The sequence below is a fragment of the Manis javanica genome, chromosome 10 (genome assembly GCF_040802235.1).
Source record: "Manis javanica isolate MJ-LG chromosome 10, MJ_LKY, whole genome shotgun sequence".
Classification (NCBI taxonomy): domain Eukaryota; kingdom Metazoa; phylum Chordata; class Mammalia; order Pholidota; family Manidae; genus Manis; species Manis javanica.
Window position 1 is genome coordinate 26,291,168 of NC_133165.1, and position 117,786 is coordinate 26,408,953.

Genomic DNA, 117,786 nt, shown 5'->3' on the forward strand with positions numbered 1-117,786 from the left:
GTCTCTGTGCAATGAGGAGAGCAGCCCTTCCTGGTTCGCAGAGCAGAAGCAACCAGCCCACCATACCACCGCCAGGCACAAGGCATGGTCACATAACAAGCGTGCACATTTGAGCACGCGTGTGGTGGGACGCAGGACCCTTTACCCTCAAGGCCAGGCCCCAGGGTGCTTGCTCAACTCATTCCTGGAAGTCAACACAACACCCAGCGACCCCCAATGCCAGCCTTCTCTGCTGGCCCCTGCTGCCAGCTCACGTGTGCCTGCACCACCCCTCCGCCCCCAAGCCAGGCCATCTGCTAGCTGCAGCTGGCTGCCCTCTCGCTGACCAGCTACACATGAGACAGCCACCTCCTTGTCCCGTGGCAGCATGCTGCTGCAGAACAGTCCTGCCCTCTCTGCATTTCAACTCCTCTCTCCCTGCTCAGCTAATCCAGACCCTTCCTGACCTTTCTAGCAGGTGAGGCCCCCTGCACACAGCCCCAGGTACCATCTTCTGTGAAAACCTTCCTTGCTGCCCTCCCCCTGGGCATCCGTTCCAGGGAACCTCAGACTAACAGGCAGAGTGCAGGCATCAGGAACCCACCATGGCTGCACAGGCCCTGCGTGGCCTCGGCCTCCATGGACGCTCAGAGACCTGCAGTGGTGTCCTCAGCCCTGCTCCCCACACGGGGAGGAGAGCCATGCCACCTGGCCCCACTCAAGGACATCAGCCCAAGGCTAGGGGCCCAGTGGGGTGGGGGGCAGCCGCTGTCTAAGGGAAGTGAACAGGGACACAGCGTTTCGAAAGAGACTTTAGTGAGGCCCTGGAAGCACTCAGCACTAGTGAGGAGACACACCGTCCTGCAGGGACCTCGGGGGGACGGCGTTGCTGTTCTGTCCCGCGAAGAAGCAAGGCAGCTTGGACCTCAGGTCATTCCACACCTTACTCATCTGTGGGGGCAGAGGGCACAGCGCCCTGTGAGGGCTGGCGCCAGCTCCACAGCCCAATGCACAGCCCTGGGGAATGCCACGTGGGGGCCTCGAGGCTTGCCACCAGGCTCCGGGTGGCCTCCCCGAGAGCCACCGGATCTGACTGCACCGGCCCTTCCCTCCAAGCTCGGGGGCCCCAGCCTCCACGGCTGAACACCCAGTGAGGCACAGGCCAGACCAGGAGACTGGAGGCTGGTCCCCGTCCCCTGCAGGCATGGCTGAAGGAGCCCGAGTTTGCTCAATGCGGAATGAGTGAGCACTGCTGTGTGGGTCCAGCACATCCTAACAGCTCCGAGGCACTGGCCTTCTGCTCAGCAGGCCAGACACCTGGACAACATCCACCACAAAAACAAAACAAGGTGGAGTAAGACACAGCCACCAGCACTCACAAGCACTCTGGCATCCAGGGTGAGGCCCGTGAGCACGAGGAGCAGAGAGGCTGGGGGTGCCCACGATCAGTGGTGAACAGTGGCCCGCATGACAGCAAAAGCACACTGTGACCCTGGGAACGTGCAGCACACGTCACCCGACCAGGGGACTCACTGCACCACCTGCACCTGAGAAGTCTGGGGCCAGGCTCATGACACCTAAGCCAGGTGGCACCTGCCTCGCCTGGGCGTCCTCCCTTAGTTCTCCCTCACTGAACAGTTTAGTCTGGATCCTGGCCCCCAGATTCTGGCTGAGGAGGTCTGAGGCCTGTACCCCGTGATCCACATGTTGAACAAACACTGCGCATGGTTCGGCACAATAGACCTCAGAGCAGGGTCTAGACTGGCCACCGGCCCTGTCACCACTGCTTCCCACCTGGATTGACAGCCCCCTTCTACCCATTAACTGCCCTCTAAGCCATCGCCAATGACCTTCCTGAACCACAGGTCTGAGGTCATCCTATGCATACAGAAAGCTGCCCGGCCCCCATAAAAAGTGCCAGCATCCTGGACTGTACCCCTGGCCCTGGGCTCTGCACAGGCCTCCATCAGACTGAGAGACACCCAGTCCTCTGGCTGGCTGACCCCTCTAGACCGCCTTCCAAGTCTGTGCAGTCTCTGGTGACGGAACAGCTGTGGTCCAGCTATGTGCCCAGCACAGCCACAGAACCTACCCAGAGTGGCTGCTTGCAGCCCTTTACCCACCAAACCCCCAGGCCAATCTTGGAAAGCTGAGTCACATTTCATGCCATCTTTCAGACATGGCAGCTGGAGCCAGGGGTTAAATGTTTCAGCCAAGGGCATATGAGCACATGACAGTCACAGGGCTGGGATCTGAGACAGGCTTCATGCCCCACCCACCACCAGGTTATCAGGAGCTGGGGCGCCACCAGCAGATGCACCCCTCAGATGACTGTCCTCCCAGTGCCAACAGGAGGCACGAGAGGAGCAGGGCAGAGAGCATTGAGGCACAGGCCACACACAGGCCAGCTCAGGTGTGACCCTGCGGCAGGACCCTTTCTCAAGGACCTCTTCAGCCCTGCAGTTTCTAGGCTGTCTGGAGATGGACACGTGTGAGCAGAGACGTGAGCTAGAGTTACACAGCTCTAAGTAATTCAGAGAGCGTCCCTGCAGCGACAAAGGTCCAGGACAACCAGAACGGCTGCGAAGCCACCTGCAGGGGACGCTGACCGGGCTGTGCCCCACCTCCTCAGACTGCTCCCACCGCCTCCTCTCTCCACTGCTCTCAGTCTCCTGTGTCTACATGCTTCACCGCTGACCTCCAGAACTCCCCCAGGAGACAAGGAGCTGCTCCTTCAGTCTCGCTCTGCTCCCACCGCCTCCCCCAAGAGTCACAGGGACAAGGCTACAGTTGTCACTCACTCCAGTCACAGGTCGAGAGAGTGGGAGCTGCTTTAAGGCCCGGCACTCGCCCCAATCCGCTAACTCTGCTAAGCAGTCCTCCGTGGCAGCCGCGAGGGGAGGCAGACCTGCAGGCAGGGGACCCACCTCCTTGTGCCCTTGGATCTGAGCGTTGACGAAGGCCCCGAGGATGTGGGAGGTGAGGGGCAGGTAGGTGTGCACCAGCTGCATCTCCTGGTGCAGGCAGTACAGGGAGAAGCAGTTCCGCAGCTCCATCGTCTGAATCGCGTTCTCCTGCTGCACAGAAAGCGCCCTTGCACCTGGCCCACTAGAAGGGCAGGAGTGCACAGCGCCTGAGCCGGGGCTCGAGCCTTTCCTGCGTGTAACCACTGAGGCACAGTGCAGCCTACACAGCTCAACCAGAGGTGCCAAGGGAGGAGGGGACCCCCACGGTGGCCTGTGCCCCCGCACTGTGTTGGCCAGCTGTCGCTTACATGTGTGCCACATTCCGGAAGCTCCTCAAGCCAACAGGGACTGGCGGGAAGTCCTGCGGGGGGCCCAGCAGGCCAGAAAGGCTCTGCAAGCCTCCCGCTCGCACCCCCGCACCCCGCCACACACACCTCCACGATGCGGGTCTCCAGCTGCTCCACGGCCTCGGGCTCGCAGCTCTGCACGGCAGCGCGCATCATTTGCCTCTTCATCAGGCTGTACTTGTGCAGGGCCCGCTGGTGCCTGTGTAGCACGCCCTTCTCATGCCGCTCACACAGGTCCTGTGGGAGAGGGGGCGCTTGGTGCCCTCAGCCTCCAGCCTCAGGGACCAGTCAGCAGTGCCACCTCCCTGCAGGAGGGCTGGAATGCAGACGGCGAGGGGGCACCATAGAGGCAACACTAATGCTGGGTGCCCGCCCTCAGAAACTACCCCAAGCAGGCAGGCAGGCCAGGGTCCAGCCACAGGGGGCATGGCGCAAACCAGTGCCACACACAAACCTCGTGCAAAACAGGCTCCGTTTAGTGGGGCCGTGAGCAAGGAGCACGAGCCGCCCCAGGCAGGTGGGAATGGGAACACTTCCCGCCAGACCGCCCACCAGGGTCACCCCAGCAACAGGAGGACCGCGTGCCTCCAAAGGCAGCAGCACTGGCATTTCCCCAGGGGCCCCAGGAATCATCCCAACTAGAAAGAAATCTTGTGAGAAATACTAGCCCCAGAACCAGGGGCTGAGATGTTCCAGACTACCTGCTACCACAGCACTCAACAAAGAAATTCCCTCTGGAACACTCTGCACAGCACTGAGCTAGCTCTCCCGGAGCTCAGCACGCAGGAGTCACAGGCCCTCCAACTGGCGCACCAGCGGTTAGAAGGCCACCTGCAGCAGTGGAGGTCCGACTGCCCATGGGAAGAGGCAGCTCACTTCTCCAGGCAGCCCCACACGCTTGTCCACGGCCAGGATGCCCCCACACTGACATGACACACACACACCCCTGGACACACTTGCTCAGACACACACACAGCCATGCTCATGTTCACTGTCCTTCTCAGACATACCCAGACACGCTCACAAGGACACACTCATGTTCACTCTTGACTCGCTCAGACATACCCACACACTCTCAGACATGCTCTCATACACATATTCAGGCACGCTCACATGCTGACACACTCATGCACACCCAGATGCTCACACACAGGCTCGCACCCCATCTCCATTCTCAGATCCAGGGAAGCTAGAGGCCCATCTGTCCACCTGTTGGGCCGCACGCAGCCCAGAGTCCACCACAGGGAGCAGAAGGCCCACGGTCCCTCCATGGCCGGCTTCTCAGGTCTTTCTCCACCCCCTGGAGTCACACCCCTCCAAGGTCACAGGACCCTTCTCAAAAGCTCTGTCCCTGACCACAGAGCAGCTGAGACTCACCTTATAGGACTGGAGCAAATCCAAGAAGAGGTTCAGTTTCTCCACCACATTGTTCTCCTCCTGTTTGCCCTGGAAGACGGGGTTTACCCGACACTGAGACCTGGCCAGGCGCCCCCTCACAGGCCAGGAAGACCCTTCCCCAGGCACACACACACCCCTGGAACACACTCAGACATACCCACAGACATGCTCACATTCAGCTCTGCCAGCTCTGCAGAGGCACACCCTTCCCACACGGCAGCCCAGCCAACACCAGGTGAAGAGCAAGGGCCTGAGTCCCATCCACCTGCCCGCTGCACTCACTGTCCAACATCATGTCCTCCCAGCATTCCAAGCCATGTCCCCATCTTCCCAGCATGCACCTTCCCTGCACAATCCTTCCTGGCATGCACGGGAAGAGCGGGCACCTCAAATGCCCTCCCCCAGCAGCTTTTCCATGTGAGCTTTGAGGGATGTTGAGAAAGGGAGTAAATGCGAGGGGAGGCAGGGCGGCCTCAGTGGAAGGAAAAGGAGCCCAGGGCGAGGAGAGGCGGGGGCTTCTGAAGCCTCAAGCTGAGACAAGCAACCAGAGCCAGGTTAGCACTGAGGCTTTCTTCGGCTGATTCGGGCCAGAGAGGCACCCGCTTCTGGCTCCCACGCAGGCCTCCACACCTGGACCACATTTCCAAAGCACAGAGACCCACCCACGGAGGCCTGGAGGGAAGCCCTGGAAGAATGGGTGTCCCTGGTAACAGCAGGGAGCCCGGCATCCTGGGACATGAGTACGACTGAATGCCCTCGGCCTGGGCGTTCGGTCATACTTTGCTCCAAGCACAGACAGGCCACCGTGTGCATGGCCTGCCCAGCACCGATGCTCAGAGAACCAGTTGGATGGGGACACAAGCACTGGGTTGTGGGCCCTGGGACCCCTGGACCCACTGAGCGCAAAGGCTGCAGGTCCCTGAATCGCACACACACAGCCAAGATTCCATCCAGTAAGGTTTCTGGGAAGTAACGGCCTGTCACAAGTTTTTAAAACTTAGGAAAATACCAGGTGGCCACAGGTGCCCTGTTTGTTCCTGATGGAGGGGCACGGGCATGGAGGCTCCCCACCCCCAGTCCACAGCAGGGACTCAGGGGACCCTCCTGGTCATTCCATTTGTCACCAAGTCCCATTTTTGGTCCAACGAGAGATGCTGAACACCAATGCCTGTGCCTTTCCAGGAAGTACACATCCTGTCGCCATGGCCATGACAGCCACCAGGAGTCCCACTTGTGTACCCAGGTCTCCTAACAGGCCAGAAACTGTAAAGCTGAGGACGTGAGTGGGGTTAGGGAACCAGCCCTCGCTGTCCTGGCTGCGTGAGCAGCGAGCGGGGTTAGGGAACCAGCCATTGCTATTCTGGCTGCGAGTGCCACACTGAGACTGCGAATCCAAGTCCTGAGGGGTCGTCTGTCTCCTCCAATTTCCTATTCAAACTCTTAATTTCACTTCAACATGGAAACCACCGAGGACAGTGAGGAATATTCTGGAAATAGTACCTCTCCAGACCTTAAATTTCAGAGCCATATTCATGAGACAGCAGAGAATCCCAGAGCTGGGGGAACTCCAAGCCACAAACGTGTCGCCCACGTGGGAAGCCTGGCCTTCCCTCCCTCCTCAAAGCAGAAACACAGCACCCAAGCCTGACTCAGAAAAGACTGGAAATGACCTCGATCGGGATTCCCCACTCTACACTCCACAAGGCCCCACTGTTGAAGAGGCAGCCATGTGGACCGAGGGCCCTGCTACCAGGGCAGCTTCATTTTTGTTTCACAGACTGAGCTCTGAGTAAGGGTCAACAGGTCACATAAAAAGTTTATAACGATCGAGCCCCACCCCTTGCTTTTAATTGGTGGGCGTAACAGACCTGGGGACCAAAGTAACCTGAACAGGGGCCTGAGAGGCCTCAGCAGGCACAGAGCAGGCTGCCCAGAGCTCACCTGCCAGGCCACAATCCCAACACAACGTTCATGGTCCTCCCCACCGTGGACGTGTGGGCGCTTCACAGACCTGGAGATGGACTGGATCCCAGAGACGTGAACCCCGCCCCACACTCAGTTTCGAAAGGAACACACAGGCACCAGGCCTGGAGGAGGAAAACCCAGGACTTCCCATACACGCCACAAGATCGGATTCCCTCCTCAGCATGTGGAGGCGTGCTGGATGCCCAAGCACCCCTCCTCAGGTGCAGAGTCCCCCAGTTCCAAACTCAGCAGGCCTGCTGCTGTCACTGTGGCCTCTGACCTGCTTCTAAGGAGTTCCAGGTCTCAGGTAGGCAGCGAGGCTTTCACAACTACATGGATTTAATTTATTATTTACTAGCAGCCTGAAGACCACTTCCCCAAGAACTAGGCAGCACCTCTCACCCTCCAAGTCATGTAACAGGTTCAGAGCATAAAAACACCCAGACACCCCTGTCCCTCTGGCAGTAAACACTGGTATCTTCAAATTCACCAACGACTACAGGGTGCAGCCTTCCACAAATAGCACCTGTGTGTACAGAAGCATTTCCTAAGGGTATCAGGGGTGAGAGAGGGAGCCTCTTGGGGTGCATGAGCTTAGTTGTTTTTCTGATGAGTTATCAAAGGACCGAGGACAGCAAATGGGGACATCTGGTCCACTCGGATATCCTGGTAAGTCCAGGACACACTTTCAAGGACAGATTGTATCTTCTACTCTCAGCTGAGTCAACTCCCAAGAGTTTTCTTGTCATGAGAACCACCTCGAGTGTGTAAATGGGCAGCCAGAAGAACCAATGGGGATGTGCAGTTCTGGCCCAAGACAGCTCTCCACACACTTAAGACTCAGAGCCGTGAGAAGCGTCTGAGGAGGAGATGCTCCATGTCCAGGCACAGACTGTCCTCTGGGGCGGGTGCCACCAGGACAAACTCACTCACCTGCTGCACAGCCCTGTCAGCGAGCAGTGCAAATTCAACAGACAGGCCCTTCAGCGCCTGCTTAAGGGACTCCCATGTGCTACTGCTGAGAGGGGCCCAGGAGGGGAGCGGGGTTGTGTCAGATCCCAGAGCACTAGGGAAAACAAGACACGGGGAGAGACACTCAAGGCCTTGAATCCCCCAGGGCAGCCTGCACACCTCCCAACCCAGCCCCTTGTGATCAGGTGGGACCTCAGCCCCCCTCCCCAGGTGACTGTGCACACAAGCATGTTGAGAAGGTGGAGTCCCGCCTGGAGGTCTTGCCTCCCCCAGTGCAGAGGAAGCAAGAGCAGCCATGGCGTCCTCTCCCCACTCCGTGGGTCAAATGAATTGCTTAGTCTAATCCAGACAATGGGGACCATGTGCTGTGAGATGCAAGCAAGCACTCGGGTGTGGAGGAATCCACGCTCCTCTGCCTAAATTCTCCACCTTTTTCTTCCAAATATGATCTCCCATTTCCCCAAACTGCTTCTTCCCACTCTGGAGTCAAACAGGCCAGAATGAGGGTCATGATGGCAAACGTACTCTGCTCCAAGCTGCCACCCAAGTCTGACCATCCCTCCCCCCAACCAGCCCCTGCAGAACCGAACAGGGTCCCTGCCTTAATTCCTTCCCAAATATGAGAAGGTCAGCAGCATTGTCGATGGCCCTCGACGCAATCCGCTCAGCCCGATCGCGGAGCTTGTAAAAGCTGTTGTAGATATTTCGAATCAGCTCCCGGCTCACAGCGAACTGAGTCTGGATGTCAGCCGGCAGGAAGTCCTGACAGGTGAGGAGGGAGAGACTGCGTTACCACACGTGGCATGATGTGCTCAGCGAAGGCGAGAAGCCGGAGCTGGAACGCCTCCCTCTGCTGGGCAGGTCAGTGAGCCTGGTCACACAGGAGCCGACCAGCGAGCCCGCTGCCCCTCCTGCAGGGCTGCACTGCACCTCCCTTTTTGCACAAAAAGAAAGAGACATGACATGCACACACTAAGCTGGAAGGTACTGGAGCATAGGACTTAACTGGAGGTCCTGTCAAAAACAGTCAAAACCTTCAAGCTCGAAATGGCCATGAAGTCCTGACTCTCCCAGAAGGCAAAGGCCTTCCATATTCCACACTGATTCCCCAAGAGTAACTTTCTACCAGCTTTCATGTTAACTATCAGTAGTAACTACTATTATTTAATACAATACCCACTAAATATGAACTACACGATACTTAGAAAACAAAGCTTAGGCAATAAAATGAAGGTAACAAAGTCTGTCTTTTATGGAGAAGCAGTTTAAGAAAGAGAAAAAGCTACCAAAGAGCAACCTTAATTCTTTTTGGGAAAAGACAGAACATATTAACTAAACTTTAAAATGAACCAAAGCAACAATCACTCCCCTGACATCCGAAAAGCTGGTGACCAAGTGTTTGTCCAGCTGAATCAGAAAAGGCCTGGGGACTTGGTACGAGCGCCTGGCGGCTCAGTGGCTAAGCAGAGCTCAGACACCCACTGCTGCTTCGAAGCCCAGCCATGGGCACATGGCGCCTCTCTGAGCCTGTTCCACCCCTGGGCCCTGCAGAACACCTACCGTGCCTCAGAACAGCTGAGATGAGGTTTACATGAGGAAACCACGGGATGGAGCTTAGCGCACTCCCCAACACAGAGCAGAGGCAAGCTAAACCTTACTACTTGTTCAAATTGTCACTGCTCTGGTAAGAGCAGAAGTAATAACCAAACTAGAAAAATACCTTGGCCTGCATAGCCAGCTTACAGTTCATGAATTCATCTCCGACACACTGAGCTGACTCCCTTAACTGGTTCTGCACGTCCTGCAAGAGGAAAAGAGAAACAACCCACTTTGAGGGTGTTGGCGTGAGGCCATGTGGTGACTCAGCAGGACAGTCCTCTCTCAGGGAGACACGCCTCCACACCAGCTGCCCCAGGGCACCCCAGGGCAACTCGCTCCTCTGGGGTTTTCTCCCGCTGGCCCTAAGCTTTAAGAGGTCATCCACAGACTGGAAACCTGGCCAATGGCAGTATTGCCACATGTCCAGCTCAGGAGTGGGGCTCTCTAGAAAAACAGTGACTCTACAGAGTACTTCAGACAGAGGTCCACTCATCAGGCACTGTAAGGTCCCCCTCAGGGCACAGACAAAAGCTGAGGCCCCTTGCTCCCTGTGATTAGTTAGACCCACGGCTCTCAGGAGAACCATGGGCAGCCCTGGGGTCCTGATCCCTGCCCTCTGACAGCAGGCCTCGTGGGCAAAGCCAAGTCTTAAGGCCCCTTCAAAGAACTGCAGAAATACAGCAGTGATCCTAACACACAGTTGTTTATGGGTCAAGGAATTCTAGAATCCCAGAAATGCCTTCAAGATCATCTGCCCCAATTCTCTTTCTACCAAAAAAGAAAACAGAGTCGGGAAGTTCTGGGGACTCCACATCTGTGTAAAAGGCAAGGGGCCAGCCACACCCTCCCCACGCCTCGAGCTGGGCATAGCCCCCATCCCACCACATTCCTCTCCTGGCAATAGCGTCCTTGCTCAAAGGAACCTGTCCACCCCCCAGGCGCAGGTCACAGCAAGCATTTCCTCGCTGGGTTGGGGTCCATAAAAGCAGCAGCCTGGGAAATGGTGTTGGGAGAGACACACAGCCCAGGAGAGGGCAAAGGCCCTTCCGCCCTTGGCAGAGGGAGGGGAGCCAGCCTGCCTCCAGCTCCAGGTCTTCCCTGGGCTGGGATGAAGGTGGGAGCTGAGCCCTGGGGTCCCTCCGGCAATGGAGACCAGAACACTTCTCCTCCGGGCCGTGCGTCCCCATGGGGCCTGCATGCTCCACATCCCACAGGAGCGGCCCCAGGCTGACTCCCCTCCAGAAAGGCCCCTGCCGGTGCAGCGTCCTCTCCAACAGGGATCCTGACTCTAATCAAGACTGCAGGATACAGTCTGGGGAAAGCCTGCCACTTAGTTTCCAGCTTCAACCCCGGGGTGTGCGCAGTGACTCCTGGTGCTCATGGGCACCCTCCTCCCCACTGGGCCTAAGTAAACACTGGCTCACATCTGCGGGACCTCTGTGGGCCCTCCCGCACACAGCCCTCTGCAAATGAGCCCCAAGCCCCACAGTGTGGCCCTGAGGATCCACCTCCTCCAGTGGATGCCCCAAATCCTATAACACCCGTCTGAGGACACCTCTTAGAATCATACCCCGCCCCCCACACTCATGAGAGAAACAGAGCTCATGCGTGGCAGCCATGTGTAAAGCAGAGCTAGTCAGGGCACCCAGAGCAGGGAAATGGGACAAGAGGGGACCAAGGACACAAAAGCAGATCAGGAATACAAGCAGAGACACAGGGAGCCAGGGCTCCCTGGGCAATACTCACGGGGCCACTGAAGGACAGAAACAGCCTGAGGGACACGTCCTCTGAGAAGCGGGGGTGCCGGGCCACCAGGTTAATGAAGCGCCTCAGTGCCCTCCTCCGAGCTTCAATGAACTTCCGGTCAGCTAAAAACACAAAGCCCCCAGGGTCAGCGGACAGAGCCCAGTGCATCCAGAGGAACCCCGAGGAGCCCCAATCAGCACCAGACACCAGGCCCAGGGCAGCAGGAGCCAGAGTCCCACCACCACACCCTGCACTCCCCAAGCCCCCGGGTTTGGGGATCTGCCCAGGAAAACCACAGGTCCTCTTTGATTTGATCAATAATACAGCACAGGGGTCAGGTGTACAGGACCCCCACCCCACAAAAATCCATACATAACATTGACTCCCCCAAAAACTCAATACTCAAAGCCTACTGCTGACTTTTCTGGTAGTAAATGATAAAATAGACTAGTACCTACATGTATTTTATGCATTCATGGCACACCATTTTCTCAATTTTTCAGTAAGTCAGGGCTACATGGTTCATTTGAGAGCTTTTTCAAATTGTCACAAATCTCAAAAAAATGTTCCAATACATTTATTGAAAAAAATTCATGTGTAAGTGGATCCAGGCCATTCAAACCTGAGTTGATCAAGAGTCCACTGCTCACAATCCTTGATTTTGATAATCTACATCAAAGACAGCTTCTATGACCCCATTTCTGTCACTTCTTTCCACGAACAGAGGTTCTGCTACACGCGTACATTCACTCAACCCCATGTGCCTACTCACGTCACTTACAGCCCACTCTGTAGCGGGTCCAAGCAGCACCTGCTTTCACTAGGGTTTACTATTTTCACTTCAAGGAGAAAATGGTACCCGAGGGCAGTGACGCCATAAGGACACTTAGATCCAACCACCAACAGGAACAAGCTACAGACAACAGTTGGATGAGGCTCCCTCCCACCTCGACCACAGGCCCTCAAGAGCAGGCCATGTTTCCGTAAGCGCTAGCTCTGAGGACAGGCACCTGACCGCACCATGTCCAGGCCCCACACCAGCCACACGCAATCCACCCAGACACCAGGGATTTAGTGAGCGTCCGCCTTCCTCCCAAATGCTCTCTGGTGTCTACCTCAGCTTCCTGTGGCCTCCTGGATGGGAGGAGGGTCCATTCCAGTGTCACAGGAATAGGAGAAACTACATTCTCAGGTTCTGAGCTGGTCAATGACCAGCGAGAGGCACAAGTATTTATGTGCAGTTCTAAGGGATTTCGGAAGGCTGGCAGCTGGGCCACCATGCTAAGCTCCAGGCCGTCTCCCTGCTCAGGGAAGCTCCTTGAGGGTTGTCAGGAGATGGCAGAATCCACTGCTTGGCTCAGGACACTTGCCTTCTCAGGGAGTTCTATATAGGACTTGCAGCAAAGGCTGTGGGAGGGTAGAGATAAGACCTGAGACCCAGAGGGAGCTCACCTAGCCCCAGGTAACAGCAGGTCAGACAGCAGGAATGGGACGCCATCTGCTGTTTCTTATCTCCTCAAGCTGCAGGTCACATCACCCACCTAGCACCTAGCACTGTCCTCTGCAGGAAGACCACTAGTGCCATGGGGGGCATGCCTGCTAGGCTCACAGCACTGTGCAAGAGCGGGCAAAGCAAGCCGCGCTCCCTATGCCCCACCCAAGGGTCCAGGGCATCCCGGCTACTGCCATCTGGACAGGGGAGCGGGTACCTCCTTTCTCCTTTGCGCACCAGGGCCCTTCATGCACACTAGTTATCAAGCAGAAGGCTCACGCAGGCTGAGGGAACCAGGTGAGGCTGCGCTCCAGTACCAGACCCGGGTGCTGAGCCACAGCCATGGCCTGGCCAGGATGGTCCCACTGCCATCCCCTCCTGCCCATGCAGGGGGTGGTGTCCACCCCGAACCAGGAGCTCAGCACCCTGGGGTGGAACCACACCGCCCCAGGCCCCCAGAACACCCAGCTTTACCTCCCAGCATCCTCTTGGGTGGCAGGGCCGGCACCATGCGGTACGGGAACTTCTGCAGCATCACTTCCTGGAAGACCACGAAGTCATTGTACCGCCTGTACACAGAGGATCTGAAGCGCTGCAGGAAAGAGAGGGGTGCTCAGACTGGGCACCAGAGGCCAGCCCGTGCCACGGTCCCCTCACCTGCTCTCTTCACCCAAACAGAACCCATGGAGGATGTTACCAGATCTTAACCCTCTCTCACCAGGCTTTCACCCGAAGGAGAACCCTTAATGACAGTCAGACAACATCTAAATACCACACAGCCTCACTCCACTCCTGGTATTCTGGACCTTCAGAAGGAGACAAGACTCGACTCTACAGTTTTCCTCCAACCCTTCAAAGGCTGCACATAAAAATAATGCCTTTTTACTTCATTTTAGGTAAAAATGCACACACACCTTCAGATGCTAACACAAGAAGCACTTCTGCACCCCTGCGACAGATCTGACTGTCCAAAGGCAGGCCAGACGCTGAGTCTGGGGTCCGAGACAGAGCAGACACTGAGCTCAAATGAAGCTGCCTGCAAATTCCACCGTAAACCCTCTCGTCAGGGAACCTGCAGCTTCCCAAGGCAGCCTCCCACTCACTAGGGTAACCCAGTCCAGCTCTGACACATGCGCTTATGCGAAAACATGCAGAGCAGGCATCTTTAAAATTAATCCACCATGCTGATCCCTACGTGGTATTACTAAGACAGAGCCACCCTGAAAAGGCAGCACACCATGTGACCCCAGCCACATGGCCTCGGGAAGGACAAAACCAGGGAGACAGTAAGAGCAGAGGTGTGGGGCTGGGGCGGAGGGGTGAACAGGCGGAGCACAGGACTCTAAGGGCACTGAGGCTACTCTGGGGGACGCGGCCCATTGCACATTTGTCCAAACCGCTGACAAGAGTAAGCACAGCGCAAAGGCTCTGTAGCTGCGGTTTTAAACCATGACAGACAGCCTGCAATTCTTAGTGCCCACGGCCCACAGCAAGCAGCCAAGAACTACGGGCAGCCTCCTGGAAGGGGACTAGACTGACACACACTGTCCTGTCCTGCAAACCACACTTGCCACCTGGAGCCCACTTCTATGGGATCTGCATTCTGATCCTCAGGGATTCCCCCACATGACAAAACTACGAGCAGGCCAGCCTTGGTGCTCTGCCCACAACTGTGCTTCCTCAGCAGCGGCCCAGGGCCCAGGGCTGGCAAGGGCGGCCGACTCGCTGCAGGTGCGGCTGGGCCACCACAAGCTGCAGGGTGAGTGTGCCGGGCAGCTGGGCCCACCGCCACCAGGCATGGGGGCGCCTTCAATCCCTGTGGCCATCCTCCCCTCACACCACCCCAGCCCCAGATGTGCCCCTCCCAGCCCCCAACACTGGGTGGTACCTGGCTGGAAACCTCGTATTCCACATGCTTCAGGAAAAGGCCCTTCTTCTCAGGAATAAGCTCCACTTGCACGGTGTCCCTGGCCAACAGCTCCTGCAGGGAACATGAGAGCAGCAGCGGGTCCCCCTGCGGTCCCTGCATCTGAGTTGGCTCTGGGTCCCTCTGCTCGCTGACCTGGGGCAACGGCAAGTCTGGGAAAGAAGGCAAGCACCCAGTAAGAACACAGCTCGGACGGTGGGAGCTCCCGCCAGCTTGCCCTCCTCAGCTCCACTTGAGCTCTGCCACGTCACCCAGCAAACCCCTCTTGCCGGGTGGGTCACTGCCATCAGCTCAGCTGCGGCACCGCAGCTCTGAACCCATCTTCTGCTCCTGACCATTACCATGCCAGGAGGTCCACCACCTGCTCACAAATCAGTAGACACCCACGTTGCTAGACCAAACTGGTATTCAATTTGGGGAGGGAAGAAGAGTGAAATATTCACTAGTTATGTGCCAAAACGAGTCCTCCTTCTCTCTAGAGTCAAGAAAAGGGGCTAAAACAGAACAACTGGCCTTGAAATTTTCTGTAGGTCCCAGGGTACCTACAGCCCACACATGTGGCTCTCCTCTGCCAGAACTGTCATTCCAGTGTGTGAAGAACCTACGTGCTTGTTTAGAGCTAGGATTCCCGGCCCAAAAATCAAAGGCTTCAGCCCTTAAATGTCAGCCTCCTTACAGACACAAGGACACCCAGGTGTCACTCACAAAGCAGAAGATAACAGGGAGGTCCATGCAGACAACTGGAAAACACACAAGGGAGTCACATGAAAGAGTCAGTTTGGTTTCTGTACAGAGAAAGTTCTAAAGAAAAAGTAGTTCTCAGTTAAAAAAAAATAGTTAAGGTATCGCACAGGGAAGAAAGTCTTACTCCAATTAACATTGCTATAAATAAGTACAAGAAAGTATAGGTTTCTTTCTGTTTTCCCCAGATTATAACATGGTTCTATCACTTTTTATTATTTCTTTCTTAAAGTTAACACTTCAGTGCAAGATTCTGGTTTATGTTCTAAACAGAATTAATGACTACATATTTTCATCTGTGAAATTACTCAGCATTTTAGAATGTAAAATTTGGCTGCCTTTAACTGACCTTAAAGCTTAAGAAAAAAAATAAACTAAGGCCTTCGTGTTTATCTGGGAACCCCAGGGGCCTCATAAAACCCCACGCGGAAACTAAACACTGTGTGCCCTACAGCAGTGAGCTCCCAAGTGCAACATATATCCTGGGGTCAAAACAACCCACCAGGAGGCAGAAGGAAGTACTGCAATTGCATTTGTATTTTTTCTCTCATTTTTAATTTATATTCTTGTGGCATTATTAGAGCGTACTTAGGAGTAGCACATGCATGTAAGTTAGTGAAACGTGTACAGGTATGTGGGCATGAGTGTGTATGAGTGAATGAGTGTGTATGTACAGAAGTGTGTACCTATGTGTAAGTGTATACATGTGTGCATGTGGACATAACTATATGTGCGCATGTGGACATAACTATATGTGCATATGAAGGGTCTATGTATTTGTATGTGTATGTGCATATAAGAGTGAATGTGGGTGTGTATATTTACATGAGTATGTATATGCATGTGTGAGTACACATGTATATGAGAAGTGTGTGTGTGTATTGGGAGTCCCCAGTATCTCAATGGCCAAAAATCGTGGAGACCAGAGCTATAGAAGGTACCTGTTCTCCCAATCCATCCCCAGGACCCAGCACTTTTCCATGTAAAAATGGTGATGGCCCTAGAACTGTGTTCATACAGTCTCCTCGGGCCACGGGCATCCTCACCCAGCCCACACACGTGTCCTAAGTGCCCACTGCAGGGAGCAAGATGGTTGCTGAGCTCATTACCTTACAGATCCACTCACAAAGAGCTCTGAATGCCCACCATCGCCAGGCACAATCTATACATACTAAACCCCAGGAGCATAGATGGGACCCACTCTGTGAAGCGCTAATGGCGCCCTGAGATTAGAGGAAGGCGGCCGGGGCCCGGCAGCAAGGGGCCAAGTCCAGGAGGACGGGGCCCTGCTCAGCTGCGTGGGAAGCCTGGCATACAGTAGGGCCTTAAACAATGTTTGCTGAATGACTACCGATATTTATTGTATTTTCAGGAGTGAAAAACAGAGCATCTCTGGGGAAAAGCAAAGTCCGTATCACTAGAGCACAAAATATGCAAAAAAACAGGAAATAATAAAGCCAGAAAGGTAAGGGGGAAGACTGTATCAGAGGAAATATTTGCAAATCATGTGTTTGATGAAGGACTTGTATCTGGATATAAAAAGAACTCTTACAATTCAATGAAAAAAAGAGACAAATTACCCAATCTAAAAATGAGCCAAGGATTTGCAGACTTTTCTCCAGAGATATACCAATGGCCAGTAAGCACCTGAAAATATTAACAGTCACGGAAATGCAAACTGCAGCCACAGTGAGACACCACCCACCGTGACAGTTGGAGCTAAAAAAATCTCAAAAAAAAAAAAAAAAGGCTATAATAAGCATTGACAAGGATGTGGGAAAACACCACATCTGCTGGTAGGTGTGCAAAAGGGGCGGCTGCCCTCAAAAATGGTAGGGCAGTCCAGACCCTCAGAATGTCATCAGCAATTCCAGCCCTAGAATATGCCCCCAAGAAATGAGAGTGTATGTCCACAAAGGCCTGGACGCCACTGTCCGCGGCAGCAGTATTCCTAACAGCCACAGACCAGGAAAACTCACATGCCCACTGGCTGGTGAGTGGACACAAACAAGGGAATAAAGCGTTCCATGCCCTCAGAGAGGGGATGCAACAGTCACGCCACACCACGGACGGATCCTGAGAATACGATGGCCCACATCAGGATGATTCCAACTACACGAAATACCCACAGGAGGTGAACCTACAGGAACAGAGAGCAGATGAGTGCCCACCAGCCCGGGAGGGGCCTGAAGAAATCGGGCATGACCCTGAGGAAAGTGGTGTTTTGGAGGGATGACGAAATGCCATAGGGTTGAGTGTGGTGATGGATGTGCAATTCTGTGACCACGCTAACCACCACCGCATCGTACGCTTCAGAGAGTGAAGTGCAGAGCAGGTAAATGGCATCCCAGTGACCCCTTTAAATGTGAATGGGAGGCGACATCAGTGAGAGTGGAAGAGTGAGGACCACCCCAAACCCTCTCCTCCCAGAAGCAATGCGAACCCTGGTGGAAGCTGTCAAATCAGCCTTTTCAGAGCACTGTAAATGGACCGGTTCGCGGCGATCCAGGGCACATTCACTTATGGATCCACTCACAAACAGCTCTTTGACCAGTAAACATGACTAGAAGCAAGTAGCAAGTAGGTAAGTGAAAATGGGGTAACACTGGAGTAAGAGGGGCCCTCTCCCCAGTGACTGGAATCTGCATAAGAGGAGGAGGATGCCATGCAAAGACCCCTCTGGGGAGGGCAGGCCACATCACAGCAAAGGTGGCCAGGACACGTGGCGGCTACAAGGCAAGCCACCCAAAGCCTGCCAGAAGCTGGCCGAGGTGAGGATGCGCTGTCCCAAGGGTTTCAGAGGGAGTGTGGCCCTGCTGACACCTGATTTCAGGCTCCCGGCCTCCAGACTAGAAGATGATGTTTCTGTTGCTTCGAACTGCCCCACTTGTGGTACTGAGGTCAAGGCAGCCACGGGACATCCACACAACACTTCACAGAATCAGGTCACAGACGTTACTGATCAAACCACAACAATAAACAGCAACACCTTCAGTAGGGAGGAGACTCTGACTTCAAGCATTGCATATTTTATTATTTCAATTGCCCAGTTGAAAACCAAAGTTTGTAAGACATGCAAAGAAACAAAGTATGGCCAAACACGGGGAAAAGCGACTGGCAGAAACTGCCTGAGGAGCACAGGCATTAAAGGAGAGGACAGCTCCCTACCTGAGGCTTAAAATGGCCATTACTGAGGGGAACAGACTTTAACGCAGGCTCTCCTCAAATCCGCCCACCCGACCAGACCGTTCCTTTACCCTTTCTTGGCCAGCAAGAAAGGCTCCCCTTGGCTGCACTGGCCCCCTTGCTGGCCTCAGAGCCTTGGCATAGCTGTCCCCTTCCTCCAGATGCCACCAGACCAACCCTTCATCTCCCTCAGTCTTGGCGCAAGCATCCCTCTCGGGGCCACGTCCCCGTGGCAGCTGCACCTGTACCCTCACAGCTCCTCTCACCACAGCCCTCAAGCTCAACACGCCACTCAATCTGTCTGTTAAGCACTGTCCACCTCTGGACACAAGGACACAAATGCCAGGGCAGCAGGCCTGTTGGTCCTGTTCGCAGCTAATAGCCCGAAGACTGAGAACAGAGCCCAGCACCTGGTAAGGGCTCAACAGCCCACGATGATGAATGACGGACTCTGGCACCCCTGAGCAAGGAGGCCACCTTAGGTAACTGAAAACAGTGAGCCCTCTAGGCAGGGCAGCCACCTTGGGCGCTCCCCACTCCCACAGACCTCATCAAGGCCTCCTGGGTAGCCGCAGCAAGACACCAACACTGGTGCCATGGAGAATGGCTGTGGACGGGCTCCACCCCAGGGAGCTCTGAGCAGGGACATCCTGAAACTGGCAGCATCTCCCACCTCTCTGGCAGCCTCTCTGCCAATCTCCGGTGACATCCACCTTTTCCCAGGAGAGTGTAAGGCAAAGACCCAGAGTACATAAAGCTGCAGTGTGCCATCTGGATAACCAACCTATATGGCAAGGGAAGAAAGGTTTTCATCTTCCTGCAATGGTTCAAGTGTTTTTACCTTGAAGCAAAGTACGAATAAACAATTTCCTAAGGTCCGTTCAAGCCCTCTGGTACTTATTACTGAGAATTTCTGAGCTGAATCCTCTCCAAAGCTCAGAACAGTAAAGTGTTTCCTGAGCCTCAAGGAGTCTCATGACCATTCCTATGCCCAGGCCTGGCTTCAATCTCTCTGCCGAGCTCTCCTCAATCTGTCTCACTCATGGGTTTCTCCCGCCCTGCAGGGAGCTGTGCTCTCCTAGTACTACCTAGCACAGGGGTGGCTCATAGCCCCGGCACCCAAAAACTTTTATGATGGACAACTGGGTTTCCATGCACCAAAGAATGACACCAGACCCCTTCCTCACACCATCCACAACAGTGAATGAAAAGGGATCACAGACCTAAATAAACACAGTGAAAACTACAAACCTCTCAGCAGAAAAGAGTAGTAAAGCTTAAGGACCTTGGGTTAGGAGAGGACTTCTCAGATGTAACACCAAAAGCACAAACAAGAAAAGAACAAAATAAATCCTTTGGACTTCATCAAAATTAAATACTGCTGCGCTGCAATGGACACCACTGAAAAAGTGAAAAGACAGCCACAGAATGGAAGAAAATACTTATAAATTATGTATCTGATAAGAAACTAGTGTCTGAAATATATAAAGAATTCTCATAATTCAAGGTTTTTTTTAAGACAAATTGCCTAATTTTTCAAATGGGCAAAGGATTTGAATAGACATTTCTCCAAAGCAGGCATCCAGAACGCTAATCCACATATGAAAAGACACCTGACCAAAAGGGGGTTCCACATCACACCTGCCAGGATGGCTACAGTCAGACGGACGATGACAGGGGCTGCTGGGGAGGTGCAAAAATTGGACCTCATGGAAAACCGCACAGAAGCCCCTCAGAAGGTTCACAGGGGACTGTATGACCCAGCAGTCCCTCCCCTAGGTACTTGTGCAAGAGAAATGAAAACATGTCCACACACACACGTATATGAATGTTCATAGAGGCATTAAGTGTAACAGCCAAAACACAGGAACAGCCCAAATGTCCAGCAGTTGATGGATAATGAAATGCAGACTATCCATACGATGTAATAATATTCAGCCATAAAAAGGAACAAGGCACTGATCCTTACTGAGCAATGGACACATGATGCTTAGTGAAAGAAGCCAGACATGAAAGGACCACAGATTCTATGGTTCTATTTACATGAAATCCCCAGAACAGGCAGATCTATGGAGACAGAGAGAAGGGAAGTTGCCTATATTGGGAGGAGGGGGTGATGGGGGTGATCACTAATGGGCAGAGGGTGTCTTTCGAGGGAGATGAGGTGAGATGCTCTGAGATCAACTACATGCACAGCTGCACAGCTCTATGATACACACTCAAAGCCATTACATTGTATACCTTAAATGGGCGCATTTTTCTTCTGTAAAGCTGTTAAAATGTCCTCTCTCCAGCTCTTGTGACTGTAAACTAATTCTTCTTCTACCCCAGCACTGTGCCTGGAACACAGACGCTTTGCAATCACAAATGAAGATGTCATCTGAGAAGGGAAAACACCACCTACTGTGGAATCCTGCAGGCGTTCCAGGCACAAGCACAGAAGTCTAGCCAGTAATGTTGCCCAAAAACTCCAGGGGGCCACGCTCAGGTCTGGTGAACCTCCCTCAATCCACACACCGCAAGGCTGCCAGACAGGACACTGGAAGCTGCCACCAAATGCTAAGGAACAATGACGCTCCCCTTAATAAAGCTTCCTCCACCTCCTTACGCTCCCACGAATTCAAAGACAGGGATGAAGGAGGTCACGGTGCACTATGTGCAACATCGGCCTCCATTCAATCAAGAGCCACTGTCAAGGACACATCTGTGTCTGGAACCTTACTAGATGCTTTACAAAACATCCTTCAACCCTAAAAACACTCTAGGTAGACACTGTGACCCCATTTTACAGATGTGAGAACAAGGCTTTGCTGGCACTGCAACCTGCCCGAGGTTACAGAGAAAGGCGACCAGCCCTGTGGGGCCAGAATTTGCACCAGCTGGCTGATGATACCAAATCTTGTTCCCTCCCTGACTCTCATAGCCTCATCTGACACCCCAAACACGGGACAGGGGCGGGCAGACCCCATGCGGGGGCCAGCAATCAGATGGTCAACACAAATCCCTGACTCTGTGAACAGGCAGTTCACCTTCCTGTGCAGTCCTCTCACCTTGACAATGGGGACAATGTCCTCTGTGTTACTGTTCGCCTGCGAGAATTTTCTAAAAAGAAAATATGTGAAAGCATCCAGCATACACCTGGAGCCTGAGCTGCTCTGTTTTAAAGGACCTGCAGGCCAGGGGCTGGCGGCCTTGAGTGCCCAGTTCCCCAGCACGGCAAGGGCATCTTGCTCCCATCAAGAGGCCAACAGCCCCGAGGTCCCACTGGTAATCATAACCAGACAGTGGAATCATCCCTGGGACTCGGGGTCACGTGGGGACCTCGCACACTCACACACACACAAGCAGGACGTTCTCAAGCTGTGAGTGGCTATTCCTTTCCAAGGGAGACTCCCGAGCCCAGGGAAGGCTAAGTGGACACCCTCTATACACAACCAAATCGGGTCCTCTAATAAAACTCCACGCAGTCACCCAATATAATGAGCCAAAAGGGACACTTCAAATCCAGTGAAACATCCACTCATCTTTGGAGGAATCACAGGAGTAAGACAAGGCCACTCCCTGTCGTCTGCCTGACAGGGCGACGAGCAAGGGATGCAATAAACCAGCAGGGAAACGCAACACCTCGGAAACCAGCATGAACGAATTAGGAAGTGCAGAAAATGTCAGTCAGAAGAAACTGAGTCAGTCTTTCCCCCACGACCAAACTGACACTGAATTTGGAGACCTAGTTCTCCGTGTGACGGTATGGCCCCCAGCTGGTGTCTGCACACCAGACCTCCAGGGTGGGTTCCCTGGGTGACCTGAGCATTGCCTGCAGGTGAGGGAACTCGGCTGTGGTTCCAGAAACCTCCTGAAGCCACTTGTTTTTGAGGGATCGCATCTGGCTCAACAGAAACACACTGTGCTAGACTGAATCCAGTTCCCCAGCTGAATCTGGTATTTTCAGCAGATGTAGCACAGAGCTATAGACAGACCCCACAGGCATCGGTTCTCCCACAAAACCATTGAGCACACATATACCTACTGAACAGACCTGCTCACCATTATTTTAACATGCACACCCTTTCTGAAAGAGAAGGCCATCACGATGGCCTTAGGTGGTATTTATGAGAACAATCACACAGAACTATCTCACTAAGAAAAACCACTGAAAGAGGGAAAGTTCTGCATCTAACAGTGGCTGGTTAAGTGAATCCTAAGAGGAGTTCATAAAAGGCAGGTACACAAATGGCAGCCTAGGTAGACTGGAGTGAGGAAACCAGACCTGCCATTCCCAGCTGGAGCCAGACCCCGGGGTGTGCATCCCAGCTCCACCAGGTAATAACTGTGGTCCTGGGCAGATTATGGTGGTGACCACTGCATGCCTTGGTTTCCCAATCTGTATGTGAAGTAGGGATGTCAGACATAGGACTTCACAGGATTACTGTGAGGATTAACTTATTTTATCCAAAAGGCAGTGACCTACAAAGCAGAGCAAGTGGCACTCAGTAGGTGCTCTGAAAGGGTTAGTTACCAGTATAACCTATGGACTCCACATCTGCAGAGTGCCCCAGAGACATCCCTCCACCCAGGAGACAGCAGGGGGAATACCTTCTACTGATTACACTGTCTGTCCCAGGGAAACATGCCCACTGCCAGAGGCCACGCTTAAACATCAAGCCTCTGCAGACCTCCCCAGACCCCCCACTTCACTGTCCATCCTCAGAAGTATAATTAACTGTGCACAGGTCGTCCTGAGATAAAGACTACAGCATGGAGACCGTCCTCAGGTTCTGGAGAGCTGGAAGTGCAGTTTTAAATCTCTCTGTGGTGCAAAACACCTCCAAGTGGCCAGTTCTTGGGAGACCAATCCCTCCAGCCTGGACTGGAATTTCTCAGGAGCTGGGAGGTCAAACAAAGTATGGTTCTAAAGAGAATTAACTGTGCAAAATCATGACTATCACCTGACTCTCCTTCATGACAGATGGCCTTTGCCCAACACATACCTTTAACAGCAGCTGAGGAGCCCAGGAGTCCCTCTTACTGCAACACAGACGCCAGGGACCCTGGGCTCCAAGACCCCTTCCTGCTGGCCCAGGGGCATGGGGACAGCTGGACTCTCACCAGTGCTCTGGGCCAGGAATAAGACTGGGGCACAGACAGCAGACAGAAGAAACTGGGGTCTCCTGCCAACTGGTGCGTGATTCTCCATCACAAGTGGACGCTGATACAGTAAAACCTGTATTTCACTATAAATACACCTCCAATACTAACAAGGGAGTCCAAAATTCCTGCAAAACTGTTTTAAAACAAGATCCTTTGTGCCCGCCTCTGCTTGCAAACTGTGTTGTCAAGCAAGTCCACCTGTTTCAGGACCTCGGGTTTTCCCCCCACGTTTTCTACTATGAAATAGAAAATACACATACAGATAAGGCAGAGAATGTCTACAGACAGTTTGAGTCAATTACCAAACATGTGGAACCACTAATCAGGTCCAAAATTCAAAGACCACCAGCATCCTGGAAGTCCCCCTTGTCCGTATCCCATGTCCATCAAAACCCCCCTCTACCAGAGGCAACCACAGACTCACTTCCATGGAATTTTCCTTGCTATTTATAGCTTTATCACCTGTGTCAGCAGCCCTACCCAACAGAAGCTAATTCTGCATGTGTTGAATGCCATACAAACGGGAGGCACACAGTATCTTCTCTGTCCGGCTTCTTTCAACGTCCTCAGTGGAAGGTGAGGGAACTCAGTTCTTGCATTTCCAAGGATCCCCCAAAGACACCTGCCTCGCTCTAAAAGAGTTTAATCAGTAAACTCTGCCAACAGAGTTTATGAAGTTCCATGTGCACAGCTGCTAACAATGGGTACTTCTAGGGTGGGGAACAAGTTTAGCCTTTGTTCATCAAGTGCCAGCATTAGGACAGCTTTTAATATTGATTCCACTTAAAGAGCCATTTTCTGGAAAACATGTAGCAAGAGTGCCTTTAACTCAAATGTTATGACATTAGTACTTTAGCAGCACAAATGTTAGAGTCCTTGATACATTATTAAGCAGGCAGCAGACAGAAAATGCTGAGAACTATTTTTAGTGGTATAGAAAAATGTCAACTGAAAAAGAGTAGGCTGTAAGACGTACACACATGAAGAGGAAACTACGTAGAAAGCACATGCATGGGAAAAAGGAAAGATGTTAAAATGCTGTGGGTGTGCTCGGGGCAGCATGGTGATATCTGTTTGCAGAATGCGTGCTCTTGCAGTTATATTACGTGTATAACAACTCTCCTCAAAGCACCAACTCACATCCAACAGTGAAATTTTACTGCTTGGATTATAGTTCCCTCATAAGACTTACAGTAGACAAATCAGTTTACCAGCACAAATCAGTTATGAAAATGTCTTGGCAAATTATGAGAATGTACTTAGACATACTACCTAAGCCCAACTCTATCCAGCCCACATGAAGCTTCCCTGCGATTAATGAAGCATCTTGTAAGTTCACTCTACATCTGCTGAGTATAAAAACTCCACAAGGTTCAGAGTGCTGGAAGACTCCAGCACACACCTACTCCACGCACACGAACAACAGATGTGCTCTCCTAAACCCAGTCCACAGAACACATGAAGTGTGGCCTCGGATTCTTCCAGGGCCCAACCAACAAAGCCCACCATCTCAGGCCCTCCGGAATCCACCCATCCTCATCTTGATACTGACATTTTCTCAAAGAACGTCTACTCCTGAAGTCTGGTCATGATTTTTTAATATTCTGTAACAAATATGTGCAGAGTGGAGGCACTACAGTTCTTCAGAGGGTAATATGAGCAAGAGTCACGCTCTTCTTGTACAATGCGGTGTCCTACCTGCGTGCTCCAAGGCAACCACCACTGGGCCAGGTCCCCTTAACAGACACATCAGGTCATGCAAAGCTGCATGCAGCTCCCTGCCACCCACAGACGTGACAGGCAAACATCTCTTTTTGTACTGCATTTCTTAAGAAGGAAATAAATACCAAAACAGAATTCCCCCCACCCAGAATACAACACTTTCTTGCTAACCACAAATTCTGGCAAAATCTGCTCTACATAACAGTTATCCAGTTAGTTCCTCTTTCTTCAAATCAGCACATTTTACCTTGCAAATTGTCTATTTCTGTGTGGGTGTATGTGTGACAGAGGAGAGAGAGTTTAAAGACCAATAAAGCAAACTTAAATAATACCTGCTCAGCTACCACTGTTTCCAAGTTAAAATGTGGTACTATCCTTAAAAAAGAAAAAAACGTATGACAAAATGTTTCTATTGAAACACTTGAGCCTTTTCTCCACAGCAGGTATCCTTCTAGACACTGGGATGTAAAGAAAAACAATACTTTCTGTCTGTCTGGGGTTTACAATTGGAAAGCGTGTTGTAGGGGGAGATGGATGGGCAGGCAGGGTTTTCCCAGTCAAATGCATACATCTTGGGCAACAGCTCAATGAATTCTGACAAAACATACACCCAGAGATGTGGGCAAGGGGTGGTGGTCAGAACAGAGGACATGGCTACTGCCCAGGCATGCAGAAAAGCTCGGATAAGTAGCAGAGTTCTGACCTGACCACAGAGAAAGGTTTTGCAAAGACTAATGGCTCCAGGGCTTCCTAACCAATAGAATGTATGGAATGCCATCCAATGAGCACCCTAACAGAAGTGAGGCCGATTCCTCTTTGTCCTGAAGATTAAGTGTAGGTCCACAGGATCACAGGAAAACAGCTGTAGTTCAAATGTTTCTATCAGTGTGTGATGCAATCCCAAAGCCTCCAATCAGACAATCAAGCACCCATCATACTCACTATTTGCCATCTAAGTCACAATCACTGGGCTTTATGACTCGCAAACATGCCCTGAAATAAACACTCATTCTTCAGTCAGGGAGACTAGGTCAGTCAATCAGACCATTTGATAGTTATAATTTAACATAAAATCCACAAACGGTTTGTGTCCAAAATTCAAAAAGAACTGCTATAAATCAATACAAAAAAATACAATCTCATAAGAAAATGGGCAAATAATAGAAACAGTTCAGAGAAGCCATACAAGGTGAAAATATCACAGGAAACTAAACTTCAGTGATAACAGAGGAAATGGAATCAAACATGAAACACTTCCTGAAGTTTTCCAAATCTGAAGGGAGTTTTTAAACAACATATTTAGTGTTGACAAGGCTACAGGGAAAGGATGCTTTAATACAGTGCTCTTAGTACAAGTATAAACTGTTAACAGTCACCAGAGAGGAAAACGTGGCAGTATCTGTTGAAACAAATAACGTGCAAGTCCTATGACCCAGTGATTCCACTCCTAGGGTTTCTACCTGAGGTGGGCAAAAGGATGGCCCCCAAAGGCATCCACACCCTAATCCCTGGAAACTATGAATCTTAGTTTACATCATAGAGGGGAATTATGGTTGCAGATGAAATTCAGGTTGCAAATCATCTGACCTTAACACAGGCGAGGGCTGTGGATTACCCCGGTGGACCTGATATAATCCTAGGGTCCTTACAGGTGGAAGAAGCATGAAGGGAAGAACCAGAGAGGTGACAGCATGAGAAAGATGTGGCCCAGGGCTCTAGAGAAAGGGGCCATCAGCCAAAGAATGCTGGGGGCATCTGAAAGCTGGAAAAGGCTGGGAAACAGTTTCTCCACTCAAGCCTCCAGCAGGAACACAGCCCTACCCACACCTGGATTTTAGCCCAGGGGGACCTATTTTGGACTTCTGGCTTCCAGAACAACTAGAGGACAAATTCGTGTTCCTCAAGCACCATGCCTGTGGGAGTCTATTACAGCAGCAGAAAAGTGATCCTGCATCCTTGGGAAATACGGGCACAGATGCACAAAGGGCACGTGCCTTCTGAGTACGCGGATGTATAAAATAATCAACACTGAGGGTCCCTCCACAACAACACCTCTGGTAAAGAGGGGGTGAGTGCAGTGGGTGTGAGATTTTAATCTCTCATATTCTACAGTTTTTTAAAAGACCTGTTTGTCCCCGTACTGTGTAAATGAAGGTCAAGTTTTAAGGAGTTACCATTCACAGCTTGAACTCTAAAGAATCAGAATATAGTAAGACCCTTAATGCTGTGAACCACAGAGCAATATTTTTTCTGATAATCCCCAAGGCACTGCAAAGATCTGCACCTCACGGCCTCCACAATTAACACTAACAGTGGGCTCTGGCTGTGTAGGCAGAGCACCGGAGAAGAAGAGATTCGCTGTATATCCCTAAGCCGCCACCTCTTCAAGACAAAATCAGCCTTTGCTAAACTGTGAGAACACACATACTGTCTTTGGACAGAATTCATCCTCAAAGGTTGAGGATTTCTGACTCTAGCCCACTCAACCCCCATCTCCACCCCTGAACGTTGCCCACTTTTGGGCAAGTCACTTGCCTCTGGGCTTTCATTTTCCCAGTGTAAAAAAGGCTTGCTCTACCACAGCACCTGCCTCATCGGATGGTGGAAAATTTTAAACGGAATGAAGTGACAGGCTGCATTCTTTGAACCCCTCAGGAAAGCGCTCTGAACTGACGAGTGCCTCCAGGTCCAGCACACCTCATAAAATCACAATAACCCAAGGGAGGCCAACGAGCTTGGGAATTCCAGGTGGGGTCACAGGTGGGGAGACTCGGAGAGCTGTCCTATCCATAGATGACAAGGGCTGCGGGGGAGCGGGTCCATATGGAACATCTAGTCGCTCCCTATACCTGAGAAGAGACCCCCGAGCCACCACATCCAGCACCTGCTTTACAGTCGGAGGGGAAGAAGCCTTCCCACGGGATCACAGCCTCCCATTCCCAAGTGTGACCAACAAGGGAACCGGTGTGGGGCCCCGGTACGGGCGTCTGACCGGCCCACGCTGGGCTCGAACGCGTGACTTCATGAACGCATGCTCTGAGCCACAGCGACAGCCACATGCTTGCCCTCACACAGCTACATTAGAAAGGGAAAACGACTAAGACCCCGCTCTGGGGCCGCGGGGGTACTGCCGTCTGCACGCAACCTCGCCCCGGGTCTGCCTGTCGATCGGGCCGGTCCGATGCCCCCAGCAGCTCCCCTGCCTCCGAGGGAGGAATCTGTACACACTCCCAGAGCTCACTTTAAGCGTGGCCTCCTGGGGCCAGGGCCCGAGGCGAGGAACCCCAACCCGTTACCCCATGCATTGGCTTCCACCCCCTCGGAGGACTGGCGGCGCACGTTCCGATGGGGCATCGAGAAGAGCCGAACCTCCACCGTTCCCGCTCTCCACCGGGGCGAAGCACTCAAGGAGACTGTGGGGACACCCGAGCCCCGGCGGCCCGACGGCCGTCGGAGCCCCGCAGGTCGGCGCCCTTCCACCCGGCTCCGGACCGGATTGGTGCAGGCTGGACAGATACGCGGGCTCCAGGTCGGCGGGGGCCGGCGCTCCCGGGCGTGGGACAGGGTAGGGCGCCAGGGGCGCGGGCGGCGGGAAAGGCGTGAAGGCCGCGGGAGCGCGGGCCAGCGCCGCGAGCGGGAGCAGGTGAGCGGCTAGCTGTACCTGCTGCCGGCAGGCCCGCCTCCTCCTCCGCGTCCGCGTCTACCTCCGCCTCCACCGCCGCCGACGCCGCCGCCGCGCCCGCCTCGGCGGGCAGCCGGTCCATCAGGCCGCCAGTCATGTGAGCGCACGCCGCGTGACTTCCTCCCCGGCGCCGCCACGCCACGCCCATACCCGGGCCTCGTCAAGACCGCGCCCGGCCAGGCCCCGCCCATCCGCGCCGTGCCACGCCCTCTTCCGGCTCCGCCCGCAGATGTCTCGTCACGCCCCCGCCACGCGGGCCCCGGGAAGACGTTCCCGTGCTCCCTCCCTAGCCCCCGCTGTTGGGCGTGGGCCTCTCCTCCCCGGCCTCGCTCCCTGCCCGGTCGCCCCGAGTTCTCTCCACACCCATCCGCACGCTCACCGCTCGCCCGGTGCCTCACCACGCGCTCACCGACCCCCGCCCTGCTCCCTCGCACCCACCACCGCGCTCACTCACCCACCCGCCCTGTTCATCACGCCTGCCCGCTCACTGCTTCCTGGAAGAGTCAGTCACGCCCACTCGTCCACACCCACTCCCTCGTTCGCCCACTTCCCCACCCACTCATTTCCTCGTTCGCTCTTACATCCGTTCAGTCTGCGGGCTGCCGCCTGGAGGTCACACATATCCTTGCTGGGCGCCGACCACACTTACGTGCTTCGGAAACCTTCCCCGACCTGGAGGCCGGAGGAGACCAGGGTGCAGCAAGTAACCCTGCTGTTCCAAAGCCAGGCGTGGGAGCCCTTCAGAAGAAGGTCCATGCCGCCAGGGAAGGGACCCCTGGGTGGGCTAAGAGCCTGAGCTGATGCTGGGGGCTAAAGACGTACGCAGGAGGAGCAGCGGACTGGTCCAGTAGGTGCAAAGGCCCTGAGGATCAGACGGCTGCAAACTGTCTTCCTGGAGCTCAGCGTGGGGGCAGACGTGGTAGGAGAGTACGCGGGAGCAGTTGGGAGGGCTCCCTCCAAAGTAGGGATCTCAGGAGCTCACATTACTGACTACTAACACATGGAGCTGGTTACCGCGCCAGGAGCCCAGACCCCTGTCAGCTTCCTAGGAAAGGTCCCAGTCTGCCCCAGGACGTTGCTTCTCCTTGAAATAGCCACTGGACCCTCAGTCTGGAATCGCCACACCTAGGACACCCGTGGGGGCAGACACAGTAGCCTGCCGTCCTCACTATAGCCTAGGAAGCGCTGCCCCCTCACGCGGAAGGCATAGGGCAGCTCCCCCAGGTCAGGACCCTGTGACCCACACGCCCCCATCCCGTGCTGCTTTCTTCCACCGCGCTCGCTCGGCTTCCTTTCTGGTGCTGCTGCACCAAATGATGTGCTCAGCACTTTCACGACTCCACACTCTCCCCCATCCCCGCACACACACCCTGGCTGCTAACTTCCTGGCACTATTTGGTACTTATCTCTGTCCCTTTATAGAGATTGTAAGGTCTTTATTAAATGTTCAAAAGTAATTGTACTCTGAAAACTGTAAAACATTATACAAATATAAAATTAGATATTATTGAAGAGTAATAACATATTAAATTATTTTAACACTCCTGACATATGATCGCACAACCTGTAGTTCCATGGTTCTGGATCTTCGCTGCACCTTCTCACCACCGGGGAAGTGTTTAAATTAAATATACTCTGCCTGGAACCCACTCCCAGGAGTTCAGATTTAATCAGTTTGGGGTGTGGCTCACATTTGAGATTTTTTTTTTAACCACCAGATGATTTTAATGTGCAGCCCAGGTGGAAGACCACTGCTCTACTTGAAAAGTTTGTTTTCTTCCCGCAAACATTTCCCGAGCATTTATTAGGTTCCAAATTTTGTGTGGCAGTGGGAGGGAGCGAAGTCCCTGCTCTCGTTCCAGATGGAATTGAACAGAGGAGCAGACCACAACAGAATTCTCACAGCACATGGAGGGAAGCAGGCGGTAGGGCTGGCAATGTGAATGTTCTGGGAGGAAAGGAGAGCAAGCCACTGGTTCTGAAGGCCTCCCAAAGAGGGGATTAAGTCCTAACAAGCTGTGGGCTTCATTGCCAGATTTCTCCAATAGAGAGCTCTTGGGAAACGTGCACAGAAACATGTCTGTCTGTTTCTTTAGATCCTCACCAAAGAAGATAATCCTTGTATTATGTCTGCTTCATTCAAGCAACAGTAGACAGAAACTAGAATTTCCACTTTTTAAAAGCTTGATTAATGGCAATAATCTAATTTATATAAGGCTCTTAATCTGTTTTTTGAGTAACATTCGTTGCTTTCCATTTAGGAAAATAAGAACTATACTGGCAAAGTGGCAGAACTTGGAATGCAGAACACCTAAATTGGGACTGCACTACATGGGGTGGGTGTGCAGAAAGGGCCTGTTATGGGTAATCCTACTAACACGAGGATTTCCAAGTCCTGTCAAGGACCTTTCAAAAGAGTTACTAAAATGCTTGGAGGAGTATGGCCAAATATTAATAATAGTTCACTTATTAGTCAGGATAAGTTATATCATGCTGCAGTAACAATCTCAAATCTCAGAGACCTGAAATAACAGAGGTTATGCTTATCATAGTCACTGGGATATGTAGGACTCGGGGCCAGCCACCATCTTGTATTCCTGCCACCGTGACAAAGGGAACATACTCTAGAGGGTCTGGCATGAATGCTCTGGTGCAGAAATGATACACAATGCTCTACTCACAACTCCGCCAGAACTAGTGACATGACCCCACCCAACCACAAGAGAACCAGGAGTGTGACACTGCCATGTGCCTGGAAGACAGAAAATCAGAATTATCTGGCAAGCAGCACAAAATACTAACCACACTAACATTCACTGAATGCCTGCTATACACTGAGCTCTCTTAGGATGCCAGTTCTACCCAACTTTGATCTGCAGCCTCAGTGCAGCTCTGATCATAATCCCAATAAGCCTTTTACACATAAATGTATACAATTATAAAATTTTTATGGAAAGGCAAAATATCTAAGATAATAAAAACTTGAACAAAGTTGGAGGATTCTTGTGGCCTGATTTAAAGGCTTTTATAAAGCTATAGGAGTCAGGATAATGTGGTATTCTCAAAAGGAAGCACAAATAGATCAATGGAATAAAATAGAGCCCAGAAAGTAATCCACTCGATTGATTTCCAATAAGGATGCTTAAGTAATTCAATGGGGGGAAGGATGACCTTTTCAACCAGTCATAGTAAACCAGTGTATGTCCATTTGGAAAAATCAAGGAAACTCATCTCTTACCTCAAACTACGGACAAAAATTAACTCAAAATGGGCCATGAAACTAAATGTAAAACTTAAATTCAGCTTCTAGGAGAAAAATTTTTGCAACCTTGGGACAGGCATTGATTTATTAGAAAGACACAAAAAGCAGGAGCCGTGAAAGAAAACACTGACACACTGGACTACATAGAAACTTCAAAACTTCTGGATTTCCAAAGACCCCAGAAAGAAAATGACAGTGTAAGACCCAGTCTCTGAGAAAATCTGTACCATACATGTACCTAACAAAAGACTCACCTCCAGGAAATATAAAGAATTTTTAAGTTTGATAGTAAGAAGACAACTTAACCAAACAGGCAAAAATTCTTTTTAAGAATTACTTAAAAAGAAGCTTTACAAAAGAAGATACATAAATCACCAATAAGCACATGAACAGTATGTTTAACATAATGTTACAGAAATGTAAGGTAAAACCTCTGTGAGATACCATTACATACTGACCATTAAAATTAAATATCATTAGCTAACAGGCACATGAAAAGGTGCTCCACATCGCTAATTATCAGGGAAATGCAAATTAAAACCACAATGAATACCTTTAAATAAAGCTTCCTCACTGCTCAGCTTAAAAAACACACACACACAATGAGATACCACCTCACACCAGTTAGGATGGCCAACATAGAAAAGACTAGGAACAACAAATGCTGGCGAGGATGTGGAGAAAGGGGAACCCTCCTACACTGCTGGTGGGAATGTAAATCAGTTCAACCATTGTGGAAAGCAGTATGGAGGTTCCTCAAAAAACTAAAAATAGGAATACCATTTGACCCAGGAATTCTACTCATAGGAATTTACCCTAAGAATGGAGGATCCCAGTTTCAAAAAGACATATGCACCCCTATGTTTATCGCAGCACTTTTTACAATAGCCAAGAAATGGAAGCAACCTAAGTGTCCGTCAGTAGATGAATGGATAAAGAAGATGTGGTACATATGACAACGGAATATTATTCAGCCATAAGAAGAAAAGAAATCCTACCATTTGCAACAACATGGATGGAGCTAGAGGATATTATGCTCAGTGAAATAAGCCAGGCAGAGAAAGACAAATACCTAATGATTTCACTCATCTGTGGAGCGTAAGAACAAAGCAAAAACTGAAGGAACAAAACAGCAGCAGACTCACAGAACCCAAGAAAGGACTAACAGTTACCAAAGGGAAAGGGACTGGGGAGGGTGGGTGGGAAGGGAGGGAGAAGGGGAATAAGGGGCATTACGATTAGCACACATAACATGGGGGTGGGGGCACAGGGAAGGCAGTATAGCACAGAGAAGACAAGTAGTGACTCTATAGCATCTTACTATGCTGATGGACAGTGACTGTAATGGGGTATGTGGTGGGGACTTGATAATGGGGGGAATCTAGTAACCACAATGTTGCTCATGTGATTTTATATTACTGATACCAAAATAAAAAATAAAACATCATTAATATTAAAGAATGAGAAAAACAAATGTTGACAAGAATGTGGACCTGCCAGAATTCTCAGATGTTGTGGTAGGAATGCAAAATACAGTCAATTTGGTGGGGTTGGGGGTGAAATAGGTGAAGGGGATAAAGAGGCACAAAACCTCAGTCATAATGTAAATTAGTCACAGGGATGAAAGTACAGCATAGAGAACATAGTAGTTCTGTAGCCTCTTTGTGTTGGCATATAGTAACTGCAGTAGCTGGAGTGAGCATTTACTAACCTAGATAACTGTCAAATCACTATGTTGTATACTTGAACCCAGTACAATATTGCATATCATCTATATTTCAATAAAAAAGTAACTTCAATTTGGGGAAATGTTTGGTGGTGCCTAACAAAGGTAAACACAGACTTATTCTATGAACCATCTTGTCCTCACATATTGAAAACGTGTGTAAGAAGTTTTATACAAGTATGTACACAGCACTTCATTCACAATAACCAGACACTGGCAACAACTCAGGTGCTCATTAAAAGTGAAACAGATAAGCAAATTGTCAGATATTCATACAATGGAACAGGACTCAGAAATAGGAAGGAACTGCTGATACACGCAACAGGGATGAATCTCAAAAACTGCTGAGTGAAAGAAGCCAGACATAAAATAAGTACATTTTTCCACTTATATAAAAAATTATAGAACAGGCAAAACCGTACGACAATCCAGAAAAAGGAAAGCTAATCTGTAGTGAAAGAAATCATGACAGTGGTTGCCCGGGTGGGAAAGGGCACAGGGGAGTTTAGTGAGCAGGTAGGAAGGGTCTATCTCTTGCTAAGGGTATCAGTTACACTGATGCCTGCATGTGTCAGACTCTGATCTCCAGTACATAAGACACATGCATTTCCTTTATGTAAATTACACCTCCGTGCAAACTATTCATAAACTGCTAGCCACCGTGTCCTATAATGTGGAAATGTAAAATAATTCATAGTGAAATACAGAGTATTTGAAATTGACAAGTTGAGTACTTCTCAGAACTCAAGAGAACAGACAAGGCAATGCTTACAGGGAGATGTACAGTCTTAAGGCACATATGGGAAAACAGGAAAGTGAGAACAATTAAAGGGTCACCTCTAGATGTGAGAAGAAAGTGAGCCCTTTATTACTTAAAATTTACATTTGCTTCCGCCAAGTACCTTGGCAGTCTACCAGCCTGAGACCACTTTGCTTTTGAAGCTTCAGGTTTTGGGCTCCCCAATTGGGGCCACAGATCCAGGTGAGGCTGGTTTACTGTTATAAGCGTCTCATGGGGGAGTGTCCTGCTCACAGGGTCTGTTCCATGCCATCACCGCCCTTCTGGCTCCCACTGCAATGCCAAAGGGCAACTTAATTTTGCTTCCTTCTTTGCCTAAGGATGTGTGTATATACAGGCTTTGGGTCCCGGTTTTAAGGGATGATGGCTCGCTGTTGCGCTCTCAACACTGTCTAGACCCTGGTCCCTTTATCTTCTTCCAGTAGGTATGAGGAGACCATTAGCTGCAGCTCAGCTTCACCCAGGAGGCAAATACCCTTGGTGCTCTTATTTTGCCTCAGATTCTAATTCTTTATTATCTTATTTACTGTCCAATGACTTCAATGAGATGGTTTTTGCATTTTATCCAGAACTTAGTTAATCCAAATAAACCATCTAGCCACATTCTCAAACCAGGGAGAAACACAGAACACAAGAAATATTAAGACAAATATTGATAATTGTAGGTGCCAGCACGGCACCCTGTGTGATGAAACACACCATGCACCAGGTGGGCAGAGAAGCCCCAGACCAGGAGAATATACTTTCACATCTATAATAGGTATAAAGAGGGCATTACAGGATTTATAAATAGCTCATACACTTCAATATGAAAAAGGAGATCACCAAAAAGAGGCCAAAAAGTGTGTGTGTGTGTGTGTGTGTGTGTGTGTGTGTGTGTAATTCACTGAAAAGGAAATCTGAGAAGCCAATAAACATATGCAAACATTTTCAGCTTACTATTCATTAGGTATATTGGGCATCTGTCATCATGCCCTGGCTTTCAGGACCTGAGCCATTCTGTCTGAGAATGTCCTAGCCACACCCTCCTAGGCTCACACTGGAAGCTGGAGTCATGGAGCAGAGTAGCCGCTGGGGCACTGAGGCTCCTGACCTCAGCCACCTTCCACGTCTAAGGGAGTGCAAGCTGTGGGCTCCTCTGGCAACGGGGGCTGCTGTCCACGGTGGCGGTGGCAAGGTGGGAGCCCTGTCACCTGGGACTTAGCAGCCAACAGCGTTGTCTCCTCCACCAGCTCTCAGCTTGATCTGCACATTTTCGCCTGCTTAACTTTGAGCCTGGTTTCCCTCCTCGAGACTTCAGCTGCATTTAGGAATTTCCTTTTCTGCTAAAATCAGAAATCTACCCACATCAGAAAATGCAAATTCAAACAAAAAGACAGATACTCTTTCAAGCGCAGGAGAGGAAGAGAAAGGAAGCTATTCCTGCAATTCCCACCTGGCTGGAGGGTGTGTACACTGGTGTAGGTGCTGCAGAGGGCAACTTGTTTAGTCTAACAAATTGGAATGCAGATATCCTATGACCCGGACATTCCACTCGGCATCAGAGCCTCTAAACTATAGCTCCAGGCAACAAAAACAAGACCCTTCATTGTAGCACTATTTATAACACCAAGAAAACAAAATAAACCTGCTTTGCTGTCAGCGTGGAATGAATAATGAACGGTAGTACGTTCCTACACTGCGCGAGCTAGAACACCATGTACCACGATGGGTAGATCTTGAAAACATTTTGGGTGAAAAAGGGTGTTGTAAAAGGATATGGAGAGGACACTGTGTACTTGAAAACACATGACAGCAAACACAAATGGGGACAGGTGAAACTAGGGAAATATGAGTAAGATGGGGGGATCATATCGATGCCACCCCTGTGCTGTGACGTCACACTGTAGCTTTGCATCATCAGAAGGAACTGGGCAAGCTGTGATTTACAACTGCATGAGAATTTACAATTAGGTCAGTGAAATGTTATTAAACATACCAAGCACTACTTATAGATTACTTATAGATATGTTATGGCTTCCTCAGGGGAGGGGAGAGCAGATGAAATTTGAGACAGAAAGTGGGCTTCAAATCTTTTTTTTTTCCTTAGGAATTTTTTGAGGCAAATGTGACAAGATATTAACATTTAAAATTCTGGATGGAAGTGAATAGAATGTCTGTATACTATGTACTTTTTTTTGAATAAATGCCAAAAAGATAAAATGAGGGACTGTTTATAAAGTGTTCGAGCCAGTGCCTGGGCAGCAGTGGGTGCTGGAGAAATCTCAGGACGGCCGATAATTATGGACACTAGCAGCTGGGAAGGGCAGGTTTGCCTCACAGCCGGGACCAGGGACACCACCCCCTGCCCTGTGGGTCAGCCCACCTGTTTCAGAGGCAGAGTCGCTGGCCCGTGGTAGGGCTAGAAGCAGACTCTGGGACAGGCGATGCCTGGCCCCAGGTGCCGGAGGTGAGCAGGACGGTTGATTCCTGAGGCGCCGGGCATTTGGAGAGGTGCGCATCCCAGGAGGCAGTGAGAAGAGGAAGTTTGGAGGACCTGGGGACTAGTTGGCCCCGAGCGCACCTCTCCTTCTGCCCCTGTGAGCCTAGAGATGGCCCAGTTCAGATAACACATTCTGGAGAAACAGCTGAGCGATGCAGCTGAGGGACAAGGGCTTCCGGCGTCCCCTAAAGTCAGAATTCAAGCAGGAAGGCATCAAAAAGCATCAACCAGGAAGGGTGGGGCTGAAGCCCCCTGTAGGTGAGCTGTTCCTTCTGCCAGCTCAAGTCTGTCCACACCCTGTGTGCCCAGTGGGGACCCTGGAAATCACCTCCTCCAGCCTGTGCACTTCACCCAGGGAAGGACCAAGGCCAGTCAAACCTGCACTTCCATCAGGCCTCTGCAGCCAGCTGCCAGTACTTTTTTTCTTTTTAAAACATCATATTGTGGTAAAGTATCTACAACATAAAACCTACCATCTTAGCCATTCTCAGCCCAGCTCAGGGGCATTAAGCACATTCACATTGTGTAGCAGCGCCTCTCTCATCTCCAGGCCTGTCCATCTCCCCACACTGACCCTCTGTCCCCACTGAGATTCCTCCCCCTCCCCAGCCCCTGGCCCCCACCACCCACTGTCCCTGTGACTGTGACTCCCCCAGGGGCCTCATACGAATGGATCACAGTGTGTGTCCTCCTGTGACTGGCTTGCATCACTCAGCATTGTGTCCTGAAGGTTCACCCATGCTGGAGCAGGTGCCAGAATCCCCTTCCTTTCTAGGCTGACTCATACGCCACCGTGGGGAGGGACCCCATTGTGTTTACCTGTTCATCCCTCTATGGGCACTTGGGTTGCTTCCACCTTTTGGTTATTGTGAATAAGGCTGCTGTGAAGGCAAGTGTGTACATGTCTGTGAGTCTCAATAATACTTAATGAACTTTTTATTTTGGAATGATTTCAGGTTTACAAAAATCTTACAAAGATAGTTCAGAGAGTGCTCATAAACCCTCACATTACCATCTTGAGACCATGGCACATTTGTGAAAATGAAGAAATTAACATTAGTACATTACTATCAACTAGACTCCAGACATTAGATTTTACCTGCTTTTCCACTAATGCCCTATTTTTGTTCCAGAATCCAATCCAAACTACCTCACTCAATGATTTGTTAAAACAAAAATTATGAACATTACATAGTGATGGGCAGAAAAAACATGATACAGTGTTAAGTGAAAAAAAGTACATTAGAAGATGGCATCTGTGCAAAGCTAGCTTAATCGAGATTGTACAGAATGTGTTGCTACAGTCTGGTGGAGCAGGAAGCATGACCAACCACGTTACCAAATGGAGAACTCAAAGCTGATGTGGCCCACCCAGACCCCCAGGTCCCTGGTGCATCCCAGCTGTGGCTGCTGGCAGCTCAGTTGCCCGTTTCCCTGGACAGTCAGTCCCAGTCCACACCTAGGCCCCCGTCCCACTGCTGGCAGCCCTCACCCTGGAGCTCACTGATCCGGGTGGGCCCTACTCGAGCTCTGGACAGGTAAGGCCGACTGCCCCGTCCTCCTCTGCCCCTCACTCTTTCACACCACTGAACATTCCCTCATCCACCACCCACCCTAGGAGCCCGGTCCCAGGTCTGCACATTTGGGAAGGGACGACAGCCCACTGCTCACAGTTGGGAGTGGGAAGCCTGCTCTGACTCCAGCCTAACTCCCAAAGCTGCACTCAGACACCCTCTGTTCCGCTTCTCGTGGGACACACTCATTCCAAGGGGGCAGGGATGCGAGTTTGAGAACTGACCACATGAGGGGCGCCCTCACTGTGGATAAAATGAGAGTTCCTGTGGCCAAGATTCCTGTGGGCAATACATGGCTGTTGACTCTATAAAAAGAGCTCCCCCCAGTGCTCTGGGCACAACACAGTGGCAGGGCTACAAGGCTGCAGGAGAGCAGAGCAGAGGCTGGAGTGGTGGCAGCCCCAAGGACAGAGGCCCAGAGGACGGCTGTGCGGCTGTGCGGGACGACTGTGCAGATAGGCCCCGAGGACAGCTGTGTGGATGGAGGGGCCTAGAGGCAGAGACTGGCTTGCTGCATACAGACTTGCTCTGAGTGAATGGGATTCTAGTGACTGACCTGACACCTGGAAATAAAGTTGGGTATAACCCTTTCACCCCAAAGAGCGTTCTGCTGTCAATTTTCTTTGGTCACATTGAATCCATAGCAAACTTGCCTGCAGCTGAAACCCATTGGCAAGACACTCAGCATCCCCCAACAACCCCAGAACTGCTGGACAGGGCAGGAGCCAGGACTAAGGGAAAGCGCTCAGGACCCCAGACCATGCACAGGCACATTTGCTAAGTTTGCTGCGGACCCATTCCTCCCAACAACAGTTACAGAGCAGCTGCTTCAGATGACATGGGACCGGCGGCCCTGGCGGCCTGTACGCTAGACTTTTCTGGAAAGTTCTGAGGCCCCATGGTAGAGGTAAGAAAATGCAATCGTAGCTCAAGTGGTGTGGAAACAAACAGGCGTGGCTCTTTGCTGTACTTATTTTCTGTGCTTTCTCTGATTTGGAAAGGAATCCTTGTTAAAAAATTCACACACCACAAAAACATAGGATTCCTCCCCAGTCCCTGTTCCAGAACAAACCTGGCCCTGGTTTACAGGGCCCCACACCCTCCAGCTGCTGTCCACCTCTGGGATCCCTCCTTTCCAGTGGTTCACTAGGCCCAGACAGAGACCTTTTCTCTCTCCCACAGCTGCCAGTCCTTATTTATACACCTGAGGGTGAGTTGTATGTATTCTGGCCTTTATCCCTAAGTGCCAGACAGCACGTTTCCTTAGGGCATCTTATCTCTCTTACATCACCTCAGCACAGGTACCAACTTCAGCAGATTTGACCTGATAATGTACTTTATCTAATCTACTGTTCAGATTCTAATTTTGTCCATTCACACATTGATTTAATAATGTGCCTCAAAAAGATTTTCCCTCCAGGACAGGATCCAGCCAAGAAGGGCAGTGGGATTCTCGGTCATGTCTCTAGGTCCTGTGTCCCTCCGAGGCAGAGGTTTCCCTCCCGTTTTATGGTGAGTCAGCTGGTCCAGAGAGCAGAAAGCCCCATCTGAGGCAAGCTCCAGGTAGGTGGCCCAGCGGCTGGGACTTGGCTGGTTGGCCGTGGGCTCTAAGCCCTCAGATGCCCAGTGCTGTGCTGCGGCCTCTGAGCGATGGTGCTGCAGGAGTCACAGGGCAGGCTCCTCCCAAGGTCTGCACAGAAGTAAGCGGGCTTGGCTACACAGCTACTTTGGGAAAAATGTGATATTTCTGTTAGAGTTGAAGATGCCTTCCTGGGACCATCCACTCCAGCCCTACGTACATTTAGCAGGAAACTCTTGCTCATGTCAGAAGGCTTGGTGCAGTGCCATTTGCAATACCAAAAGCCTGAAATAACCCAAATTTCTATCAGCCAGAGAAGGGATAAAGAAACTGGGAAGAGATACAGCTGGATGCCAGTCAGCGAGACAATGAGCGAGCTGCCATGTTATATACGAACATGAATTAACTTCCTAACATAATGGAAAAAAGTGAACATTCCCTGAAAGTACATATAAGTGAGGTTCACAAACATGCATTTTGTTGTTTGGTGACACAGATAGGACTATATACGTGAAGACTAAATATATATTTTAAGGTTTATCATACCCTTGTCTTTCTTCATAGGTTTATAATTCATGTATAATAAATAAAATCTTATATATGTTATACACTATAAGTTTATATATATAAATGCAGTTGGCTCTTGAACAGGCATGAGTTTGAGCTGCATGGATCCACCTACATGTAGACTTTTTTCAATGAATATATTGGAAATTTTTTGGAGATTTGCAACAATTTGAAAAAACATTCTCTTTTCTCTAGCATACTTTATTGTAAGAATGCAGCGTATTTACAAAATATGTGTTGACCATTTATGTTATCAGTAAGACTTCTGGTCAGCAGGAGGCTATTAGTAGTTCAGTTTTTGGGAGTTAAAAGTTATGCGTGGATTTTTTACTGTGTGGGGGTCAGTGCCTCTAACCGCTGAATTGTTCAAGGGTCAACTGTATTTACTATATATAGTATTTTACTTGTATGTACTTACCTATATATTTATATATTGATCTATGTATGTTTGCTCTTCCTGTATTTACTACATACAGTATTAATCACATATATATTTTATAAATAGACTTAAATATGATAAAATACATCTTATCTAATAACATTATTTACCTAAATACTATATAGAACACTACATATAGATAAAAAGACTATCTATAGTAACATTATAAATCTATAGAGAAAGACAAGAGTATGATAAACATAAACTCTATTGCCATTTCTGGACAGTTTTAAATGTGTTAAACATTGTAGCCGCACACGTGGCATATGCCTGAGCTGGGCTGCCTGTAGTGCTCCAGCACTGTGAGAACCTCAGAGTGAACTGAATTTCATCTTGGCTATATAAGTGGAGGCTTCTTATCAGATTTATTATGATTTAGGCACATGAGGAAATTAGACGTTTGCACACGTAATTAATCAGCTGTCTCGGGTTCTGTAGCTCTGCAGTTCTGTTTCTTCACAGTTGATAGAAATATCACAAAACAAATGCAAATCTGTTCTAAAAACCCAGCCCTTCTTCAAAATGTAGAAAGCACTTTTACAAGTAGAAATGTGGATAACTCTACTGCTGCTCCACGTCCCCCATAAATTGCTTGTTCTGTTTTTTAATTTTCTTTTCACACCTTTTAGCTTTCTCCTCCCCCAAATGAGGGACACTGAGACCAGAAGAAGCTTGCCCAGGGGTGAGGGGTCCTTGAGGAGGTGAAATGCTCTGTACCTGTTTGAGGCTGAGGCTCCATAGATATTTACATCTGTCAATACTCACCCGATCAACTGTTCATTCTAATGTTAAGCTTGTAAACGCCGCCTGCACGTGCCCTAGGTCATCTGGGGTTCCCACACCTTCCAGCCCTTCAAACGAGGCCCTGGAGCTGCAGTCCACAGAGCACAGAGGACCAAGGAAAGGATGTGGAGCCCAGGACCTCCCCTCTCTGCCTGCCTCTCTCACTCTGGCAGACGCCCCTTACACCCTATAGCAGAGGAACAAGGTATTGCTTCCCACAGGGATTCACCAGCCAGATAGCCCCTCATCCTGGGCTTCTCCCAGAGGGCTCTGGGTCAGCTCTCCAGGACCATGGCCGGGACAGGCGTGTCAATCACAGAGGACACGCTGGCAGGATAAGTCCATTCAAACTCAGGCCAGCAGAGCTAACAATGGCTGCCATTTACTGAGCACTGCCTAGGTGTAGGCACTGTACTTTATGGACGTAGAATTAATTTAATGTGGAAACGTCTCATTTCTTCATGTGCCTAAATCACAATAAATCTGATAAGAAGCCTCCACTCACCTGGCAAAGATGAAATTCAATTCATGTTGTTTTGTTTTGTTTTGTTTTAGGGAAGGTCCTTCAGGCCACACAGTGCCGACAGACCAGCCCAGGCCGCCCAGGGCTGGGAGGGAGATGGGGAGCTGAGGCCCTGCTCAGACCATCACTGTTGGTCTCTACCAGCCTAATGGGGCCCCTGAGACTCTGCTGGGATGCAGCAAAGCTGCCCAACCCCTGCCAGTCACCCAGGTAGAGATCCTGCTACACTGGGGCTCCCAAGGGCACCCCAGGTCTCTACCACCCCATCTACTGGCCCCCAGGCTCAGGAACTGGGCACCTCCCAGCTTTGAGCCTACTTCTAAAAATCAGGAGTAACCCCTCCCATCTCTTCAAAACCTGGTTGCTTCTTGAAAATACTTCTCATTCTTTTAAGGTAAACAGGAAAATAAAGACACAAATTACCCACATTATCTTATTGGAAACTCTGCCAAACCTATGAGGTAAGTGCCATCATTATTCCCATTTTCAAGATAAGGAAACTGAGGCTATGGGCATTCAATAAATTGCCCAAGGTTATCTAGCTAAAGAGGGAGGCTGCTGGGGCTCAGCCAGGATCTCTCCTAAGCCCCAGGCTCCCAAAGTGGGGATGTGGCAGAACATTTTAATAGTTACCATTCAATTTATCATGAATTGACCTATAGCTAGCCCATCAAACTCATGATTTCATGGGAACTCTAAAATTGGCCTTAAAATGAATTTAAGTTTTAAATTATGGTTTTGATGTGTTAAAATAACTTTCGAGGCCTAAGATGGAGCTGTGCCTGCTGGTGTTGCCAGGTAAGCAAACCAAACCTCAGGAACTCCACTTACCAACCCCCCCTACTACCCACCTCCCACCCCCCCCACCCCCAAATGCCCCACGGGATCAGAAATGCAGTCTTTCCAGTCAGCAGCCTCCAAAAGGCCAAGCTTGCCCCAGGCTCTGCACTCTCTTCCTCGTTCCCTCTCACCTCGAGCAAGGGGGCCCCAGCCCATCAGATACTTCCTTTTTTTCTCTTCCTGGTTCTTTATCCTATAAAAGCTTCCCACCTTCCGCCAGTTTTGCAGTTCTTCGAAGGGAGGCTTGGCTTTGTTAGTGCTGAAGCTTGTGTTGTCTAAAATGTCTTCTTTAATCATCTTTCAACAGATGGGAATGAACATGCTGCCTCTGCTCCCTCTCAGACAAGTAAACCAGGGGATTGGAGTCCTATCCCATATCTGGCCTCTGAGCCATGATTCTGACCCCAGGCAACCCACAATTGCCTGCCTGCCATGTGCAAATCTTGGCACTGGGTCTGTACAAGGAACCGGGCATGACTAAAGGCCCTAGCAGCCCCTCTGCCAATTCACTCTACCCACAATAGGCTCTTTCTGATCCTCTGCCAGGGCAGGAGAGCCAGAGGCAGGCCATCGCCCAGGAGACAGCAGGCTGAGGTTTCCCTTGCCCAGGGCAGGAAGCTTCTCCTGGATGTTGTGGACACACAGGACAGACAGCCATAGGCCATCCTATTTGTTGGAATAAACTGGGCTACTCATTATGAATGGAGGCAGACCCCAAAGCATATCCACACCTGTGTGACTGGACCTATGTCCAGGGATGTTCATTTTGGAAAATGATGAATGTCTACTCAAGTCCTTTGCCTATTATTAAATTGGTCTACCGGAGTTTTTTAAATGTTTGTGTCTTTATATTAAAATGGGTTTCTCTGTCACTGACAGACAGTCTATGTCTTTCAGTTGGTGTATTTCGACCATCCCCATTTAAAGTGATTATTGCTGTGGTTGGATCAAAAGTTACCACACTTTTAACAGTTTTCTATTCGTTGTACTTGTTCTCGGATCTTCCCTTCGTTTCTGGCTTTCGCTGGTTAATTGATCATCTTATATGATTCCGCTGTGTATATTATATTCCTTAAAAAAGTATTTCAGTGATTGCCCTGGAATTTGTAATACACATTCACAATGTAACTTTCAGATAACACTATACTGCTTCTGGGGGGCAAAGGAGCCTTACCACAGACAGTTTCGGTCCTGACCCTCTGCCCCGCATACCACCATTGCCATGCATTGGGCTTTCCCAGGAGCCACCATCTCCCAACGTGCTGTTGCTATTATTATCCTGAAGTCATGGATTCAAAATCAGATGACATGTCTACAGCCCCATTTAGGAGGAAGATCAAAGATTCCATTGTACCCCCAGTTATCTCTCCCTGGAGCTTTTGCTTCTATAAGTGGATCAGTTTGTGAACAATGTATTTTCCCTTCTCTGAAGCCCTTCTAACATTTCTTGCAAGGCTGATCTAACGACGACAAATTCCCCTTGTTTCCTTTTTCTGAGAATATCTTTATTTCATTGTCACTTTTGAAGAATGATTTTGCCAGATATAAAATTACAGGCTTAGTGGGTCTTTTTTTTTCCATGTCTTAAATATTTCACTCCACTCTCTTCTTGCTTGCATGGTTTCTGACAAGTCCCATATAATTCTTATCCTTGTTCCTCTGCAGGATTTTTCCCTCTGGGTTCTTTTAAGATGTTCTATTTTCCTTTGGTTTTCTACAGTTTGAGTATGATATGCCTCTGTGTAGACTTTTTGGTGTTCATACTGCTTGGTAAATTCACAGCCTCCTGGATTTGTGGTTTGGTTTCTGTTATCAATTTTGAAAAGTTCTCAGCTGTTATTACTTCAAATATTTCTTCTGCCCCCTCCTCTCTTTCTTCTCTTCCTGGTATTCCTGTTACATGTATGTTCACCTTTTGTCACCTACCCAAGGTTTTTCGATGTTCTTTTTTTCCCCATTCATCTCTCTCTTTGCATTTAAGTTTGGGAAGTTCCTATGGATATGTCATCAAGCTCACTGATTCTTTCTTCTATTATGTCCATCTACTGATGAGCCCGTGAGGGGCAGTCTTCATTTGGGATGGTGGTTTTAGTTCCTAGTAGTTTCATTTTCACTTGTCCCATAGTGTCCACCTCTCCTGCTCACACTGCCTTGTGTCTACATGTTGTCTGTTTTTTTCATTAGAGTCTTAGCATATTACTCAATTGCTTTAAGTTTCTGGTCTGATAATGAAAAAAATTTCTGTCATATCTGAGTCTGGTTTTCACTCCTGTTGTCTCTTCAGATTGTGTTTTTTCTTGCCTTTTAGAATGTAATCTTTTGCTGACAGCCATGACGTTTCAGGTAACAGAAAGTGGTAGGCCTTTAGCATGAGGTCTATGTTTGTCTAGCTAGGAGGCGGGCTGTGTTCACCATTGTGGAACCACACTCCAGAAATGTCAGAGGAAGTCTGTTGGGCTAAAAGGAACACGGGACAGATGCAAATTTGAATACACACAAAGGAATGGAGAACGCCAGAAATGGCAAATGGGTGAGTACATAGAAAAGGCATTTTCACGTCATTTAATGTCTTTTAAAGGAAGATTTATTGTTTAAAGCAAAAAACAACAATACATTTTGGAGTCTGCAACATAGAATATAAAATTACAATGTATAGCAACATAGTATAAAGGATAGGAGGGAGCAGATGGGCATAGGTGAATGGGTAGAATATTATTTAAAGGGAGTCTGTGAAGAGAAAACACTGTAAACTCTAAATAATGAGTATAAAAATAATTAAGTGGTATAATGAATAAGCTAATAGTTCAGAAAAATGTAATTAAAATTTGTCAATTAATTAAAAATGCAAGGAAAAGAAGAAACAAGGAACAAAGAACAGTTGGGACAAATAAAAAACAAATAGTAAAACAACAGACTTAACCCAACCAGAGCTGTAATCACACTGAATGTAAATGATGTAAACACTCCCATTAAAAGGCAAGGATTATCAGACTGGATTAAGATCCTACTATAAACTGCCTACAAAATCTACTTTAAAAAAAAAAGGATAACAAAGTTGCACCATGTATATTAGTTTCCCAGCTGCTGTAACAAAGTGCCACAAACTGGGTGGCTTAAAACAACAGAAATCTATTCTCCCACCTTTCTGGAAGACAGATAGAAATCAAAGTATCAGTAGGCTTGTTTTTTGTTGATGCTCTGAGGGAGAATCCCTTCATCCCTTTTGCTGAGCTTCTGGCAGATGCCAGGAATCCCTGACATTTCCTGGCTTGTAGACCTGTCACCCCTGCTGTCCTGATGTCACATGGTGTCCTCTCTCTATGTATTTATGTCCAAACTTCCACCTCTCATGAAGATACCAGCCATTGGGTTAGAGCCCACTCCAATCCAGTATGATCTTATTATAACTGGATTATACCTACAAAGACCCTATTTCCAAAGAAGGTCACATTCACAGGTACTGGGGATTAAGTCTTGAACTTATCTTTTTAGGGGACACAATCCATGACACCTTGCAAATGCTAATCAAAAGCAAGCTGGAGTTTAGCTATATTAATATCAGACAAAGTTGCCTCCTGAACAGGGGCTATTGCCAGGAATAAAAGGGAATATTTAAAATATTTAAATTTGTTATAAAAAAGACAAAGCAATCCTACATATGTAGGCACCTATTAGGGAACTTCAAAGCACATGAGAAAAATGATAAACCAGAAAGGAGAAATAGACAAATCCATCACTAGATTGGGGGATTCCAACATTTCTCTTAGCAACCAATAGAACAGGTGGACAGAAAATCAGGTTTTAGAAGATCTGACCAATGCTATCAGACCACTTGACCTAACTAATATACACTGAACCCTTCACCCAATTATCACAGTACAATTTTTAAGTGTATATTCACCAAGATGGATCAGATTCATGGCCATAAAACAAATCTCAATACATTGTTTTAAAGGACTGAAATCACACAAAGTATGTTCTCTGGTCACAACATAATTAAACCAGAAACTGATTTGGGAAACACTCTGGGAAATCCTCAAATATTTGGAAATTAACAACACATTTCTAAATAATGTATGAATTTGAGAAGAAATCATAAATGGAAATTAGAAAACATCTTCAACAGAAAACACGACACATAATTTGTGGGATGTAACTGAAGTATGTAGAGAGAAATTTATAGCTTTAAATTCAGACAGCGTTATCCTCGGCCCTGGGTGACACAGGCCTCATCAACCTCCTACCCAATGGTTTCAGGATCATTGCTTAGTTATTTCATAAGGGTTGCAAAATATTGCTTCCCTTATTTTTTTATCCTTCAGCATTTGTTAGCCAGAATTGTTTAATAAAGAACAATCCTCCACCAACTATTTGGTTACCTTGAAACACAAAGTAAAACAAGAAAAGCAAGCTTAATTATTTTTTGCTAGTCTTTTGCTTTTACAATAATGAGACAATGCCCAGCAACATTCAACTTGAGCAACAGGTTTTTTTTTTTTCTAAATACCATTATTAACAAATGGATTTAAACATACTATATTTAAGTCAACCATATAATGTTTTATTCTTTTTGAAGCTCAAATTGTTCCAGTGTGTGTGAGGGGAGGGGGGTTCTTAAAGCTGGTTCTTAAGTCCTTAACCCCAACAAAAATTTATTATTTTTCGAACACACAGAAAAGTTGAAAGAATTTTACAGTGAACAGCTGCAAACCTGTCACCTAGATTCTGTGCCAACATTTTTCTTTGACCACTGCCACCAATACTACCTACCTTCATCAAACTGTGTTCATTTAATGTGTACCCTTCTAGGCCTTTCTCTATATATGTTACATATTTCCGTCTTGCAATCTGTGCGAACTGCCATAACAGAACAACACAGACTGGGTGGCTCACACAACAGAAATGTATTTCTCACAGTCCTGGAAGCTGGAAGTCCCTGAAGGCATCTGCAGAGTTGGTTTCTGCTGACACCTCTCTCTGGCATGGACCGGGCTTGGCTGAGGCAGGATGTCCCATTTTCACTGCACCTGTCTGAATGCTTGGTGCTGATACTGTCTGGAATTCAACTCCGCCACCCTGGGGCCCACCACAGATGGCCTGCGTGTCCTTGGGACATGGTGGTCAATTTCTTTCGGAGCCAGTGATCCAAGAGAGAGCCAAGCTGAAGCTTATCATTTTTAGGACCTAGACGTGGAAAGCACATAGCATCAGTTCTGCCACATCCTATTTGTTAGGAGGGAGTGACAGTGCAACCACACTTAAGGGAGCATGGTCTGGCATCCTCTTTTGAAAGGGGAATGTCAAGGAATTTATGAACCTATCACAAAGGCACTTATATATTTCTGTGATGCTTTCATTCTTTAATATTGGCCTCATTACACTGTAAGTCTAAGATGGCAAGAAACATACATTCTTGGATAAAGAAAATGTGGTACATACACACAATGGAATTATTACTTAGCCATAAGAATGGAGACTTGACTTTGCAACTACATGGGTGGACCTAGAGGGCATCATGTTAAGGGAGATAGGTCAGAGAATGACAAATGCCATCTGATTTCACTTACATGTAGAATCGAAAACATGGATGAGTTATCAAACAAATAAACAAAACAGAAATGGGCTCATACACAGAGAATAGACTGGTTATTGCCATAGGGGAAGGGAGCATGGGATGGGCAAAACTAGGTGAAGGTGATAAAGAGGTACACACTTTCAATTATAAAATAAATTAGTCACAGGAATGAAAGTATAGTACAGGCATCTCTGATTTTATTTGCATTAAAGGCCCTTCACTGGGAATGCAACACGTTTGTGCTGTTCCAAGCCAAGCCAGCCGTTCCAAGCTTTTCTGCGAATATCTGCTTCTTGTCCATTGATTTGCCGCCTTTAGGACTTTCAGGAGAAAGGGGCTGGCAAAGCCCAGTGATCTATGAAAACTGCGGAATAAACTAGAAATTAGGAGCCTCACTTTAACCTCCAGGAGAAACTTGTTTGCTTGTGAAACCAGTTCGCAGGCCACACACATAAAATGTGTTACCCCTCACTCTTCAGGTAGGGAAACTGAGAGGCCAAGTGACCTGCCCAAGTTACACAGGGAATGTCTAAGATGGGAGGATTCAAAAAAAGTATCAGGCAATATAAGCACCCCGGGGGGTTGTGTTTTCTGCTGTAGGGGCCAAGGGCAGGCTGCCCCAAGATGTGCCATTGTCACAAGTGAGCTGAAAACGAGGCCCGAGACTCTGAAAGACACTTTGACCTTCAGCATAAAAAGAATTTAGGTGGAGATCCTGCTCCAGGAGGTGAGCTCCCACCATTAGAGAGCTACACTACATCGTGACCTAGGCGTGGCAGACAGGGAGGGACTGGCAATTCTCTTAACATTCCCGTGCCGGTGGTTTCGAGTAGCCCATCCAGTCTTCGTCTACCAAACATATTCCTGTGACTTGCTTCTCTTCCCTTTGAAGCCTCAGCGCCCCCAGCCCCATCTCCTTGGTTCAGGAGGACATACATGCTTCATTGTCCCTGACTGTCTTTGGATCTTTGTCTCTGGATTCCTCTTACGGACTTAATTAAATTTGTTTTTTTAATCGTGTTCATCTGGCTCACGTCAATTTGTTCTTTGACCAACTAGAACCTCCAGGCGTGGAGAAATTTCTTCCTCCCCAGCACTTTCAATTGACATAAAATACACATGACATTAAATTTACCATTTTAATCTTTCTCGGCGCACGGCTCAGGGGCATTAAGCACACTCACGTAGCGCAGTTTCCCCGCCACCATCTCCAGGACTGTCCATCTCCCCAAACTGACGCTCAGTTCCCACCGCACACTCCCTCCGTCCCCTCCCCAGCCGCTCCCCGCCCGCTACCGCGTCTACTCTTAGGATGGTACTACCACCACCACGATGGGCGCCCATAGGCGGGCAAAGGCCAAAACACTGAAGACCAATACAGATTTCCCTCCCCAAGCCTGGCGCAGCCCAGCCGTGGCCGGCCCCGCCCCCTGCAGCGCCGGCCCCGCCCACGTAGCTGCGATTGCGGGCGCGCCTGAGGGCGGAGGCCTCCGCGGGCCGAACCACGGTGACCGTCGGAATGGGGAAAGGAGGGATTTCGGGCGCCGCGATGCGCTCGGGCGTAAGTGATTAAAGCCGCTCTCACTCATTTCTGTAAGGCGCCAGGCAGCCGTCTTTGCAGCGGTGCTGGCCGTCTTTGGCTCTCCAGGAGTTCCTTTAATATTTTGGAATCGCCCATTCTTTCGCCCAGTCAGTAGACGAGTCTGAAAGCCGACGTGTAGCGGGGCGGCTTAAAGCTAAAGTCACTACAGGCGAAGATGTCACGGCGGAGGTCTCTGTGGGGCTCACAGTTTCCTCTAGTATTAACTTGGGCGCGGTTAAGGATCCGTCCCCTCCGGCTGCTGACCGACTCTGCACCCCCGCACTCACGTAGTTTGGCCCTGCACTGCAGCGCCCGACGGGAGTGGGGGCGTGGCTGTCATATCGGACTGAGCCACCCGCCAGCACGCGCGGGGAGGCTGCAGCGCCTGGCCTGGTCGTGGATGTGGCGGAGGGAGCGCGGTGGTTGGGCCTGAGCACGAGCTTGGTGTGGGAGTCCCCTCGCGGGCAGTGGGAGAATCTCCCCGGCGCCCGTCCGGGCGGCCGCGAGCGCCCGCGCGCGGGAGCCACCCCCGTCCTGGTGGGCCGGCCCGGCGCACGCACGTGGCCCGGCGGCAGGCGCGCGCGGGGCAGCCTGGGAAAGTCGGAAGCGCGGCGAGGCCGGCAGAGGTGGCAGCGGCGGGGCCCATGCAGGACTCGGAGAACGTGGCGGCGCCCGAGGCGGCGGAGCGGCGGGCCGAGCCCGGGCAGCAGGAGCCGGCCGCTGAGCCGCCGCCTGAGGACGAGCCTCCGCGGCCTGCAGGCTCCGGCGCGCAGGAGGCGGCCGGCGAGAACGCGGAGGCCGGGGCCGTGCCGGGGCCTGACGAGGCGGCCGAGCCCGCGGCCGACGGGCCAGAAAGGGTAGGCGCGGCCCCCGTCCCGTCGCCGCCGCCACCCGAGGAGCCCCCTGCCCCGGCAGCGCGCGAGGCCCCGGCGGACCAGCCCCGGGACGTGGTGGCCGAAGCCCGGTCCGAGGGGGCGGGCGGGGAGGACGGCGGCGCGGACGAGCCCTCCTTCAGCGACCCCGAGGACTTTGTGGACGACGTAAGCGAGGAAGGTGAGGCGGCGCGGCCCCCGCCTGTGTCCCGCGCCGGGGAGGGTTTTCATGAGTTCCTGGGCCGCCTCGTTTTCATTTTCTATCCAAAAACAGAAGGGTGCGGGGTGGCGACAAATTGGGGGCTGGTTATCACACTGGGGGGTGGGCGAGGCAGACGAAGTGTACGAGGAGCCGTGGCCGCCAGGGTCGGCCGAAGCCGGACGCTCCACGTGTGCACTGTCTCGGTTGGCGAGTCCCTTTGTGCAGGCCTAGGTGTCCCGAGTGACCAGCCACCCGTCAGGCCAGCAACAGCCTCGGTGCGGACTCTTAGGGACGGGTGAAGCGTTGTGGCGGAGCTGGGTACTTGGCGCCTGCCCTCCATAGGCACAGACCACCGTCCTTCGGTTGGCAGATACTTTCCTCAGGTGTCGGTGTTGTTTCACCTGCTTGCCTTCGTTTCTACCTTGACTTAGTTTTTGCTTCCTGCCTGAGAGAGCCTGTCCTAACGTGACTTGGGATGGTGGCTGGTCTCATTTGTTTGTGTTTTGTTTTTAGCCATTTGAACTCTCCAAGCTGCCCGCTCATCAGTGGATTCTTCTGTGTGTTGACTACATTATAGTAAAGTGGGAAAAACAATACACCAGTGAAGTAGCCAACGATACACCAAGTAAATAAGATGTTACTGTGTTAGGATACAAAAGTATTCTCTTTGAGATGGATACAAAAGTATTCTCTGAGATACTGTGCCTGATCACATTGAGATTGAGTCAGAATCATGAAGAATCTCAAGTAAAACGAAATAGAAAATTTAGGGAACCCCAGGATTGTCTACTTTTAACTTAAACATAATCTTAAAGAGCTGCTCGTCGTCACTATTATTATACTTAATTTCTTAAGATCAGAGATTTTGGCACGAGATAGTGAAGGCTTGGAAGGCCCTCAGCTCTGAGAGAGAATGACCTCTGGTGAAGTAGGCTGCCAAGAATTCACAGGGAGGCAGTGTAGCTAGGAGCTCCCCGGACCCTCCTGCCAGTCCTACGGTTTTACCGCACCAGTTTTTCTCATATTTTAAAATATAAGCTTTGATCTTCAAGCCCATTTTTGAGCCCTGAGTATTTACTCTGCAACTGATCTTTTCTAAGCACTCTTCACTATTTGAGCACACCCAGTTCACACAACATTGCTAGCATGTGAGTTATTTCCACAACAGGTGTGTGACCGTAGTGCAGGCCACTCGGACTGGGTGACTGCAGGGAGGGCTTTTGTGAGCCATTGTAACCTGAAATTTTTGCCAAAAGTGACCTGTGAGGCTCCTGGTCCTATGGAGCTAAAACTGAGTGAGCTGTCTGTTTTCTTGAGGCCCCTTGGTTGTGGTCTTAGCTCAGGCACATTTGTTTCTCGAGAAAGCTGGTTCTTGTGGAAATGGACTGCGTCTCAGGAGGAGCCTTCTTGCTCCAAGAGAGGGTAGCCTTTTGGTATCTTAACTACAGCCATCCTTTGAGTTTAATATTTCAACTGCCTTTGGTGCTCAGCCATACAAATACATGAAAAAGGTTTTAACGCTAATGTTTTCTTTTGGGGGGCTCGTTAAGTACTATTTATCTTTGTATTTTCAACTAGTTTAGAGAATTGCATTTTTCTCGTTCTCCTGGAACTGGAAGGACAGGCTGGTAATGGGGCTGTAGTGATGATGGAAACATGCATCTTTGTTGTGTACTTGCTGCATTTATTCCTTTACTGGGTATGGGCAGGCCCTTATAAACTAAACACCAAGATTGTGAAATGTTCAGTTTGTATAAAAGCTGAACTTTTTATTGCAAACCTTGTAATTTCAGATCAGGCTTAACAGGCTGTTTAATTATATGGTAAGTGAGCTTTAAAAATAACCCAAGGATTTGACTCCATTCTCTGAGGAAGATGTCTCCCGTGGTTCTGAACTCCAGTCTGCTGCTTTCCACCTTTTTTCTTTTTGCTTGCCCTCACTTTTAGCTTCTTTAAAATTTAAATGACAATTCTTTTAGGTATCATTTTTAATACTCATATGTGTTAAAATTAATTAGAAATGGTTTATAACAGGGCCCACCTTTTGATATTGAAAGATTTTTTTTTTCCTTTTGGAAAGACCTTTTTAACTTCTTATTATGGAAAATTTGAAACACAAAAGTGGAGAAAATTCCTTAACTTTATTTAGAAAAATGAGATACAGCAGAGAGTATTTTCTGATGTGTCCTGTTCAGCATGTTGAAATTCTGAAGAGTATAATACAAAAATTGGAGTGAAAATTAGGTTCCAGAACATACAGTACTTGAGTAACAAGCCATTATTCTTCAACTGTTGTTTAAAAATTACCTTGTACTCTTGCGCTGGTTGCTCTGCTGATGCACTTTCATCTAATGGTGTGCTTTGACAGCAGCTTTAAAAGACAGCTTTCTATTCTAGCCCCTGACCCAGTGCCTTGTGATTTTACAGTCTTCTGGACAAGTTAACTAATGGAGTTTAGGATTTGGACAGAATTTATGTTAAGAAGATAGGATTTCTTATTCCATCTGATACTTCTTCATCTGACCCCAAATGTCTGCTACAGCTGCTCAGGCATTTTTCTGTTGCTGCCCAAAGGCTTCTCCCATAGCAGGGAGCCTGGACGAGCCTGCAGGCCTCCAGGCTGCTCCCCAGACCAGTGGTTGATTCTGCCTGTTTCTTCTTGCTTGGTCCCTCACACCTGTCTTCTCTTTCTCTTGCCTCTGCGGCCCATTTTATGGAAATGAGGCGATTTCAGGAAGTTTGAGTGCTTAAGATTTGGGCTCTGTGATCTTAACTTGAAAGGCAGGTGACATGAACATAATACACGTTGAGTTTTTGGGTGTAGTTATGCAAATCCACAGTTAACACATACTGCTTACTGTGTTCCAAGCACTGTCTATAAATGGCTGGGGTCTGCCAGCACTGGAGAGGCATTTCATCGAATTGAAGATGCCATCATTATTTGCATGACCGTTAGCTTATATATTCTTTAGTCTCCTCCTTTAAACGCCTGCCTCAGCCCCGTGTTGTCTTCAGACAAGGCTGCTTTATTTACATAAAGAATATCAGGTAATTAGTTGTTTTGTGGTAAACTGGGAAGAAAGTGCCTGGTGGCACTGGAGGAGGGGCAGGGAAGGCTGGCCACAGGTATTCCCTAGCCTGTGGTTTTTTCCTGATTCATGGTGAAAGGCCTTCCTGTCTACATTCTGCATTACTGAAGTCTTTGTTTAAAAATTCACTTAAAATTTCTCATTATTGCCAGAAATCAGTCAATACGTTTCAACTGTCAAAGGGAGTATGAAGAGTTAAAATCTTCTAATCCTTGAATGTTTAACTTTGAGGCCATGATCAAGCCAGGGCCATGATTTTTCTTGTTACAGTGAAACATTTAGAGGAGTATTTTTTTATTTTTTAGATATTTGTTTAGTGCACTAAGCTAATGTATTGGTGTTTTGCTTGGTGAGAACAAGTCACTTGACAAATCTTTCCCTTGTACAGAATTACTGGGAGATATACTCAAAGATCGGCCACAGGAAGCAGATGGAATTGATTCAGTGATTGTGGTTGACAATGTTCCTCAGGTGGGACCTGACCGTCTTGAGAAACTCAAAAATGTTATCCATAAGATCTTTTCCAAGTTTGGGAAAATCACAAATGATTTTTATCCAGAGGAGGATGGAAAGACAAAAGGGTGAGTGATGTTCTCCGTCACTCATGTTGAGTGTGCGCAGGTATAAGCAGTCCTGTACCTGTCCCCTTTGAACAGGTATGAGAGTTTCTTTGTTACCTGCCCAGGTGTGGGACTGTGGGCTTGCATGAAATGCCTGTCTGTGTCATGTCAGTGTCAGATGGTGCTGGAGTGGCTGTCACAGTTTATACTGAACCAGCAGCGAGGGAAGTTTTGTTGTTCCACAAGCTTGTCAGACTCTCTCCATGAACGTTTCATGTAAACACCAGCCTTGGAGAGCTCAGGCAAACTTTTTATAAGACAGGAATGAAAGGATGGTAAAGTTCACTTACTTTTTTAATTCAGATTTTGGAATAGTTTTAATTTCCAAAAAATTAACAAATACAGGTAATGCCCTTTATGTTTCTGCTCTGGGAACTAGGAAGGCTGCTTTGTGACCAGCAGTTAGTTGCTTGTGTCACATTTCTTTTTATAATGAAACATTGTCTGTGAGCCTTTATATTCTGTTCACAATGCACAGTAGGCTCTCTAGATATACTCGACTATCCATGATTTTAGGTTTTTTAACAGCTTTATTGAGATAACTGACTTGCAGTTCCTTTAAGTATACAGTTTCATAAGTTCTGACATAAAGAAATCACTGAAACTGTTACCACAGTCAGGATGACAAATGTTTTGATTGGTTGGTGGAGCTAGAGACTGGCTCTTCTGCCTGGGTTTTGTTTGTAAAGAGAGCTGCTGTCCTAGCAGTTTGACCATCTCAGGGGCATGGCAGTAGGACAGCTCACAGCTGGTCACAGTGTTTACGAGTCACACAGAGGGTTCTTATAGCATGACCAAAATGCCCTCATTCTCCCTTCAGGTATATTTTCCTGGAATATGCATCTCCTGCCCATGCCTTGGATGCTGTAAAAAATGCTGATGGCTACAAGCTGGATAAGCAGCACACATTCAGAGTCAATCTCTTCACCGATTTCGACAAGTGAGTTCTGACTCGGGTAGTGGGATCCTGGATGTTCACCCTGCGTGAGCCGCCCGGTATTTTTGGGAAGTGCTAGTGGCCTTCCCCGTCCTGGCCCCCACACTTGCAGCCCTGGCGCCCAGCCACCCATGGCTCCCCGCCACTGGGCAGAGCAGGGAGGAGTCCCATGCTGCCTGAGCGCCACCAGCGTGATTACCTGTCTGCTCGCCCACCACGGGTTCTGATCGTTGTGGACTGCTCTCCTGAACACTTTCTTTTCCTCTTGTAGGTACATGACTATCAGCGATGAATGGGATATTCCAGAGAAACAACCTTTCAAAGACTTGGTAAGTCGTGCAAGTCTGTTAGTAGCTGGAGTACAGGCTAGCCTCCTGACTTGGGCGGTTGAGTCCTCAGGAGTCCAGGATGGCAACTGAGTTGTTCATGCCTCCAAGAGCAATAGTCAGGAGTAAGTTCTCTTTGATTAAAGCTAATGAAACGTATTGTACACTTGCTTTTGGCTCTCTTTTTAGGGAAATTTACGTTACTGGCTAGAAGAGGCAGAGTGCAGAGATCAGTATAGCGTGATATTTGAGAGTGGAGATCGGACATCTATATTCTGGAATGATGTGAAGGACCCTGTCTCGATTGAGGAGAGAGCGGTGGGTATCTGCTGCCATGTGGGGACTCGCCTCTGTGTTTCCTTAGCAAAACAGGTCTGGGTGCAAGAGCAGGAGTCGTGTTCTTTGAGCTGATGTCTCTGAGAACAACTTCTCTTCTCCAGCTTTGAAATAAATCATCAGGAGAAAAATGGGCTCCTGTGTTTCCCATTGGGGGTCGGAAGAGTGTGTTCAGCCTTTTGGGTTGTCATGTGAATCCTGGCACTGACTCTCCCAACAGAGGTGGACAGAGACATACGTGCGTTGGTCCCCCAGGGGCACCTACCTGGCCACCTTCCATCAGCGGGGCATTGCGCTCTGGGGGGGAGAAAGGTTCAAGCAGATCCAGAGGTTTGGCCACCAGGGTGTCCAGCTAATTGACTTCTCACCTTGCGAAAGGTAAGTGCCTGGGAGAATGAGCTGCTCTTCATGCCTCACACCCATCACACAGATAATTTTGAAACCTTTTCATTTTGCAGAAATTTCAAACTTTGTTGAAAAATTGCAGGAAGGGTGCATGTGCTCCATGGATCTCCAGTTAGCATTTGGCTACATTGCTGTGTACCTTCCCCAGAGATGGCCTGGCTCTGGCTGAACTATTTGGGTTCAAGCAGTGTCGCATGTGCCTCCTGGGGACAGGATGGCACTGTCCCGCCCGCAGCGCAGTCCCTGGCTCAGGAGATAAAGCACCAACACCATGCGCTCTTCCAGTGCCACTGTGTTGCAGTTGGTCCCTTGATCCAGTCCTTTGTAAAGCACTTTCTCTCCAGTTAAGAATCTAGTCTGAGGTCTTGTGTTCTGCAGATAATTTTCTCACAAATGGCGCTGTCTCAAGGGTGAGGTAGTCCACGGAGCCAAGGTTTGGATAAGAGGGGGAGCACGTGGGAGCCCAGAGCACTGTTGCTCAGGTTCTTCAGCCCTGCTCAGGGCCGTTGCAGCCTTCCCAGTGTATCTGGCGCCCTGTGTCCCCTCCAGTCTCGTGCTGTTTGCACAGAAGCCCCATATCTTCCTCCATGGCCTGAACTCATTGTGGGACTTGACGAAAGCCCTGGTCTCCCAGGCTCCCTGTAGTGCTGCACCTGCCCTTAAGTTTTTAGTGTAAAAACGTACTAATGTGGAAAACTGAAAGGCACACTGTCTTTTGAACCCTCGTGACCGTTCTGTTTGCCTTGTCTTCAGTAAGTACTGGTGGAGATGTGTGAGTCCTCACGGCTTCTTGGCCCCTTGCGGGAGCAGGCTTCTGAGCCAAGGCTTTGGGTCTTTCCTCCTCTGGCTTCAGTGGAGAACTGTGCTGAGCTGCTCTCTGCAGGGCCCTGGTGCCAAGTGACCGAGGGCTTGGGGCTACAGCAGTGGTTCTGCTCTGGGTTTCGAGTGGGGTCTCCTGGTGTGGCAGGATCGTTAGGGGAGCCTAGGGTTCAGGAAAGTGCCAGTTGCTTGAGCCTTGGCTGTATGTCGTGTCTGCCTCACCCGGGTCTGGACTGACCCGGAGCAGAAGCTCGGCCAGGCAGCGTGGGTACAGGGCTTGGCTCCTGCCTGCCTGCACGTAGTGTGGCCCTCCAGTGAGAACACGGAGGTGCTAGATTCTAAAGCACATCCCCTCTATTGCAGGTACCTGGTCACCTTCAGCCCCCTGATGGACACTCAGGATGATCCTCAGGCCATCATCATATGGGATATCCTCACTGGGCAGAAGAAGAGAGGATTTCACTGTGAAAGCTCAGCCCACTGGCCTATTTTTAAGTGAGTGGGGCAGGGGTGCCAGGGATGGCCCCACAGCCTTCTCCTCTCTCTGACAGCCTGGCACTTCTCTTTCCCCTTAGGTGGAGTCATGATGGTAAATTCTTTGCTAGGATGACACTGGACACTCTCAGCATCTATGAAACTCCGGTAAGTGATTTGATTGACAAAGGAGCTGCCTGGGCTGCTGCTCACTGTCTGCGACGGCTGCTGGGTGCCTTGCTGGCCTGTCCCTCAAGTTGTGGCCAAACTGGAAGGAGGAGCAGCTTTGTATTGGCAGGAGGGAGGCAGAATTCCTGTCCCCTTCTTGCATCCTGGCCTCTGGTCCTCGCCTGCTGGCCCCCACTGGGCCATTCCAGGGAATTGAGATGGGAGGTCACATAACAGGCTTCTGAAGCGGCGTGTGCCGCAGGGTCATTGCCCATCTCACTCCCTGCTTCACTCTCCCTGGGCATGCTCCCTGTGAACCCTCCCCTTCACTCTCTGTAAACATGGGCATGTGTTGAGACATTGGCACTGTGTGACTGCGTTGTGACCTTTGTTTTTCCCTGCAGTCCATGGGTCTCCTGGACAAGAAGAGCCTGAAGATCTCTGGCATAAAGTAAGTGGGGGTCATGTCGCATGGGCTTTGTTCGTTCTCCTTTAGCACTCAGTGCTACCCAGTTGGAGAAAGGACTGTGCGCCTATCCTAGACAAGGGTGGTTCAGCAGGCATGGCTGCCCTGGGACTGCTGGTCAGTGGGCCCCGCTCCCTGCACCCCCATTCCCACACGTAGCTACACCTTGAGGGCCGTGGGGTCCTGAGTCTGCTTTGTGTCGTGTTCCAAGCCCTGGGACCAGAGGCCTAGGGTGCAGTCTCTGAGGAGAGGGGCAGCTCCGCTTAGTCAGAAGGTGTGTGATGTTCCAGCCGTGTATGCCACGGGGTTTGGATGGCCCTCCGTAAATGGCAGCTTGTTTTCTCTGACGGTAGGCAGGTCCTTATTTATCTGAGGCACTAGCAATGCAGGGACACAGGACATTGCTTGTTCCTTTCATTTTTGCATTCTTGGGATAAATTATGGCTTATAGTTAAAAATAAGAACAGGAATTGATTCTCCGTAAATGCAAAAGTAAAGGTGTTCTTTGCAACTAAGAACTCAGGGTCGTTCATTCTAGTACCTGCTCTCCAGGCTAATTTATACCTTGGAAAGGCCTTACTCTGATTCTGCCTGAATTCTCTTACCCTCATTAATTTGGGGGTTTTCCCCTTTAGCACCTTAATGAATCTTCAGAAGTCACATAGCTGGGTCTATCGGCCTGAAGTTTGTTTTACTTGCCTTCTTACAGGTTAAGAGTGTGGGTGGGGATCAGGGCCTGAGTCTGAATCCCCACCAACCTGCTATAACAGTGGGTAGTGTCTTTGGCATCCTGTCCTACTGGTGAAGTGAGTAGATAAGAGTCCCTGGCTCGATGAGGACAAGGTGGGCTATGCGTGAAATCCCAGGACACCAAGCTGTCCGTTCCATGTGAGCCATTCCTGCTTCTGGTGTAAATGTACCAGAGCGGAGCTTATGTGCAGCAAGTGAGTCTTTTGCTCTCTGCTTAATCCTTGTGTAACACACTGCTCTCTTTGTTCCACAGAGACTTCTCGTGGTCTCCGGGTGGTAACATAATAGCTTTTTGGGTGCCAGAAGACAAAGATATTCCAGCCAGGGTAACCCTGATGCAGCTTCCTACCAGACAAGAGATCAGAGTTAGGAATCTGTTTAATGTTGTGGATTGCAAGCTACATTGGCAAAAAAATGGAGATTACTTGTGTGTGAAAGTAGACAGGACTCCAAAAGGTACCCAGGTAAGTGGCTGCCAGCCGGCGGAGGAGGCCCTTCCTTCTGCGCACCTCCAGACTAGTTCTGTTGGGGGTGGTTGTGGGTTTCTCGGTTCCAGTTGATGGGTTAGGCGTCAGCCCCACCTGATAGTGAGGGTAGTTAGCTGGCAAGTCAGCTGGAGGCCTTGCCACCACCTCACTGAGGACCAGCTTTTCCTGTAAACCTGAGTGGGTGACCGCTCACACAGTCATGCTCACCAGGGAGCACAGTGAGTCTGCCCGTCCTCGGGCCTTACCTGCCTTCTGTGCTGCTGCCGTCATAGACTGTTGCTCTCTGAGCAGAGTAGCATCTTGACACAGGTGGTTTTTGTTTGCATCTTCAGTCTAACTTACCAAAAAATTACCTGGTTTTTCCTCCTAATGAAGGTATTCTCCATTACAAAACATTTTCTTTGAGATAGAATTCACACACTCTAATACCTGTCCTTTCCAAGTGTGTGGCTCAGTGGCTTAAGCCTCAGCCCCACCTTCCCACACACTGTTCCTGGCCCCGTGGTGGGCCTTTGGGGCAAAAAGCCAGCTGCAGTGTGTCTTTGGACCTTTTGTGCCTGAGGAGGATCTCAGGGCAGCTCTTGGAAGTAGTCTGACCCAGAGCGGGAGTGTGGATATCTAGCTGTTCCCCAGGAGACTGTTCCACTTTATGCTTGAGTCAGCATTTGAGTTCTTCACGATGGGTGTCACTTCACTGGGGTGTGGATTTAATCTGTCATTCAGTCTGTAAGTTGTCCTTGGAAGAAGTTAGTTCTCCTCATCCCTGCCTCTTTTCTTTTAAACAGGGTGTTGTCACAAATTTTGAAATTTTCCGAATGAGGGAAAAACAGGTGCCTGTCGATGTGGTTGAAATGAAAGGCAAGTTCCTTGGTTGGGGTGCTCCCATAGCAGTTGCCCCTTTGGTGGTGCTCTTTACATGTGGCCTTCAGCTGTCCTCACAGGCATGGCCTGGGTGGCCAGCTGACTGAGTTCTGCAACATATATCTGTGGTTCAGGGTTTCCAGCTTCACTCTTGACTCCAGTTGCTGAGTGAAGGTGTGCGCTCTGCGCTCGCTCTCTCTGCTGGACTGGCCCATGTAGCCGAAGAGCCAGGATTCCAGCCGCTTTTGCTCTGAGGGGAGAATGTGTGGACAGTGGGTCCCATCATGTGTTCAGAGACGGGTGGCAGGAGAGCTTTTCATCTGCAAGAGCTCAGTTAGAAAATTCTTTTTGACTTGTGAATTGTTCAGATGCTGCACTTCTGCCGTTGGGTGGAAATTCTGCCTATTGTTTCAGTTTTGTTTTCTGTTTTGCTAGGGGGAGAGAAGGGGGGTACAGAGCTGAGAAATGTATAAAGCCTGGACCCCTGCTGGGTGGAAAGAGACTGTCGACCCTTTGTGGGCCCTGGGGTCCGTGTGCGTGCCCCCAGGAGGCGACCGGCCCATGGCAGTCCCGCACTGGCTGACAACCTCCTGAGTCCGCGCAAACATGGAGCCTTGTGCTTGAGGCCGTGTGCACTTTGTCCCTGTGCCTGCGGTGTGTGCTGGCCCGTGGCTTCTATGAATTGGGAGTATTTCTCAGGTTAAAGATTGGAATGTCGCCTTCAGTGGCCAGGGCTCACCGCTCCTCTCGATTCCAGAGACCATCATAGCCTTTGCCTGGGAGCCAAACGGAAGCAAGTTCGCTGTGCTGCACGGGGAGGCACCTCGCATTTCAGTGTCTTTCTACCATGTGAAGAACAACGGCAAGATCGAGCTCATCAGTGAGTAGTCCGAGCGTGCAGGAGGACCGGGCAGGCAGCATGCAGGCTGGAGCCTGTCGGCGCCCACAGCCGACAACCACTGACCTGCCCTGGCCCCACTGGGCTCCTGTCTGCTTCACCTGCCCCATGTCCTTAGCGCTGATCATGGAGCTCAGCACACAGTGTAAGTCCTCAGCAGTGCCAGTCTCCTGACGTTTGTTGTTTCCAGCAGTGTCATTTTGGTGAGTTGGGTGGGGAGACCACCTGCATCCCCACTTCAGTGAAGGGGCCGCATTCCCCACACGGAACTCCAGGTGTTTCACACAGGACTTCTTCCCGTAGAGACCGTGGGTTTATCCCACCCTGACTGGGGTTCATGTGCCTTAGGAACAGCTTTTCCTGAGATAGTTCTGATAAGAACTGGCTTTCATTTCATACAGCTTAGCAGTTTCTGGGGGGACATCATTTTGTGGTGGAGTCAATTGGTTGTCTGTCAGGAAATTGAGTTACTGGTTCCTTTTCATCTGAAAGGGGAATAGGGGAACTCAGAAGCCTTTTGTTTTCCTTACATAGTATGCTCTAAGACAGTGCTGTGCAAGTGCCCCTGGGCACTGTCCACACCTCTCGAAGGCTGTGTCAACACAGTTCATCTGCATGACTCCACAGCGTTTCCAGTGACTGCAGAAGGCTGTCTGCCCTAGGGTTTTCTGTTTCCCTTCACTCTGAGCATTCTGCCTGGGTAGGGCAGCCTCCCCACTCTACTCGGTGTCCTGGGGTCTGTGAGGGCTCAGGGCTCTGATAAAGACCTCCAGTGGTTCTGCAGGAGGGGTGAGCTCTGCTAGGACCTTTTGGGAAGTTACCAGTAGGTATTTGGAGAGATGATGCATTTACGTTTTCATGAGCGTACAGTTTAAAAAGACATGTGAGGCACTGGGAGGGTGGATTTCAGGCTCCTGGGTCAGAATCCGGTGGAAGCTGTGGATTCCTGCCCAGCTGTGAGGTCTACAGTAAGACTTGCTGCCTGGTGGATGACTGAATACACTATTGTGGCTTCAGAATGCACCCCCACTCCCACCCTTTTTTCTTTTTAGGTGTAGGTCCTAACTTAAGGTGTACTTAAACGGCGCTTCTGAAGTTGCCATAGGCAGCCAGTCAGTGTGCAGAGAGAGCAGCACTGGCTGAGGGCCCGTGGTACCCAAGTGGCAGCAGACCCCTAGCCAGCTCCCTTGGGCTGTGCCCCGGCGGTAGGACCTTCCCAGAGACGCTGACAGCACTGCCTTCCCTTTCAGAAATGTTTGATAAACAGCAGGCCAACACCATCTTCTGGAGCCCCCAAGGGCAGTTCGTTGTGCTGGCCGGTCTGAGGAGGTGGGTGTCGGCTGTCTGACGTGTCTGCTCATTGCAGGCAGCCCTGTGTGCTGCCACGGAGACCCCGGCCCCGGAGCCCTGCATGGGGCTCTGGTCCTGAGTGGGAATGGTGCACTCCAACTCCTCGAGGACACATCAGTGTTCTCACATGAAAGGGTCACCCCGTTTCAGTAGACGCATCTTCACTGTTCGTAGCGTCTCCATCACACACCCCAGATTGGGCCACTTGCCGGTGCTTTCACTGTGGGCCCTGAGGATTTGGCAGTGGGTGGTAATTCCTTCTTGGTGAAGCACGAGCTTCCCATCCAGTGCCCCTGATGGGAAGTCCATGACGTCTTGTAGGAAGAAAGTTGAGTCAAACAGCTGCAAGCTGCCTTTGCCTCTGGTGTAAGCCTCCCTTGCTTCCTCCCATTCCCGTTCCAGCCAAGTGTCTGGAATGGTGCAGGGCTGGTGCTCCCCACCTGTGCTCTAATGGGGCTCTCAGCTGTTTGTTCTCCCCGTGGCACTGCTGGAGGCTGGGGTCTCAGGTGACCTTTCCTCTGAGTAATACCGGGCACGCGCAGTGCTCACTACTTGCACTTCACACATCCTCACCGACAGCCTAGGGTTGTTGCTCTTTGTCCATATTAAGGATGATGCAGTCGTCAGACAATGTCTGAGGGCTCCAAGGTCATGCATGCACCCCCGCCTACAGCCTGTCCCCAGTGCAGGAAGGCCTGGAGGACAGCGTGTATAAACGAGGCCCTCCAGAAGCTGACTGCTCTGTTTCCCCAGTATGAACGGTGCCTTGGCGTTTGTTGACACGTCGGACTGCACAGTCATGAACATCGCAGAGCACTACATGGCCTCTGATGTGGAGTGGGATCCTACCGGGCGCTACGTGGTCACTTCTGTGTCCTGGTGGAGCCATAAGGTACAGGCCCTGTGTATCCTGGGCACAGAGGAAACCAGGCCATGCTGGGCGGTGGCTGACTCTCCTCCCCTTGGGTACGAGTTCCAAGCCAGTGTCACCTCCTCCCATGGCGCTGGCATTGCTGCTGATCTGTTGACCATCCGTGCTCAGGCCAAGCTGCCTCTGGATACTTCTCAGCAGGGCTTCTAAGGCAGCTGGCCTTGTCCACAAACGGGCTGGCATTCCTTGGTTCCTCTCTTTCTGAGTTGGACCCCATACATCTCAGGCCTGCTAACAGCCTGTGTTGGCTGCCTTCATGTGGTGCAGTAGCCAGAGGGCTTTATAGTGTGGGAATCCGGTTGTATACTGGTTTGTAACCCTCCCACTGCAGCTCAGAATTAATCCCAGCTTCTCACCGTGGTTTATAAATGCAGGGAGGGTAGCCCTAGTTTGCACATGATACCAGCACAGTTATGTCCCATTCAAGAGGTTTGTGGTTTGGACCATCATTACTGGGCCTTGTGGCCTGTTAGGCCCTCTGTGCTGCAGCCTCTGGTCATATGTCCAGTGACCACACCCGTACCGAGCAGAGGCCACGCTGACTTGGCCCAAGCTTGTTCTGTCTCTTGGCCTTTGCCTAGAATATAGTTGCTGTGATCTAGGGCTTCCTGCCATGTGGGTGTCTGGTGCCCATCTGCAGAGGCTCCCCTCACAGGCCTGGCAGGTACTCCTCCTGCCTTGTGTGTCCTCACACTGCACAAAATGGCAGCTTGTCTTGGCTGATTGTTAGTAGTCTTGTTGCCTCCTTTTCCCACTGGGATGGACCGTGGGGGCCAGGTCTGTCCTCACCTGCCCTCACGCATGTTCCCAGTGTCTGAAAGTGCCCGGCACATGGTTGAAGTCAGGGCTTCCTTGCCAGATGAATTGGCACACAGGAAAACCTTTGCTTTTCCTGTTTTTAGTTTCTTGAGAAGCTCTGTATTTATCTATCTTTAGCAGGAGTGGAGGGGCACCTCTGTGGCAGGAGGAAGGACCCTGTGCTCACTGCGGACAGGGGCAGGGGCTGGTGCAGCCTCCACTGGGCAGGCTTCTTGTCTGGGGGCTCTGGCACCCTGAAGGGGGTGGGAGAAGGTGGTGTGTACGAGCGCCTTTCTGCGTAGAAGGCCCATCCCCTTTAGAGATCATAGATGATCTGCAACCTGATTATTCTGAGAAACCCTTTACTCTCTAGGGCTCCCATTCTGTGTGGTATCCCAGTCCTGTGTGGCATCCTGTTGTGTATGTCCCATCCCGTATGATGCCACATGCTATACACTCTGAGCGCTGGCGTCGCTTCAGCATTCTGCACAAGCCCATTACTCCCAAACTAGAGGCAAAGTCTGCCCAGCTTCCTTTGCGTATTTAAATATTGTGCACTTTGCTGCTGTCAGAGGTATTGACAGTTGAACCAGCTCACGTATGTAATGAGATCTGATAGGGCAGTTTGTTGAGTGGAGTGCAGAAGTCTCAGGAACACATACTTGGCAAACATCACTCAGACAGTGAGTGAGAGTCTCATTCAGATCAGGACACGCTGATGATGTGTGTGTCCAAGTGTGTGCACACGTCACCTCCATGAGGCTACCTTGGTGCCTCGCAAAACCACTGATCACCCAGTTAAATTTCAGCATGCTCCCAGAGCATGGGTCTGCAACCAGATGCCACTGAGTGTAAGTTAGTTCACTGCTTCCCTCATCGAGAAAGTCTTGTGAAAAATGAGTTAGCTGAGTTAAACTCAGTGCAAGGTGATATGGCTAATTTATGTTCTGGCACGAGTCCCTCGACACAGACAGTAAGACGGCCTGTGCTCCACCAGCCCAGCTCCAGCTGCCCTGTGTACGATGCTGTAGCTGGAGCTGCAGCGCACCATGTTCTGTCTCACTGACCATCTGCTCCTGCTGAGTGGAAGCTCCTCAAGGCGGGGACCTGTTTTGTTACCTAGTCTCTCAAATACCAGTGGCATTGTTTGACAGAGTACTGGCTCTCAGACATCTGTTCAATGAAATGGCCAATTTTGTTGGCTCTGTGACAGTAAAGATTCCAGGATCTCAGTCTTGGTGTAACTCAGTGGTATGGCCTCTGCTCTCTCCTAGGTGGACAATGCCTACTGGCTGTGGACTTTCCAAGGCCGCCTTCTGCAGAAAAATAACAAGGACCGCTTTTGCCAGCTGCTGTGGAGACCTCGGCCCCCCACGCTCCTGAGCCAGGATCAGATAAAGGTCTGGTGCCCCACAAGGCTGAGGGGCATGGAAATAGTTGTGGCACTAAGAGGAGAACCTTTTCTCTGTTACTGTCAGGGTGGTGATGAGCGAGGAATGAAAACAGGACATTGGTGGGGGGAGCCTTTGAAGAGCTGCCGGAGCAGCAAGAACCTCATAGGAGGGAATGGTTTCAGGGGAGAAGCTGGTGTGAGGCAGTTTGAGGCCATGTCAGCACCAACTTAGGATGTTTGCATGAGGTGATGGGGTGTGTGGAAAGATGCCGGCGGCTCTTGCGGTGCCCTGGTGGGATTCGGGCACAACTGTGGGTCTTAACGTGATGAGGGGAGTGCGCTCACAGTGTCTGGCAGAGCTACCAGACTGTGAACCCCAAGGGATGGAGCAGGGTCAGGTGTGGGGCTCCTGGGAGGCTTCATGCTAGTGACCTGGAGGTGGCGCTGTGGTTCTTGCTCTGAATATTTAAATCCTGGGTGACTTGTCTTTGTTTCAGCAAATTAAAAAGGATCTGAAGAAATACTCTAAGATCTTTGAACAAAAGGATCGTTTGAGCCAGTCCAAAGCCTCAAAGGTTAGCCTGCTCCTATGTCAAGGGACATGCCAGGAATTACCACCTCCCTTCTGACGGGTGGGGAGGGTGGTGTGTGCAGAGACTCCCTGCTGCCAGTGTGGGGTGCCCGGCAGGGGGCAGCCTTGAGCCCTGGGCTGCTGGCCTTCCAGATAACAGAAGTTGGGGTTATAGGGGGTTATTAGAGCAGGAGGTGGAGACAGTCCGCCCTGGCATGTTGCCCGGAGCCTGTCAGTGCATGCGTGCTGGTCTTGGGGCATGGCCACTGCTGTCAGATTCTCTGCTTGATGAAGGTGGGGTCAGGTATTCCTTCAGCAACTTCCCCCAACTCTGTACTTAGGAATTGGTGGAGAGAAGGCGAACCATGATGGAAGATTTCCGAAAATACCGGAAAATGGCCCAAGAGCTCTACATGGAGCAGAAAAATGAGCGCCTAGAATTGCGAGGAGGTAACTTCATTAGCTGGATATTTTTTCTTAAAGGCATACATTTGTTACAGGATATTTTTTTCCTTTTGCATCTATGTTCATTTCCCACATTTTTCAGTAAACGTCCAGTGTTGTTGAGAGATTCTTAAGTTAGAGAATCAAGACTTGGCACTGCCTGCAGGCTCAAGGCCACAGTCCTTTGGAGAGGACCTTGTGTGATCATGGCCTGCTGGCTGGTGTGTGTGTGTGCGCGTGCATGTGTGCGTGTGTGTGTGGTGCACGAAGGTGAGATCCCTGGTGGAGCCCCTGGGCCCTCCTGCGCGTCTGCACACCCAGTAGCCCTCTGTTCTCTTCTCAGGTGTGGACACTGACGAGCTGGACAGCAATGTGGATGACTGGGAGGAGGAGACCATTGAGTTTTTTGTCACTGAAGAAATTATTCCTCTAGGAATTCAGGAGTGATTGAGAGCACAGTGGTAAGATGCCTTCAGACAGGTGGCCGCTGACATCCTGTTGGTGGGTTTTCTTTCCCATTTTGTCATCCCAAGAGTTAGAATACCTCCATAGACGTCAAGTGAAAGTTCAGTTTTGCATGCTTATTAGGAGAGCCTTGGCGGTGAACTTAAAAAGAGTTCAGGGGCTGGAGGTCTTCATGGGAAACGAGCTCTGGGCTCTGAACAGTGCCATGGAGCAGGGCTTGGCTGTGAGGACAGCAGGGCTGGGGTGGATGCCGGGAATTGATGTGTCCTGCCTGGGGACACTCCAGACCGCCACTGGGCCATATCCGGGAATCCAGGTCAGGCCTTGGTGTGTTGCACAGAAAGGCAGGTGTTAACCAGCTGCTGCATCCCGTTGTGGCCAGTCCCTGGTGCTCCAAGTCAAAAGCCGCCTTCGAAATCCGGTCGGGAGTGGAGGGAGGCCTGGCGGTTCCAGTGTCGGAGCTGGTGTGTTCAGGGAGAGGAGGGCTGAGGCTTGGTGTGTGGGGTGTTCAGGCAGCATGGCTGCAGGGCAGGGAGACTTGTGGCAGCCCCTGGGACAGGGCACTCTGCAGTTGAGGCTGCTTCCTGCACTGGCCACTCACCCCGGGGCCTGGGCCCTGAGCAGGCCTCCCGCCTTCAAAGGTTGGGTGATTCTATTTGCTGCACTGCTCGTTGGGGCCGTTACTGACCTGCTTCCCTTGGCCCCAAGGCGCAGGACATAGAGTAAAGGGGTGTCCTTGTTGCAGCGTCACCGTGTCTTGTGCTGGAACCGAGGTCGTCCTTTTGCAGAAAGCTGGCACAATTCCTGAATTTCTACCTGTGTCCTCTCGCTCTGGACTGACTGCACCAGGGACGCTTCCGTCTCACACATCGTGTGCCTTCTAACCCCTGGCATCCTCAGCAGGGGAGGTTTTAAGGCACTGCTTTAAATCTTTCTTGTTCGGGGTTTTAAATCACACCAGTGTTTGTTACTTAGGCTCCGCACGGCTGCAGCAGGCAGCCTTCCCCCTGCTGTCGGTGGCACTGAGGCACGCCAGCCGCAGCTGAACGCCATCCCTTCAAGGGCTTGCTGTCCCCTGTGCGCATCCTGGGCTCCAGGTGGGGAGTAGCACTGCCGTGCGTGGTCTCCCCAATTTGGGTTGTGGCAGGTTCTCTGAACAGGCTGAACACGGAAATAAAGCAAACCTCTATGAAAAGCTATCTTTCTCCTGTCTTTACATGTGATGATGGCCACGAGTGTGGCACCTGTCCCCCCGACCCCAGAAACAGCCACTGCAGGTGCTTGTCTTGGACGCCTGCTCCAGGCCAGCGGTGGCAAGGCAGGAGCGTCTGCCCTCGGGGCTCCGTGCTGTGCGTTCAGTTCAGCTCTGTAAGGAGTGTGTCCGAACAGTCAGGAAACGGCTCCTCCAGAGGCCTTTATCTTTTCTGCTTGTCGTTCACCCAAGAAAACACCCTTTAGCCTTCTCTGAACCGCACGGGCTTGGAGGTTTCCACTGAGTTGTCACTGTGGCCACTGTAATGTGGGCCTCTGAATAATTTTCTCCCCTCCTGGGAAGGAAGTGAACACGTGCACATGGCTCAGCCCAGTTTTTTTGCAATGTGCCCCCTGTCGACGCCTCATGACTGGTTTCTTCTTCCTCTGCTGGAGTATGAGGCTTCATTTAAAAAGCAGGCACCCTTGGGAGTCAGCTGTGGACACAGCCCTCAGCGCCATCTGGGAGGTGAGTTGACAAGACCAGAGTGCCCGTCCTTGCACCTGGGCCCTTCACTGAGGCCCCATGCCACACATGTGTGTGCAGGCTGCCTGCCCCATGTGCATCCTTGCCACAGTGCTGCGTTCCCTTTCTGGGGTCCTGAAGCTCCTCCACCTGACTTTGTCTTCAGTTCTCGCCTGCTGCAGCTCCTCCTGCCCTCTCAGTGCACGTTCCTTAAACCTCTGTGTGCAGACACCTAGTTTTTCTAAAATGGCAGTGAGAAGGAAAAGGCACCTTTCTGTCATATTAACAGATTTTTAATAGCTTTAAAACACTTCACTGTTTCAAAGCGGTTATTTGTAACTGTTTTACACAATTTGTAAATAAAAGGATTTTTGAAACACGTGCTTGCGTTAACTCTTATCTGCTGTAGAACCAGTTTCCTAGGGCCAGCCCCTTGCAGAAAAACTTCCTGACCCACCCTGCAGGGCTGGGAAGGGGCATGGGGTGTGCGCAAGGCCTGGGCTTCATTGTCTCCAGAGGTAGGCAGGATGGGAGGGGATTTGCCCCCACGTTTGAACTTGGTGACATGGCCTGTCCAAATGCCAGGTGGGTGGGTGGATGGCTAGAGCCCCGTGGACAGGGACCGCGGGGACATGGGTGCTGCAGAGGCTGTGCTCTGCCCCTTTGCCTTGTTCATGTTGCTGGAAAGTTCTGGAGCCCAACATTACCTGGACACCAAGGGGAGGATGTGGGCATTTGTGGTGGCACAACCCCACCGGGACAGCCGAGCCATCTGGGTAGCCCTGGTGACCTTGAGCAAAAAGTTGAACCTTGGGCCCAACCATTCTGCTCTGTGGTCTAGTCTTCAAGTCGGATCTCAGATTTGAGCTCCGTGATATGATCTCTGACGTGGCAGGAATACCACACTGCTTAGCTGCACAGCCTGGTGGGTGCAGCCTGGGTTGGTCAAGGTGATGACCCCCCTGGAGACAGCAGGGGCAGAGCAGGACGCAGCGTGGAAGAAAATAAACCTGATAGTGGGTGTCAGGCCTTAAATGTGGTGCAGATGGGCAGCATGGGGTAAGGGGCTGAGAACCCTAGTCTAATCGGAAACCTGAAGGTCACTTCAAGGTCGATTTAGAAACGCCTTTGGGAAAACCACACACAGATGATGTTGAGCTAGCTGGTGACGTTCTCCCCTCTGGTGGGAAAGCTCTAGGGCCGCGCCAGGTGCAGCGTTCAGGGAGGCCTACCTGTAGCCCCGGTAGGGCTGCAGCATAGGCACTCGGGTTGTCACAGCGTCAGATGAGTGCGCGGACAGGAAGGCTGCCTGGTGTCCAGCCTGTCCCATGGACCCAGCGTGCAGCTAGCCTGCGCCCACCAGGACCTGAGCACTTACTGCTCAGAAACCGCCAGGCCACGTGGGCAGTCCCATGTCCCCAAGGCAGCTCAGCTCCTGGGCCCCTGCTGACGTCATGCGGGCGGGGCATGGTGGGGCAGGACTGCGACTCGGCCTCACCTGGCCGGCAAAGCAGGGAGCAGCCGGGAGCAAGCACCTGGCCCTGTGCCCTCCCTCCCACCACAGGCCCCTCCCGGCCCAGGTAGCCAGCTGTCAGGGAGATGGAGCCCAAGGACCAGCAACTTGTGGTGAGTGCCTTGCGCCCCTGCCAGCCCTCAGGCTGTGTGTACCTGAGCCCGCTTCCTGCCTGGCCCACTGCCTGCTTGGCACAGGCAGGCTGCCATCAGGCTGAGACCCTGTGCAGGGCCCTGCCCTGCCCTGCCTAACCCAGGGGCTCCTCTACCCTCACAGGGCCCTGCTACCTTCTGCTCCCCAGTTCCTCCACACCCCACTCATGCCTTGTTCTCTGAATCTCCCCAGGGAGCTCAGAGTCTGGGCCAGCCCACCAGGTGGGGTTTGGTAGGCACCCCCTGCCCTGCCCAGTCCAGGCTGTGCAAGGCCTGACGAAGACCCATCTGCTGGGTGACCAGGAACCTCAGGCTGTTTGACAGTTGAATGAGCTGAGGCCAGAGATGCCCCAAACCTGTAGGTTGGTTACAGAGACTCCAGTCATGACTTCCCCTTAGGGAGAACCTTGCCGTTTCTACCAGGAGGCACTTCGCCCATCCGACAGATGAGGAAGCCGGGAAGGGTTGCACTGGTGTGCTGGGGCCCGCAGCTCCTGCGTGATGGTGGAGGATTGAGGCCTGGGGGTGCATGGCCCCAGAGGGCCTCCTGGAGGACTTCCTTGGAACGGGGGACAACTGTGGGGTGGGGAGTGATGGAAGCAGAGCCCAGACTCCTGTTTGGGAAACCAGCTTTTCCTCTGGAAGCACCCACAGCCTACGTGCATGTTTGGGTCCCTGCCCTGGTGGTGGGGTGGGGCGGTGTGAAGCAGTAAGTAGGCTGAGGTGCTAAGACCCCCCCCAGTAGCTGTGTGACCTCGGGCAGGTTACTCCTCTCTGCGCCTCAGTCTCCCATTTGAGACTAATGGGGGCAGCCGTTTTCATAGCACCTTGTTTAGAGGTGTGAGCAAGTTCATGCCATGCACTGGGAAGAGGGCGACTGCTGGGCACTGGGGTTCAGTAGTCCTGGTGGCTTCCCTAAGAGTGTGGTGCTCACAGGAGGGGAGGGGTGTGGTGCTGGTGGTCCTGGCGTGCTGGGAGAATCAGGAGCAGCCTGGGTGGGCCTGGAAGGCAGTTGCACCATGTCCTGCCCGCAGGTAGTGCTTCGGATCCGCCCACTCAATGACGCGGAGCTGGAGGAAGGGGCCACCGTCATTGCCCACAAGGTGGAGGACCAGGTGAGGCTGTGGGCTCAGTATGTCCACGGGGTGCAGCATTGCCCTTCCCACCACCCTTCCCCTCAGGGGCTCCCTCCCTCATGTGTTCATTCAAGAAATGTTACCACGGAGTGGCCCTGGGCAGAGCCTGGGCAGACGCGGCCCATCATCACCCAGTCTCTTTCTAGGTGGGGTGGGGGGCAAAGGAGAGACTGTGATGTCAGGGGCTCCCGTGCTACAGAGGAGGAAAAGGCAGCCCCGAAGGCCTCTGCTGACTTTGAGCAGCACCCAGAGGAGGTGGGAGCCAGGTGGGACCCCTGAATGAGGGGCAGAGTGGCTTAGGTCTGTGTTGGGACCTGCAGTTTTGCAAAGGACCCCAGGAGATTGCATGGTAGGGCAGGATCACCCCCCGGCTCAAAACCCCACTCACCTGCTGAGCTGTCAGTTCAGTTTAGACATGTCAGTGCCCATGGCAGTTACTTGCTAGAATAAATGTGGAATTGGGGGCAAAACAGTTTCGTCAGCTTATTTGGGTATTCCCACTTGCCATTGGAAAGGCGTTGAAGTAGTTCCTGGACTGTGTCTGCCCTCAAAGGCAGAGGACCCAGGGTGTTGGGGGCCTCAGCCGATGCTGCCCACCAGGCTGGGGCGCCAGTCCCTGGCCAGCACAGGGAGCTCGGGAGGCCGTTTCAGGGAGATGGAGAACAGGGTCTGGGTGTGAGCAAAGGGGCTTGATGCTAGTGCTAAGGTCACAGATAGCTAAGCAATAAAGCAGCTGGGGGCAGCTGTTGAATTGGGGGAACAAGGGTTTTCAGGAAAGGTTTTGGCTCAGTCCCGAAGAGTGTTAACTAGACTCTATTTGGAAACAGCTGATGATGAGACTGTCGGAGGCAGCCTGGGAGCTGCTCCTCTGGATTCTGGGCACAGCGTGTGCCCACATTGGGTAGAGACAGGGTGGCGGTGACCCAGAGACTTCGCGGCAGCCATTGGCATAGGTGGGGTGGTAGGCACGATTCTTGCTTAAAATCTTGTGCACGTTACTGATTAAAATAGTGTGTTAGAGGATGAAGGGAATTCTTTTTAAATAACCTGTAAGACAAATAATAGTATTTTGCTGGGATCAATAGTGGCTCTCAAAATAGTGTCACTAGTCCCAAATCTTGACACTTTGCCCAAGGTGGGGACTGACTAACCTACCTAGAAGCTCCCCTGCTATCCATGGGTGACTTGTAGTCCCTCTCTGCACCCCAGTGTGGGTCAGATTTCCCCTTTGTGGTCCCGCCTCCTGTTCCAGTGGGGACCACTGGCCCTAGTCCTGGGCAGTTCCAGCATCAAGGCTGTCCAGGAGACCTCTCTCCTTAGGCTGAGGATTTCTCCCCAGTCCCCCGGCTCTGGGGATTGGGTGCCCCTTGGGAAGCAGACACTCGGGATTTCACGGGGAGGGTGTGCGTTGGGGATCACAATGAACCGAGTGCGTCATGAGAGCAGAGGATTGTCAGAGCAGGCTGGAGTTCCGTATTTCCCAGCTCAGTGGCCCCTGAAGAAGCTGGGACTTGGTATGTTCAGCAGAGGAGTGTTTCTGAACGTGTGTGTGGGCCACGGCAGGTAGTTACAGGGGCACCTCTCCACCTCCCTGTTCCCCCTGCATCTTGCCTTGTCTTCCTTCTGCATGTGGGCAGGAGTATCTCAGGGTCATTTCAGGGCCCACCCCAGGCCTGGCTCCCAAAGGCTGCCTTGCTGTGCCCTGAACAGAAGACAGCCCATGTTTTAAAAAATGGAGGTGACATTCACATAGCATAATATTCACCATGTTAAAGTGAACAAATCAGAGGCATTTGGCACATTCACAGCATGGGACAACCAGCACCTCGATCTAGTTCCCCAACATTCCACCCCCTGAAGGAGACCCTGTCCCTCCTAGGCTGACCCCCACTGCCCGCCTCCCTATAGCCCAGCCCCTGGCGCCCACCAGCAGGCTTCCTGGCCCCAGTGTTGCATAGGATGGAATCGCGCAGCGTGGGCCTTTGTATCTGGCTCCCCTCTCGCAGCAGGGCATTCTTGCTGATCACCCACATGGTAGCATGTTCACTTTATTCTGATATACTTTCAGACCAATTGTGGTTGCAAGAACCTTACAAAGAGCCACCATCCCATACTGCGTGCACCCGGGCTCCCCAGAGGTAACATTTTGCCACGTGTGCTCCATCCTCCTCTCCCTGTGTGTATGCAGCCTTTCCCTGGACCATTTGAGAGTAAGCTGTGGACCTGTTGCCCCTCCACACACGCAAGGCAGCATGCACTTCTTAAAGACAAGAACAGTCTGTGAGCCCCATACAGCCATCAAAATTAGTAGTAGTGTTGACACACTGTTACCCAGCCTACAGATATACTCAAATTCTGCTGATTTTTCTCAATAATTTTATTTATAACAAGAGAAAAGCCTGTTTTTCTGGTCTAAGACCCAATGCAGCGCTGTGTTTTGACTGCAGTGTTCAGCACCACACGCATTAGCTCATGGGCCCTCATGGCCGTGGGCACTGTTCCCATGTCCACTTTTCAGATGAGAAAATGGGCACAGAGCAGTGCGGCTCTTGTCCAAGGCCTTCCTGTCGTTGATCAGCAGAGCCAAGATTGGAAACCAGTCTGTTGGGCTGCAGAGCCCTGCCCTTTGCGCCAGGCCCACTCCCCAGTGCTGAGTTGGGAGCTCCTGGTAGAGCCCTGGAGGGCTGGACCCAGCAAGCTGCATGCACAGTGGGACTGCTGGAGGGGCTAGCCCTGAGGGCCTCCTTCCCTTAGATCCCCTCCGGCCCTGGAAGCAGAAGGAAAGCATGAAGAACTTTTGTCGTGGAAAAAATGTTGGCAAGACACCCAGAGACCTCCAGGCAGCCCTTGCCTCCTGGGACCCCAGTTTCCAAATCTGGGCAGAGGAGGGGCTGGGGGTAGCCAGTTGTCTGCCCTGGTCATGGCCCCTGAGACTCTGGGCTCCTGGTGCCCCACTCCGCAGGCTCCTCGCCAAGTAAACAGAGAGGGTTGGTCTTTAATTGCCCTACTCCCATCCCCCTGGGAAAGGTGCCTTTAAACCTCCCGTCCCCAGAGACCCTCCTGAGCCTCACTTCAAGGTTACGCATTCCTGTGAGATGGGAGGGACCTCAGAGCTGGTGGTCTTTGCTCCAACCTCCCCTTCCTTTGGGTGGTGTGGACCCCTGAGCCCCAGATACGCAGTGAGGAAGGGGCACAGCAGGCAGGCCATCACTCACGAAGGGGCAAGGCCAGGTGCAATGGGAGGACTTGGGCTACAGGAGCCCTGAGTCGCTGCCCCTCAGAGAAGCCAAGCCCAAGCCCTGTCCTCTGCCCTCCCTCCCCGTACCCAGATGGTGGTGCTCATGGACCCCGGAGAGGACCCCGAGGACCCGCTGCGCACACACCGATCCCGGGAGAAGACCTTCATCTTTGACACTGTTTTCGACCAGCATGTGTCGCAGGTATCGCCCTCCTCCCTGCACTCCTGCTGGGCCAGGCCAGGTCCAGGAGCCCTGGGAATAACATGACCAGGCAGCCTCATCCGTGGCTTCTCACGGGGGCCTTCCTGAAGAGCAGGAGGTCAGCCCAGGGCCTGTGGTAGGGGCCCTTCCCAGATGCAGAAGGCCTTATCCATACCATCTGCCTGTCTGTCCACCCACCCGCCATCCTGCCCACCCTGTGGCCAGGACACAGCCCCTGCCTGCAGGACTCCCAGCCACAGGGGAGGCAGACAGCACTGTTGTGGGGCATGCAGGTGAGTGAAGGCGGTTCTGAGGGGCCCACTTCACAGACCAGCAGCCAAGGCCCCATGGGGAGGCCTGGGCTGGGCATTGGGGGCTGGTGTCAGGTCACACCCCTCACCCACACCCATTACCAAGAACACAAGCTGTCCGGGATGTCACCCGACTTCGCCTGTTACACCCCTCCCTCCCGAGCCTGGCAGAGTGGGATCCTGCCCTGGGCCTCCTGCAGTGGGCACATCACAGCCCCAGGTGGCAGATGTTTTGGCCAGTTCTGGTCACATGCAGGTGAGGGGCTGCAGTCCTCTGAAGGCTCCATGGCCTGACATCAGATGGCCCACTCATGGGCCTATGGCTGGGCTCATCCATGGCTGGAGGCAGTGTGGCCGCCCCATGGGGCTTGAGCTTCCTCACAGCATGGCAGCCTCAGCACTCCAAGAAGAGGCAAGAAGGAGGCCGCCGGACCTTGTAGAGACTCAGCACCCCACGACCTGGCGCCCCTTCTGCCCTGCTTCGCTGGTCCAGCATGTCAACAAGGCTGGCCCAGACCCAGGGGAGGAGTCACACTTGGCATCTCCATGGAGGAGGGGCAGAACTTTAAAGACTAATAGCCACCACACCTCTTCTCTCTGATGCCTGCCCACAGCCCTGGCGGCCTGGGAGGATGCTGTGTGTGTGCCGAAAGGGCATGCTTAGGCCATGCTGGCCACCCACCCCCAGGACTCAGCTGCAGTTATAAAGTGGGACCATGTGCTTGCAATGGCAGATCCAGCTGCTGTCTGAGCACACAGGCTTCCTTCCCTGCCAAGGTGTGAGTGGCTTCTGTGTTCGCCGAGCCAACCCTGCGTGGCAGGTGCTGTGCTGGGGGGCTGGCTGTGCGTTGTCTTGCAACTGTATAAAATACAGGCCCTGTCATCCCTGTGTTACAAATGGGAAACAGCCTTCAGGAGGTTGGCAACCTGCCTGAGGTCGCACGGGTAGAGAGCTGCAGAGTCAGGACTTGGGCCTGGACTGTATGAGTCCAACTGATTTGGAGTCTGTCCAGCCCGGGCTCTGAGCTCTGAGCTGGGCAAGCAGTCAGGCCACTGAGACAGTTAATTGTGATGAAGAGCACAGCCCAGAGTGGGCACCCAGGAAGGGCAGAGCAAGTGGGGAATGTCATTCCATCCAGTCCAGCAAGTCTACATGCCCTCGTACATCAACCCTGGGGCTGTCGCTTCTGGAATAACCCTGTGGACAGGGAGCTTGCTGCCTGCATACTCCTACTGCTGGGTGTTGCTGCCCTGAATGAAATCCTGCCAGCCTGAAATGGTGACTGCCTGCTCCCAGTTCTGCCCTGTAGAGAGGGAGGGGTCTTGGCACTCCTCGCTGGTTCCCAAACCCCTTGCTGCCTCCCAGACCTTGTGTTCCTATTGGGTTCTCTCAGTCCCTGTGAAGCCCCGGAAAGTGTTCAGAACGGAACGTGTCAGGCCTCCCAGTGGGAGCTGTCAAGTGGTTCCCACTCATCCTCCCCCGAGGCCAGAGGGGCTCATGCAGGGCACAGCAGCAGGCTGGAATTGTGCCCACGTGCACTAGCCCCTCATCTGTGTGGGCCCCAACCACATCCCAAGGGAACAGGATGTCTGGGGCACCCTGCCCTTGACCTCTCCATGTAGCCAGGTACCCTGACTGGGGCTGGGCTGTGCATTCCCTATCTTTCTGTCTGTCTGCAGGAGGATGTGTACCGTGCCACCACCTGGCACTTAGTGGAAGGCGTCATTTCTGGATACAACGCGACGGTGTTTGCCTACGGCCCCTCAGGTAACACTGAGAGCAGGGACCCAAGGAAGGAATAAGGTTGGTGGCCACAGAGCCCTTCCTATAGCACAAAGTGCCTACTGTGTGCTGGCATGTTGCTGGCCCCCCTGCACCCATTGGTTCCTCTCCTCACTGAAGCTGCCCTGAAAGGCAGGTAGAATAAGCCCCTTTTCACAGGTGAGCCTCAGAGAGGCAAAGTGACTTCCCCAAGGTCACACAGCCAGTGGAAGTCAATCTGGGGTTCAGCCCCAGTCTACACTGTGCTGCCTGTGAGAACCTGTGATTCCTCCTCTGTAATTACTCGTTGGGCTTGACTGCCGTTCACAAAGCTAGGCTGCCTGTCTCATCCTGAAGCCAGAATCACCGGGGCTCAGATCTGGATGGGCCCAAACCTCATCTCTGTTCAGAGGGGGACACTGAGGCCCTTGGGTGCCTTGCCTGAAGGCACTACTTATTTGTTGTTTATTGCATACGTTCATTCAACAAACATTAGCGAGCACCTACGAAGTGCCAGGCTCTCCAAAGGAAAAGAACTTCTGGTCTTTGCCTACAGGGAAAACAGGGAAGCAGGAGGGAGGCACTCCCCTAAAGAAGTGCTTGTGAAGAGTAATACATTAGTTGGCTTCTTATAAACAGCACAAGCCTCCGAGAGAGAATTTTGAGAAACGAGCAGACATCATCCCTCTGGTCTTCCTCTAGCACCTGCTTTGTCTTTGCAGCTCCCAGGCTCCCCCATGCACACGGGCTTTCTTCCAGAGTAGCAGCACTGTTCAGTTTGCTTTCCCTTGTTTCCAAAATGGAAAATGAGCATGTCAGGGCTGCTGGGATGGTTTGCACAATGCAGGCATGAACAGTCCCTTGGTAGGACATCCAGGTGGGGTCTGCACCTACTCAGGAGCCCACCTAGGGGGTGTCCCGCCTCCCACAGGAGCAGGGAAGACCTACACCATGCTGGGCATGGACACGGAGCCCGGCATCTACCTGCGGACCCTTGCCGACCTCTTCCAGGCCATCGAGGAGGCCTGCGACAGCATGGACTACCGCGTATCCATGTCCTACCTCGAGGTGAGCCTGCCCATCCTTCTCAGTTGCCCTGTTTGCAAAATGGATCGATCGTGAGAGCAAAGCCATTTGCATGTTACCGCCAAAGGCCCACTGTAAGAAACCCTGGTGCCTAGGGCATCAGAGACGTCAGGAGACTCAGCGCCCAAGGATATATACATCCTGTACCAAAGCTGCTTTGTTTCCAGCTTTTCTGTCTCCTCCCAGATTTATAATGAAGTGATCCGGGACCTCCTGAATCCGTCCTCGGGGTTTCTGGACCTGCGGGAAGATTCCAGGGGCAGCATCCAGATTGCAGGCATCACAGAGGTCTCTACCTCAAACGCCCAGGAGGTGAAGGCCATGGGGCCACGGAGAGAAGTGTAACTCAAGCCATGGGGACCACACTCTCCACAGAGTCCTCGTTCAAGAGCACAGAGCAGAGCCAGGCACACAGCTCCAGAGCTGTTTCTAAGCTAAGGCGTGTGGGTGTGCCCCCCTCCCTGCCTCCCTGGCTGCAGGCGGCACACTCTAGCCCTCTGCATCCAGACTCCGCAGGCTGGGAGTCCTCTCCTGCCCTGCGCTCCAGGCAGTCCCAGGCCCTAGAGTCAGCTTCATGAATGAAGTCCACCTGCCGCCCTGAGCCCTGTGGTGCTACTGCTATGCACATGCCGATGGCCCTCCATCCTGTCCGTCTGCCATCAGCCTCTGTGCCAGCCCACACTGAACACTGCCCTCGGGGTGGGCCTCCTACACTCAGAAACCTCCAATGTCTCCTTATTGCCTCCACATTCAGCCCCTTGATGGCCCCCCCAGGTCCATACCCCTGAGCACTGAGCTCCCTCTCCTGTGGGTTTGGTGGGAGGGGAGACTTCTTGCCTGTTCATTGATGACAACGACCCCGTCAGTCCTGTCTCCACACATGCGGTGTGGTCCTGGCATGGCCAGCACCCAGTAGGTAGCCAGAAGAGGCTCACTGGCTTGATTTCCACAGCTGCTGGCACGCAGATGGGTTCCAGCCCACATGCCCACTCCAGCAGGTCCACGCTCTGTACTGGGGCTCTGCGGGGAGAGGGGGTAACCCACTGGTGATGTCTGCCGTGGGTGGAGCCAGGGGCAGAGTGGTACAGGGGTCAGCAGCCTGCCATTCCCGCTCGGCTAGTTGACTCCACCTATCAGAACTTCCTGCCACAAACCAGAAATTGCTTCCCCTGGACAAGGTTCTGCCATCAGCGTCCCAGCCGTGGGGAGGAGCTGCCCAAAGAGGGTCTGGGGACCTCCCGTCCTCCTTCTGCCCCGGGGGGCTCTGGGGAAGCATGTGGCCACTCAGGAGCCCCTGACCACCTCCAACTCTGTCCTCAGATCATGCAGCTCCTCACCAAAGGCAACCGGCAGCGCACGCAGGAGCCCACAGCCACCAACAGGACATCGTCCCGCTCTCACGCTGTGCTGCAGGTCACTGTCCGCCAGCGCAGCCGTGGCGCTGACTTGGTGGACGAAGTGCGCATTGGGAGGCTCTTCATGGTGGACCTGGCGGGCTCGGAGCGGGCGTCCCAGGTTCCTGTCTCCTCCGTGCTCCCCCTTGTGCCTCCTTGGGGTCTGCCTGCCCTTCAGTTGAGGGCAGGACCCTGTCTGTCCTGGTCCCCAGTGTCTCCAGCACCCAGAGCAGCCCCTGGCAGGGAGAAGTTCCCACAAAGTGTTGGTGGAGTGAATGGATGCTCCTTAAGTATGGCATGGCGAATGTTTGCAGAGGGCTTCCTGCATGGCAGGGCTTTCCTGGGCATCAGAAACAGAGCTGGATGCTTCCCCAGACCCACTCTCAGGGAGCCCAGGCCTCTGGGACAGACAGGTGTGCAAGGAGGTAATTTCGGCATGTGCTTTGAGACTCAGGGCCTGCAGAGGCTGTGGGAGCCCAGAGAAGGGAAGGGTGCTGGTCGTGGGATCTCAGGGCTGAGCCTGAAAGTGTCAATAGGAGTCTAGTGGGGTGCAGGGAAGGGAGTGTCAGGCGGAGGGAACAGTGTGCAGTCTGGCTGGTAGTAATGGTGATGGTATCCTAGCCCCATCTGGCTGCAGGCCCCAGGCTGCACTCCTTCCAAGAGCCCCACCTGCCCACCTGCCCCCAGGCTTGTGGCTCACCTGTCTTTCGTGCACCTGTTGCTCAAAATCTGATCCCCACTCAGTGTCCTGAACAATCCCTAAGGCAGGACCCAGCCCCGGGCCAGGTTCAGAAGCAAGGGCAGAGCAATGGTAATTTTATGAAGTGACATTTTCCTGTCCCTCTGACTCCAGGCATTTAGCATTCCCAATCCACACAACCCCTCACACAGTGTAAGGTGGGTGGCATCATGCCGAAGTTACAGACACAGAGCTGGCTCGGGCCATGCCACAGCTTGGCCAGGCACAAAGGTATTAGGTGGTGGACCCAGGCTCTAGACCTGGGGGTCTTCCCAGATCCGTCCTCTCACTGCTGTGGTATTGGTCCCCGGTTTGTGCCATGTGCTGTGTCTTTGGGTTTATGACCATTAAACCACTTCACTCACTCACTCACTCACTCACTCACTCACTCACTTACTCACTCACTCACTCAATCACTCACTCACCTTCCCCACACCTGGCCTTGCCCTTGGTGCTCAGGCTGCTGAAATGAGCAGCGCTGGCCACCTGACTCCAAGCCAGACTGGTCTTAGATGCTGTGTATTAATGGGAAATGGGGTACAGTGAGGCCAGCAGATCAGGAGACCAGTGCCACTGAGAAGATAGTTTCCACTTAGTTTCCAAGAGGAGGGGGCACACCGGCCACACCTGGCCACCCAGGCAGCATGGGGTGGGTCAGCAGCAGAGGGAGGGGCCGAGAGCAAGAACGTCATCCCAACTTCCCCAGAAGGGACAGGCCGGGGGTGAGCGGACTCAAGACAGGCTCAGGATGGCTCCTCTGTGTCCCTCCAGCCCTAGGCTCTGGGCAGAGGCACTCTCCCCGGTCAGCTGGTACCTGCCCTGGGGACGGGCCTGAGTGTGAGGCCCCAGAGAAGAGGGGTGGGCCGGCTGGCTTGCATGTGAAAGGTGTACTCACAGGCGAGTGTCTCTTGTCTCTAGGGCATGGCTAACTTGGGTGGGCTGCATGGTCAGCAGGGCCCCAGATGTCAGGGCATCGAGCAGGGAGAAGAAATGACATTGTGGACACACAGAGAGGTGGGGGTGCAGACAGGCTTGTGCAGCTGAGGGCGAGTGTGGCAGAGCACTGGGACTCTGGCCCGTCCCAGCTGGCTGTGTGTCCTCAGGGGGCAATGTGCCCTGGTTTCCTAGGCCTTGGCCCTGGGAGAGGGCACCGGACTGGGGCACCCGGGGCCTGGGGCCTGGCTCTCACTCCTCTCTAACTTGCTGTGTCCCTTTGGGAGGGCCATTGCCCCTCTCTGGACCTTGGTGTTTTTATTTGTATATTCAAGTGCCACAGGTGGGTGGTTTTAGGATCTGCTTGGCTCTCAAGGGCCATTACCTTCACAGAAAATCACTCATGGAAGAGTTTGTTCCGGGGCATGAGGTCTCTGAGAGCCTCATGCTATGAGCACCAGCCAGTGACCTGTGACAGCTGCTGGGCTCCAACCCCAGGGGGATATCCAGTCCTGCCCTGCAGCTAATGTTTGCTGACTGCTTCCATGGTCCCCGAGCTGGCCTGTTACCCACATTACCCATTAACTCCTCACCATAAGCCCAGGAAGCTAGAGTGTTTGCCCCTTTAGGCAAATAAGGCAGCTGAAACAGGCAGGGTCTGTCCAGGGCAAGCAGGTAAGGCCATCCCTCAAACCGTGCTCCCAGCTGGCTCTAAAACCCATGCCCTGACAGAAAACCATGTTACTACTTCTGATTCCAAATGTAATAGAAACGCACTGCAGAAAATACACAGAAGATGAAGGGAGGAAGATGGGAGCCCACCAGCAGTGGGGTGGATCCCCCAGACCACTGCAGGCATCTTCTTTCACTCAGCTCACAGCCCCCACCCTGCGGGCTGTGTGTGGCCACAGCTCTGGGGACTCATGTCCCAGTGGGGGAGCGGGTGGGAGCTGGCTGCCCAGGGAGGTCGGGTGGGAGCAGAGGCGCAGGTTGATGTGGTGAGAGCAGCGGGCTGCCACATCTGGGGAGAGAGGCTGGGTGCCCATGGCAGGTGCTGAGCCAAAGCGGAAGGGGCTGGGAAGCTTTGGCGTGGGGGCCTCTCGGGTGAAACACCCACATTCACCTGCTTAACATGAAAACAGAACCGTCCTGCACCACAACCCTCTAACCCACCTTTCATCTCACTTGATAATGAGCACCTCCCAGCATCAGTAAATGCCCCTGCCCTTTGCTTGGCTGCGTGGTGTTCCACTGCAGGGTCCTGGCCCTTCTGTCCCCAGTCCCCGGGGCTCAGGAGGGTGGTCAGCGTGTGGAGTCTCAGCTCCCTAGCCCAGCTCGCCACCAGCCTGGCCTCTCCCGGCCCAGACCCAGAACCATGGCAAAAGGATGAAGGAGGGCGCTCACATCAACCGCTCCCTGCTGGCGCTGGGCAACTGCATCAATGCGCTGAGCGAGAAGGGCAGCAGCCGGGCGCAGTATGTGAACTTCCGGGACAGCAAGCTCACCCGCCTGCTGAAGGTACCAGCTGTGGGTGGGGGGCTGCAGCCACTGATGGCATCTCTCAGGGTCTACCTGCAGGGGAGAGGCCAAACCTGGGTATAAGGGCCCCTTCAGGACCCCCTGAAGGCACAGAGGCAGCTAGAAACCAGCTCTAGTTACTGCTGACTCCCCACTTTAGCCTGTGCTTGCATGTTCCCAGAAGCAGGAGCTCATCACCTGCCTGGCCCATTACGAACGGTCAGGCCATGAGAGAGGCCCCCATGCCAAGCTGAGTGCTGCCTCCCCCATGTCAACTGAATGCTGCCCTCTCTGTTCTATAGCAGGGTAGAGAGCAAGTAACCAAATAAATATGCCTATAAATTCTGCCTCTTGGTCTAATCTGCTCTCACTGGAGCAGAAGTCCGGAGGCAGGCCTGGGACAGCCTCCCCTGCGTCCTGAGTGTCACCACCCCCAGCACCAAGCCCTTGGTCCTGGTATCAGCTGCCCCTCATGGAGTTTGGAGCAGGAGCCCAATGGGCCTGGGACAACTGGGGGAGAAATGGTGTCACTGGGCAGGTGGGGGCCCATTCCTGTCATCCCCATCTTGGCTTCCACTGCACAGGACGCCCTAGGGGGCAACAGCCGCACAGTGATGATCGCCCACATCAGCCCGGCCAGCACGCACTTCGAGGAGTCTCGGACCACCCTGCTGTATGCCTACAGAGCGAAGAACATCAAGACAAGGGTGAGCCCCCGACTCAGGTGCCTGCCGCTCTCTCACCGAATGCTCGCGCAGCGCTCCTTGCAGGAGCACGGGGCGTTCCTCCCGTGGACCGTCCCCAGCATGGGCAGCCCCATCTGTGCAGATGAAGGCCCCCAGGACACATCACTGGCCAGGAGAAGCCAGAGGATGATGACTATGGGCTGATGTGATTTCCGTAAAAACCCAAAGCCAAGCCTACACCGGAAACACTCTCTCTATGTGTCTCTCTAGAGACGTAAAACCACGTGAAGGAGGATCAGCCAAGTAATATAGTGGTTACCTGTGTGGGGGTTTAAAAGAATTCTTGATGGAGTTTGAATTTTTTTTATTGTGGCAGAGATACATAACATAAAACTGACCCCTTTAATCATTTTTAAATGTCTTGAATTTCAGGGGCGTTAAGTACATTGATCCTGCCATGCGGCAGCCCCTCCAGCATCTCCAGGCCTGTCCGTCTCCCCACACTGACACTGTCCCCAGTGAGATCCCTCCTCCTCCCCAGCCCCTGGCCCTTGCCACCCTCTGTCCCTGTGACTCCGACTCCTCCAGGGGCCTCACAGAAATGGAATCATGCAATGTGTGTCCTGAGTCGGGCCCACCTTCCTTGGCGTAATGTCCTCAGGACCCATCAGCGGCTGGAGTAATGTCAGTGCTTCAGCCCTTTAAGTCTAAATAATATTGGTTTGAATTTTCAGATAAAAAACATTCTTGCATATTTCTGGCATTAGGATGTTTCCTTGGTGGGGGTCTCGCCCACTCCGACCTTGGCCCGTGTCCTGCCCCACCAGGTCAAGCGCAACCTGCTGAACGTGTCCTTTCGCATTGCACAGTACGCGGATGTCATCTCCGACCTGCGCAGGCAGATCGAGCACCTCAAATCCAAAATCGAGAAGCAGGAAGAGGAGAAAAAAAGCGAATCTGGCGTCCGGGATGCCCCAGGTAGAGCTGAGCACCCCACCAGGGCTCTGTGGCCGGGCCCCCCAGTGCTGGGGGCTGGGCCCACTCTGAACGTCCACACCCAGGCACTGGGTCGCCCTGCCGTGGGCCTCAGTGCTGCCCCTGCCTCACCATGGGGCCAGGGTGAGTCTCTGACTGTAATTCCCTCTCCTGGGAAATATGGGGTGTGGGTTGTTTTCTCTGCTTTCTCATAATTTTTTAGGCAGAAATTCCTTTTTTACCTTTCTTCTCCTCTTCTTTTCTTACTCTTGTTTTTGCTTCCTCCCAAGTCAATCTTTTTTTCTTATAAAACCACCCTTCTCATTTTGGAATAATTTTAGATTTACAAAAAAACTGTGAAGATAGTACTGGGACTTCCCAGCTTCCCCTAATGTTAGCATCTAGTGCTGCTTACAGATTTTTTTATTGAGGCAAAACTCACACAACAGGAACTTCACCCTCTTAAAGTGAACACTTCAGAGGCATTTGGAACATGTAGAGCAACCACCACCTCTGTCTGGTTCCAAACACTTCCATCCCCAAAGGAGACCCCAACTCCATTAGCAGTTTCTATCCCTCCTTCTCCCCAAATCGGTATTACCTAGGCCTCCTTTCAGAGGTAGAGCACACCATGCCTTTTCATAAAATTATCAAATTAATAAACTGAAAAGGTACCCTTAATGCATGTAATCCAGTGAAGTATACATACATAGTCACACACAGACACACATGTTCTTTTGCCTTATCAACATAAGCTTTGCCAGGATAAAAAAGTTGTAAAAATCAAAAGGAAAGAGCAAACAAACCAACTGAAAAAAATGGATGAGAAAATGAATAGATAATTCAGAGAATTCCTAATGGCCCATGAACATAGGAGAAGATTCTCAATTCCATCAGGAAGCAGACATACGAACTGAAGCAGTTTTCATTTATTGTACAGGCTAAAATGTCAGGTAATATCAAATGGATAACATAAAATAGTGTAAAATAAAGTGTTGAATCAGCAGCCTCAAGAACTACTCTAGGGAGGGCAGATTTATGTGTCCCTCCGGAGGCCCATTTAGTGTATCTGTTCAAACTTCAAATGTATGTTTTCCTTGCTGTACACATTTCCCCCCTGCAAATCAACATGCACATGCACTCATGTGCTCAATGGGGCTGAGTGACTAGAAGGTGCCCATCAAAGGGCATGGGACAAGCAAGCTGGTACATCCCTCCTGTGGACTGCTCCACAGCTCATAGCATGGGCAGCCCCATCTGTGTAGATGATGTTCCCCAAGATTCATCACTGTGCAGGGAAAGCCAGCCAGAGGATAATGGTTACCAGCTGATGTAATAATTTACCCACCCAAAAACCCATGTGTCTCTTTAGATACAACTAAATGCACAAAACCTCACAGAGGAAGATCTGAAGGGCGCACTTCACCACAGCAGAAGTGGGTAACTGGGTTGGCGGAGAGAGCGATTGGATGATTGGGAGGGTCTTTAAGTCTTCATGTATTAATGGAATTTTTATAGCAAAACCTTTTTCTATTATTAACATTATATTTAAAAACATTTCCTCATTCTTAGTAGATACATTCATTAATCATTCAAATATTGGAGAATACTGCAAAGTATAAGAATCCCATTACTCGGGGACAACCACTGTTAGCATTTGGCTCTTTCCTTCAGGTCTTTTTTTTTTTTTTGGTATCATTAATATACAATCACATGAGCAATATTGTGATTACTAGATTCCCCCCATTATCAAGTCCCACCACATACCCCATCACAGTCACTGTCCATCAGCGTAGTAAGATGCTACAGAGTCACTACTTGTCTTCTCTGTGCTATACTGCCTTCTCCATGCCCCCTGCTATGTTATGTGTGCTAATCGTAATGCTCCTTATTCCCCTTATCCCTCCCTTCCCACCCCACCCCCTAGTCCCTTTCCTTTTTGTAACTGTTAGTCCATTCTTGGGTTCTGTGAGTCTTCTGCTGTTTTGTTCATTCAGTTTTTGCTTTCCTTTTGGTCTTTTAAAGCAGCAGGTACACATACACGCACACAGGCATCCACAACAAAAGTGGGAGTTGGCACCCTGCTATTGCATGTATTTGTTGTTGGAGATGCAGGGGCCATGTGGTCCAGATGGCCTCTGCCCTCAGGAAACACACATTCTCATGGGACAGAGACAAGTAAGATGTAGAGGTCAGAGGAAAATGGGGACAGGTGGGTGACAGAGTGTGGGATAAGGGGTGTGGAAAGGCCTCTGAGAGGCAACATTTCAATGTAGGAAGGAGCAAGCCATACAGAGTCCTGGGTTCAGAGTCTTCTGGCAGAGGGAGCTGTGCGTGCAAAGGCCCTGGGGTGGGAATGGGTTTGGTGGATTGAAGGAGCAGAAATCAGGCATGTGATGGTGCATTAGGGGAGAGCACATGGTGGGAGGCCAGGCTGGAGAGGGGCTTTGTGACCATGAACAGACTTGGGTTTATCCTAAGCATAGGAGGAGCCAGGGAGGGTTTGAGTGGAGAGTGGCATGCTGAGAGCCCTTGGGATGTGCGGGCCAGGCAGGAAGCAGATGCAAGGCTGCTTGTGGGTTGGTGGCCAGGGGAGGACTCCACGGCTGCTAGTTAGCCCAGTGAGCAACTGGAGTCCAGGAATTGAGGAAGGAGGCTGGGACAACCACAGTGAGCACCTGTGAGTGCCAAGTGAATGGATTAGCAAAGGCTTGCACTTCTTGTTATGGGGCATTTGAAATCCTCTGGAAGAAGAGAGGCCCATACAGCAAACCCTCACAAACACGCACCACTCCTTGCTGGGTTTGCTTCCTCCATTGAAAGAATCATATCTGAACATAACTACCAAGACCAGTGTTGAGAAGCTTTTCCCCTATGTTTTCTTCTAGGAATTTTATGGTTTCAGGTCTTACAGTTCAGTCTTCTATCTATCTTGAGTTAATTTTTTGGGAATGGTGTGAGGTAGGGGTCCAGTTTCATTTTTTGACATGTGAATATCCAGTTGTCCCAGTACCATTTACTGAAGAGGGTACCCTTTCCCTATTGAGTGTTCTTGGCTCCTTTGTCAAATGCTAGTTGACTGTAGATGTGGGTTTATTTCTGGGCTCTGGCCCACTAGTCTTTGTGTCTGTTTCTATGCCAGTGCCATAATGTTCTGATGACTACAGCTTTACAAATAGCTTGAAATCAGGAGTGTGATGCCTCCAGCTTTGTACGTTTTCAGGATTGCTTTGGCTACTTGGGGTCTTTTGTGGTTATATGTGAATTTTAGGAGTGTTTTTTTTTCCTATTTCTGTGAAAAATGCTATTGGAATTTTGATAGGGATTGCATTTAATCTACACATGGCTTAGGGTGGTGTGGACATCTTAACTGTATTAACTCTTGTAATCTGTAAATAGGGGTAATCTTCCCATTTATTTGTGTCTTCTTGAATTTCTTTCATCTGGGTCTTTTGGTTTTCAGTGTATAGATCTTTCCCCTATTGGTTAGGTTTATTCCTAAGTGTTTTATCATTTTTGATGCTCTTATAAATGGCATTGTTTTCTTTATTTCTTTTTCAGATTGTGTATAGGAATGCAACTTACCTTTGTATGTTGATTTTGTATCTTGTAACTTTACTGAGTTCATTGATTACTTCTAATAGTTTTTGGTGGAGTTTTTAGCATCTTCTGTGTATAAGATCATGTCATCTGCAAACGGGAACAGTTTTACTTCTTCCTTTCTGATCTCCTTTTATTTCCTTTTCTTCCCTGGTTGCTCTGGCTAGGACATCCAGGACTATGTTGAGTAGGAGGTGACAGTGGGCATCCTTGGCTTATTCCTGATCTCAGAGGAAGAGCTTTCAAACTTGCACCATTGGGTATGAAATTAGCTGTAGGCTTGTCCTATGTGGTTTTTATTCTGTTGAGGTACATCTCTTCTACACCTGCTGTGTTGAGAGTTTTTATCATGAAAAGATGTTGAATTTTGTCAAATACTTGTTCTATTAAGATCATTTGATTTTTGTCCTTCTTCCTACTAATGTGATTTGTCATTTTATTGATTTGCATATGTTGAACCATCCTTGCATCCCAGAGACAAATCCCTCTTGATCATGGTGTATGATCTTTCAGTGTGCTGTTGAATTCAGGTTGCTAGCATTTTGTTGAGAAGTTTTATGTCTATGTTCACTGGAAATGTCCACCTATACTTTTCTTTTGTTGTAGTGTCCTTACCTGGCTTTGGTATCAGGGTATTGCTGGCCTTATAAAGTGAGTCTGGGAATATTCCCTCCTCTTCAGTTTTTTGGAAGAGTTTGAGCATTGGTGTTAATTCTTCTTTGAATGTTTGGTAGAATTCACCCATGAAGATGACTGGTCCTGGAACTCTTATTTTTAGGAGGTTTTTGACTACTAATTTAATCGCCTTACCTACCATTGGTCTGTAAAGGTTTTCTATTTATCCTTGGTAAAGGCTTGGTAGGTCATATGTTTCTAGGAATTTATCCATTTTTTCTAGATTATCCAATTTGTTGGCATATAATTGTCCATAGTCTTTATGATCCTTTGTACTTGTGTGGTATCAGTTGTAACACTTCTTCTTTTGTTTCTGATTTAATTTTTTTGATTCCTCTCTCTTTTTTTCTTGCCAAGTCTGGTTTAGGGTTTGTCCATTTTGTTCATCTTTTAAAATAACCAACAAGTTTTGTTGGGCTTTTCTGTTGTTTTCCTATTCTCTATTTCATTTGTTTCTGTTCTGATGGTGGTTATCTCCTTCCTCTTGTTAATTTGGGGTTTAGTTTGTTCTTCATTTTCTACTTTGTTGAGGTTCTCTGCACAGCGTTGTAACGTAAATATTTCCAGAGAGATACATAGTTTATATGTATGTTGGTGGGGGGTTTGCTTTGGGACTTCACAGAAACGACATCAGACTCTAGCTATTATTCTTTGATCTGCTTTTCTCATCCAGTGATGTGTCTTGGAGGCCGTCCATCGGCACAGATGGGTCCGCCTTGTTCTCTGAAACAGCTGTAGAATGTTGCATTGGACAGACATGGCACTTTGCATAGCCCATGCTCTTCAATGGGCTCTTTGGGGCTTTCTAGTCACACAGCCTCCTTGGGCACATAGGCACCTATTTCTCCTTGATAGATGTGGGACGGCTCAGGTTTCTGTAGGAGCTGGAGGGTGAAGGAAACTTTCAAAGAAGAGGGGCTGTAGTTGATGACAAACTAAGTTTCATGGGGCCAGTGAAGGGCATGGGGGCTGGTGGGAGTGGAAGACAGGGTTGTTGTAGAGAGTTCACAGAGCAGGGTGACGACCAGGAGGCTTGGGCTTCTTTGGGGTCAAGGGTTGACAAGGTTGCATGCCACAGTGGCATCCATCCTGGTGGCCTCTTAGTTACTGGGACTGGTCCCAGGTGGTCTGTGATGAGGAGGGGTGGTGGCCTCATGGTGAGCCCTGAGGGCATGATGGGCTTTCCTTGGGTCCTGTTATGTCATGCCAGGGTGGCAGTGGGGCATTGGTGTGCATGGCCCTGCCTGGAACATTACTTTATGAGCATTTTCTGGGATTCCAAGTTCTCCCAAAAGCCTTATTAATGACTTCAGTGAATGGTCATCCAGATGCACCATAAGTTATTTCACCAATCCCAGACTGCTTGACATTTAGGGAAAAGGTACCCTGTGACCATTGCCCTCAAGGTCAGGGGAACAGACTGTGAACAAGCTGCATGTGGCCAGAGTGGGCCTGTCTGCTGGGCAGGCAGGGGAACCCATTGAGTGATCCCCTGTCAGTCAGGAACAGACTCTGGGGAATGGAAAGACAAAAGTAGTCTTGCTCTGCAGAATTCACACTCCAGCAGGAAAGGCAGGTGTCAGATATTCATCACAAAATGTTACCTAATTATTGGTGTGCAGAGGGCTGTGAAGGCAGCAGAGTGTTGTCAGAGCAAATGGCAGAAGGACCATGACTGAGAAACTGGGAGGGTTTCTCAGTTATGGGGATGGCTAGCCCAGACCCACTCCTTTTTGGATTCCTGAGGCTCAAATCCAGGTAACCTGATCCCAAACCAGGCAAAGAAAGGGTCTAAATTCCTCAAATCATCCATCCGTTTGTCCGTCCACCCACCCACGCACTCACCTGTCATCCACCCACCCATCCACACACCTGTATAGAGCTCCTCCTTGAGCCAGACCCTGTTTTCGTGGACAAACATGGAGCTCAACCCCGGCTTAGCTGCCACTGCTCCCAGTGCAGCTGGCTCTCTTCCTGCCCCCAGTCACAATCCCCCCCCACGACTCAGAGGAGGACAGCTGCCAGCAGATGAACAAGATCCGCACACAGCTCATCAGGGCCTTCAAGGAGCAGCTAGAGATGCGGCGCAGCCTGGTGGAGCTGGAGAACACCAACATCGAGCTGCACGTCGACACATCCCGCCACCTGCTGACCATTGCAGAGTGAGGGCGCCTCCCCCCCGCCCCGGGGGCCAGTGTGTCCATCCCAGTGGAGCAGGGAGGCCAGTGAAGATGGGGAGGGGGGCACTGGTGGGAGCTCGTTTCTTTGCTCCTGCCTGCAGGTCCCCAACGGGACCCTCTCTTCCCAGGCAGGACTGCCTGCCCAATGCCTCCCCTATCTGGCCCCTGTAGTTAAGCTGGATCTGTGGGGAGAAGGCTTCTAGGTCCCTTTGATGTTTTTCTCATTGGCTTGAATTCAGGGCCAGCCCTGGCAGGTTAGGATCAACCCCATTTTATAGAAGAGGCTACTGAGGCTCAAAGGGGGTGAGAGTTTGCCCAAGGGTGCACATTCTGGGCCAGGGCTCTTTCTGCCACCCACTTACATGCTACTCATACCTGCCATGTGTGGAATGACAACCTGTGCAGGAACTGACCATGCAGCCTGTTATCCAGACCAGATGCTGTTAGTCACAATGGAACAACATTGTGTTTGTCACCCGTGGCTGCCCCGGCAAACTAGCACACAGGGCTATCCTGTTTGTGGGAGCTTAAGCTTAATGCCATGTTCTAAGTCAATTTCTCCTCCGGTACTCCCTGCCTTCCTCCACCTCCTCCCTCTTCCTTTAGTTTTACTTTCTCAATTATACCAACTGCATGACGTCAGCATTAGAGGAATTCTAATTAAACAGAGGTGCCCTCTTGTCCCAGCCATTCTCCCGGCTCTTGCCCCCACCACGGTCCTGCCGTCTCGCAGCTTCCCTGTGATCCAGCCACTGCCCTGATGCACGCCTTAGGAGGTTTGCCCTGAGCTGGGGGTATCCTGGTTAATCCTTAGAGCGGCAGGTACAGTGGCCATCCAGGTTTTATAGCTGAGGGAATGGGCTCAAAGAGGGCACATTTACACAGCAAATGGCCCTGGTCAGCCAGGCGACCTCGGGCAGGCCTGGGGTTGCTGGCAGGAGGGTTGCCCCAGTCCTGCGCTCCAGCACTCGGGAATCCTGCTCAGGTGTCTCCTGCTTCCTTATTCCCTTCCAAGTTTTGTTCATGCCTTTGTGTTTGTACAAAACACAGACCAGAGGCAGACATAAAAGAGACCAAATGGCAGACCCAATTCTGCCCCTTTTTCTTGCCCAGGCCTGTGTGGACACAGCCAGGCCCAGGGGGAACTCTGGGATGGGAGACGCCAGGACTCCCAGCCTGGGCGTGGCCTGCACTCTGATCCCAACCCTCTGTTATGGCCGCAGCTGGGAGCACCACGCGCACAGGGACAGGACGCCTGAGAAGGACGGGCAGCTGGGGGAGGCCAATGCGGATGGGGATGACGGCGAGTCTGTGGAGCCACATGAAGTGGCCCTGGCCAGAGAGGAGGTCAGCATGCTTTTAGCGGAGCAGCGGAAGACCGCGGCGCTCAAGGTAGGTGGATGGGCACACCCGAGGTCCCAATAGGGCAGCAGTAGTCCCTAACACATATGGATCACAGTCAGTGTGCTGGACCCTCTCACAGCAGTCCACAAAGTGGGCCCATCACAGCCATTCTGCAGATGGGAAAACCAAGGTTCAGAGAAATGAGATACATTGTCCCAAACCCCAGAGAGCAGGAGGAGCAGAGCTGGGGCCTGGCCGGATCTGACTCCAAAGTCCACCCGCTTCATGTTAGAGTTACGGCTACACAAAGGAGCTACAGGGGTTGGTGCCCCTGCCAGGAGGACAGAGGAACCAGTGGCCATGGAAGTGGGCTTGGTGGCAAGGTGGTCCACTGAGGCCCCCTGCCTGCCCATCTGTGGAGGGACAGCTGCGTCCTCCACCTGGAACAGCAAAGCCTCCAGCTCCCAAGAGATCCTTTAGGGTAACCTGCCATGTGGGCAAGCTGACTGCTCTCCATCAGCGCCTCTCTCAGTCTGATTTTGGGCATGTGCTACAAGGACAAGGGACATGGGCAGCAGAAGTTTAGACTCCAGGCTCCTCTCCGGAGAGAGAAGGCTTCTCACAACTCTGGTTTCCTGAGAAGAGCTAGCTAATTTATATGGGCAGTTTATATAATAGTTGTTATCTAATGGTCTCACATCACAAAAATGATGCCCTGGTGTTTGATCGAGACTTTGGGGAAAGTGCCAGGGAAGCTGGCTGCTGGTTCAGCCCATTAGTTAAATGTTTGCAGGTGTCTTTCAGGCAAATGGAGGAAGTGTCTGGTGATGTCATGTTGCTAAAAGCAGGCGGCATTTACTTCACTTAAAAGCTATGTAGCCATACCAAGAACCTTCTAATATTATTGCATCTGCCTGCAGCAGTTGGAAGATTTCATGACCTCACTTCAAAAGTTCTCTAACCCTGAAAAATAAGAAAAATGCCTTTCGTTCAAACCAATAATGTGCATCAACAGAGATCATGGCCTTCAAGAGCCAAATACAGATGTTGAGATGTAGTGTAAATGTATCTCATGTAAACTTGAGTCCATTAATTAGTCAATAACAAATCAATGTTTTAAGTGTCCAGCTTACTGCCAGGCCCTGGGGACGTAAAGATGAAGAGACACTCTATGGCTCAAGCTCTCAATCTGCTGGAAAGACACAAACTCAAGTTCTTTAGTTCAGTGGAAGCACAATACCAGCCATACAAACAGGACACCAGGAGCTGGCAAAGGGCTACTGATCCAGCCTGGGGATCAGGGAGGCGCTCAGGGAGCAGGAGAAGAGTAGGATGGTGCTCGGGGAGTTGGGCCTCCTCCTCCCAAAGTGACTCCTCTTAGTCCCAGGGGATGAAGAAGTCAGCAGGAGCAGGTCCTCTTAGGCCACACAGGGATGTCATCCAACCTGTTTCTGGGACCAGGATCCTAGGGGCAGGCATGCACAGCAGCTCTGGCCCCATGCTCTCTAGTGGCTTGGATGAGTTACCTGGGGTGGTGGTTACCTTTGTGTGTCAGCTGGGCCAGCCCAGCAGTTCAGTCAAACATGAGTCTAGGTGCTGTGAGCAGGTGCTCTGTAGGTGTGGCATCTGCCATCAGTCCACTGTCAGGAAGGACTACCCTGGATAAGGTGGCCAGGCCTCATACAGTCAACTGAAGGGCCTCACCAGCAAATCTGAGGTTTTCTAGAGAAAGAAGACATTTGGCCTCAAGACTGCAGGATCAGTGCCTGCCTGAGTTCCTGGCCTGCCAGCCTGCCTTGCTGATGTTAGACCTGCCAGCCCCGTAGTCATGAGCCCATTATTTAAAATAAACCTTCTCTTTATATATAATATATATACACACAGACACACATATGTATGTATACACACATGTACATATGCAAACGTGATTGTGCATATATATTTATTTATACACACACACATATATAAAGATATATATGTGTGTGTGTCACTATTGCTTCAGTTCCTCTGGGGCCCTGATCTAGACACAGTGAGGTCAGGCAGAGCTCAGGGCCCCAGCTGGCTGTCTGCAAAGTGGGGAGCTGTTCCCAGGGACTGTGGTGATGAGCTGAGTCTCACACCTCCAAGCTGCTTCTCATGTCCTGCTTTGGCTCGAGAGAACCAGGACCTGATTGTAGATAAGATGTCTGTGATATAATGGACAGAGGAGGCACCCCTACAGGACTAAAAAAGACTTGCAAAGGCTTCATAGTGTGCTAACAGGCAGCTTTAGTTTCCCATAGAGGACGCAGCGGTGAGGAGTGAATGGGATCGTGTGTTCCAAAATGTATGGCGTTAATGGAAAATGTGAAGTTCAGCCAGGCCAGCAGATCAGGTGACTGCCATTGAAAGGATGGTCTTTACTCACAGCCCCACGAGGAGCAGGTGCACAGGGCCACGTGGGGAGGGGCCAGGTGGGTCGGGAGCAGAGGCGGGGGCACCGGCCAAGAGCACCGCGGTGGCTCCTCCAGAAGGAACGGCGGGGCCTGGCTGGGAGTATTAGATGGGCTCCTCTGCATCCTTCCAGCTCTGGTCTCTGGGCCAGAGGGGCTGCCCCTGTGGGTCTGGTACCTGCCCTGGTGACTGGACGTGAGGAGCACCAGAGAGGAGGGGTCGGGGTGGGGCTTGGACTGGTTGGTTTGCATTTGAAAGGAGAGCTCCCGGGCCACTTGTTGACTATCTAGCTCCAGGAATTAGCTAACCTGGGAGGGATCAGCAAGGCCCCAGAAGGGAAAGCATCAGGATACAGAAAATAAAGGACATGGCTAATGCAGGGTGAGGGCACACGTCCTCAGCCGACTACATGTTCTAGCGTGTGTGACTTGCAAACCCGAACCCGTGAGAACGAGCAGACAGCAGGCATCTACCCTGAGCCTCTGGCCTCCCCTCCAGGCTGGGCTGGAGCAGCGCCTGGCCAATGCCAAGAAGAAGGCCTCGCAGATGGAGAAGCTGCTGCCCCGGCAGGTCATCAGCGAGGACCAGAGGGAGGTGCTGCGGCTACTGTGCCGGGCGCACGAGCTGGAGGTGGAGAACACGGAGCTGCAGGCCGACAGTCTGCGCAGCAAGCACCTGCTGTGCGAGAAGGACTTCGTGATCCAGCGCTGCCACCAGCACCGGATGCTCTGCGAGCAGATCATCCAGGACCAGCGGCGGCTGATCCAGGGTGAGCCCCGCCCCACCCCGCCCCGCTCCAGGCCCTGCCAAACACCGCCGGCCCCGCCCACCCTGCTCAGGCCCCGCCCCCACCGCACGGCCCCGCCCCGGCCCGGCGGCTCTGATTTTGATGGATGTTATTTTCTGGAAAGAGTAGGTGGTGTACATGGTCAAATCCCAGTCTCACATGGCATTCCAGGGGTACCAGTCTCCCCTCCGTCCTAACTTGGCCCCTGACCCATCGTTCCCAGGCATCTGCAGACCCGGCGATGGTCTGCGGATGCGTGTGTGTAAGCGGGCGTCCTGGGTCCCCGAGAGACAGTGAGGTGTGCCTCGTCTGCGGAAACACTGCGTTTACCGTTCCCGCCAGTGACTGACAGGTTTCTGTGCAGCCGCGTGTGCCTGCGCCCGCACCCCTGGGCCTCCTCTATAGTATCCGGCGGGTTGGGCGACCCTGCCCGGGGCACCTGGGCAGACAGCTCTCTCTCCTTCCCTGTCTCGGCTCTGTCCCTACGTTCTTTTACTTTTTAACCTTTTCATTTGACAGAAATTGAGACCTACCGAAAAATTGCAAGAACAGCACAGACTGCTCCAAAGAGTCCTACAGATTCTGAGGATGCACCTTCTCACTTTCACTCAACACGTGTCTCTGTCTTCCCCTCCTACACTGTTTATCCGGTGCCCCCAAATATGTCAGTGTATATTTCCTAAAACAAGGACATTCTTTTCCACGACTACCGACCTGATGGTAACTTGAATGTAATTCTCATCTGTGGCCCTTGTTCAAATCTTGCCTGTTGCCCCTATAATGTCCCCTTTACCCAAAGAAAATCCCTGTTACATTGCATTCACTTGCATGTTCTTTATTTTCTTAACTCACTCGTGCTCAGCAGGGAGGCTGCATCAAAATGAGGTTGGCAACTTCATCAGAGTAAGAGGAAACTTCTGGGATCAAGTGCTCCTTGCTAGTGTCAGTTTAAGACTGGTGTAGGGAGAGGGATCACAGCGATGTTCTCTAACTCCCGGGAGATCCGTCAGGTGTGAAGAGGCCACACCAGGGCCTTTCCTGCCTGTGCTGATGGGTGTGTACAGAGGGTGATGTCTCAGGGGGCATGGGGAAGGGACAGACTGGAGCTGGGCTTTACCCTCTGAACTCTGGCAGGCACCCCTGTCCGCCTCGCACTGGGAGGGGATGGCACTTCCTCTGTTTATATTCATTCATTGGACAGGCCTTTTTGGAAGGCAAGGCATTGGGGTAGCAATTTAGGCTCCGTCCTCTGGGAGTCAACAGCCTCCTTTCACATCAGAGATGATGTCGTTTCACTCTAGGATAAGAGACGTGAGAGCTCTGGGGGCCAAAATAGGGATTGGCCTGCCTCATGCCAGGGGTGGCAGAGAAGGTCCCAGGAAGAAATGATGCTTCAGCTGTCACCTGAAGGATGAGAAAGCCTCATTCCACGTGTGTGCACGTGTATATGTGTGTGCATGTGCATGTGTGCACAAGTATGCATGTCTACGTGGGCTCACATGTGCATATGTGCACAAAGTGTGTGTCTGAGAGTGTGTGCATCGTGCGCATGTACATGCATGCATATGTGTGCATGTGCATTTACGCACGTGTGTATCATTCAGGGCTGAAAGAAGCTTGATGTGTTGAGACATCATCACTATTACATTTTGACGGTCAGCACTTAGCTCTCAGTCCCTTTGATAATGGGAAAAAGGCACTCCGTTTCAAAAAAGCTGTAACAGTAAAGGATGTTTTGGAAAAGAAACCAGGTTGCTTATAACCTAGCCCCTTTCTAGTCCCTGCCCATAAGCAGTCAAATTTCCACTAGTTCATAGAGAAACCCAGAACCATGCAGCCTCGCTCCCCATCCCCTCTCCCAGCCTCTAATCCCCTTCCTGTCCTCATGGGTCTGTCTGTTCTGGGCAGTCAGTTGCACAACACGTGGCCTTTTGTGCCTGGCTTCTTTCGCTTAGCGTCACTTCTTCAAGGTTCATCCATGTTGTAGCATGAGTGAGAATATCATTCCTTTTTAGGACTGAATCATATTCCTGTGATACATCACATTTTCCTTCTCCATTAATCAGCTGATGAAATTGGGGTTTTCCCCTTTGGGACATTGTGAATATTGCCACTGTGAACATTCATGGGAAGTTTTTGTTTAACGTTTGTTTTCAGTTCTTCAGAGTATATAGCTAGGAATGGTTATTTGTCTTTTAAACTAAACTTTATTTATACTTTAGAAGTGTTAGTATTATCTTACGGTGGAAAGGCAATACATGAACACAGAAGAAAAGATTTTAAATGGAAACATAAAGAAGATAATGCACAGAAATCCCGTACCAAGAAAAACCTCTTTTATCAGCTTGAAATATCTGCCTTAGGATGTTCAAGAAAAAGAAGATACTGTCTTTTCATTCAAGAAGTGATGGGTGTTTCACGTGACCTCTGCTTTCTGTGGTCTGCAGATGGTGGCATCCCGGTGCCTGAGGCCCTGGACAAGCGGTACCACCTCTACTCCCGGGAGCTGGGCACAGGCAAGCTGAACCGTCTGCTGGTGCTGCACTCAGCCATGTCCAGCTCCCTGAGGGTGAGTGTCCCCTGGGGCTCAGGACAGGGTCATCGCTGTCCCCTGCTGCCCAGCTCTGGGCCTCCAGCCCTGGGGATTGGCCTGGAAATAGAAAGAAGAAATAGAAACCCCACAAACCAGGCTTCTTGGACAGGGCCCAGCTGCAGGGCCGGGGTTTAGGGAGGTTTCGGGCTTCAGTAAGCCCTGCCTGGGCCCTGAAGATTTGCTAGGAGGAGGTGTTCCGGGGCTGGGCCTCTGTGCTGTCCACCTGGTGGGTCTGTGACCCTTGGTGGCTGCCAGTGATTCCAAGTGGGAGACAAAAGGCTGATGGGTGTGGGGTATACCTGTTACCTTGGGGACCCCAGGAGGTGTCTTCTGGGGAACCTCAGCAAAATCTTGTAATTGTAGATGTTCCCACCCAGGCTTGTTGATTCTCTGGGGGTGCCTCCCGGCTCCTGCAGGAAGACTGTGTCTGGTGCCAGTTCTGGGGCTCCCCAGGGAAGCAGGCCGGGGGTGGGAGTAGTCCGCACTCACTGTTTAGATGAATGCTGTCATCACCAGCCCTTCCTGTGCCCTCGACCATGCCTGATGTCCACCAGCCCTCAGACCCTCTCTTTACTCTCTCTGGCGAACAAAGGACAAATCTCCAGGCTGTTCAGCCAGAGTGAGCAAGGGGCGCCAGAGGTGTGGCATGAGGAAGGGGTTCCAGGGATCTGGCTCTGATCCTTGAAGGCAGTGCAGTGTGGGTCCAGATAGTCCCCCGACCCTGTGCTGCCCCTGGGGATGGGATTTCTCGGGTCTCAGCTCTGTTATCACCATGCATCGGTCTCCTGCTTGCAGGATGCTGTGTGTTCCCCTCTCCTGCCCTGCCCACGCACAAGTCTGTTTGAAACAGTCCCTCTCCTCCAGTACGTGAATCCTCAGGTTCAGCTCACTGGAAGGACTCACAGTCTCTGAAAAACCATTGTAGAAGACTGAAACTCTGTCCTCACTAAACAAGACTCCCTACCCCCTGGCACCCTCATCCACTTCCTGTCTCTAGAGCTTTGACAACTCCAGAGACCTCACTGAAGTGGGGTCCTCAGGGTTTGTCCTTCTGTGCCTGGCCTCTTTCACTCAGCACAGTTTCCGAGGTCCATCTACATTGCAGAGTGGATCCCCAAATCATTCCTTTCCAAGGCTGGACTGTAGTTCGTTGTGTGGATGGACCCCACTTTAATCATCCATTCATCTGTGAATGAACTTGGGCTGCTTCCTCCTCTTGGTTATTGTGATTAAGGGCGCACGTGGGTGTGCGCGTATCTGTTCGAGTTCCTCCTTTCATTCTTTGGCCTATGCCTGGAGCAGGCTTGCTGGAGCACATAGTGATTCGCCTTGGACTTTTCCAGGGCCTGCGGGCTCCTGCGGGCGCCTTGACAAGCGTCTCCCTCGTGGACCACTTTTGCTCAGGAATCAAGGGGGGCCCTGGCAGTCCCTGGCCTTTCCACAGAGTCTCCCTTCCGTCCCTGTGACAGGAGGTGCAGGCAGAAGTGAGCTAATGGACTAGCTCGCCAGCCTCCCCGCTGGGTGTCTTCTGTTGAGTGATGGTGGCCAGGAGGAACGGGACCTTCCCATGGCCTCTCAGGGACCCGTTTATGACACCACTTCCCTGTGTCTATGGTACGTGCCAACTCCTTCAGCATCCTTGTCTGGTCTCAGGAGGGCTCTGTCCTGAACACGTCCCCCACGCCAGAGGAGGCCAGCCAAGAGCAGGAGGACAGGAAGGACCTCCCACAGGGTGCCCAGTTTGAGCTGTCACCCATGCTGCTGGAGACAGACAGGTGAGCACTTTCCCCTCTCTGCCCAGGGGCAGCTCTGCACCCTTGGCCCCTAGAGCGAGGCCTGGGGACCTGGGGACCGGCCAGGAGTCCACTTGTGACCCCAGCATGGCCCAGAGCCGAGCTCTTGTGAAGCACGTCTGACACCCCCTCCTTACAGGGCTATTTTAAGATGAAAACATATGTCCTGGGAGGTGCTTGCTCCACGGAGCAGTTGTGAGGTCAGGTTGTTTGGTGCTAGAAAAGATGTTTTCACTTGAAGTGTGATTTTGCCCACTAGCAGCAGCTTCCTCCACCCTCAGCGCCCTTATCCCCCTTCTATTCTCTCCACCTTGTCTGGTGGTATTTTCCAATGTGCCCAACCTTGGGCCCGCACTGCATGTCGGCACTCACCACCCAGCTACCGGCCAGCACTGCGGGTGGTCATGGCCTCGTCAGCCTGAGCTATAACGTGTACCTCAGACCAGGCCTTGGATGGTGGCCTTCCATTCTCAGTCCTGGGGACCAGCCATCCAAGATCAAGGTGCCAGTGGGGCTGAGCTCTGCTCAGGGCCCCTCCTGGCATGCAGATGGGCTGCCTTCTTGCTGTGTTCCCCACTGGGGAGCGAGATCTCTTCCTCTTCTCCCAAGACCACAGTTCTGTCAGCTCAGGGTTCCCTTTGCAACCTCAGCCTGGCACATCAGCGTGCTCACCGGCAGGAAGCTCCATGGAGCCTCCTTGACGTGACATGTGGACATGTCAGAGCTGTTCCCAGTTTTCATTAAGTGGGCCTTGGGACTGACCTCGCTCTCCAGCCCCTCCCCTCCTGGAGGTCCAACCCTCCAGTGCCTGGGGCTCTTTCTGGTGAGCAGTCACCATCCTGAAGCCGTCTGGGGGCCAACAAGAGTCACAACATTAGCATAAAAGACAGTTCTGTCAGGAAATGCCAGGGGTTTCTGCAGGTGGGTGCCAGGCCTGGGCACGCAGACCAGGTGTGTTCTTTACTATGCCCACCACCAGTGAGGCCCAAACTGGTCCTGACTGCCCTGTCAGGAACTCTGGCATCTCTCCACTTTCTTCCTGGCAAGTGTCACAGCCTGCCCTGCCACATGCTCCAGCTTATTTGGTGTGGGTGCCCCTGAGGATGCAGCATGGCCAGGGCAGGGCCTGGTCCCCTAGGAACCAGTGCACACCTGCCTCCAGCTACAGAAGGCCCGTGGTGGGCGGCTAGCCTGTGTTTGTTGGCTGGATGAGGCAGTGGGTACCCAGCACTGCCGCAAACCACAGCAGTGTGGCGGAGGCCACGTGCCCTGATGGGTCAGGCTCTGGTTTTCCCCTGGCTTCAGCAAAGAACTGAAGGCCCTGGCAGCTGGCTCTGCTGAGGCCTCTGTGTTGCACCTGCAGTGACGGTTACAAGTCATCGAAAACGACACCATTGAGAAAACTGGAAAAGCAAGATTCTCTTCTCCCTCTGTCCTCCGTTCGCATCCTGCTGACTCCCCCAGTTCAAGAGGTTCGTGTGTGTGGCACCAGCCAGGGCCCTGAGTTCTGGGGAGACCTCCCCTTCACCATGGGATTGTTGGGGCCTGTCAGGGCTGCTGGGCTGGGGCAAACAGGTAGGAAGCTTCCAAAAGGAGAGCTTCCTTAAGCAACCATCACAGTCAGTTGCCATGTCAGGGTCCTGGGGCTGCCACACAAAGCACCATGGCCGGGAGTTTATACACAGACATTTACTCTCCCAGTTCTAGAGCCAGAAGTCCAAGATCAAGGTATGCACAGGGCCATGCTCCCTCCAGAGGCCCCAGGGGAGGGTCCTGCCTACCACTTCCAGCTCCTGGTGGCCCCAGGCATCCCTTGGCTTGTGGCCATGTCCTCCATTTCTGCCTCTGTCTTCAGATGGGTGTCTGGGCCCCTGTGTTCTTGTAAGGACATCCATCAGTGGATCTGGGGCCACCCTAAATCCAGGATGATCTCTTCTCAAGATCCTTACCTATTTACCTCTGCAAGGACCCTGTTTCCAAATAAGGTCACATCCTGAGGTTCTGGCTGGACATGGATTTGGGGGACAGCACCCCACTGCATATCCCTCAGCCGTGCCTGGGCAGAAGTGATCTTTACCCTCAACTATAGACAGAAATGAGACTCAGAGAGGTCAGGGACTGAGCCCCTGCTGGCCTCGCTCTGCTCGTCTATGGGTGGAGATGCTCACAGCTACTTCACGGATTACATGAGCCAGTGGACTGAAAGCTGTGTGAGCTCCTGTGGCCTCCAGGCTGTGAGCACTTCAGGGGCTCGGTATAGTGTAATTGCTGAGGGCTTGGGCGGAGATTAGCTAGACTTGGGTTCAGATCCCCTCTCTGTCCCTCACTAGCTGTGTGACCTGCTCAGTCACTCTCAGCCATTTCACCCCAGCAGTCTCTCCCCGCAAATATACTACTTACCTGCATCATTGCCAGGTCTGCTTCTGGGGACTCAACCTAGGGCCAAGGGGAGGCAGGTGGCCTCTGACCATCCTCTGGTGCTGGTTTCCTACAGAAGCCTAACCCCCTGAGTGTGAAGCACTTGGCTTCCAAGCTGTGCTCCCCGGCTGGCTCGGAGCTGGGCACCCCAAGGACAGCAGCAGAGACGGGCGGCCCAGCCTTGCATGTGCAGGCCCTCCAGGAGATGGTGGCGAGCACCAAGAGCATTGCCCTTATCGCGGCCACCAGGCGCTCCAAAGCACAGGACCGTGAGGGTGGCAGCGGCCACTCCTCCCTCCACCTTCCAGATGAGGTGGCCCTGGACTCCAGGGACCCAAAGCCCAGCATCACCCCGGCCCTGAGCCCAGTGGACAGGAGGTGGCTCCACGCCAGTCCAGGCAGGGACTGCACAGTGGAGAGGAAGCCTGGGAGGAAGCGGTCGCCATCCCTCCCCTGGAGCGTGCAGCCGGTAGGTGGACCTTTGCTCCTGCCCAGTCCCAGGGGTCCAGCCAGAACAGCAAAGGGGAGGAGAGGTTAGCCAAGTGGCCTTAGCCAAGTTCTGGTAGATGCGGAGGGCTCTAGATGCACAGGGCAGAGAAGAAAGCCAGCACTGCACAATGCACCCCACTGTTGCCATCTCTCCGCCCTGTCCTAATGTGAGCCATGTGCACACATAAGTGACACAGATACCACTACAGGGGAGATAGTTTTCTGATCTGGTTTTTTCCCTTAACATTATTTCATAAATTTTCATGTGTGTATATATAGTATATATATTTTAACTTTTAAAAAGGTACATTACTTGGCTGTAAAACACATCGCTAAATAGTAATTGGATGAGAGGCGTGCCATGAAGCACTACCCAACACAAGGTGTTTCTTTTCTGCAGTCCTGGTGCCGAGCCTGGCACACACGGCCTCCATCCATGTCTGCAGAGGAGTGAGCCACATACTATTCCATTTCTGGCCCTTTATGGTTTTCTGGTCCCCATTTTTTTTTTATTAAGGCATCAATGATATACACTCTTATGAAGGTTTCACATGAAAAACATCATGGTTACTACATTCATCCATATTATCAAGTCCTCACCTCCAAGTGAAGTCACTGTCCATCAGCGTAGTAAGATGTCTGGTCCCCATTTAACAGCTGCTCAGGCCACCTCATTTTTGATGCTTCTGCATCCCTGTACAAGTGGTACTTTTCATTTTGAATTACTTTCTTGGGATACTGGGCAATGTTGACCTGTGGAAATGTCTCAACGACATTTAAGCAAAAACCGGAGAGCACACAGCAGAGTCACATGGATCACAATGGCATGAAACTGGTTTTCCTGTGGGGTGGGGTGGGTGTCCGCAGGTTCAGGTTTGTATGCACATGGCCTTTACCTCCCAGGGTTTCTCTCTCACTGTACACTGGTGAGTAAACTGGAGTGAGAGCAGGCTGCTCCCTGGCGAGGTGGTCAGGGGCCAGGGATCTGACAGAGTTCCATCTGTCCCTGGTGGCCAGCGCTCAATCTCTGCTGGACATGCAGTGGGTCTTTGTGAGTCAGACTGAAATTACTCTGGTGATGACTTGGTGACTCTAAAGGTAGAACAGTAACCGGGATCAGAAGGTGGGTGTGTTAGTTGCGGTTCTCCCGGGAAACAGAACTGGGTGTGCGTATGTGTGTGTTTCTATCTACTATCTACTATCTAAAGAGGGAGGGAGGGAGGTCTGTGAGAAGGAATTGGCTCATACAGTCATGGAGGGTGACAGATCCCAGACTGCAGTCAGCAAGGTGGTGACCCAGGAGAGTCAATAGCTCAGTTGAAGTCCAAAGGCAGGAAAAAGCTGATGGCCCAGCTCCAGGCAGTCAGACAGTCAGGCAGGAGGAGGTGCCTTACTCCCAGGAGGGTCCACCTTTTGGGTCCATGCAGGCCTTCACCTGATGGAGGGAGGCCCACCCCCTCAAGGAAGGCAATCTGCTTTGCTCAGGCTGTCTGTTTGCATGTTAACAATCACAGGGGCTTAGGTAAGAATCCCGTCCAGGGGTACAAACAGCAGCCAGGAGAGTGTCATTCATTCATTCATTCGTTCGTTCTTCTGAAGGAGAATGTTAGCGGTGATCTTGGCCATTATGTTCATGGCAGCTGGCAGAGCAGGCATTAGTCAGGGCATGGCTTCTCCTCAAAGTGACCTTGGCACTGCATGCCTTCCTTACCTGCTCCCACACCTGCCCCCCTGTGTGGTTCTTTCCTGTAGGTGACAGAGAAACTTCAGCCCCCCTCTGTGGAGCATTTGACCAAGAGCCAGCTGCTCTCTGTACCCCTTCAGCTGTCAAAGTCGTCGGGAAAGAGGCTTTTCCCTGCTGTGCCTGCGGCCTCCAAGATAAAACCCAGCCTCAGTTTCCATGCAGGTACAGGATCAAAAAAGAAAATAGCATGTTGATTTTTCTATTTTATCTTCAGACTCTGCCCCTCCTCTCAAGGGTCAGTCTTTAGAAAACGTGATGGTCTGGGCCTAGTGTGGGTGAGTTTTGAATTTCTAGTGAGTGGGCCAAGGCTGCCGGCTGTAATGAAAGAAATATTTACAGAGGTGTTCAGTGTTGCTTCTAGTTTGCCTGACACCCCAGTAGAGTTAGAAATTGGGATTAAAACTGCACATATGGGTGCTGATATATTCAATCTGCATCCTGATCCCTGTGGCTGCTTTCGGTAGAGGTTTGGGTCCTGGCTTCTGTGGTGGTGGTTATTACAAAACAATTGATGCTCATTGTGAACACTTTGAAGTATAGATAAAATTATGTATAAGAAAAAAAGCACTTGTACACCCCACCGTCCAGAAATAGTCATGTAAGATGACTTCCTCACTATGGATCAACACTGATGTGAACATCTACCCCCTATTATAAGATATAATCATAGTATCCTATTAGGATAGTTATTGTTTCCAATTTTTCACAACTATAAAAGCAGATGAGTGGATGTCAGTGCTTCTCAAAGGATGCCCACCAACTGTTACTGACCTGCAGGGAGGGAAGACAGAGGCTGGGACCATGGATTGTTGAGAGCATTGGCTGTATCACTGGTGACACAATCGCTCACATTTATTTAGCACTTACCGTGTACCAGGCACTTGATGGTGTCCATCCATTTGTCCTCATGATATTTCTATGAGTCTCATCCCCATGGTGCAGATGAGTAAACCAAGGTACAGGGAGGTTGAGGAGCTTGCCCAGGAGTGGCAGATTGGGACTGGGATCCAGGTAGACTGCAGATCCCCAGCTCTTAACTGCACTTCCAGGCATCCTTTAGTTCCTTGTTTTATTAGTGTGTTCTGGGTGGGTCAAAGGGTGAGTGTGTTTTAGGACTCCTGATGCATAATACTTCGGGGCTGGCATACACATCCACCCTCTGTCTTGGTGGTGGGCGAGCACCTTGGCACAACCTGATTCATATCCATGCTTTTAAAGTCTTTTCAGAAATCTTTGATCATGAGGACAAAAATTCAGGTTTATCTGTGATTTTTTGATTCGGCTACTGTTGATTGCCAGGAACAACATTGTAGGCCGGCAGTAATACTTTAAAAACCTAAAACACTTCAAAAAACAGAATGTTCATTATCTTTGAGGGTGGTGCTCATGACACCCCTTGCCTGGGGTGGGGGAACCTCGGGTACCCGGTGAAGTGGGCCACAGCGGGGCTTAGGGACAGCTTGCTGTCACTGCCCACCCAGAAAGTTAAAGTCTCCTGTGATCACCCCTCCCCACACCCCACCACTGACACTGATGTCCTCTAGAGATCAGCCCCTGGGAATGTGTTTGTATAGCTTATTGAGAGAGGAATTTGCTTCCCCAGCATTCTTTTATGAAATTCCCACCATTGGCAGATGTACAGGAAGAGCATAGCCTCCGATGAAGCCTACCGTGGCTTCGACAGGGCCCGCGCTCTGCTCTGCAGTTTATTCAGCTCACTCCAAGCATTTTCATGTGCTTGTATTTGCTTTCCTGGGGATGTTTCTAGAAAATGCTAGTTCATGTCATTTCACCCATAAATACTTCAAGAGCTCTCTCTGTTATTGGAGTATTTATTACATGGCATAGCTGGAGAATGAAGAGCAACTCCCTAATGTCGTCTGATGCCCAGAGCATGTACAAAAGGAATGAGTGGGCCACAACTGGCCAGCCCCTCTGGGTGGACTGTGAGAAAGGCTGGACCCTCTCCTCTCAACTGTCTGCAGAGTCTCCACCAGGGTCGAGGGTCTCACCTCTGCAACTCTGTGTTCCTGTGTTGGAATCACAGCGAGCTAGAGTCAATGGTCCTTCAAGATCTGTAGGCCCCCTGGTTCAGAGGGGTGAGCTGAGGGCTCAGGAGTGGCAGCAATGTCTCCAGGGTTGCACTGGTGCCCCTGTGTGCCTCCCACTGCACTGGCTGCCTCTGCTTGGAGAAAACACATCTGTACTTGGCAGGTATACAGGGAAGGCCTGCAGGTAGCTGGGGTAGACCAGGTATCCCATTTCTCTGGCCAGGGGTTATGCAGGTCTGTGCTGAAAATAGACCTCCCGGGGGCCCAAGGGCCACACACTTACAGTGTTGGTGGAGGCCTGGGCCTCCCCACCAGGGGAAGGCTCCTGGGATGGAGAGATCTGGGGCCTTCCTCTCTGACTGCTTGCTCACAGCTCAGGACAGTGATGTCGCTGTCCTGCATTCACTACCCGCTGTGTTTCCGCGTGGGTGTGCATGTGAGCCACCACCCCAGCGCATCCAAAAGTGCAGGGCAGCCTCACAGCCAGTGCAAGTGGGAGGAGCAAATGAGCTGCTTCATCTACCACCCACAACAGCCCCTCTAGATCTCATGGGGTAATAACCCCAGAGCAGGGAGTGGAAAGGAGCCTGGCTCCCACACAGCTGCAGCCCAGGCCTGCTGGCTCCCGCATCTCCACGGGTGTCCCTATACCTTGTCCTCCTCCCATCTGGGGCCAAGGGCTAGATAGGGCTTCCCTGAGGCCCCCCACCTAGCTCACTGTGGGCAAGGGAAACCTGGTCTAAAGCTTTCTAGAAGTGGTTGAATCCCTCTGAAGGAGGAGCACCTCCCCTGTTTAAGAGCATCTAGTTACCCCCCAGAGCAGCTTGGAGCGTTCATTCCTGAAGCAGGTTGCAAATTGGCAATGCTTGCTGGCCACACACAGCCCTGAGTAAAGTCAGACTGCACACAAAATGTGAAAGGCCAGGCTTTCTTAGAGGAGGAAGCCTGGGGACAGGGCTCCCACCCTCCCAGCGCAGAGCCAGTCTCACTGTCAGTTGGATGCCACCACAGGACCACTGAGTAACACCGCCTGCCCTCCTGCCCAACTGCTGCAGGCGCCCTGGGTGCGGGGACGCTTGTTAGGCTGGGTCACCACTGTGTGCCCAGTTAGTGTGGCAGAAGACCCCAAGTAACGGCCAATTGGACAACAGAGAGATGAAGGAACAGTCCCACTGTGGCTGAGGCCAGGGCTGAGCTGCTCTTGACGGCCCAGGCCCCTTCCCCTGCTGTGTTCCCTGAGGACCTGGGGTGCTCAGGTGTGATCCTCACATTCCTTTAAAACTGCGGGAAAACCACATAACAGAAGTTACCATGTTAGGGTGTGTAACATGGGGGCCCTTCACAGTTTACAGAGTGTGTGTCCAGTGCCACCTTCTAGTTCTAGAACATTCATCACCAAGGAAACCCTGAACCCAGCAGCCATGACTCCCCCTGGCCTCTTTGCCAGCCCCAGGCAACCAGGGACCGTGCTTCCCTGCCCTGGCGTCTGTGTGGTGGAATCCCACAGCACGTGGCTGTGAGCCCAGCTTCTCCCCAGCTGTGTGTGCAGTGTCCCGTGGTCATGGTACGTGGGGGCCCCTTCCCTGCATGGCAGGTTATGATCCATGGCTTGCAAACACCACGTTTTGCTTCTCTGTCTCCAGGAGGTATTTCTGTCTGTTGCCTCCTGACTAGCGCTGCTGTATCTGTACAGGTTTTTGCTTAAATTTGTTTTTGGTCTATTGGGGTGGGTACCTAGGAAGGGGTCTCCAGATCATGAGGTAATTCTATGCCTGCCATTTTGCAACACCGCCATGCTGCCTCCCAGGTCCAGCCCTGCCAGCATACCAGTCTGCAGCCCTCATAATGCTTGCTCATTTCTGTGGCCCTCTTGTTTAAAAGAAGGAGAAACTGAGGCTCAAAGAGAGGATATGACCTGCGAGGGTCGGGGGTCTGCTGCCCATGTGAGACCAGGGCCCAGGCTCCCGGCGCCACGTCCGATCACTGACTTGCTGGGTGGGGCCTGTTCTTGGCCTGGAGCCCCCGCAGTGCGCAAGGCAAGCCTTCCCCTCATGGAGCTTCTCCGTGAGGAGCTGTGGAGCACAGAAGTGCGTGCACATGCCAGGTGGTGACAGTGCTGGGAGGACAGTGCTGAGGGTTTTCACTCCAGCAGCCACAGGCCTCTGTGGGCCTGTGAGCAGAGAGCTGTGAGGGGCCACCCTGAATCTGGGGTAGGGCCCCCACTTCTCTCCTGCCCTTGCTTCCTCTTCTCTTGGATGATGACGTTTTAGTAGACTTCGTTCCACAAACCCAGAAACTGGTCCTCATTGCCCAGTGGTGGCAGCTAGAGCACCTGGGAGACAGGAGAAGGGAGGCAGGGAAGAGGGGAGCTGTTGGTGAAGGAGCAGGAGCCGCAGCTGGGAAGGGGAAGCTCCAGGGGAGGGCAGGGCTGGGCTCGGAACAGACAATCCCCTCAGGGCCGAAGGGGAGCAGGCAGCTTCCTAAAGGAGGCTGGCGTGCCACCCACGGGCTGTCAGTCATTCACTACCTGGGCTGCTTCCTGAAAACCACGTCCTCTTCTCTCCACCCACTGTTCAGATGACAGCGCACACTCCATGCCCCAGGTCAGCTTCACCTTCCCCAGCTCCACGTGGCAGAGCTGCGCAGGCCTGAGTAGGGCCCCCCTCCTGCCCCGGGACATCCGAGGTCAGTGCCTGCCCCCTCCCCACCCCCGTGCCATGCCAGCTGGCCTCCGTGGAGAGAAGTCAGGGGAGTGGTCCTGCACACGTGTGCCAGACAGCTACTCACCATGAGCTCTGTGCTCATGCTCAGTAGCTACACTTGGCTGGTGGCCACTTATTTGGACTGCACAGGTCTAGACGGTGACCTTGAACCCTGCCGCCCTGCTCTTCCTTCGAGCAAGTTTGCTTGCTCTGTTTAATCAACAATAACTTGTGGTCAAACTGCCTCTGGGAAACATGTCCAAATTTTGCGCTGTCCTCAGCGTCATTGTGGACGCGCCCGTTCTCCTACCCTGGCCAGGCCTGGGTACTGACCTCAAACACGAGACACCTTTCAGCGTGCCTGCTCCCCTCCTCTTCCTCCTCCCTCTCTTTTTACTTCTGTTCTTATATCTTGAAGCAAGAAGGACACAGATGTCCTGGATAGCTGCTAAATCCCAAGGATGGTTTAAGTCATTTTAGCATCTGTGCTCATGTTGTCCACACCCCAGCCCAGGAGACCTGTGTTCCTTGAATCCCTACAGGGCCAGGAAACTCACTCTGGCATCATTTGCACATCACCTCCTGAACCAACACACAACCAAGCCGTCTGGAAGGATGGGTACACATCAACAATAGGCTTAACACTCCCCAGAGAAGACTAGGCCATGCAGGAAGTTCTCCTTAAGTCTAACTTCAGCTCCTCTCACTGTACCTTTAGCTGATTCCCTCATGTTACTGTTTCAGAAAGAGCTAAGAAATTCTTACTGTTACACCCTTTTTAAGTGTTCTTGGGGAAAGGGTCTCAGAGGTGTTTACTGGCAGAAACTTTCAGACCAGAGCAGGCTAAGAGCCAACAGTGCATGCCGGTTTAAGCAGTGTGTCTTTAAATTTGAGGGATGGGAAATGTTCCACAAAGACTCCTCCATCCTAAGTGTGTGTGCCCCACAGGGAGAAAGTGGCTAAGGGGCATTCTGAGGACAGGTCTGGTGTTATCAGCGTAGCACAGGTCAGGCAGACTTGAAGTGAGGCCTGGGGTGGTAATGTCCCCCCTGAAGGTGGCCTGGGGCATGGGCAGGGCTGGAGGAGGGGACAAGCCTGTGTAGATCTTGAACTGAGTCTTGCGGGCAGCTTGGGCCAGGGCCAGGGCATCCACACTGTGCAGCCAGGGGCTGCTTTGCTGGTGTTTGTCGTGACCACAGACTGACATCTCCCCACCCCTCCAGGGTCTACAGACAGTGGAGGCCGACGCCATAGCCCGCTGCCCCCCAGCTGCCCTCGAAAGCTCCAGGGTGGCAGCGCCAAGAGGCCGAGAAGACCAAAATAGAGACAACAAGAGGGATCAGGCGCAGGGGGCATTGGCCAGAGGAGCTGACTGCAAGGTGCTAGGGTCTGTGCGCCCAAAGTGGGGTTGGGCATCGGGGGCCTGGCAGAGACGCTGGGGAAGAGCCTGCCCACAGCTTCCTGCAGCCCTTTGCCCTGGCGGCTACCTCACCGACCACCTGCAGGAGAATGGCCATGTGGGTGTCAGCCTTTCTAGGGACCCTCACAGGGAGCCTGGGGTGGCTCCCAATCCCCAGGCTCTTCCCAGGATCAGTCCACATCCCAGGTCCTGCTCTGGGAAAATGTTGTTTGTGGGCTGGGACACCAGGCTGTCACCCTCCAGCTCAGGCTCAGGCTAAAGAAGCCACTGGGGACATCTGAGGGCCACCAGTAAGGCAGGGAAGAATGTGTCCCTAGCCCCACATATGTCAGGGTTCTGCAGAGAAACAGAACCAAGAGTGCTCACGTGTGTACACAAAAGGGTGGGAGGGAGATTAAGATGCATTTTAAGGACCTGGCTTTCATGAGTGTGGGACTGTGAGGCTGAAACACACAGGGACTACTAGAGACCCAGGTCATTGCCAAGCTACAGCCGAGAGTCTGGAGGCAGAATTCCCTCTGCGCCCAGGAGCTCAGTCTTTTCCCCTTCTGGCCTTCAGCTGATGGGGTGAGGCCCACCCATGTGCCAGAAGGGCACCTGCTTTACTCAATCTCCTTGCTGGTTTAAAAGGGAGTCTCATCTAAGAAATACTTTCACAGCAACATCTAGGCTGGTGTTTGAACTAATACCTGCGCACAGTGTCCTGGCCAAGCGGACTCATAAAGTTAACTCTCACATGGCACCGGCCCAGACCAGCCTGCACAGGGACACTGGTCTCCACCCCACAGCTCCCGGACAGGCCAGCATCTGGGGAGATGAGAGCGTTCTCCCATCCCGGGACCTCGCCCTCTTCACTGTGTCTGAGATCCTTCTCGACACCCCAGTTCTGCAGAGAAGAAAATTTAGCTAACTGAATCATCTAGGGTCCTGAAAACATTAGGAGGGACCCAAAAGTCCAGGATCTAATTTCATTAAGATTGTATGAACTTCAGGCATTTTTCTCATCAAGACAGAAAATGAGAAAATCTCTGCACCATCCTGTGGAGAGCTGGCTCATCACCTTGTCTGACTGAGGTTTTCAAACCGGGCCCTCATCCCTTGCCCTCAGGGACCCCGTTGTTTGGAGGCTGTGGGGACCAGAGCCACCTCCCTTGCGGTAGGAGCCACTCAGGGAGGACCGTGTGGTGGACCAAGGCCAGGAGCAGACATGAGCTCTGTGGGTTTGGGGAACTGGCCGGTAGCATGTCGGGGCCGGGAGGTGGAGGCAGTGTCTCATGGTCCAAGTGGGAAGCGGGTTGTTTTGTACTTACATGTGCACAGCTAGTTGCCACAGCCTGGCCTCCCTCTCAGCGTGATACCTGCTGTCAAGGAAGGCGTGCTAGAGGCTTCGTAGGACCGTGCTCTCCTTTCTGGGTCTTCTTGAGGAGAGGTGGAGGCAGGGGCCATTACCTCCAGGGGCTCTGCTGCAGACCTGCTGTGGGCACTATCTGACATCCACTTCCCTCGTCTGGGGGGGGTGAGCTGGGTTGATTTCTGTTTTTCTGCTAGGATAGAATTTGCTCACTGTTCCCCTGTATCTATTCTCTTTGTTCCATTATAATAGAACCTCCAATTTTTAGCTAGCCACATGGCTCCCAAATAAAGACTGTTTTCCAGCCTCCTTTGCAGCTGTATGTGGCCATATATCTAAATTCTGACTAAGTGGCTGCTTCCAGGCATTTTCATCATGAAGGATAATTAGTATGTTACTCATGCCTCTTCTTCATTTCCTCAGTCCTGCTGCCTAGAATCTGAACGTGATGGCTGGGACTCTAGCCACCATCTTGAGGCCACAGAGCGAAGGCCATACCCTTAGGACAATGGAGTAGGAAGCTTGAAGGAGCCTGGGTCCGCTAGGAGATGCCTCTGAGCATTGTCACCTCCAGACATTAACTTGAGAGAGTGAATGTCAGAAGCTGCTATGGTTTGGTGCACCTCATCTTAACTGATACACAAGGGGAAGACCAGACAGTTGGAAGCTGTGGCTGGAGAAGTCCCTGGTACTGAGTGCAGTGGCAGCAGGGGTTGGAAATGGCAGCACGGTGGGATGACACATCCCCAGGCATGGACCCCAAGGTGCTCTTGGGAGGGTGTGGGAGGATAGCAGAACCTCCCAGTCTTTATAAACCCTGTCTTGGACTGGGTGAAACAGTTGGCCGAGAAAGAGCTGGTGGATCTTGGGGGTGGGGGTCTTCACGGTGAGGCTGTGGGGTGGCCCATGCACGTGAGAAGGGGCTAAGGAGGGACTTATATTTTGGGGGGACCCAGCCTCGCCGGGGAGTATACTAGTCAGGGTTCTCCAGCAAACGTGTATGTATATCTGTGAAGAGATTTATTTGAAGGAATTGGCTCATGTGGTTACAGAGGCTGGCAAGTCTAAAATCTGCAGGGTCGGCCAGCAGGCTGGAGACCCCGGGAAGGGCCGGAAGGCCATCTGCTGCAAAAATCCCTCTTGCTGCAGGGTGCTAGGTTTTTGTTCTGTTCTGGCCTTCAACTGACTGGCCTTCAACTCACATTGTGGAGGGTAATCTGCTTTACTCAAAGTCCACTAATTTAAATGTTAATCTCATCCCAAAGCATCCACACAGAAACACCCAGAATAATGTTTGACTATGTGTTTCCAGTGACTGTGTTCCAGCTATCCCGGGGGGCATGCCTGAGGACCAGACGGTAGGCCAACACAGGACCAGGGCAAGTCAGGTGTCTGTGCCAGCCACCCCCACCCCCAAGATCCACCAGCTGAAGAGGCCTCTGAGCTCAGGATCAGCCAGCTGGTGGTAGCTGAGGGAGGATTTTGAGTTTGACCTAGTTTGAACCCAAAAGGACTGAGGAAAATTATACAAGCAAGCTAGCACCCTGGAGGTTCCATCTGTGCACATCTGTGGTCAAGTGGCTGTAGAATTTGTACCTGTGACATAAAGATCACCCTGTGACCCCACCACTGAAGAGAGAAAATTATATAAAGTGAAAAATAAAAATGCCCTGCCCCATCTCATGCCATCTCAGAGTTCAGGTGCAGCACCTGCAGGGTGGCAGGAACCCGAGGCTCGGGCTGGCTTTCCAGGACCGGGCATGGGATGAGGTGCCAGGATTTGTCTTGGTGGACCCCAGGAGTGTGGCACTCACTGACATGACGTCTCATACCCTCATCTCCAGCCTGCACCCTCTTGCCTGAGTTCAAGACGCAAACACCCACTGTGTCCCTGGCAGGTACAATATCTGGTCTGTCTGCTCAATACCGAGTTCATGAAGTCTGCCCCCCAAACTGCCCTCCAGGGTTTTCTGTCTTGTGGTGGCCACTCAACCGCCTACCTGTAAGTCCTCTCTCTCCATGCCCATGCTCTCCCTTCTACCTGCCCTTTCTCAAACATCTCCACCTCCTCTCCCAGCTCCACCTGAGCCTAGGACACCGCAGTCCCGTTGGGGGACTAATTGGGCCTCCTGCGATAGTGGTTAGGGGCTGGCTCTTTGCATACAACATCTCTCAATATGCATCACCACTGTAAGTGGTGGGGTTGTTATTACAAGCATTACACAGATAATAAAACGGACATTCAGAGGCTTAACGACCAGCCAGGATCACACAGGTGCTGGGAAACAGCTCCAGTGTGCAGGGCTGGGCTCCTACCATTCCGGTGTTACCCCAACTGTCCCACAAAATGTCCAAAACATGGAACACTCCAGTGAGACCGGGGTGGGGCTGAGGGTGCATGAGCTCAGAATAAATCAGAGGGTTCGTTTTGGTTTTCACATCACCTGCAAAGAAGGTGAGTTGAATTTGCAATCCTTATATTCTTTTTTCCCATTATTGATGTTCACTCCGACCCAGAGCCCAGAAGTAATCAGAATCTCCAAGCTGCCTAGACAGCTGGTAGTTCCAGGTCCAAGCTACAGTTACTTCTCTCTTCTTTCTGATACAATGCTGGTTATGAAACCAGAAACAGTCGTAGCTGGTATAGGACCTTGTGATAACACAAACCAAAACACAGAGACTGAGCCACACTGTGGTGAGCTCTGGGGAGCCGCAGGCTTTACACAGCCAACCAGGGACCCTGAAGGTGGACCACAGCCAACCAGGCTGTTGTGGAGAAAAACAACCAGCTGGGTTTCAAAGAGGGGAAACAATAGTCACAGTGGGGGGATCTCCAGGTGGAGCTGGCTTGCTCTTCTTTCCCTTCTAGTAGGTGCCTCCTGGCCAAGGGGACTGGAGTGACTATAGTTCTGGCTCTGGAGCCCCAAACTTGACTTCTGATGTGGACTCTTGTCTCACACAGCTGTGTGGCCTTGGCTAGTTGGTTAACTTTGCAGAGCCCCTGCTACTTTATCTGTGAACAAGGAGATAACATGTAGCTTTCAGAGAGGGTAAGTAAACATGGAAGTACCTTGTTCATGTAAAAACGTTTTTTTTTAATTGAGGTGAAATTGACATAAGATAAAATCAACCATTTTAAAGTGAATACTTCAGTGACATTTAGTACATTCATAATGTTGTACTGCCACTATTTCTATCTGGTTCCAAAACATTTCATCACCTCAAAAGGGGACACCACCACATTACCCAGCTGCTCCCCAACCCCCCTCTCATCTTGCCCCCAGGGGAAGAGAGGTCTTTTTCTCAGTTCCAGGTCCTGTCCGTTGAGACCCTTGCCCCTCTTTGCTTCCCAAGCCCAAGTCCGAGCATCCACTGGGTGACCTCTCTGTTCAGATTCCCACGAAGGCTTTGCTGGAATACAATTCTGGCTCCTGGACGCTGGAATCTCTATTTAAACAAACTTTTACCAACCCCTCCAGATATTGGGGGGAACTCATGCAGAACCGCTTTAAAAATCATGTTTTATCCTGGTAAAGGGTCTGAGAAGTCTGGCTGACAAACATTTTATATTGTTTATCCTGTGACCTGCTCTTGTTTGGCCAGGGAACCCTTTTTCCTTATCAAAGGGGCACCCATAGCTCTCTGCAGGCCACCATTTCCAGGAACAGGCTGGGAATTGCAGGCCTGATGGAAATATTGAGTGCCTCTGAATGCAGCCCTCTTGGTAAATGATTTCATTTAATGTTCATTATGCAGTATGTCTTCATAATTAGCAAAATCTCAGCTGGGGGAAATAACATTTATAAAGATTTTTTAAATGGAGGTATAATTTATATGATAAAATGTATACTTTTGAATGTACATTTTTTATATGAGTTTTGACTGACACTCAAGATATAGAACAGGTCCATCACTCCTAATATTTCCTCATGCTCCTTTGTAGTCAACCTGTCTCCTAAGCTCAAGTCCAGAAAGCATCTGTCCCCTTTGTCTTTTCCAGAAGTCATTTCAGTGGAATCACAGGACACACTCTTTCAAGATTGGCTCAGTGCATCATGTATTTGAAGTTTATACTTGATGTTGCATGTATCAGTTTTTTACTGCTGAGTAGTATTCCAAGGTATGGATGGACCAGTTTGTCTATTCATTTGCCAGCTGAAGGATTTCTGGGTTTCAGTTTGGGCAATTATGAAAGTCCCTAAAAGCACTTGAATGCAAGTTCTTGTGCAAGTATGTCTGTTTCTTTGAGACAAATACCTAGGAGTGGGTTTGCTGGGTTTATGGTCCTTTTATGTTTAACTTTTTATAAACTGCCAAACTGTTTCCAAAGGGGCTGTGTGCTCTGCACTCTACCAGCAGCTGGGGATAATCCCAGTTCCACATCTTCATCAGCACTGGGTATTGTCAGCTTTAAAAAATTTACTGTGACCATTCTCATAGACATTTAAAAGGAAGCAGCATTCTAATTCGGTTTTATTATGTAGTTTTTGATAAATACTGGCATGGGCTAAATTGTGTCCCCCTCAAAAAGCACGTGATGCATTCCTAACTCCCAGGCTTTCAGAATCTGATCTTATCTG

General features: G+C 51.5%; 3 protein-coding genes across 14 annotated transcripts; 2 read left to right on the forward strand and 1 right to left on the reverse strand.

Annotated features, from left to right (window-relative positions):
• Positions 1-773: 773 nt before the first annotated feature.
• On the reverse strand, positions 774-50,897 carry SNX8 (sorting nexin 8). 10 transcript variants are annotated; one of them, XM_073214946.1, is made up of 11 exons: positions 50,605-50,897; positions 14,353-14,543; positions 12,939-13,056; positions 10,973-11,094; positions 9,348-9,428; positions 8,229-8,389; positions 7,589-7,721; positions 4,670-4,738; positions 3,380-3,529; positions 2,781-3,056; positions 774-930 (listed from the first exon to the last, which is right to left on the reverse strand). In XM_073214946.1, exons 1-11 carry the CDS (start codon positions 50,606-50,608, stop codon positions 820-822), a joined length of 1,416 nt encoding a protein of 471 aa, XP_073071047.1. In that variant the 5' UTR covers positions 50,609-50,897; the 3' UTR covers positions 774-819. The 10 variants fall into 10 exon arrangements, with proteins under 10 accessions (XP_073071047.1, XP_073071048.1, XP_073071043.1 ...); XM_073214947.1 differs by lacking the exon at positions 50,605-50,897 and adding an exon at positions 29,325-29,357; XM_073214942.1 differs by lacking the exon at positions 50,605-50,897 and adding an exon at positions 28,850-29,033 and having other exon boundaries at positions 2,781-3,053.
• Positions 50,898-51,181: 284 nt separating this feature from the next.
• EIF3B (eukaryotic translation initiation factor 3 subunit B) lies at positions 51,182-69,463 on the forward strand. Of its 2 annotated transcripts, none has more exons than XM_037008476.2 (19): positions 51,182-51,654; positions 55,153-55,345; positions 56,205-56,324; positions 56,593-56,650; positions 56,837-56,965; positions 57,204-57,361; positions 58,571-58,702; positions 58,783-58,849; positions 59,254-59,300; positions 60,319-60,529; positions 61,339-61,411; positions 62,172-62,294; positions 63,563-63,641; positions 64,416-64,554; positions 66,666-66,791; positions 67,282-67,359; positions 67,697-67,805; positions 68,143-68,260; positions 68,973-69,463. In XM_037008476.2, exons 1-18 carry the CDS (start codon positions 51,246-51,248, stop codon positions 68,244-68,246), a joined length of 2,355 nt encoding a protein of 784 aa, XP_036864371.1. In that variant the 5' UTR covers positions 51,182-51,245; the 3' UTR covers positions 68,247-68,260; positions 68,973-69,463. The 2 variants fall into 2 exon arrangements, with proteins under 2 accessions (XP_036864371.1, XP_036864365.1); XM_037008470.2 differs by having other exon boundaries at positions 51,185-51,654; positions 69,010-69,463.
• Positions 69,464-71,137: 1,674 nt separating this feature from the next.
• Positions 71,138-113,515, forward strand: LOC108398736 (kinesin-like protein KIF19). 2 transcript variants are annotated; one of them, XM_017662919.3, is made up of 20 exons: positions 71,138-71,607; positions 72,681-72,761; positions 76,112-76,222; positions 78,214-78,301; positions 79,227-79,363; positions 79,568-79,693; positions 80,702-80,896; positions 83,813-83,965; positions 84,550-84,672; positions 85,479-85,629; positions 91,886-92,063; positions 93,305-93,473; positions 96,357-96,627; positions 99,093-99,214; positions 100,892-101,013; positions 102,395-102,503; positions 103,526-103,918; positions 105,691-105,844; positions 110,311-110,418; positions 111,659-113,515. In XM_017662919.3, the coding sequence occupies exons 1-20, from the start codon at positions 71,581-71,583 to the stop codon at positions 111,757-111,759; spliced, it is 2,919 nt and encodes a 972-aa protein (XP_017518408.3). In that variant the 5' UTR covers positions 71,138-71,580; the 3' UTR covers positions 111,760-113,515. The 2 variants fall into 2 exon arrangements, with proteins under 2 accessions (XP_017518408.3, XP_036864346.2); XM_037008451.2 differs by lacking the exon at positions 110,311-110,418.
• The last annotated feature ends 4,271 nt before the right edge of the window (positions 113,516-117,786 follow it).

Bases quoted from the DNA above. Each gene is read 5' to 3' on its own strand.
- SNX8 (XM_073214941.1), bottom strand. From the start codon at position 29,018: ATGGGCGTGGCGTGGCGGCGCCGGGGAGGAAGTCACGCGGCGTGCGCT. The intron at 3,057-3,379 runs GTGTGTGTGGCG...CTTTCTGTGCAG, and splicing joins TGGAGACCCGCATCGTGGAG to CAGGAGAACGCGATTCAGAC. The intron at 931-2,780 runs GTGAGTGACAAC...CTGCCCCCACAG, and splicing joins TCTCTCGACCTGTGACTGGA to ATGAGTAAGGTGTGGAATGA.
- EIF3B (XM_037008476.2), top strand. From the start codon at position 51,246: ATGCAGGACTCGGAGAACGTGGCGGCGCCCGAGGCGGCGGAGCGGCGG. The intron at 56,966-57,203 runs GTGGGTATCTGC...CTCTCCCAACAG, and splicing joins TCTCGATTGAGGAGAGAGCG to AGGTGGACAGAGACATACGT. The intron at 67,360-67,696 runs GTTAGCCTGCTC...CTCTGTACTTAG, and splicing joins GCCAGTCCAAAGCCTCAAAG to GAATTGGTGGAGAGAAGGCG.
- LOC108398736 (XM_017662919.3), top strand. From the start codon at position 71,581: ATGGAGCCCAAGGACCAGCAACTTGTG. The intron at 93,474-96,356 runs GTAGGTGGATGG...CCTCCCCTCCAG, and splicing joins GGAAGACCGCGGCGCTCAAG to GCTGGGCTGGAGCAGCGCCT. The intron at 110,419-111,658 runs GTCAGTGCCTGC...CCACCCCTCCAG, and splicing joins CCTGCCCCGGGACATCCGAG to GGTCTACAGACAGTGGAGGC.